Source organism: Thunnus maccoyii, chromosome 9, assembly GCF_910596095.1.
Source record: "Thunnus maccoyii chromosome 9, fThuMac1.1, whole genome shotgun sequence".
Taxonomy (NCBI): Eukaryota; Metazoa; Chordata; class Actinopteri; order Scombriformes; family Scombridae; genus Thunnus; species Thunnus maccoyii.
The window spans coordinates 29,155,412-29,299,590 of NC_056541.1; the positions used below are offsets into that span (position 1 = coordinate 29,155,412).

The following is a 144,179-nucleotide window of genomic DNA, read 5'->3' on the forward strand; positions in this document are numbered from 1 at the left end:
ACAACAGGGGCTCTATGCTGCTGTGTCCGCTGGGAGAAGAGGTTTAAAATGTATCCAAAGGGCTCCGGCTGAGACAACAGAGGCCCGTGTTCTCCTGCTGCTGCTGCTCTGCTCCTGGCCTGTTGGAGGGGAGCACAGGGGCTGCTGATGGAGAAGAGTTTCAGGTTTCAAAAGGATTTTTTTCCCTCCTTTTCTACCCAAGTGGATCAGGGCAAATAGAAACTAAACACAGGGGTGTGTGTGTGTGTTGGTGCTGTGTGTTTATTATAGCATTTGGAACCAAATTTAAACTGTTCACAAAGCGTCCACTGTGTGTGTGTGTGTGTGTGTGTGTGTGTGTGTGTGTGTGTGTGTGTGTGTGTGTGTGTGTGTGTTGTTCATATCCAAGTTGCAAGTGGAGAGTCGCATGCTCTGTTCTCATCACCACCTGATCCCACCAGAGTCTGTGTGACGGCACAGCAGAGCTCTGTGTGTCTGTGTGCCTAAACACGTGTACTTGTGTGTACACAGTATGAAAATCTGTATATGAGAGTAGGGAGAAAAGTCACATGGAGCCGTTATGTCACACAGTCACAGACCCAATTTGTCCCATATGTGCTGCATTATCCAGGTCTCTACATGCTGAGCTACAATAGCAGTCTGCTTTTTAAAACACCAGCACAATGTACTTCCATCACGTGGTAAAACCAATCCTGGTCAGAGGATACCACCCTAGGGAGTGACAGAGGGGGGATTTAAGTTCAGAACCAGGAAGTGTTTTGATGAAAGCACTAGGGCCTTGGAGGAAGTTTCTCCACCCCTCCTCCTCCATTTTACTTTCCCTGCCAGCTTAAACACATCTGTACTGGCCTGACCACCCTCCCCACCCCCACAGCCCCACAGCCTGAGCCACAATCCAGTGCCACCTTCAACAGAAATACTGAAATTTGACTTGATGAAAAATGGTAAAATAGTATGATTGGAAGACATTAAACAGACTGGAAGTGCAATTAGCAAAGTAGGATGGAGTTTACTCTGAAGCCTGTAATGTTCAGAGGTGGAAAGCATGGAAACCATGACAACAACTGAAAGTAAAAGTAATTAATTTAATTACTACAGATAAAATGCATTCATCGTTTCAATATGTGTAGAGATGTTTCTGCCTTATACTTTATGATTATAGAAGTTCCACAGTAAAATAACAGCTTAAACACATTTTCTTACATAATTCATCTCACTGTTATTATTCATTTTGAATGTGTAACAGAACAGGCTGTAGGAATTTTAAACTCCATGTCAAACTATCATGCATAGCCCCATCTTCTCCCGATAGCCCCATGAAGAAATTATCATGTTTGACATGTGAGCTATCAAATCCTGCCTGAGTTCCTTTATTCAGCTGCTGTTTCTCCCATTCTCTTCATAGTATAATGCACATATTTTTCATATTTCTTATTTTTCTCATTTTCTGTTTTTCTTATGTCTCTATGCTCATATATATGTCTCTACTGGAATGTGAAAAGCTATAACAAGTAACAAGTATTTCTGATTCTGATTCTCTAGTTGATCCAGTCCAATAGTGCCCCAAATTGCCATAGCAACCTTCTATGCAGTGGAATCAATAAACTGTTATTCAGTTTGCTTTTGCACACTAGCTGTGTGATAAAAATGCATAATTTCATCATCAAACCACCTCGTCAAGAGGAACCAAAAGCTAGTGAAAATGAGAAAGTGGAGGCAGACATCGAGAGCTACAGGGAGACCACCTGTGACATGCTACACTAGCTCCCTCCTGGCATTGCTGTTAGCAGTGTGAGCCATCCAGCAGCGAAAGGAAGGACTGTGGCGCCCAGAAAGTGCCCCCTGCAAAAATTCCACAGCCAGCAAAGCCTGACAGAGAAACTACTCGCAAGAAACACAGACAGGGGTTGTAGGAAAGTGTCGCTTTCTAGGATGGCAATGTTGGTCTATCTTTTGGTGCACTGAAATATCTCAACAACTATTTGATGAGTTACTATGAAATTTTGTACAGACATTCATGGTTCATAGTGAATGAATCTCACTGACTTTGGTGATCACCTCATCTTTCCTCTAGCACTACCATGAAATTTACATTTTGTGGTTTTGAGTGAAATATCTCAACAAATACCAGATAGATTGCCATGAAAATTGTTACACACATCCATGTCCCCCTCAGGATGACATGTTATCAATCTGGTGATCCCTCAACTTTCCTTGCAGCACTATCATCAACTAAAATGTATCATTTCTCTAACACTGGTTGATGATCAAATACCTGCAACATTGACATTCCCATCATACTCAGCTGTGCTTTGTGTTTAGTGCTAATTAGCAAATGCTAGCATGCTAACACCCTAATTTATGAAGGTGAATATAGTAAACATTATACCTGCCAAACATCAGCGTGCTAGCATTGCCATTGTGTGCCATGTTAGCATACTGACATTAGCATTTAGCTCAAAGCATTGCTCTGCTTAAGTACACCCTCACAGTGCTACTACCTTATCGATAGACTTTGTCTTGTTTTTGATGAAAGCAAACTGTTGAGGTAGCCTACTGTTGAATCATCAGAATTGTTTTTGGTGGTATATGTTGAAATTGAAATAACTTGAAATTGACTTTCAAATGCCACATGCCCGTGCCAAGCCTTATTTATTCATGAATTAATAAATTCTACAACCCCACCTATAAATAATTAAGCCTTGAACTAGCCCCAGACAGAAAAATATCTGGCACTGCCTATGCTGTCATGCAGAGCAACTAAAGGCAACATAAAACTTTGGTAATGCCTTGCCGCCTACTAACCAACTCTTACTTTCAAAATCATTCATGCACCTTGCTTGAAAGTGGGGTAAGTCTGGTTTATATGCCGGGTAATTTTACCTTCAAGTGCTTCACATAAACCCTTCCTTCCAGTCATAAATAAGACTTACACTATAACAGCAATCAAGTTTTGGTTAACAAAAAAAAGAGAAAAACCTGACACTGTAGCCAAAATAAGTTTGTCTGAGGCTTGCGTATTTTAGAAATCAAACATACAAGAACTGTGTTTCAACAAGATAACATGTCAAAAATACAATTGATGATATAATGAAATAGTGACAACTGAAATGAAAAGTAGGAATATATAGCACTAAAATAAAAGCTACCTTATATTTGCCAGCAGGTGTTGGCATGGTATCCATGCTTTATTTTCCCTGAAGGTCACACCTCTGCATTTTCGCAGTCATATTTACCTTTTTGGGGGGGTTTCTCATATGCCCTCAAACTAGAATTACAATATTTCCACCAGCATTTGAAGGCAGCATAATTACTAAAGCATTGCTGCCCAGCCCCCCAACCACCCACTCCTCTCAGGGTCTTACTGGGAGGGTTGTTAGAGAGCTGGTTGTGTTTTCTTTGTGCGGCCAGGCCTTGCTATCACATTACTGCACACATGCTGATGCAGCAGCTCCTGCAGCCCCCTGCCTCCACCCCAACCCCGTCCCTGCCTTTTTCACTGAACCACCCAACAATGGAGTGAAACAAATTACTATTTCAATTCAGGTAATGCCACATTACAGTTACCAATCACAAAAATAAGTCGTTACTTTTGTTATCACCATTTCTAAATATAAGATTAGATTGAACTGATAAGACTAAATTATCCAGGAAATACATCCCCCACCCCTCAGTTGCCCTGGTTAATTTTCATAGAATTAGTCATCGTCCTCTCGCACATTGCGCTGAGCTGAGATGAGGAATGGCACAAAAGTTGGCTTTGCCTGGAGGAAATATTCTCTCAACTTTGATTTTATCGAGGAGCAAGGAGGGGAAGGGAAATTGAGTTCAGTCCCAATTTTCAAGGATAAGAGGATGCAACTGACAATTTTATAACAGCTAGGTAATGCAGTAGTGTCCAACAAATACAATGTCAAGGCAGTGATAAGCTAAATAATATATAACTTTTGAAATTTGTCCAAGTAATTGTAAGTAACAATACCTGGCATATTACTCATATTACTCATTGGCAGTTGCTTGCTCTCTCAAAGTTAAAATCTGCAATAAATCAACTGCTTCTTCTGTGAATGATCAGAGAAACCAAACCAAGTTGGCAAACAGTGTTCTCTCACAACAGCATGCTCACAAAATTAAATACTTGGAAATGCTTTCAGGCAGAGAAACTGAACTTTTCTACCATACAGCGGAGAACAATTATGATGAAAACTTGTCAGAGGTAGTTCTTGGATAAAGGAGTCAATAAAAGCATTGTTTTCTGTTCGAAATTATGATGTTATCACTGACGTTGTAAGACTGTTTGATTTGTGATGGGCAGATTCTTGAGATTTCAGATTTTCTTGCCACCATCTGTTGTAGCAGACAACAAAGTGCACTTTAACTGTAAAAACTGAAACTGACTTTCCACAAGATAAAGAGGATGTTGGTGGGCAGGACAGGGGACACACGGTGCAAGCCACCAGGTTGGGTTGCATACTGTAGCTACAGTAGTGCCTTCTGTAAAACCAGACAGAAGCACAAGCAAAAGAAAAAGGATCAGTGCAGGGTGTTTATTTTTCCTCCCAGCAGAAAAGACCTTCATTGATGGTTTTGGATATGCTGCCCTTTTGGAGACACGGAGCGGTTTTGACCCGGCCTTTCTTTCCCTTTTCCTCTCTTTGCTCCCGCCTCTCTCTAACCCAGGAGCTGGAGGGGAGCTTGTAAAGTCAGTAGCCATACATCGTTTTATAAAAATAATCCAGGTTTTATTGGGATTGCCATGGGAGGGTGGCATTGGGGGAGTGAGGGTTAAGTGGTTATACTGCACAATTCACCTCTCTTACCAGAAAGGACTGCCCTGTTATATACTGTACCGCCTGCTCCACACACACACACTGACAGACAGAGAACCCATTGGAAACAACGGTGGTGATTTCTGGGAGATAGAGCACAAAGGTAGGAGTGTTGACGTGTATGTGTGTTTCCGTGTGCATGTAAGGAGGCAGTATGTGTGAATCAGCGTGTGGGGGTATTAACAACATGCTGGTATTTAAACTGCTCCTCTAACAATGGGTCTTAAGTCTCTAGCCAATGCCCACAGTCTACTCACTTACCCAGCAGGATGGAGACACTCCAATGGCTCTACAGAGTGCCAGGAAATGCTAAATATCACTTAACGATCCTATGGAGCTCCATATAAATGCCACATCAGCCTGTAAACATCTTGGTTTGGCTCGTGCAGGAGTGTCTGATAGAGTTTTCCTGAAACCTGACAAGCTCAATTTGCAAAGGGGAAGCAGATATGTCAGGTTGGACCCTGGAAACATCTCAGTCAAGGTGATTTCAGATAAAGGTCATGGAATAAATGTGTCTTAGCAAGTTCAAACACTGTCCAAGGCATTTTCAGGGTGATACAATCAGCTGCATGCAGCCAGGCCCACATGCAGCATTCTGCTTGAAGGACAAAAGGCTCTAGAAGAAATTGATAGATTAGAAAAGGCCACAGTCAGTCATTTGTCTTTTGTTTTCCCTATCAGAGGCCTTCAGTGTTGCCGTGTTGCCGGGGACAACATTATAAAGCATGAAAGATTGCCTAGCTTATGGGCATTTATGGCAAGAGTAAGTATTTCGACTGTTTTTCACGGCTGAGCGAGTTGCCCTTTAGGATTGCAAAGATGCCTCGGAGAGGCATTCCTACGCCCAGGCTCCAGAGAATGCAAGATGTGGTGTAAGGCAGAGGGCTTTGGCAGACAGAAAGAAGCTCAGTGTCTGTCTGTCATTGTCCAGGCGTTTGAGGGGCCATGCAGGGTCACAGCAGTGGAAAATGCCCCGGGTAGGATGGGCAAGGGTGTGGGAGGTATTACCGGCTGTCTCCAGAATTCAAACGCCGTCAACCCTTCACATCTGTCTCATCCCTAACAAGATGAACCTGTAAGATTAGCCTGCTGAAATGGGTAGTTGTTACAGCGGCAGAGGGAGCGCTGTGACAGGGATATTTGTCAAGAATTGGATTAAAGCAGATGGCTTTCTGAAACCTCAAACCAGTGTGATTAGATTTTCACCGTTGAACACTGATTGAAGGATGATTGCATTAGATGACACCGGTGGAAAAAAACACACAAAAACAAGCTCGTTTTGAGCAATGTGGCAGGACTGTAATCCTCTGTGCCCTGTTGCTTGCACATGGATGCCTTTACCAAGCCATTATCCTTGATGATCAAGAATATAACTCAGTGCCATCTGCGTGTTGTGTACATGTTGCATTTTATTAAATCCATCTGCTAACACAAAGCACAAAATTAGTAGCAAGGCTCTAGGGGTGGCAATGTTGGGCTGTTGGTCGGTAGGTCCACCAGCTTTGTTCCAGACTGAAATTTTCAATAACAATTGGATGGATTGCCATTAAAACATTAATTCATTCATTCCCTAAAGGAACATGAATGTCATCCCTAGTGACTTTAGTGATCCCCTGACTTTTCATCTAGTGTCACCGGCAGGTTGATATTTTCACGTATCCAGGGAGATATCACTCCATCTACTTATGGATTGAAGATATTGTACAGGTCAAGCATCCTAACAACTTTGGCAATCCTCTGACATTTTCTCTAGCACCACCATAATGTTCACACTTGTGGTTTTGTGTTTCTCGAATTATCAAGATAACTGTTGGATGGATTGGCAGGACATTTGGTTTATTCATGCTCCCCTCAGGAAGAATTGTCATGACTTGATGATATCTAGCGCCATCATCAGGTCAAAATTTTGATTTGTCTGACACTTCGGTTTTTGACCAAATAACATTACCATCAGCCTTAGATGTATTTAGCGCTAATTAGCCAATCTTAGCATGCTAACACACACTTAACCAAGATGGTGAACATGGTAAATATTACACCTGATAAACATACGCACGTTGTGCCTAAATACAGCCTCACAGAGCTGCTGGCATGGCTGTAGACTCTTAGTGTTGTTAAATCTGATCATGAATTCAATGTGGAATGAAGCCATGGATAAAAAATGCACAATCACAGTTCATTCTCAATGCTGGAGTTGGAAGAGCTTGCTGTATTCAACATTCGCAGCAGTATTCTCCGAGCAAACAAGTGGATGCGAATGATGTGCATTCATAGCCAACCACTAACAAGCCTCAGGCAGAAAGTGGCCTTTTTAAAAATGGCTCTATTTTGTTAAACCAAGGATTGTTTTTGTTCAGACGCTGGCCGAACTTTTGGCATCTCAAATGAGTATCAAAATGCAGGCACAACCAGAGCCCATCCCCATGTATCTTCCTGCAAAAGAACAGAACAGTGTAGGAGTTAAGCTGCCCATGTATAATTTCTCTCGTGTTTGGCAGTGTGTTTGCATATGCGTAGCTGCTGAAGAAGATTCATCAGGCAGACTTTATAGCAAGGAAAGTGATGGAGCTGGTTGGAAGTGAGGGGGCTCGCTGCTGTTTATTATAATATGCCACCAAGGGGCCAGGGGCGTAGAAGATGGAAAAGAGAGGAGAGATACAGGGGTCCCAGGGGCCCCAACCCTGCCTCCCTCAGCACTTTTTCCCTGTGCACTGACAAGCAGCACACTCTCATTTGGGGACTGGAGAAATCCCGCTTTTACAGTTTCCAGTGGAATTTAATAACCCTCTGAAACTATTCCTCTTTACATAAGGCAGTAAATTAGCCTGCTGTTATCCCATCAAGAGAGAAAGAAGAGCAGTGAGGCAATCTATGAAGATATCCAAATTAAGCAGAGATCCAACACTGATTTATGGCTTGGTGACTTTGTGAAATTAAGTGAAAGAAACTTAGGGCTGAACCAGTGGTTTATCTCTGTCATCAAGCTGATCTACCCCCCCAACTTTTAAGAAAATTAAGCTCCTTTCTAGTGTAGGAGAAAGCACTCCTAAACTGAACTACCTTGCTTTGATGAAAGCAGGCCCCGTTCTTTTGTTTCTAATTAAACACCACTATTTCAACTGCAGGTCAGACCAAAAAAGATGAAGCATGTTTATGAAGCGATAACGAATAACGACTCATTTTTTTGCCATCCTAAAAACGCTCTGAAAAAAAAGTCACTTGTCGCTTCCTATCTCGCTTTAATGAATATACAAGTTGAATGAAATGATGTTCTGTTGAACTGTAATTTCCTTTTTCCGTCGGGGGAAGGAGGGAGCTACTCATCATATGGGACATGCTTTAATACACTCATCTCAATAGATATTAACCACCAGGCGATTGCAGAGGCAATGAAACATTTGGGCCATTCATTTCAGATGAAGACAGGAGATTTCTCCACTTCGTTCCACAAATGTTTACCCATGAAATTGCAATGAGATGAAATGTGACAGATCAGCAGCGGCTGAAAGCGGTTTTCTGTCAAAAAGCTAACGTTGCGAAAAGACCTTTAGATTGATTATGACAACTTTGGTTCTCCGCCGTTTAGAATCAAACTGCCACTACTGGGTGTTGAAACCATTCATTACTTTCCATTTCAGTCTCCTTTACAATCTAGTCAATGCTCTACTATCCTAATTTTGTTATAAGGTCAGTTCTGTCTACTTTAATTGGACTGATGTCTGTCAAGTAGAGAATTTTTTTAATTCAATTTGTGCATTTACAGACAAGGTATTGCTACTCCAGAACAAAGACAAAGTGTATATAAAAAAAAAAATTCAAACAAACCAAATCCAAACTCCCATCCCCCCACCCCGCCCGCTACTACATAGTGTTAGTCAGGATGAAATGACAGACTCCATAGCTTTACAATTAATCTAAACAGGTACTGATGTACAGCATGAATATGCATTGCTATGTATATATGGAGAAAAGAAAAGAGAAAAAAAAAGGGGGGGGGGTTGTGGTCTTAGTTCACTGGCAGATTCAGAAAGGGGGGCCAGGTGTCATGAAATTTAGCTGTTTCATGTTTGTTAGATGCGGTGATTTGTTCCATTGACAGATTTCTGCCAACAAGTCGAGTGACATTGTTATTTTGTGTCTGTATTTCCAGTTGAGCAATATTGTCTTTTTTGCAATGATCAAGGTGATAAATACTTATCACCAACAAGAGAATATAATACATATCTATTAGTGAAACTGTAAGTATTTAATGAAGACTTAACAGGATCTAAAAAAAAAAACTGTCTTGCTTCTATAGGATGACAACAAGATAACAACAGACTACGGCACTTTAACACATTTTAACACCCGCCTGTGATGTTGAAAAAGCTGTGAATGTCTTGGAGCTATTAAAAGCTCCAACTGACAATGAAAGGTAACATGAGGTAAATTAGGTAATTGCTCAGAATAACTGTTTCCCAACTCTAACCGTCTCCCAGTATAGATCTCAGCCAAAGTAAACCCAAATTCTCATTGTGCCGAGAAGCCGAGAAGAGCGATGCAAAGAGAGCAGAGGCTCATGGGAGGTGACCTGTGCTCTGCCTCGTAATGAGACTTTACCCCACTTTCTCGCCGGCTGGCCTGCTTTCTACATTTGCCAGACATGTGCTAAGTAATTTTCCTGTTGTTGCTCACCATTCATTCAACATCGGTACCACCAGTTCTGGGACAGGTCTAGAAGTGGAGCAAAACAATGATTATGCATTTTGAGTACACCAGTTGAGGATGCATGAAAGGAGGGATTTTTTCTGTCCTGCCTTTAGCAGCCTCTCTTTAGGGTTTAGTTCCCATCAATACCAGTGAAATCTCTTTCTCTGTTGTTGCCAGGGAAGATTGACCTGAATTGTGAATCACTAGAGTTAATCCCTCCTACGTTTACTATATGAAGAGCTGCCTTTCCTGAGCCAGCCTCATACAAACCATCCTGAAAGCTAACAGTGTGGATTAAGCCGCAATCTGCACGAGGTTGATGTCTGCTTGTATGCTGTCAGTGTTTCATGTCTTTATATTTTTCCTTTGAGAGAAAGGCAGCTACGGAAGCAAGAAAAAACACAAATAAAATGAACTAAAACTAAGCTAACAATTATATACAGTGACATAAATTGTAACTTTAAGTTACAATCAGTAGTGTATTGTGAAAAAATAGTCACAAAGTAAAGTCACGTATGACGTGAGGAAATAATGAAGTGGCCGGTAAAGTGTCTTCTGCAGATAGCCATGCTAGCAGAAAAAAAAAAAAAACAAAGTGTAAAGTGTCTTATGATGTAAGACAGCAGTGCAAAAGGTCTCAGTTGACAGTGTGATTGACATATAGTCCAGAAGTTGTTTTAGTCCACTGAAAACATTGGTGATTGAATAATCTTACAGCAGCGACGAAAGACCTGTGGTGGCACTTCTTCACACATGGCAGGAGGAGCTGCTCTGATAATTCAAGGTTTCTTGTAAGAGGTTGAAGGTGCTGTCCATGATGACCAGGAGTTTGGCCATTATCCTCCTCTGACCCACCTCTTCCATGGAGTCCAGAGTGCTGGTCTTACTTCAGTCTTCTTAGTCAGTCCAGTCCAGTTTTCTGTTGCGGTATTTATGAGATTGAACAACAGGCTGTGTCCATTCCCTGGATGTTCACTGTTCCACTAGCTGCTTGGTTCTGTTTGCACTGAGCTGATTGAGCCACTCATGGCACAAATGGCAGTTTCCTGCATTGTAGGCTGATGTGTGAAAGATGAAAAGGAATCAAGCAAGGACAGTCCCCTGCAGAGCCAGACACAACCGTGCAGTTCAACATACTGTGGTCTGTCGGAGAGGTAGTCAATAGATGGTCATTCATCTATATGGAGGGTTAACTCACTGCAGTCTAATGCCCCTACAGAGGAAACCTGTGATTTATTTCAAGACTTTATAATCATCCGATGATCTATTGAAGCTCTCCTAAAAGAAAATGCAAATCTGCATCTTTTTTATCCTCTCAAATTAATTTCTGCAAAAAAAAAGAACATGCTGCTGCAATGCTGTAATTACTTGCATATCCTTGTTATTGTTTATCAGATGCTCTGAAAAACAGAGTAAGCGAGAGCGCCAAGCTGCTGACTCGCTATCAGACGCTATCTTTCTTTGCCGCTCTGTCAGGCATTAGCCTATAATTTATGCTTTCACACTCTCAAGGCCTCGTGCTCAAAGCACTGGCATTGCTGTATGCGAGAAAGTTTTTGCTTTCAGTCTGTTGACGGCTGTACATTGGCTGATAAACAGAAACGCTGACAAATTGAGTGCTCCTTCACGCCCACTGCAGGTGTTCGAACAAGAAAAAATTTAAAAAGGAAATAAAAAAGCACCCACTGGAGTGGAAGTGTCAATTAAACTCCAGAGCAGTTTGGCATGAAACGTGATACATCTTTTAAGATTAAAAATGAAGAGAGAGAGACAACCCGACTCTGAATGCACTTTTATGATAGTTCAAACAGATATTTTTGACCATCTAGCTAAAAGCCAAAGAATGAATGAAGTGGTCATATATCATTAAGAAACAGAAGCTGGGGTTGCTTCTTGGACAAATTTAAACATTTCAAGCATAGCAGAGAGACTGCACTATTGTCAGATCAGCACCATGGATTTCTAAAGTAGGATCCGAATGGCTTTTACAGGCCTCGGGGCTGTGAAACTGGCTCAGCATATAGGAAATTGAGTCAACTTTCAAAAGAACAAGTAAAAACACCATATAAAGTTGTTCAGCATACTGAAACTCATATTTCTTCCATGCCGGCTGCTGAATAGGCAGCACAGTACATCAATAACAAATTGAACTTGAGGTCAGGCATGGAACTTCACACATGACTGCTTCCTCACATAATACATCTGAAGTCTATTTTATCCAACCTTGAGTGCAAATAATCCCTCCAAATTAATTTTAATCTTTTTCATTCTGAAGAGTTATTCACTGGGATAGACACTGAAAATATAGATCAAAGGTCAAGCTCTACTTAGGATTGCTTGTTTAAAAAATGCTTTCTTTTTATTTGAATTCCTAGAAGACCATATTCACCATACTGAGTGCAACTTTCTAGCATGAAACCCACATTTCTTCCAAAAGTGTCTCTTGATGTGGCCCGAGGCCGTGCTACTCCTCCTTTTCATCACCGAGCTGTTTTTAACACACTGCGGATTGAGAGTCCGACTCCAAATTAGTGTCCTAAATCCAAACTCATTAACTCTCAAACCAAACAAATCTGTGCCAGAGTGTCTACAACCTGATGTATGTTCGAGATTATGAGCATTATAATTCAGCCTTGTTTATTTGGTAATCTGTCTGCATGAGGATTTGGGCAACTATCTTCACAGCATTTCCATTAGACAGCATGTAAATTCAGCCGGTGCTGGCAATTTAGGATCAGCCGAGAGATGTTAGACACACAGCAATAAACAGTAGTCACAGTGCTGAATGTATTCCTGCAGAGATAGAAATTACAGCAGATATACAGCCTTTGGGAAATAACGCTATGTAAGTCTGAGTTTGCTGATTTGTGCTGGGGTTAAAAGGCCCTGTGGTGTTTGTAGCTACATCAGTACCTACACTGAGACAAAAACATTTTCTGTGCCAATCCATGCAGATTAACATTCTAATATTTGCCTTCTAATCTGCACACTTACTCTGTGGGCCATAATCCCATGTCTTATGTAAAATATGCTATATATGCTATGTAAAATTTCTGTAAAATACAGCCAAATTCTAACAGTAAGGTACTGTTCTTTCTAAATATGGTAAAATACTGTAATTTTTGGTGCTTTTTGGAGCCAGACCAAGAACAGTAGGCTACTGTAAGATTTGAAAGTAAAATACAGTATATTCATTTTCTCTGCTGCGGTAATTGAAGAACAGAAACCACATGCAACCATCAACATCATACAATCATCATTCATCCTCCTTTGTGGAATCAAACCAAAAGGTCAGTAACATCATAATGAGAAAACAGAATTACATTTGTGCATCTGGTTATCCAATTAGTGCATCCGTTTAATTTTTGCTAACGTTAAATTGGTATATTCCTAGCAAGCACCTGACAGGCACAAGAGAGCATTTTCAGGTAGTGTTCTTCAGTTGGAAGTTTGAATTACCAGTGTTTAAACATTATTCTCACTGCTCTGCTCACTGCAAGTCTAGTTTAAAGATTATTTTTGGATGGCTGTTTTCTCTTGAACTGCACATCAGTGAATGCTAACATTAATCTGGCCTGGTCTATACCTACACCTTTTTTATACCACTTGCATTTCATAATTAATGATAGCCTTTTCTCTAAAGCACATAACAATTGAAGTTTACTCAAATATGTAGCCAAGTTGATTAAGATGTGTTTGCTGCTGAGCCCCAAAAGACAGAGTGATTATATTGGTTAATTTAGCTCAACCCAAGTGTGTTTCTAAGCTGTAGGTTGCTGCAAATATACTGTAGTTTGTTCCCAAGCTGTAGTAAAACCTGGGACATAATAGGTGATTTGTTACATGTTGTTTTCACTTCATAGTGATTAACCCTGAAGGGAGAACGAAGCCCAGCAGGAAAAGTAATTCCTAAGAGGACAAACAATCTCACAGTGAATCCTCGTCATCACTCTTCTGAGGAACTTGACGTGACGTCATGAAGGGAAGTTGTGGTGTGTTGTGCGTTGTCCTTCTTGTGTAAAATGTTTCTCTCTCTCTCATTCAACTATTTTATTTCTCTTTTTCTCACTCTTTGCTTGATTTTCACTCTTGTTTCTTTCTCACTCAGTGAGCTGTGAGCCTTGAAGCCTGGAAGCCAACACTCTACCAATTATAACATTTGAAGACATTTGAAGGCATTACAAATTGTGTTATCTTTCAATCTGTTTATTTGTGCTTTTATATTTTTAAACAATAGTTTGCAAAGCAGTTGCTGTTTAGACTCATGACTAAGTTTTGCTGGCAGCTCAGGATATTATAATAAACAGATTTTCCCTCTTTGAAAGGGCATGAACCTTAAGAATTATTTTTTCAAACATATTTGAATGTACTTGACATATTTGAAAGCCTTTGAATAAATATTTAGTTCCATAAAGCTGTCACTCGTCTCATCCCTTTTTGTGCTAGATGTTAAGGGTTATGTGTTTTTAAATGTAAAACTGAGCTGATCACATCACTGGACCATTAAGATTGAAGACAAATTGTTATTTACAATATATGTCTGCAATATATAATTGTTTTAATCAATATGAATAAGAATACAACTTTCCATTTGTTTACTGTAACATTTACAGTAAGAAATTGTTCATCACATTCTACAGCAGAATACTGTTATAATTTTTACAGCAATTAACAGTCAAAGTAAATTATGGTAATACTGTAAAAAAAAAAAAAAGAAAGAAATTTGTTACAGTGTGTGTTTCGGTGATCTCTGACCAGGATTATTAGTCCTGTATCATATATTTACCCTCTTAGAGATGGTACATGCAGAATAATAGCAGCAAATCAGCAACGATTCCTATTCTGAGCACAATCAATAAACATACACTGCAAAAAGTCTAACAATGCTGCTGTTTACTCAGTGTAATTAGAATCAGTCTAAAACATATCTCCTTACTCAATTTGTACAATGTGAACCAAAATTAAACATTTTAATATCAGTTCTATCTGTGTATATATTTGCATGTTTATATTTTTCTTGATATTTCATATTTTCATTCATAATGTGTTAATAATTTGCTTGCGTTTTCAAAAGGAGCAAGGACGTGTAATTTCCAGCTACCTTCAAGGAGATACTAGGAAATACAATTGCAATCATTTTTTATCTTGCAGTGAACTGACTATTTGTTTCATCTGGATGGTTATATGAGTCTTCGAGGATTCTGGAAATACCTTCATAACAGCCGTCAGTATTAATAAATGACCTTCTGGGTTTTTCAAAGCTTGCCAGGTATTTATTTTAGGGAAAATGAGATGCTGAGCTCTGCAAATTGAATGTAATGGTGCTTCATGAGAGGAACAAACTGGGGCTGATTTGACCAAATCTGGTAAAATTGTATTTCTTGACTTAAAAAAAGTTGGGGTAAAGGTTATGATTAAATAAGGCTGCTGTTATGTTGAGGAGATGCTTTAGTCCATGGACCATTCATTTATAAAATCATAATATTGATCTCTTCATTGTGTTGTCTTCAATAACACTTGGCTAAAACTAATGATAATGGTGTGTATAGGGAGGAAATCAAAAGACAGGCTCAGCTACAACGCAGGTTTGGAAACAGTGCCTTGCTCACTGACACTTCCGCAGGGCAGGAAGTGGAGGTGAACCAGGTCCTCCGGCCTAACAATGGTCTCTTTAACCAGCCAGGCCACCCTTCTCCACAACCAAATGCTCATTTGGCTGTGGGGACCCAGTTAAAAAGGACCTCTGAGTGTCTCAGGTCAGACCCCAGATTGGGAAGCACTTTGCCAAAACAGACCTTCACTTTACACACAATGAAATGGTCCTAATCAAGCAGGGTAATGGTTCCTGGGGGCCCCTCGTCTGCGTCGGGGCCCTTGTACAGAGAGGGTAATGGGCGGAGACCTGTTTGTGTGCCTTTTTTGAAATCCTCCTAGGTCCCTGCTGTGATGCGTACTGCAGGAGTAGGCTGGGGGCGCACACACGCTGCAGCGCCACGCACCACACACACACTCGCACACACATCATTTCCAGTGGAGACTGGCACAGAGACGCAGCGCCACGACCACTCCGATATGTCTGTTTGGTCCGGACTGCTGGAACTTCAGCGCAGAGAGAGGCGGGTAGATCTAGCTAGCTCGTCCCAGATATAGTGGATTAAATTTACGCTTTCTTTTCTTTCTTTCCTTTTTTTCCCCCTCGTTTCTCCTCCTCCTCTGGTTTCGTGTTACAAAGCCTTGGGAGGGAGTTGCGCTGAGAGCCAGTTCCTCTGTGTAGAAACTGAATGACAGGATCATATGGCTTGATTTTCCTTATGGTCCAAACATTTTAAATAATAGAAGAAACAAGAGAGGAGAAGAGAGAAACCCGGGGCGAATTCGTCTGAAATTGTGTGAGGATGTGGAATAATTTATAACTCAAATTCAAAAACAAATCAGATAACGGAGAAGAAGAGAAGGGTTGGAAAGGATACTGGATCTGTCGTCAGAGAAAGACGGAGAGGAAAGCGCAGGATGCGTTGCCTGTAATCATCACCACCATCAGCGTAATAATAAGGTAAGTTTGTAGCCGTTATTTATCGTCATGGAGGTTGCAGGGCTGTGGGGTGGCTGGATAAAAAGTAGACGGAGGAAGCAGTGGTAAATCCCGAGTCTCCGGATCTCCAACTGTTGCCATGAAGCCCATTTTTTTCTTGGGAACTGGACGCTTTGAGATACGATGCGCTGTTTAAACAGATCATTTATGTGTTGTTGTCCGTTTGGGGCTCGATGCGGTGCAACTTTATCTCCATTTCGCGCAGTGTAAACACAGCGCACTGCGGTCAGGAGCAGTTGGAAGGGGATCAACTCCGGGGTTTCACCGTAGTCCGTATATCTGCTCCAAAATCAGTCCAGCAACGCAACTATACTGTCTAATCTGTACTGTACCATACTTATAATATCCTGCTCATGCTGTAAAATGCCAGTTATTTCCCTGAAATACTTCTAAGCAAAAATCACTTCATATTATGATATTTGGCTGTAATATTTCTAAGTCTGGAGTGTCTGCGGTGCTCTACGGTGAACTTTTAGGGACCTTTCGTTGCTTGGTAGTGTTTCGTATCTCATATGGAATCAATATAATATCCCTGACTTTGTGACTATTTTTGTCTGCCTGAACTGAGTTTGTAAATTATAGACATGCTAGTTCAAATTTCAAAGTATAGATGTATGATTTTAGAGTCATTTCCACAGCATCCTACTGAAAACATATGATTTCTAAAAGCTTCTTTTCATACATCAGTTATAGGTGTCATATATGACAGCACCCATCCAAGTCCAATGCCATAAAAGCAATGAGTCTCTTGAAGAGCTGCTTCCATTTCCTGCATGCTCAGCTGAAAGTCAAAAATTAAGCTCTCATGGTGACAATAATCCACTGACTTGAGATATTACATTGGAGTGCTTTCCCCTTTCCACTTCTGATTTTCTTTTTTTTTCTTTTTTTTTTTTTTTTGCCTTAATGAAGTAAGTATTAGCTCCAGTTGAGTGATTATTGTAATTACTGAGGAGGAGGTGGGCACACTGGACAGTGAGCAAGGGTTGTGTAAAAAGGTGGTGGTTTAGGAGGAGGAGAGGGGGGGGATTTGCCTGTTTTTCCTTTTCTTTTTTTTTTCTTTTACAAGCTGAATGGTGCCACTGCCAGTTAACTGACAGACAGTACAGGGGGAGTATGAACCGACAAGGCCCTGAAAAGTGTTGTGGGAGAAGTTTGTAAAGTCATGTTATTACCATATGGGGGCAGGGAGCATGACTTTATTTGAATTTGATTGTGCTCGAGGACCCACTTACTGCTGTGATATTTGTGTAATTTCTTCATATATTTTATTATAGGATTTCTTTTTCATAAGGCTGGTGGGTGCGTAGGTTGGCATATGTGTTTGTATATGTCAGTGTGTCATTTGCTAAGATTAATGAAAGTAATATAATGATTGAATTCAGCATTAGCATTGAGCCGCAAGTTGACATTTGCGGTGTAAAGGGGATGTAGCAGAGGATAATCCTACCGGAATTCACTTTACTCACCTTTTATTTTGCGAAATCAAGTTCACAGACCTTTAAAAATAGACATAATCCTTGAGAGGAATACACCGAGTAGATTATGTTTGACTGAAGCAGGTTACAAGGAGATATGTCCTTTTTTTTTTTTAAAGAGGAAAATCAATTTGGTTGTTGAAGAATTCATCCAACATCTGCATTATTCCCAGTTTGGGGGAAAAACCTTTAAAATCCAGTTTTATCCAGGGCAGTTGCAACAAAGACACACACACACCGCAGCCCTCTGGCCCCAGATGTTAATGCCTCCATTCAGAGAGCCACAGGGCTCCTGCCGACGCGATCTCTTCATTGTCGGACAGACAATGGACTTCACATCCTGACAGCCAGCCTCCTTCCCATCTTCCCTCACACACTCCTCATGCTCCTCTCACACACGCATGCACAATTTAACAGCACAGAGTCACACAGACAAAGGACCACATGCATCATACACACATGTAAACAGGTATGCTTCTACATGCACACAGACTGATCACATGGTTCACTAAGCAGCTTTTTAATATTATGTCATAGTTTTGGAGTCCAAGGTTTGACTTTTCTAAACTTTGATCTGTTATACAGCATGTGTGTATTTATATGTGCTGCATGCACATGGCCTGGCTGCTGGACACTTCACTATCTGACAGAAACCGTGTGTTTTGACACCAAAGGGCCAACATTGCATCATAGCCGCTACATCGTCACTGCACCAGATGCCTCCTGTGTGGTCTGCTCTGTGTGTGAGTGCATGTGTTTGTGTGTGTGTGTGTGTGTGTGTTTAATTGTCATCTCAGTGTCACATGCATCACGTCAATGCAACAGATACGGTAGCCCACATGGCTAGCAGCTGAATGCACAGTAAACTCCTGTGATAACGGGATGATTTCTGATTATGTAACTCAGAAACTCCAGCAGCACACACACAGACCATTCAGTCTGTGTTCATGCTTGATGTGGTGTTGTGAGAGTGCATGGATCAGAATTCGCTAACGATAATGTGTTTTAGATGGTGGGAGAGGCCCTTTTTTTTTCATATCATTTGCTGAACAACAGTTGATGTGCCGGCTTCCCACAGAGGCATCTTTTTCAAAACAACAGCCTTTTTTAATCCCAACCATTTTATTCCTCTTCTATTTGCCTTTCTTTTCTTTTAAAAAAAATCTCTTTTAGAGGCAGATTTGCTTTTGTTTTTGCTTTGTTTCAAACTGGTCTGTGTGTTGTGCTTCCTGCTGAGCTGAAGGGGGTTCACATGTCCGGCCTTGCCCCCTGTGTTCTGATGCTGCATGAACAGAATCACCTCACTCTTTCTTTTTTTGATGCTTCACAGTGTGTGTGTTTGTGTTGAACAGAGATATGGTTCATGGTAGGCCAGATGCAAGGTCTGGAGAGCAGAGGCAGATGGGTTGAGCATGTGTGTGTGTGTGTGTGTGTGTGTGTGTGTGTGTGTGTGTGTGTGTGTGTGAGCATGTGAGTGTGTGCTGGAGGGGAACAGCGGGAGGCAGGGCTGGGCTGGACAGACTGATGTTTAGAAAAGAAGGAAGGGAAGAGGCTTGTTTACAAGAACATCGGGGTAAATGGACTGTGGCAGGGTGCAGGGTCATAGTGATATAAACCTTATGTTTTCATGCTTTCAGTTTGTATGTGCCTGCATTATTATTGTTATTGGTTCATTATGAAGGACTGCATGAGGAATTGAGAGAAGGTAATGCATGTGTATGTATGTGTACGCTGAAGGAAGCCTCACAAACACTCACAAACATCAAGGATTTTTACACTTTAATGCGCCATTGTGACAGTATTCGACAGCTCTCTGTAATTACTACAATTAAGGTTGTTTTTTTTTAACAGTTTCTTATAATTAAGACCAAAAAACATGAATCTCGTTACCTCCTACCAAGTAGGATGCTGCTGCTTGTTGTTCATCCCTCCTTCATGTGTTGTGTCCTTATTTCTCTTTGGCTTTCTGGAACAGGATAAATTTGACAGAAGGCCCTACTGGTTTTGGTTTCACTGATCTTTCTCCACTTACACTATCTCCTATTTTGAAGATGTTTTAGCCAGAAGACAGCACCCTCTTCCTGTTTGTGCTGTAAAGCAATATTTCTTTGTGCTGTATATCAATCCAGGAGGAAATATAAGGTGGCCAAGATAGCTCAAAGCATTGCAAGTCAACAAAACACAGACAAATTAAGAAACACATTCACGAATTTGACAGCATGTGCTCGACATAAAGAAATGGAAAACACAAGCAAAACACAAGTAAAAACACAGAAACATTTTTTGTAGTTAGCATACAAAAAAATCAATGTGCAAGATTTTTGTACAAAGAAAATGATGCATTTGATTCACAAATGATGCAGCAGAGAAACATCACGTCACTGGCATCCAAATAAACTTCACAAAGAGACAGCGAAATGTTTTTTTTTCAAAGATTTAATACTTTATTCATTTATTATCCCATATCTTCCTGGAGGTGTCTTACCAACACCTGCAATTTATTAAAAAAAACTGCAGCTGTGAACAGCACCTCCATTTCCTTTGTGCATTGCATCATCGACAGTGTTTTTTAATATGCATAGTGTACTTAATTCTGTCACCTTTTCCAGTGTGAACACACTACATACTAAAAACCTGCTCAGAAGCAGTGCATTGGATGGAATTGGCAGACAGCAGTGTTGCTGTATTTGCAGCGTTTTTCTTTATGTTGCATATGCTTAATCAAAATGTGTTTCCCAACTTGCTTGTGTTATGTTTATGTGCAACATTTCTGCTAAATATGTCATATGTGTCGTCAAAATAGTGAATTTCCTCATTTGCTGCAGTGCGTTAAGCTCTCGGCCACCACAGAAACCTGATCTGATGGCCACAATTTATTGATGTTATAATGCTGCAGAAGGCACTATTAACACAGAAAACAAGCACAAGCTGAAGCACACACACACACACACTCACACACCACACTGCACAACCTCCAGCCCCCTCTCAGCGGCTTTAACGCCTGTTGGGAAGTTTCCGTCAGGCCGTGAGGATGGATCCAGAGGGTTTTGGCAGCGTCTGTGATTGCAGTTGTTCCGAGACGAGAAGCTTTTGCTCTTCTGCAACTCACCCTTGCCTTTGAGCACTCTCTCTCTCTCTTCCCCTGTCTCTCTCACCCACTTACGCGCACATATTTCTTTCCTCTTCCTCTCTCTCTCACTCATTTTGGCTCCATTTGAGTAGCATAATGAGGTCATTTTTGCATTGCCAAAGTGTAAGCACTTACTACTTATATAGCTCAACTTTAATTGAACAGACAAGTGCATATTCAGCCTATTGTGAATGAAAACTATGCTAGGATAGAGGAAAGTAGTTTAATCCTTTTGGTGGCTCTAATAGTAGTGCCGGTGCCCTGAATGCCCCGAGAGCAGCCATTATGGATCTTTCTCTCTTTCTCTCGAATCAATTCAGTTAAATTAAATGAAGTCTTATTGGCGGTATTGTCAAAAAATAATATTATTGCCAAAAAATACAGTACACTCAGAATATAGAACACAAGGCAGCAATAATTATTTGTCATCCTCTATGAATGATGCAGCCCTCCTTTGGGGCAATCAATAAATAAATAAGGCCGGAGGGAGGAAAAGTGTTTTCCAGGAAAGTCAGACTGGTGGAAAATCCAATATGGTGCACACTGATGTTCCTGGAGGCAAATCTGTAGAGCAGTCTAGTTGCATGTACTAAATCTTTTCACTCTTGCAATGTGGAAGTTTGGTTTATCAAAGCTTTTCATTCTGACCTGTAATTTTCCCCCCTGTCAGGCTAATCAATGTAATTTTAAAAATGTGAGAATGCTGTGTTGAGAGGCATCGGCCAAAGCTAATTATTGTTGTCTGAAACAAATGAACGAACAGATGGAGAGTAATCCATAGTTCCACGCCATGACATGAAGTTTTGTGCTTTCTTCAGCACAACAAACTCCCTATCTGCCTTTATGTGACTAGCTCAAAGAGGGATCAGAGCATTAAGACAAAGCTTGGTGGGGCTGCTCTGGATGGCTCTGGTCTTCTGCATTATGTATGAGTGGTAGGATGGAGATGGAGGAGAGCCTTGACCTGCTTGTTCATTACCAGCTGACCACTACTGGCCATCTGCTGCCCGCCAGCCTTGCTTTGTTTTTGTCTCTTTCTCTCTATCTGTCTGTACCTCTCTCTCTCACTCTCTCTGTGTTGCTCTGCCCTCTGTAGACACTAGGGGTGGAGCCAAATCTGAATACGGAAACCAATACGAATATTTATTTCGTACCTTGTTCTAAAAATTGTTTGTTTTCAGGAAGAAAAAAAATATGTCAAATAACAGGTCGGTTACATCGCTATATCAGTTTCTCTCCTCTGCTCCGCTGTGTTACTGCTATTAGCAGTTCTCGAGGAGGGGAGTCACATCCACCTGCTGCTTGATACACATTTCATAAAGATAAAGCTGAGCTACGGACATGTGAAATGCTCTCAGGGGACTCTCCACAACCTGTTCCCCTTCTCCTTTCCCCAAAGCTAGGTTGTAAAAAAATAGGCAATAAATGAAAAGTGTAAAGTAATAACCGCCTTTGATGTTCTTCCCTACACTTTACATGCTGTGCTGTCTCTGTGTTATGGGTGTATAAATAGCTACAGGTCTGTCTATGTAGTAGCATGGAGATGAGCTTTAGCTCAGTAGTCAGCACAGCTGTCTATGATCTGGGAGACTGGAGTTTGAAACCTGGTATGAGGACCCTCTTTGTTAGATAGCTTATTGATGAACACTTATTTTAACACTTCAATATCCTAAAATTAAAAGTGTATAAAAAAAAACAGGATTTTTCACTATTTTCACTTTTATTTGAATACAAGTACAAATACTGGGCTATCTGCCCATCCCTAGTATACACATTGTCTATGTATCAGAGCAGGGTACAGAAAAGACAATGTCATAAAAGTGATGACAATGTAGCATTTCTAACACACAGTAGGTTTGACATTGAACCTGAAACTGTGAGTAACTGTGAGGGTGCCTGTTCATGTCTTTCTGTTTTCATTCTTATAGATGATTGAAGGAATAGCTATGGAGTTAGGAAGCTGGCTAGCTGACTTCCTGGAGTCTCCTCGAGCAAACTTGTGGTGACAACAAGACTCCAGGAAGTCACTGCTCCTGGCATGAGAGGAGGGGGAGAGATGCTTTGCTGCTACCAGAAGAGCCGCCGACTGAGATTACTCTGAGCAGCATGCATGGGAATACATTACAATATAATAGATTTGTGTATATTTCTCATTTTCCCCCTGATGGTCTGAATAACTCACTGCTGCACTGCGCTGCTTTGTCTTGTCTGTCCGCACGCTTTCAATGTCCTCTTTTCGTGCCATGACGTTATCGTTATGAATTTGTTTTTCACTGCAAAAGAAAATGGACATGTGGTGTGAGAGCGTGTGAAAAGTGTGTGAGTCTCACGGTCAGTGTGTAAGATTTGGCAGCCCTGTAGTTACAGACATGAGAGTGGTATCAATCTCCCCAACTAACTCTCAACAAGAAAGACTACTCCTTTAATATGTTGTCACTGTACAATGTCATTTTTTCCTGCTGGATCATTAAAATAGAAAGAATTTACAGCGGAGTCCATCCATGTACAGTATCTTTGGCCATGCAGTCTGTTTTTTCAATCTGTTCCCCACTTTCTGAGTCAAAGATTGACAGAGGGAGAGGAATCGTCATTACATTTGATACTTTTCCAGTAATTTCCTCTTCAGATAGCAGCTGGACTCATCTTCCCTGTTTCATCCTTTTTCCTGGGTCCATCCGTCCTTGGCTGTGGCTGAAATTGTGAAACTGGATTGGGGAGAGATAGTAATATGCTTGGCCAAAAACCTTGTCAGTGAGCCAACTGTGTTTCAGTACACCGTGGTATTTAGTATGTTCTGAGGTCCCCGACGCACATGTTCGTCGGCTGCTGGCTGTTTTGTTTGTTCTGACTCAGCAGATGTTTTCTGGTTCAGTCGTCCGCGCTGTGTTTTGTGTACAGAGGACTGCTAAATTGTTCTCTTTTTGTTGCTCTGGTTTTGGTGACACGTCAAAGCTGTTTGGACCCAGTGTGAATGCGGAGGTTCCTATTGTTTACTGTCAGTTGCAAAATTGCTTTGTGTGTGTGTGTATGTATAGAGTATATGCTTATGCATATTCAGCTCTTGCTTCTTGCTGTTTTCATGCATCGTTTCCTTGTATGCAAACCTGCAGGGGCTACCAGCAATAGATAACAGTAAAAAGTCTTATATACTGTCTCTTAGACTGGATGTCTGAGATTGTGTGCGTTACTGTGTGTGTGAATAATGAGGCGGATGAAGTGGGCAGCGGGGGGATGTTGCAGAGAAAAGTAGGCCCCTACCCTCCTCTCCCCCCGTGCTAACCAGAGCATGGTAGTTTGTTTTTATGACAGCCTTTTTTTGGCATTGTTCTGGTCCGATAGAGCTCACCCTCCCTACCGTGGGACTGGCCGTTAGTGGGCAGGAAGTGCCGGGAGCGCGCAGTTTGAGCACAAACATACACACACACGTCCTGTATTCTAGACCCTTTCCAGCACACACAGCTCCTCCCATGCTATCGCCCCACACTCACACATAAAGTTTTGAAAGGACAATAAAAAGTTGCCCCGCGGCTAGCTGGCTGGTAAGCTGCAGCTTATCCAGGAAGGAGCTGCAGCCGGGCTAATGGCCTTTCTCCAGGGTAGGCACTACAGAGGGGCCCATGCAGGCTTATCAGCGGCAGGAGGGCCCCTACATGGCCGCTCTCTGAGAGCTTCGCTGAGCTAGTGTGTGGGAGTAGCTTAGCTTTAGGAAAGTAAGAGCTACCCTTGCTTATTTCCTGCTGTTTGTCTAGTGTTATCTTGGCATGTAGAAAAATCAAAGTTAGTCATTAGCACCTCCTAAATGAAATATAAATGTTTACCCAGTGTAGCACCTCTAATTGGAAATTCCAAGATAACTTAGCGTTACAGTTCCTAATGGAAACTCAGCCTATCACTTCTTACTGGGAAGTCAATGCTACCCTTTGCTATTGAAAAATCAATCATAGACTAGTGTGTCTCTTACCACTGAGCAAGTACTTCTTTCTAGTACCATGGGACCTTTTTGGCAAGCGTGAAGACAATGTGTGAAATGCTGCCTTAACATGTCCTTAGCTGAAGCGTATTTCTTTTCATTAATTGGAAATGTTTCAATAAAGAGTCAGTGTGATTTGTAGAAAACGATTTAAAGTGTGATGAGGAGGAGTGAGGTGCCTTGCCCCCTGACTAACTTATCAGATTTTGCCTCATGGATTCCAGTATGATGACTCCAGCAGGATCTGAGCACATGAGTCACTGCTCCTTTTCTTCATCTATCGTGAGGAAGGAACTGATACAGTGTTCACAGCAGCTGCTAATGTTACTGCAGTGAGGTAACCTGTCACTGCTTCTTTTGCCTCTCATGAAAGGTTTGTTAAACACAACCCTTTTTTGCTTCAAATGAAAAGTAAATACAGGCTGCACAATATCATGCCTACAAATCCTGCAAACCTGCTGTTTGTTTTTGTTGACGATGCCACCTCCCCACCTACCCGTCTGCTTTGGATATTGCTCAGGATATATGTAATGAGATCCTGCAGACAGCAAGAATACCACATATAGTGAATACTGAATGGAAACAGAGATGTCAGAGTGGCATATAGTTGGATATGACATCCTGATGTGGACAGCATCTTTATAGCAGGTGGGAACAGTGCTGTAATGTCACTCTAGTGATGGCTTCTAGCTCAGTTCCCTCACATACACTTCTACATTCAGCCTTCCTTCACACTGAGAGCTGCCCAGTACAACCAGAGCCTTGAACCAGTACAGAACAACCAGAACCAGAGCTACTGAGCAGATACACTGGAGCAGTTGGGGGTTACATTGTAGGAATTTTAAGGTTTTAGCTATAAATTCTACTGAGCATTGTACTTGGGTTATTTTTGAGGCAAAGTGTTCTTTTTGAAAATGACCACATTAGCCAAAAAACTCTATCGATATACAGTATATGTTACATGTTCATATAACGTGTCATAGCACTAGCAGTGAAGGTTTTACATAGTGCTACTGTAGCTTCTCACGGGTGGTATGGATGATAAAAAGTTAAGTTCTTAGCTCAGGGGTACCGCAACAATTTTGGGAGCCTTAAGCTGGATTTATAGGTGTGTATTAAGGGGTTATGGGGTTGCCATGGAGCCTACACATGTGTTGTAGTGTTTTCTCCCACAAGTTTATTATGCTGGTGGAGGATGTGGATTGTGAAGACAATATCAAGGAAGCTGAGGACTCAGTAGTCTTCTCTTTTTCAGTAACATACAGTATATCTAACAAAGACGTCTCTACTGCAAATATTTTGCTTGCTGCAATCACCTCTTTGTATCACAGATAATTCAAGAATGCAAATACAGCAACTGCACTGCAGTAACCTCTGATTCAGTAATGAGAAAAGGCAAAATAGATGTTAGCTGAATATAACTCACTCAAGTATGCATAGCCCAATGTTGCTCAATATCATGAAGTAATGTAAGCACATTAAACCACAACACAGCCTGATCACATACAGTACATTCATCTTGTGCAACTGTGGTGCTATCAACAGGTGAAATACGATGCTAAACTATTAACAAAAACCTTTGCCGTAGGCATGTACACGAGGACGTTTGTTTACCCCTTGCATCAAGTATAAATCCAGCTTCACTGATTCACTTTCTCTCGATCTGCTCTTCCAAACCCTGGAGTTCTTTGCCTTGTACATTGCCTCTACACTTTCTGTTGAAACACCACTGCTAGCTTAGTAAGGTCTAGGGTTATTAGTGCTAGCTCCGGTTAGCACCTTACTGGCCTCAGCTCAAGTCCAGTACTAGAATCTCCTTTGAGCCCAGCTGTATCACCAGCTGCAGCTATAATAGTGCTGTTGTTGAGGTGTTGGTCTGGCTTTTGTGCTGGGGATGGGGGTGAACGACAGAGACAGTGTGTGTGTTTGCCCCCTCATCCGCCCCTATCCTGCTGCAGACTCACCTTTGACCCTGGCTGGCTGCACTCCCCCCTCTCCTGCTGCTCTTTTCCAGTCCACTGCTCTCTGCATGATGCCTGGCTGTCCGAAGAAAGGCCTGGAGAGAGAAAAAAAGAGAAAGAAAGACATGGGATGCTTAATGGGATGCAGCCACAATGATATGACAGAGAAGAGATAAAAGAGGAGAAAGACACAGATTGGGAAGAATACAAGGGCTGTTGGGGAAAAAAAAGGTGCGGTAAGTGTACAGGTTGCAAGGTTTGGTCCACTCCCAGAGAGAGACAGAGATTGAAAAGCTTGAGAAAGAAGCCAGCGTGCCCAGACAACAGCTCTGAGAAACCAAGATAAGAGCCGAGTCCAGCAGTCAACAATTACACCATCAATTTCCAACCTGGCTTTCACCTTCTTTTCTCACTCTCTCTTTCAGTCTCTCTCATGTTTCATTTCTTGGTACTCACTCTTATTCGTCTTTCTCCCCTTAAGTCCCCACTGCTGTGCTCCCTGTGTATTTTTGTATTAAACTTCTTCATGTGTAGCGTGTTACACACACACACACACACACATGCATACACTCTCACACACACATTCATGCTTTCATGTGGTGGTACATGTAGATGATGTACTGATATTAGTCCACCAACTACCAGTCAGCTATTATTAGTAGTTACTAGGCAGGTTAAGATTTTACATACAAAACACATGTTCAGCTTATAAAATATGATTATTTATTTAACACAACCTTTTGCTGATGAGACCCCTTACTTTAATTCTTACTTCAGTGTCATTTTGATGCAAGACTTTCACTTAATATGGAGTATTTTTACACCGAGTCACTGTTGTGCTGTGAAAACCAAAACGTATATTTTTCCTGAGCCAAAAGAAACAGCCATGTTTTAAGCTTTGTGACAATTTGTTTTTCAAAAAGTGTGACGTGTTTTAAAGTATTTATAGTATCGGAAAATCAGTTTCACGCAAAAATGCATGCCAGTTCAGTTGAAGCTAATCTGAGGCTTTAGCAGTTTGAGCTCAAGCCAAATCAGGAGCGTATCCTGCAAATTCACGAAATTAGCACAGAACTTTCTTTGTCTTTCCTCCATCAGTGTTTTCTTGCTAAGTTAAAGCAGAGCACACTGTCCTAGTAGTCACGTGTAGTTTTTTTTTTTGCCAGGACAAAATACCAGCAATAAACCTACACATGACTACCTGAACAAACACAGCCTGTTGATTTGGCTTACTCAAGACTGCTAAAGCCTCATATATTAGCTTTAGTTGTATTATAGAATATATTTTTGAGGACTAAGAGGAGGATGATTAGACTGACCAACAGTTTCAACATACATGTAAATATTGTATTAAGATAAACTTGAAAAAATGCAAACTTACCCTTTAATCTACAAGTTTATCCGAAAAAATGGAAAATCACTAAATGAGCAGAGACCATTGTTGAATTGCTATTTTTGCTGAAGGAAAGGATCTGAATACTTCTTCCTCTCCTCATGCTTTCATACACACACACACACACTCACTCTCGAACACATGCTCTCACACACTCATAACATCAGACAAATATGGAAGGCCACGTGCATTTTCTCAGGCACACATACACTCTTAAACACACTCTCTCTCACCTGTACTAACACATTCACACATTGCTTGCTGTACGTATGCTTTCACACACACATACACACACACACACACACACACACCTCCATGCTCATACCAATACACACTTACGCTCGCACATTGCCTCTATCTTCTCTCTGACTCTCTCACACACACAGAGACTCGTGGCATATGGAACAGTTTATCTCGCAGTGTCATTTTTTTTTTCGTACCTATTAGGCAAAGTCTTTTTTAGGAACACGGGGGAAGAGAGAAAGGCAAACTCTTTATTATGATTTTTTCGCCTGAGGTTAGACCAGCCACAGAGAACACACACACGCACACACACACACACACATTCACAGGCATACACACACACACATGAATCACCCTCTGCTTGTACACGTCAAAAAGTCAATAGCACGTCTCCTTAAAAAAACACCTGAAAACTGAGGGATGCTGATGAACCCCACACACACACACACACACACACACACACACACACACACACACACACACACACACACAAACACACATATATTCTCTCTTTCCGTCTTGCTCACTTTCTCTGCTGATCATGCTTTTTCTTCTCTTCTTTCCATCTACATAGACAGAAAGAAATAGGGTTTAGAGTTAAAGTAGGCAAAGTCATGTCAAATTGGAGTGACTGAGTTAAATCGGCTTCCCTTTTTAAAATTCATTGACCGTCCATCCTCCATCCCTCCGTCCCTCCATCCATCCTGTCCTCTCATATCTCTGCCCTCTGAACAGCTCTGATTTGTGTACCAGGATTAAATGTCTCAAATTTGTCTTTCACTCCCTGTGGGAGAGGACCGTGCTTTTTAATTAATTGATTTTGAAATGAAGTTAGCTGCTGTGTATATGTGTGTGTGTGTGTGTGTGTATGGGGGGATTGGTGGAGTGTGTCATTCTCTCTTTACCCTGATGCTTGGTTAACAGAGGGGTGGGGTTGAGTGTTTTGCTGAGTGAGTGTCTCTACATATAGTGTATCTATTCTTTTGTGGCTATCTATTGGAGAGAATGAATAAATGCTAAATATAAATCTGAAGTTAAAAAATGACTGTTTGTGGTTTTACGGGGGCAGTAACTTCCTGAAGTCATGTCGTCACTGTGAGGTTACCAGTCAAGAGAATCCAAAAACTCACTGCCAAGAAAATGTCTGGCACATTGCGCTTCAGTAAATCTCTTCAATCAAGGCATTATTAAGTTGATAATGTATTAATTAAAGAGATTTAGAGGGGCTGGTAGGCACTTACATACGTTGCCTACTTACCTTACTGCTATATATACATATATATATATATATATATATATATATATATATACATATATATATATATATATATATATATATATATATATATATATATATATATATATATATATATATATATATATACATATACATATATATATATATATATATATATATATATATATATATATATATATATATATACATATATAACAACTGTTACATTTACAAAGAAGCTGTCGTTAACTACAGTGATTTTACATTGTATCTGCATATCAGGATGTTGGATGAAAGTGGATGAGGCTTTAGGAAGAAGACAGTTAGCAACTGGACAAATCTCTTTCCTGCTCTGTGCGTGTGATCTTTCTTTCATAATTATCAACCTGTACCTTTGTGTGAGTGCATGAGCTCTCAGCTGTGCTGTGTGTTCAGATGTGTGTGATTTCTCTTTTGCAGCTGCGTGGACACTTGCTTTGTTCCACAGAGCTGCTGCGTTGTTGAACGCCTCCCGTATTATGTAGCGCACAAAACCGTCCTCTCTAGAGCTGCGTTCACCATCGCAGCATGTTGCCTCAGCACTCGTAGCGCATGAGGATTGAGTCGCTCTTCACCGGGCCGCTTTGTGGCTGTGGATCTGCTGCATGCTGTCAGGCCCACACCGTCTGTCGCAGTGTGTGTGTGTGTGTATGTGTTTCTTTGTGTCTGTGTGTGTGCCTTTGCCTTTGTTTCTCAGAGTCTGTGTGGCAGGTTTCTTTGTGTCTGCGTCTATGCGAGTGTGTGTTAACCTGTGTGCATCTTCATCTCTTTGTGCCTTAATGTTTGTTTGTGTGTTATTTGTACCTTCACCAGTGTGTGTCTTTATGTGTGTGTCCTTGAATTAATGTATGAATGTTTGAGAGGGTGTGCCTTTGTGTGTTTTGTGTCTGTATCTCCTTTACACTTATTAATTATACAGTATATACATGTATCTGCATATTGTGTGTCTGTATTTGTGTATGCTTCCATCTGTGTGTGTGCGTTACCACAGTTATATGACAGACAGAGCTCCTGCTAGACTTTATTAACAACATTTACTAGACTCTGCTGGGTTTGTCTAAGCTGGGAGATTAAGATGTGCGCACATGCACACACACACACACACACTGACAAGACTGACTCACAAAGGCACCCGTGGTTTGGGAAAGAAAGGGAGATAGTGTGTGTCTGTGTCAGTGTCTGTGTCTGTGTGGGGGGGGGGCTTTGCAAAATCAACAAACACGTGCGCTGTAGCATTCCCACACATTCACACACACTCTGTTCTCACATATTCTTGTTCTGTTGTTCATACTGTGTCACACCTGGCGCGCACACACACACATACACACACAGGCAGTTTGTAATTAGTATGAAGGTATCAAAGGCATGTTGTGATTTACGTGTGTTTCTTCTCACCTGGGCTGTAGCACTCACTACACACACACACATCATTGTGTATCTCTGTCACTGCTTGAGTGTGTGTGTGTGTGTTTGCGCCACAGTGCAGTAGTAATAACATGTTTTAGCTTGTTTGTTTAATTTGTACAGCATTAAGTAAAAAATGCATGTCAAATTGTCTTTTTTATAAAGTCCCAGTGAAATGAAAAGTACATTTTCCCAGTTTTAATCCTGTGTTCCTGTGTTAATTACTCATATATCTCTTGTTTTAATGCCAAATATCAAAAATAATATATGTAATAATGTATGATCAGTTTCAGAGTATTTTTAAATCAAAATCTGTCTTAACTCTTCGCGTAAAACAGGTTCAAATGTTTTATGACTCATCCTCCACTCAGGGGCGTTTACAAAAGTTCATCCAATCAAATGTGTAGCTAGCCACACCGGTCATATAAAACTGCACTTCACCGTTTGTGGGTCGTAGTAGCTAACAGAGCAATATGGAGAGAGATATGGAGAGATGTATGTTTGGATATCAGTGGGGAAAAACATGTGGCTGAGGTCTAATTCATTCATCTTTCTCTCGTCCTCCTGATCCAACAACTGGTGAGCCAACAGTCCTCTATAGCTCTGTTTCTCTCTGCAGCTCCGTATTGCGCTAAACTCTATAAGCCCCACCCACTTATTAGCAGTCCAATTAAATGTGAGGGATTTGATTTAAACCCTCTTGTAACTGTATACTGCTCAAGTATTCCCTTTCACTGGGAAATACATCACAGTACAGAAGCTAAAGACGCTCTAACTTTCGTTTTACTGGGACTTTGAAGGTGGTTTAGGGGGAGTTATGTGCTGAAACTATTTCTTGACTAACAACAACCAGGCGTAGTAAGCAAAGCCTCTTGAAATGTTATCATCCCAGTGAGGTTGCCAGGTTTGTGCCTGTACAGAGACCAAAACCAAAGCCTGTGTTCACCAACCAGATCTGGCAACTGCACTATAGAAAAGCTTGTTTGTTCCCACACATACTGTAACTCACCATGAAATCACAAATTGTTCATTCGTGAGCATTGGAGGTGTTGGTGCATGTTTGGGTTTTTTTATTTGTTTTTTTTGTTTTTTTAATTTGGACAGAGACAAGCTCGCTGATTCCAATCTTTATGCTAAACTAGGCTAAATACATCTGGACACATTTGACATCTTGGGAAATACTTACTGGATTATACAAACAAGATATATTGTGTTCATTTGTGAACTTTAGAGGTGCTTAGAGGACAGATTTTGTTACCATTGAACAGAGACAGGCTAGCTGTGTCCCCCCGTTTCTAGTCTTCATGCTAAGCTGAGCTAACTGTCCGATAGCTTCGTATTTATCATACAGATATAAGAGTGGCATCCATCTTCTTATCTAACTCTCAGCAAGAAAGCTAATAACTGTATTTCCCAAAATGTCAAACCATTCATTTAAAGAAAAGTGACTGAAAAGAGACGGAGATAAGTGTCAGGCAGCTAAATAGACTGGAGAAGTGAAAAGCTAGAAGGCCAAGTCCATCAGACTCAAAAAAGAGAGAAAGTCACAATTTTCCAGATAGAACTGAGAAAAAGAGAAAATGGAACCTGAGATAAATGAATGAGTAGAGAAAACTCATATAGAGCGCATGGAAGCTTGAGAAGTGTCTGTGATGATGAAAGAGAATCAGAAAAAGTGAGTGTGATGCAGACAAGAATAGGAAAGCGGCAAAATACTGCAGATAAAAAAGACAGACGCAGAGTGTGTGATTGTCGTCGTCAGCAGCTCTCTGACTTCTGCTCAATGACCACAGGCCTCCTCTGCACTTCATTTATTGTCAGTCTTTATTTGATTTCTTTGTACCGCTGACATTTTCCCCCCTCCCTGTTTGCCACCCAGACACCCTGCCACTTTTGTTTTTCCATTGCAGAAACAAAATGGCCTAGTTCTTTCCTCCAACCTTGATTTAAAGGGCCAGAGAAGAGCTCTTTCACTCTTTCTGGCGCTGTTGTGGAGTTGAGTACGCTTTTTTAATGAGGTTTTTTAATAACTGTTAAAAACGGTGCCGTGGTCGGTTTTAAAGGGTTTACTTTTGCAATTATCCTCGGCGACTTTTGCTTTGTAAATTAAAGGATTTTGGGATTTTCCTTTGAATGTCTCAGTATGTGTCCTAATTTTCATATAATGCAATAGAAAAGAATGATAGATGTGTCTTGGATTTGACACATCCTTTTTAAACATCCCAATTTGTATTTGCATGCTGCCAGTCTGTCTAAACAGTCAGCCCACCACTGGTTTTGGTAATGTGCAGATGTGGCTTCCATTTACCAGACCGAAGACATTTTTCCATCTCAAACTGACTGCTGAGTTTTTGATTCAAGGGCTGACAGCATGTGTCAGCCACCACTGAGCTTTGCATTTATTTGGAGGCAGGTTTGTTGATGTTGATGTTATTTAAAACAGTCTGCAATTTGTGATGGTTGATGGAAAGTTGAAAAAGCTACCCAGTGATGAAGCTGCATGCAATGACAGATTGTATGTATAAATTACAGGTTCTCAAAGCTGATTTTTATGTTTTGGTTAGAATAATATTAAGCTGATTTTTATTGGGTCTCCATCTATGATTGCAGTGTAGGTGAAGTAAGGAATTTTCTCAACAACTTCTGGGCTGTCAGCCTGTAAAACTCTGCAGTGAAACTGGCCTTAACCAGCTGCTAACCCACCTTAAAGAATTTAGTTTGTATGGTTTTTACTGGATGTCACATGATAGTGTAATAGCAACTTCAGAGAGTTTTCCACCATGACAAGAATAAGCTATGCAGGGAACACATACATTATTATAACAGTAAGATTTCTACACATGCTGACAATCTGCAACTTTACTCCAGAGATATCAACTTTTAAAAAAACAAATAAAACTTTAAATTTCATTCCCATTCCTACATGAGAGAGGGAATTTATCCTTACTAATTGTAAGGCAAGCATTCTACCCGCATCGAACGGCCAGCAACCAAAGGTGCATTTAACAGGTAGCATTACACTTTAACATGGTTTCTCACTGTCCATTACCGCACCATTGATTCCAGTTAGGCTCACATTGGAAATGGATAAAATGTAAGTAAGCCGAGAGTTTGAGTGGAGAGTTTCATCTTGTCTCAGCCAGTCCTGACAGTTTAAAGCACACCGAGCAATTGGCTACAGGCCCGGTGTGATCTCATGACGAGGTGATATAATCCTTGTTGGTCACAGTCTGAGCTGCCAGTTGTTTACAATTTAGTGAGCTGCATAACAGTGAGCTGACTATAAATGCCTGCCATCTCCTCACCTCTATTTACATCTATATATACATGTAAGTGCACATACAAGCATAAGGTTCAATAGTAATTATAGTCTTTCTCAAGATCACAAGGACTTTCTAGTTCTTTTTGCTGTGAAGATGCACTAGAAAAAGGGCCCACAATGTAGAAATAGTGTTTTGGGATGTCCCACGGCTTCAGAGGTTTGAGCTGCACAACTCACACCAACAGCACAGTGTGCTCAAACCCAGCTGGCAACGTTTGTGCTAGTACCCTTGCTGTCTTTGCCATCTCTTCACTCCATGGCATCCAAAAGAAGCACAAATACCATAAAACAGCTTCGTTGAGGTGGAAAAAGAAATTGCTTTTTAACCAAATGTTAAATGCAGCCTAACCAAAGCAAATGGTGAAATTTACCAGCTGTTCTGCATTTACTGAGCAATCCGCTGAGGTTCAACTGTGTCACATGTTCTGATCCTGAGCTCCCTTGAAGATCTGGCATGACTTATAATTTATCTTGTCACAGAGCATATATCATATAATATATACTGTAACTTACAGCATATAACAGGGAAAACTTTGTTTCAGGGTGGGATGCATTAATGTGATGATCTTATGTACCCTTTACCTCTCACTACTGCAAACTCATACAACACACTAGCAATTAAACATATATTCAGTTCATAAAGCTTTTATTTGTTTTACCCGGTCTTGGCTGTTGTAAACACTCGGTGTTATGTAAGTCATTCCCGTGAAGAATCCTCTGGAACAAGTAGCATCATGGGAAGTGATGTGTCTTGTATTTGGCAGCAGAGACAGCAGTCTGTTTGGAATAACTAGAAAATACATCTTGTTTAGCATAATAGTGACAGCCACTGTGGCTGTAAAAGGAAGAGTGCCACTTACAGAAGTCCAAACATGAACTACACAACATCCAAGCAAAAAAAGGATTATATTAGCCAAAGATTTCATTAAACAGGATCTGACTCAGGCTGTTTTCAGACCAGCATTAGCACTGCATGAGGCCACTGCTTTGGCACAGTGGGGGTCTGGGTGCAGAGGGCTCCGGCAAAAACATTGAGCCTGGCTAAACCAGCGTGTGATAAAGATGAATCTCGGCATGAAGGGCAAGCTCTTGATTTACTAGTCGATCTATATTCCTTCCCTCATGACTGGGCTAACCTGTAAGGGCCAGACATTTAAATGAATTCACAAGGTTCTGTTTATACTGTTTGTTGGCATGTACGTGGTCATAAATGTTAGGCTGTACACAGACTGTCCACATGGACCCTTGTTGACATGGGCAGATGACAACATTTTTATCACACAGACCCTCCTGGTCACACAGATGTCATATTAAAAGTATAAATTGATCTTTAGGTATAGGGTGTGAGGCTTGAATCAACTGTAGGAGCTGGTCCTTTGCATTTAAAGGATCCAATTGAGGCTGTTCAGGCACCTGATTAGGATGACCCCAAGACGCTTCCTTCTGGGGGTTTTCCAGGCATGTCCAACTGAGTAAAGACTCTGGCCAGAACCACAACACATGGGAGGGATTATGTATTCCATCTTGAACAATTTGGCATCTACCAGGAAGAGCTGGAGGACATGGCTAGGGAGAATGAAGTCTGGACTATCTTGCTTGGTCGCCGTTACATTTTGGTTTTAAACCTTATCAAGACACTAAAACACTGCACAGCATTTTATGACATTACAAAACAAGAATTTGTTACGCTGGAAAGTTGTCAAAGCAGCAATCATTTTATCTTTTGTTGCAACAATTGCCGGGTAGACAGTAGAAATACAAAGTAATCCCCCAGGAATGTGCCCTTGCAAGTATGTGATTGGCCAGTGCAGGGCCTTGCCAGATGACATTGCATTGGGGTCCAGCAAAAGTTGAGCCAGGTGCACCTTTTTTGCCAGATGACCATGCATTTTTTTGCTGGAGCCCAGCACAGCAGTGATGCCAACATAGAGCAATGTCATTCAAACAAATAAGAAAGCTCTTGCAGTGCTGTTGTCTGTTTCAACCACGTGGACATGGATGAGCAGAAAAAGATGGATGGATGGATAGATGGATGGATGAATGGATGGCTCAACTTTGGCTACAAAGCAAAGTAACCGTGTTAGTCTGCTCTAGTCAATCATATATGTGCTGACACACAGTCATGGTAGGTTACTTTGTAACATGAAAGGTGTTATTCTACAGTTATTTTGCTATCAGCTGTCTTTCCATAGTGCTAAAATCCTGTCCCATAATACTGTAAACCTCTGTGCAGTGTTTTGACATCTGATAAGACTTGAAACTAATAGATGGATTACTCAATCCGTCCTTGATCATATTTCATCGCATCAACTTTTCTGGTAGCAACACAGAATCAAAATCACAGCCCTTTGCGTTGTTTTAATGGAGTGCTGTTTTTTGTCTGAACACCTGCTTGCAAACATAAGAAAATCCCCCTGCCCTGATGCTGTTACACAGAGTTGCTTACAATGAATGATCAAGTGTGAGTTTAGATTGCTCAAGGGCACTTCAGCATGTCACAAGGCTGTCTACAGTGATCCAAGGTCAGGCTCTAATGTTCCATCAAAAGCCCCACTGAGCACAGGTACCGTCACCTTCCACTACAGCAAACATCACATGCACACACGTTCTGCGAAGGAAACATACGTACAGTAAGTAGATAAATTAAAGCCAACAAACAAAGCAGACACACATTCTTAAGCTTTGATGCAAATTTGAGTTCTCTTTCCCTGCTTCTCTTCCTCCGACTCTCTCTCTCCGACACACCTGTCCTCCCCCCTTAGGCACATCTTGTAGAGAACCATCCCTCTCCTCTCCTGTCAGTAGGAACAAATGAGCCGGGGCATGTTTCTTAGTGTGTGTCTGTGCGTGTGTGCAGGGCAAACTTCCTGTCTGTCTGGCCTTCCTCTCTTTTGCTTCTCCCCAAAACACACTCACACACCTGCTCCGCACTGTTACCCTCTGACAGATCACTGACACGTTGTCTCTAGGCCATGCTGTACTGTGTGTGTATGTGTATATGTGTGTGTGTGTGTGTGTGTGGTTACAGACACCACACCCCACACCCCCACTGTGTCTGTCTGGCAATTGCCATTTCTCAAGGAGCTAAGGAAGGGAGGGAGTGTGGAGGGCAAGAGCCTTGATGTGAGTGTGTTTGTTGTCAGAGGGTTTATTAATAAAGATGACCTCAGCCCGAGCTGCTCAGAGGGTGTTTCTTTCTTCCTTTCTTTCTTTTTTTCTCTCTTTGTGACTCCCTGATCTAGTCAAATAATTGTTATTTTGAGAAGGAGACCGATTGCATGTATTCATACATAAATTTAAGTTCATTCTCCTTTCTTCTCTTTCCTCCAATGTCATTTTGTGGCAACAGTCTGAGGTTGTTGCTTTCTTGTTTGCGTGGACTCGTAATGCATCTTTGCTGTCTTTGCGTGCATGGAAGCTCATCCGTGTGTGTGCATGTGGGTGGGTGGGTGGTTGTAACAGGGATAATCCTTCTTGATATAACTCCTTTATGTCTCAGCGTCTGAGGATGTGATTATGTGCTTCATTATGTCGAGCTAAACAGGTTGAGTCCACTGTGTGCGTGTGTGCAGACGTCAGTCACCTGCTGTGTGTGTTAGGAAGAACAGATGTCCTCACAAGAATAGAAAGATGAGTAATTTCCTTCAAAGTGCAGGGCATCACTGCCTGTCATCACTCCGGCTGTCTGTCTCCGTCACTCGCTATAAGTTGACTGGTATGGCTTGGTTAATAGTTAAAGGGGCAGTTCACTCAAATTACAAAAAGTCATTCTCATTCTCTTTCAGATAATGAGATTTTGAGATTAGGAGTTATCAGATCCTGGGATTTCTGCCTTCACCTCAGGAGATGAATGGAATTTAGTTTGTCATGCTCACAGCACTCAATAAAATCTACTTAAAGGAATAAATCGACATTTTGCCTCGAGTTAGATGCAAAGCTACATCCTGTCTTTGTGCTGTGCTAAGCTAACTGGCTGCTGGCTGTAGCTTCATATTTAATTGAGAAATATGAGAGTGGTGTCAATCTTCTCAACTAACTTTCAGGAAGGAAGAAAATAAGTATATTTCCAAAAACGTCTAACTATTCCTTTAAAAAAAATAGCCCCTGATACGCTGGATGAGTCATTGGAACTACTATTTACTGAAAAAAACTGTTGGCTGTTTATTCGCTGGTCTTGTCTGTTTCTGTTATTTTTTAATTGCTGTGAGTACCTCAAACAGAATAACATTCATGTTTTATTTAGGGTGAACTGACCTTTTAATCATTGATTCAGGAAAGCAAAGCAAAGTTAGTCAAGGTTGATAGCTGCATGTGAAGTCAGGTTACAGTAGGTGAGGTAGACATTGTCAGTAGTAGGAGGTGATCTCATTTGTTTAGCTGTCTACCTCCCCTCTGTAACCGCCCCGGAGGGCTGGAGCTGGACCCTGAGTGGGACAGCCAACTAAGCAATGGACCCCCAGAGGCCCGGCAGTTACCATGGAGGGGGAGGGCAGCCCTCATTTTGCCCTCTGTCTGCCCCGCCACAATGAACACAGAGGCCATCAGGGACAGGTCCTCCTGCAGCCTGGGAGAGCCACAAAATGAGATAATGCACAGAGCACACACCATTACTGTCACCTCTACACACACACACACACACACACGTGCAGGGCAGATGCAAGTATGCACACGTGCACAAATTAGGCTTCACAAACACATAACACCCAGTGGGATTATGCATGTGGTGCACGTTCGAACACACGCACATTAACACACACTCAGGAGTGGATTCATGAATTGATCCACGCTCACATATATTACTCTAAACCTTCCTCTCTGTCAATAATCCTGCACCCATGTTGGTTTTCCTGGCCATTTGCTATTTCAGCTGCAGCTCCGACTCTCAGCCAGTTACATTTTGTTGGACAGACAGCAACAGCAGTGAGAGGAAAGCTAATGAAACAGGATATCCCCGCCTCTGGTTATTCCACAAGAGAAGAAGAAAAATCACACTCACTTTGACCTTGAATGAGTGTATAAAATAACAGAGTATGCGGAGATGCTGCGTGTTCACCAGGATAATCTTATTCACCTTTGGGCGCCGTTGTTCTTAAGGGCCCTTGCAAGATCTGAAATGCTGCTTACTCCCAGGTAATGGTTCAGGCTCTCCTTCAGGGTGACACTTGAGTCATAGCAGTTCGTCTTCTATGGACAGTTTAGTCACATGTGATGTCAGGAACAATGATGTGAAATTACAAGCAGAAAAGAACAAGATTTCCAAGAATACTATTAATGTGGATGCCTCTTTTCTCACTGATGCCCATTCATGTCTGAAAATAAAGATTTTTCTGTATCTTGTGTGAAGGTTATAAAACACAGATGTTGAATAAAAACTGAAGCAAAGTGTGCGTATTTGTGCAGGTATTTAATGATGAACGGATAATTGAGGATAAAAGTCAGAGGAAAAACAAGATGGATCTTTTTTTTCTGTTCTTCCATCTCTCACAAATTCCATCAAAGGTTGCAGAATTCTTCCCCATTATATAGCACTTTAGCATCCAGGTGTTTTCAGCTATCTTGCCTTCATTGGTGTGTATCTAAAGTTGTTTCTGGTCTCTACATTTCATCAGTGTATCAACATATCTTTACAAAAGAAACATAAATGACTTAAAGTACCAGACATACAAAAACATAACAACCAACATTTCAAATATTTCTTGCAAAATAAATATTTACTCTTTACCCATCAATAGATAAAAAGGGTTGAATCTCCGTTTTTCATTACAAAAGTCAAAATGTTATACTCTTACTATACTATACTCTTATCTACAGTTGTATTTAACAACTGAAATTTCTATTTCAGTTAAAGGAAACAGTACCTCAGACTCCAAGACTATACTTTAAAGCAGAATTAATTGATTTTTTGGCCACTTGGGGGAAGCTGACATTTTGCATATCATCACTACATTCTGGGCATATGGCATACAGTGGGTTTTTGAAACTGAACCAAAACAGCTTAGCTAAAAAATCTGCAAAAAAAAAAAAAAGCTAAAACGCTTCATATAGTTAAAGGGGAAAAGCACAGTTTGATGAGTTTGTACATATGAATGACACCTTTCACATTACACATAGTCATTAAATCTATTTTTAGTATAATAATATTGATTAGTGCAGTTTTAACGAAACTTGCTAGGACAGGTTACTGTTGGTAAAACAAGTTACCAGTCACAGCATACACTATTTGATTAATTTCAGATTGGCTAAGCATCATTGATTTTGAGATAATCAGTTTACTTGCTTTGTTGCTTTTATCTCCCATTCCACTTCATTGATGGAAACTTGACTTGTGAGTTAGAGAACCACAAAATGTGTGTGTAATGAGAAAAGCAGATAGTAAAAGTGGTCCAGCAAAAGGCACTGGAATGTTGCAGGTTTTATGAGGGATCACCTCTGCAGGAGGGATTTGTTTGACTCTATTCCTTTATGAGACAAATATTGGGATGAATCTCCTCATTGCCCCAGGCCTTGTTATGAAAAGGCCAGGGCCCAAGCCAGTGCTTTACTATCACATCCTCCCACTTAAGTAAACAGATGTCTCATACAGCACACACACACATGCATGCATGCACACAGAGACCTCCCAAACCAGGCTCATACTGCCCTCATTTTACAGAGCTTTCTTTCACTCATACACCTCAAAACATACACTTATATGCTTGTAGTATTATAAACCAAGGTATTAATTCAGTTGAATGGACTCTCTGCCCTCATGGAGTGATTTAATCTCTTAACTTTCAAAACATGAAGAAACCTTTTAACCCTGTGGATTCTATGCCTATGATATCAAGCACGTGTGCATATGTTGCAGATATATCAACAACTGTGAGCATTTTTCTTCCTCTGCTGTGTGTATGTGTGTCTTCACCGGTTTAGTTCGCACACCAGGTGCTGCTCTGTATTTCGTGTCCACCGTGGCTCCTGAGAGCTCTGGCACAGTGAGAATAATAATCACAGCTCGCTCAGCTCAAACCAATATCAGTTGCCAAAACCGCCAACGCAGGCTCCGCACTTCACACAGGAAATGAGTGGATGATAGTGGAAAGGTCCCACTTCACTGAAAAAATCAAAATTGCAATCACTTTATCTGTCAACACCAACAAATGTGGAGGTTTTTTGTTTTTTTGTTTTGTTTTGTTGGTCATGGTGCAGAGACAATAGGGCTTCAAACTGCTCGTTCTCACTGCCAGAAGCTCGGTTGATGCGTTCTGACCGACTGCAGTGCCAGAGGCTTTGATAGCATCTGTGCTGTGGGCTGCAGTTACAAAGTTTGGAGCTGGCAAAGCGTATATTTTCCTGTGGTACTGGTAATGTAAGGGCACTCATGAAAATAGCAGAAAGTTCACCTTTCATCTCTGCAACCACTCTTCATTTTCTTTTTGTGACAAATAGATATCATAAAGAAATGAAAAGCTTTCAATAACTTACAAGCACCTCCTTTTAGTCAATAATTCACTTTTAAATGTTTTTATTCTGAGAGTTTTAATGTCCCAGAGAAACAAGATCTCATAAAAAGTATCAATACCACTTTTTTTTTTTTTAAAGGGCTACAAAGTTGTAACTAATGCCTTTATTGATGGTAATAAATAATTTACTAATGCCCTATAGATCAGTTATAAGCCATAATAAGAAAACATTTTGGGTTTCCAGTTTGTGAGAATTGGTGATAGTCCAATAGAATCTACAATATAATCCTATAATAAATGTTAAATAAGTTATCAATAAATTGATTTTGGTACAGATCATCTGCAGCCCTATTGCAGAAGGTAAGAAGTGGTCATATGGTCCAATTTCTCAAATGGATTTTCCACAAGCTGTCAGCCCAAAAGTTCCTCTTATTAATTATCTAAAAAACCTTAGTAATGAAGAAATTAACATTAATAAAGCCATTTGGTACTACTTGTAAAAGTGGTACCAAATGATCAAATTCAAAATTTTAAGGGTACAGAATGACATTAGCCAGAACTGTTAAAATGACAATATTGATCCTCAAAGCCATACATCTCTTAAACCCTGTAACAGTGATAGTAACACAGTGCAGACACAATATTTCACATACAGGGCAAAGCATGAAGAAGACAAATGCTACACCGTCAGCTGTATATCAGTCATTTCTATGGTACACTGAATAATCGATCCTTCACTTGAGTATGGATTGATGACTCTCATGAGGGATCTCAGTGGGAATTGACTCTGTCGTGCCTTGGCACTCATAATGGGCTCAGTAAATGGCGGCCGCCTCTAATTTTAGCTTGTAAATCACAACCTGCGAGTAATGGGCTGCACTTAGAGGGGTCAAAGTTTATGACTAAATCACTCAGGAGGAAAAAGTCTGTAAAGTCAGCCTATGCGGCTCAATCTTTTTTTGGTTTTTGAAAGGGGTGCAGGTGTTAGCGGTGGTTGGGATGGGGTGACGGGAAGGGGGGGGTTGGCAGTTGGCGTTCATTGCTCAGATCTAGCTCTGACCTTGGCCAGATGTCCACCAAGATGGAGTGTGTGTGCAGATATGTGTGTGTCATCAACCAGGTTTTCGGAGAGTGCTCAGCTCTAATAAGGACTGGCAGGCATTTTGTTGGGCTTTATTGCCACGTGCCTCTTCCAATCCTGCCGCTGATTAGAGCTGCCATTACTGGCACGCGCATGCACACTTATGCGCATGCACATTGACGCAGACCCACACACTTTGGCACACGGTCAAGGCTAGTGATTAGCATCCCATTGCGTTGTCTTGTACGGTGATCAAACAGAGCACGGAGTTGTGCTCTTGCCGAGGCCGATTGGAGGAAGTGACGGGTAGATCGTCGCTCCACTTTAACCCTCTCATCAGGGTGCTGTCAGCTTAGACAATGTCAAATTTGGTGCAAAGCAATTAAAGGCCCGGGCTGTCACAATCGAGCCTGATAGGCAAGGCTCATATAGTGGCAGCATGCAGGCATACATATCAACACACATTCAGGCAGGGAAACAAACTCAGCCATGCTCACACACATGCATTCACAACACATCCACCCACTTACACACACACATACATTTACAATAAGCATGCAGGCGATTAGCTCAGAAAGTGCAGGTTTAAACTGTTAGTCATTGCTGATTCACAAGCGGCTGGCTGGCTTCCACACAGCCACTCACTGTGCTGCCTGTCAAACACACAGGCAGCCAGCAGCTGGAAGTGTATGTGTAAGTGGGTGGATGTGTGTGTGTGTGCGCGCACATGCGTGTGTGTGTTCTTGAAATCCTGCTTTTTAACCAGACCCCCCCCCACACACATACACCCCCATTCTGACCCTCTTCCTCCTTTTTGGAATCCCTCATGTGTATCTGCCTGTATGTGTGCTTGAAGAGTATATGGGTTTGCATTCGTTTGGATGTGCATGGACGCATGCATATTTGTGTGTGTGTGTGTGTGTGTGTGTGTGTGTCTGTGTGTCTGTGTGTGTGTGTGTGTCTGTGTGTGTGTGTTTGTGTGGAGCCTTGCAGGGTTTTGGCTGCTGTGTTCTCCTGGATGAAGCCAGTGGAAAGCTGAGGTCTGGATGACTTACTTATTTAGGAAAAATCCACCAGAGATGGCCAGAGTGCTGCTGTGCTGTCACATAGCCGTGTGTGTGTGTGTGTGTGTGTGTGTGTGTGTGTGTGTGTGTGTGTGTGTGTGTTTCAGTTCATGCAGCCCTTTAGGTAACCCAGCCAGTGGCCTCAGTAGCAACAGTATATTTTATTTAGGAGAGATTTTTTCCTAACAGCCTTTAAAATTATTCTGCTGCTGTTAAAGCTTCTGCAGTCCCAGGTGGAGACATTCACTGAAGGGTTAAACGCTCTACCAGAAGCAGTTAACACACACACACACATTCATATGGTGAGTTACCCATAGCCACGAGGCTCCTGATTAAGTTTAAATTCACTTTCCAGCACATTTAATTAATCTAACTTGATTTTGGAGGACCTGCCATCAAATAGAATTGTAGATTTTTATGTATCTTGCATTTTGTTTTCTTGCAACGATCAGAAGAGGATTTTACCAGTCTGTGGGTTGAAAGGCATGTCATATGGGAAATATCAGACAGGGGTGCGGGTAATGTAATGATTTTTTTTCATAAAATAACTCATTTATTTACTAAGATTTTTTAAATTAAAAATGTTTCTCAGAGATTTCCAGTGTTCATTGTTGTGAGAGTTATGCCAAGGGTCTGCGAACAATTTGAGTCTTTCTCTTGTGTTTGAATCAATAAAGTCTAATGAACATCACAGCTTTTCCACTCGATAAAGTGCAGTGCAGTGAGCACAGAGTGTAGCTGAGTTTCCAGAGTTTAGTTTATTGACAGCAGTGAATGAACTATGATGGTGTCAGAGGCTTCCTTTATATGCTCCCTCTGTGTAACACTAGCCGGCCCATATGTTACTGACAGTATCTGCTTGGCCCTCAGCGCTCTCATTGTGATTAGTGAGCCATTGATGTTGACATGAATCCTGGCCTCTGCACACACACACAAATACATACACACACACACACACACACACACACATACTGGCTGGGATTTGGCAGTTAGTTATGTGATCTGCAGTGTGAACCCTGGGATCCAATGTCTGTGAGCCTCGAGGGTTCAGGTGTGTTCCTGATACATGTGGCTTTGTATGTGCGAATGGGTTTTATGTGGTATTGACGCCCAGTCAAGTAATTAAAATGGCAACTTTTGTGGCAAAATTAAATAATTCCTATTAAATCACTGCTATCATGTGTCAAAGTTTGTGTAAGTTCAATTTTGGTGAACTTTGATACGTGAATTTGGTCCGTTGTCTTAGTGCTAATCTTTGAGGGAACAGAGAACTAAAGAGTTCAAAATGGAGGAAACTACTAGCTTTTTTGCATCATCTACTTTTATTTAACCTTACTGTGGCAGACTATAAACTGTTCCATAAATGTGGAATAGCTTTCAGACAGCTGCTGTATGTAACAAATATATCGTTTGAAAAAACTGTGTGAACTTAGTGTCGCGTTAGCAACTAAGCTAACAAGATTGCTTGCTAAGCTTGCATTTTTTCCCCTTTTCCTTGTTTGTATATTTGTACATTTTAGCATGTTTGGAGTGTGTGTGGATACATATTTGGCCTTGTGCACATATGAATAGCACAGCTGTTTGTATTTGTGTGTACTTATTTGTTTGGAATTGTCATCTCTGAGAGGAACATTAAATTGATTTATGCAGCCTTGCCAATCTCACATGGACATACTGTACATGCATGCAAACACACAAACTTTCACCCTTGTCACTCATCACCCCTCTTTTCTTGTCGTCTTCTCCTTTAGCCCAATGTGACCTTCATCTGAGTCGAGTGTCTCTATTCAACATTCACGAAGAAGACGGAAGCAAAAAAACTGAAAGGGAGATTAAGAAGAAAGCACACAGACGCACGGGGGAGGAGAAGAAAAACAAGTAAGAAAGTAAAAACAGAACAAAGGGTGGAGAAGAAAAACACAGCAGCATCTTTTCTGCCGCCTCCGAAACCTTCCTTTGCAAACAGCACAACTGGCATAGTGAATCTGAAAGAAGAACAGAGGAAAGAAAGGAAGAGGAATGGGGGTGCATGTAAAATGAACAAAGAATCAAAACAAATAAGAAAGTGAATATGAGGATGAAAAGGAAAATGGTGCAGGAGGGGGAGGGAGGGAGGGCGGCAGTTGTCAAAACAGGACGTGGAAATTACAGGCATTTTCAGGTACTCCCGGAAAGAAATTATTCTAGAGCAAGACAAAGAGAAAATGGAGAGGGATGCATGAGCCATGAGATAACAAAGGAGCACAGAAAAAAGAAAAGGGAAAATGAAAGAAAAATGTTGAGTCCAGTTGGATATTGGGTTTTAGATTTTAAAACCATTTGTTAGGGAAGATGCTGAAGGTTATTGGTGGAAGTCATGAAAGACAGATTTAGAAGAAGAGCAGTCAAAATCGAAGCAGCAGAGGCCAAGATATCCAGACTTTTAATCCATAGTATGGGTCAAGCTTCGAAAATGTTTGATCCTACATGTCCCATAATGCAATTCGATAGCATCTTCCTATATTCTATATTCTTCCTGCCTGGTAAATGCCCACTTTTTTCGAACTCCTCACATCCAATCTGTAACATAGACTTTCTGTTGAAAAATTTAAATCTCGAGCCAGTCAGAGATGACCCTGATGACATCATCAGGGTCATTTTCTCAAGACTTTGGAAAGCTCACACCAGTTCCACTCAAAACATTATGGAACTGTCTTTACAGCTCCTCATGACAAGTAGACTGGCCTTTATGTGTAAAATCAATGAGTGAGTGCCCCTTGCCTTCTTTTGTAGATACCATGCTTTAAATTACGATGACATTTAATCTATATTTGATTTTAGAATTTGAAAGGACAGTACAGGTGAACAGCAGTAAAATATGAGGCAGTGCAAATACATCATTTTCTGGCAGGCACCATACCAGGTCTCAAGAAACCTAGATGTGGTTTGAAGTAGGGTTATAGGATAATAGTAAAACAATTTAAATTTTTTTTTTTTTTTTTTTGGATTACCAATATTAATATACAGTAAGTGTAGATTTTTTAACAATCAAGTCAGGACCCCAGCTCTTAGATTATACTCAGAGAAACTGTGGTTATAATCCATAACCAACACTTTATTGTTTCCCCTTCACTTTTGACACCAAACCTATGTACCTGTCATAGTAGAACAGTGGATGTCACTATATGTGGATGTGTGTTAGTAGGTGGCCATCTCCTGTTTGCGATGAAGGGCTCCCTCATTTTCGATCAGTTGTCTGCATGATCGAGTGACTGGGAGCTCCAGCAGACTTGAGTAAATTGCCTCCTATAAAAAAAGTAATTTGTATCCTCAACTTGCCATCACAGAATACTGCGACACTTAGGCAGAAGAGGGATGCACTTAAAAAACACACACACTCATACACCATGATGACAACAACGACCAAGCAGCGCGCACGCACATTCACACACATCAACACAGAGGTGTGAAAAAACAGCCTCAGGCAACATTTCTCTATTCCTCAATCCATAGTTTTTCCCACAAGAGAGTGTGTGTTTCTCTCTCTCTCGTCACAATGCGCTTATCCCTTATTCTCTGTAATAATTCTGGATTTCTCTTTCTCTCTCTCTCTGTCTGTGTCTATCACAGTGTGTGTTTATCTCTGTGAGGATATTGGTTGCAGATCATGAATAGCTTTTTGACACCGAGAGCTTGGGGAAGGAAGGTGGGGGGGGGATGGGGAGGTGCAAGAAAGATGGAGGTGGAGGTAATGTACATCAAAGCAGCGTGACAGGTGTCAGGTACGCACAGATAAATGTGCTGCACTTATATGCATGCCTCATACCGACCCAATCATAATACCAGAACTGCAGAGCTCATGCACAGATTCCTGCACATTTCTACTGCTGTGTATTCTCAAATAGTTGCAGAGGTCTTTATTTACCTCTGTTGCAATGAAGTGAGCCTTTATTTGAAACAGGTATATGTTTACTGGCCTTTATATATTTTAGTAAGACATCTCCCTGTTTTCTGATCCACTCCTGTTATTGCTGTTGATGCTGTTTGCTGGTAATACACACTCAGCACTTCCTCCATGCTTATATTTCCACAGCACTAATTCCATCAGTACAACAACATCATTTTGTCATACTGGCCGTGCTGTTGCTCTGAGACTCCCTGACAGAATTTTTCATCCACTAATTTTTTGCTGTTGTTTCCACTTTGTTTTTGTTTTTTTCGATTGCTGTCAAGCCACTGTCAACGCTTTCTGCAACAGTGCTTCACATTAAAAGCCCTCTAGAGGATTGAAGGGCATAATCCCTCCCTCTCCTAGGCTTTTAATTTGAAGCGTCAGCAGGAAGTGTTGATTTTTATTGAAGGTAGCTTAACTCCAAACAAAGAATGGCAAAGAAGAGATTGGAATTTATCGGTTGAATGAGATCAGCTTTTTGGTTAAAGGGATAGTTTGAGAAATAAACTTTTTCTTCTCTTCGCTTTCTTTTTGCAAGAAAGTGAATAAGTGAATGCCGTGTGTTGTTGTATCGATGGAATTACTGCTGTGGAGATGTAATGTTGAACTGACCATGTGAGCCACCTACTCAAGTGTTTTGGGGTTTATACAGTAAAAGTTATTTGATCAGCTTTGAATTTATATTTCCATTGTTAAAGTAAAAATGCAAGAAGCCCCTGCTGCTACTTATAAGTATAGTGACATACACATATACACAAACAAGCAAGAGATGATGCTAACCCAACACACACACACACACAAGGTTCCCCTCTGTCAGGTTTGATGAGGTGAACGAGTGTGAACCTGCCGCATCTTGCATTCCTCCATCCTCCCTGTCCGCGTAGCAGCAGTCCTTGTCTCTTTATCGATCCCAGCTTATCTTCCCGTAAACCTGGACCTCTTTTCTCTCCTCCTCGCCTCAACCACCTCCTTCCCTCCTCTCCTTCCCCCCTTTTTTGCTATCGATCAGCCCGAGTGTTCAACAAAGTAGAGAGCAGACAGTAGTTAATGTTGAGCCGGGCCTGGAGGAGCGCTGCTCGCAGTTCGCGTATCGCCTTTCCCTCCTAATGGGTCCAATCAGGATCTAATAGACCCTGCGTTAGAGCATCGAGGCCCACCACTCCTTTCTTACTCTTCTCACCTTTCGCTTCTCATCTTCTCTTTCCCCTCTTGCTTTCTACAAATATCTATCTGCACTGTATGTCTGCCAGGTGCATTTTTAACTGATTACCGTCGATTTCGCTAACTGATCCGATAGCTGTCATTGGCAGATTTTTTTTATGCATTTATTCATCCAGGGAAGGATTTGCTTCTGCTGAGTATGCACAGAATTTTTTTCTGAAAAGTCCTGCTTTGCATTTTTACAGTAATGCACATTCATTCCTGGGAGCTGACCAGTACAACCACAGTCTGCTAATTTTGGCCGCTGGGAGCTGCCCAGTAGCAGAAACTCAACTCTTTCATTGTCTCCAGACTTCTCTCAGTTGCTGAGTACATCGACTCTTGCTGGGTTAAGTGCCTTGCTCAAGGGCACCTTCATTGTCAGTATTCGTTGAGTCAGAGGAAAGTGTCTCTCTTTATTTTCCTTTACAGTTTTTGCTCGCCTTTCAGCAGTTTGAATGGCTTATGTATAAAAAGTAAAATGGGAAAGTCAAAGAATAAAAGTGACATTAAAAGCGATGATTGAAGGTAATACAGAGATCAGTTTTATTACGATAGTAAGACAACACAATTTCTCAATTTCTTTCTTTAACCAACAGGGAGTTAGATAGATGACACTTGAAGGATGATTTCTATGAATAATTTCTACATTTGATACAATAAGAAACACAATTGATGACACACAACAAGGTTAGGCATTTCCCAGATTATGTAAACCAGTAGCTCCCAACATGGGGGTTGTGAGATAGATCTGGTCATTAAGAAAGGAAACCGGAAAAAAATCATTTTAGACTTTCCTCTAACATTGGCTTTTTTGTGACTTACTGGATCATTTAACTTTTTTGGTCTTGAAAAATAGAAGAAATTGTCTTTTTGGTTGAATTTCCCTCCACCAGTAGAGATACTACGGGTGATGAGGGGTCGCAAGAAAACATTGGTTTATTTTAAGGAGTCACAAAGCAAAAAAGGTTCAGAAAGACTTTTATTTAGACATTTATTTGGAGATAAATCTGAATTTTGTTTTGTCTTCCAAATATGTTTGGCTAACCTTTATTTCAGACATGTCTGATTGTCTGACTGCTCAGGTTTCTTTCCCTGTCAGACCTCTTTATAGTGATGTCGCTGTGTTCCCAGATCTCAGCTATTAACTTAATGAACACAGCATTATCATTAACGATACCATGATGACCAAAATTGAGAAAGTAAGAACCAAGTCATGAATGATGATCCTGATCAGAAGCAATTCAGTCACTTTTTAACCAATTACTGAGTGATGTTTTGGAACAAATCTGAACTAGCTGACTGTGTCTGAGCTCATGAACACCACAGCAGAGCCTGAGATACACAACATCTAATGAACATGAACACGTACTGAGAGAAACATTATGAATTCCGATACATCTAAATGCTAATACGGGAGGCGGCTGGAGAGGTAGAATTAAATGTGCTGAAAGCAGGAAGTGGTGCAGCAGCAAGATTGCAGTATTCAGCATTGATGCAGGCAGATAGCGTCTATATGGTCCATCCAGTGTTACAGATAGGTTGTGGTCATGTATGTTTGAACAGCATAAAGAAATACAATATATAAAAACTGCATTTAAGGTCCCTGAATCCTCAGCCCTGTTTTCTCCTATCGGCTTTATCATTCTATTCGTCTCTCTATCAGCCTCCCTCCCCACCTGCCTGCCATTGAGGTGTGTGTGGGCTGTTTCTATAGGAGTCCAGCTAGGTGTAACCTTTCTGCCCCATGGCACCTCACTGGGATCCAGGGCTCTGGGCTCAGTGTGAACTCCTGAACTCTTACAGAAAGAAACGCTCAAAGAACAAAATCGAGAAGAGGGAGAGGACAGAGAGAGTGGGAGGGAAAGTGAAAGAGTATTACAGGACAATTAGCCCCCCTAGGAGCATAGTAGGCGGTCTCCCCAAGCCAGAATACACTGGGAGTGTTTCAGGGACAGGGAGGCAGAGAGAGAAACTGAAGCGAGAGGCAGATAGTGTGTGTGTGTGTGTGTCTTAGTGTTTTGCATTCACACGCCCAGCGGTTGTTGTTCCGAAATGAGACAGTACGTCGGGCGCCTGAAGGTGTCAATACAACCGTTTCTATTATTCAGAGCTGATTATAGCGCTAAATCGTTCAGCGGTGAATACTTTTTAATGAGCTTTGAAATACAACAGAGAAAGTTTGTCAGCTTTTTTGTTTGTCTGAATCTGGCCGGCGGGGGAAACGAGCATGTTTGCCAGAGTGATTTGATTAGTGCGCTGGTGTGTGAGGAGCAGGTTGCAACATATGTGAGTGGTGATTTTGAAGATGATTTGAGAGTTCATATGACATGTGACAAAGCATTATTTTCATGTTTTGTGTGTACAGTACATGTGCGTTTACATATACTCATAGTTTCATGTGTGTATGCCGTCCATATATGTGAGCAGTCTGATTGAATTTGTGTCTGTGTGTGTTACCCTGTGGTTCATAAATCAGTCCGTTGCCTTGAGCAAGGCTGATCGACCTGTGACTACGTGGTGATCATGGACTAGCACACACGCACTTATAATGTGCATTGATGGCAGGTCCAAGCAGTATCCCAGCATCCCCTGGGCCTGCGCACAGGGCAGGCAGGTCGAGGCAGGGGAGAGTGCACAAGGGTTTTACCACCTCTCACTGCACTCATGTGTGATCATCGTGAACAACATACGCCACGCTGACAGCACAAGGTCGACCAGAGAAAAAGGAGAAGGAGAGCCAGATGGAGAGATTGAGAGAGTGGAAAACACAGACAATGTGTCTGCTTGCACATAAGTAGCCTGGTTATTGTTGGCTTTCTGCCGTAATCACATTTCGTAAATGTCATGAAAGTGAGACACCTGGTTTCCACAATCAGGATGAGGGATTAAGAGGAACCTGGTTAATGTAACATAGCTAGATTTCTGCTGGAGAAAGCTGAATTCTTGGCCGTGCATGAAACAAAGTTTTGAATGGGATTTTTACACATTTATGCTATACTATATTCTTTAAAATATGAAATACTGTATTAACACAAATATTATATGTATACCAGTAAAGTTACAGAATAACTGGATATGAAAGTACATCATTGTGAATTTCTCACGGCACCGCAAAAAAGGAAAATTAGTGCCCAGTCAAAAAATTGGCAGGCTAATGCAGTGTTTTTGTTGTTGTTTTTGAGGTAATTTAGGAACCATGTCACCATTACAATGTTTGTCCACTGACAAGTTTATTTTTCAACTGTAAAATGTTCTGTTCAGCAAAGATCTTGGGCAAAGTTAATAACCTAATTTAAAGGATCCATATGAAAAATGTTATGTTATGTTATGTATAGTATAGTATAGTATAGTATAGTATAGTATAGTATAGTATAGTATAGCCTCAGAAATCCAGTGTTGGTCAGGCGCTACTGAAAATGTATTGTGATATAGAGTTTTGATTATATTATCAAGCCCTATTAGCTTAATAAATAATGTAAGATGAAAACTTTCTGAAGCAAGACATCTATAAGGAACTCCTGACCACGTCTGCTCATTTCACTGATTAGCACTTTCAATCAGACAGACGTGGGTGACACACTGAGTGAAATTAATTGCAGCAGTGATTGGTTGGAATTAAAACCGTGGACCTCCAGGGCACAGGGTTCAGATCCTATGATTAAGACCATCTATGAACACTAAAAACTCTCCAGTCAAACTAAAACTAGTAAAGCAAAGGGATTCATAGACTGATTCATAGATTCAGACTGATATCCCTCAAGTGGAGGGAAATCAGTTTGGAGGGTCTGCAGGGCAGTGCAAAAAGCTATGAATACAATACAGATAAATAAAAAGTCTTTAGTGAACAGTTGCCTATTTACTCACTCAGCAGACACAGAGCAACATTAGCATTCATTTGTAGTTGTGTGTCTGTTGCCCTGATGAATGTAAGTCCAATATCCAGTCACCTCTTTGCTCTGTTCTGGTTTTTACCAACTCCTGAGGAAGAATCTGGTTCTTTAGCATCACTATGTTCACCAGCTTATTGCTAACTTTGTCTGCCTGCCGTTTAGTGCTTAGCAGGTAGCATACAGTGTCTTTATCTGTGTACCATGGCACAGAGATTTAATTTCTGAAAGCAGCTGCCTGCAGCAGTTGGCATTGAGATTGATAAAGAATGGTGAGATTGAGATACAATGAGCTGAAAGACACTAAAATGCCTGTAGAGCCTTTAGTGAACTGCAGTCTTGCAATCATTGTGTGTCATAATGAGTGACCTTTTTCAAATTACATGTAGCCATTTGGCCCATTGTTATATATAATATATATTTGTGGGGCTTTAATTGTCATTTAGAAGATTTTCTAACTTGTCAAACTTCTTAGAATTTTGTCCAATAATAAAATAATTTTAGGGCCAAGAACACTATTCCTGATATTTGCACCAAAACCTCATACAAGTCAAATCAGGGTTCAGCTATTGTTGCAGCTTTCTACTTATAGCTGTGAAATATCTCCATATCTCCTTCACTCCCCAAATGTTCTGAATAAGATCAGCTTCCATCAGGCCTGCGTCCACCGCAACAGACCAAAAGCACAGATGGTCTCGCTGTCCGATTAGCTGGACGTCAGTCTCTCCAGTTTCATCTTGCCTGCACCTCCTCTTCTATCACTTCCCCAGGTCTGAGCAGGTGTTTGGCCCACAGTCAGAGTCCAAATCAGATCCATTTCATCTGTAATCAGCTGGAGCCCCTGGCAATGATGGAAGAGATCAGAGCGCCGATCAAAGAATTATAAGCCAACCACGCCTGCCCAGCCGACCATGACACGGACAAGGTGGCGGCAGGGGGGCGGTGGGGGCGGCAGGGGGGTGAGGGGGTGTAGAGAGAGCGAGGGTGAGCGAGCAGGAGCTACAGCAGGGATGAAAGGAGGGAAGATAGAGATTTGAAGGCCTGCAGAATCTCCCAGGGGAGGGACATGAAAGAGCAGGGTGCTGGTGGGAGGCAGCGGTGAGGGAGGCTAAGATGTTACACTGCAAGCTCCCATGAGAGATTTTTTATTTTTTTGTGGACACTTCCATCAAGTAGAAATAGGTTGCTTTAAGTCAAATGCGGTGCTCAGTTCCGCTTCAATTTGAGGTAATTAGGATGGGAAGTGAATTTCAATCATCATGTGAAAGGAAAGTCAGTGACATTTACTTGATGCATTTGAATTGCTTGATGCCCCAGCTGTGGTTAGCAAATCATTAATTGTATGCAAATATAGGAAATGTGCCCAGGTGCGTGAAAATTGATGGGTGGCTCACATACTGAGCAGTTTTAAAGGGGGATTTCAAACATTTTTTCAGAAAATGTTTAATATGGTGTTGGATGTTTCAGAAGGATGCTACGGCAAGCATGATCACACACTCTTCTGCAATCATCTCCTACATTCATAGACACGCACACACTGCATGCAGCTGATCAAACCCCTCTTTGATTATCAGTCTTTCGTCTGTGCCAGCTCAACACAAACACACTGCACAGTCTGCCAGCACACACAGCCATAAACACACACATGCAGCTCTTTAATGTTGGCTGGTCAGCATGGACACTCAACACGTTTGTTCACACCTATATTCACAGATATGCTAATTAATGCTATCGCTTAGATGCAGACCCACTCAGGCTTGATATTGCCTTTAAGCCATGTATTCAAACCATGCAGACCCTCATACACAAACACACACACACACACTCTACCTGATGTAAGTGTCCACCTGTGTCTTTGTACAAAGACTCTCAGATGCTGAGTGTGCATGGTGTGTGTGTGTGTGTGTGTGTGTGTGTGTGTGTGTGTGTTTTTCACTGTCAATGGTGTGTCCATATCTGCTCCATTAGCGCCACACTGTGAATAAAAGCAGTGCATTAGCTCTGTTGCCTTCATCTTTCTTGTCAATGTATAGGAAAAAGCTTCTCAGTGAAATGTAGAGCTGAGTTTTTTCAGCACTGTTGCACGCATGGCCCTGCAACATTGTATGAATACTTGAGAAGAAATAGCAAAAAAAAAATGCTCAAGTCCATGTTGACTTCCCTCACTTCACATCCCACAAGTCATCAATTTTGCAGGGAGCTCTGTAACATGATATTTTTTCACTCCGATTTCATAGCCGTTTTGCTCTGGACTTGAACCCAGAACCTTGAAGTCTCTTCTTTGATGCATTGCCACAACTAGAGCCATTGTATATTTTTACATTTATATTCCAGGCATTTAGTTAGAGCTGTCATACAGAGCAACTTAGAGTGTGCGAGCTCAGATTCAAATCACTAAAGCTGTTTTTGAGGGACCTCCGTGTTTTTAAAGGCTGATCTCTGATCAAAACGTTTCAGCTGTAAAAAATTCATCTAAATTGGTGAAATTATCATATGATACATCTTCTCCCAAGGCTCTGTGATGGGCTCAGAGACTCTCAGATAACATTTTGAACCCTTCAGACTGCATTTGAATCACAAAAATGAAACCATGTGAACTCAGGTCACAAATTATCATTTGGCAATGAATCTTTCTGTGTGAAGAAAAGATCATGTTTTGAGCAATTTATCTTTAAAGACCTTTCCGAAAGTAAAGTTCAAAAAGCTGTGCTACAATGAAACTATAGGACCCACATTTTTCTTTTTCAGTATTGTGATATCCACTGTCTGTATGATGGAGATTCCTCCCTGATCACAGGTAGTGAGTATCATCACGGTGCAATGAACTCATATTAGCATATCTTATCAAGTACATCTTTTAAAGTCTTTTTTAAAACAAGTGGAAAAACCTGCCAGTGCGATGAGATAATTTGAACTGTTTCCTGTAAAAAAAAATTAAAAAATTAAAAAAAATTGACTTTTTTCAACACATTTCTCAAACTGAGTGCCATTTGAGATTTTCAAAAAATTCTTGAAACAAAATGAGTCTACAGCCATGCCAGCAACTCTGAGGCTGATAAATGTTAACATTAGCATGCTAACATGCTCACAATGACAATGCTAACATGTTGATATAATAATATAGTGTATAACGTATAATGTTTACCCTGTTCACCATCTTAGTTTAGTGTGTTAGCATGTTAACATTTGCTAATTAGCACTGAACACAGTGGACCAGGGGAATGTCATTGGTTTGTATTTGGTCATAACGAATTGCACTTGGAATTCAAATTTTGGCTATTTCTTGAATTGTGATGTTTTATAATTATTATTAAAATGACTAGTACCTAGGCTACTACTAGTAATTTCACCTCAAAATCCATAGAGCATTATTAGTCTTGCTCTCACCACTGAGACTCAGTGTCCCATGATGCTTTTAATGCTGTTTCAGAGGCTTTTCTACTTTGACAAGACTATTATTCTGTCAGAAAGCTCCTCTTTTGAATATTTCAAACGATCCAGTATTGAAAATATGTGTCCAACCATTCATGCACCAGTGCTGCTCCATCTTTCCACTATGATGATTACAAAGTAAGGGGAACGCGGCATAAAAGTCCTCGAGCGGCTCTCATCCCTCCGTCCACGAGGTGTGAAATCGTTTGATTCTAGCTTGTTCCATTTCAGTGAAAAAGACTTGTGAGTGTGAGAGTTTGCACTTGTCTGTATTTGTGTGTGTTTTTAAATGCTACAGGAGCAATAAAAGGTGGAGGGGCGGTAGGGGACGGGGTAGCAGGAAGGAAGGAAGGAAGAGAGCTGACGGTAGCTGGTGTGTTTGTTTTGCAGGGAGGCGAGAGAGGAGATGAAGGGTGGGGGCTGTCCTTTAGTCCATCCGTCTGTGTGTGTGTGTGTGAGTATGTGTGTGTGTGTGTGTGTGTGTGTGTAGGGGGGGGCAGTTACGGGTTAATGGACATTAAGTCTGTCCCAGCGTGATAGTCGGGGGAGGAGGGCAGTGGGTGATGCGCCCTGGCTCTCTGTTACCCACAGAAAAGGTCAGAGGTCGGGGTTAAAAGTCAAACAATGCCTGGAAGGACTAGCAATCAGCTGGGACTGCACCAGAGGTCAATGTGTGTGTGTGTGTGTGTGTGTGTGTGTGTGTGTGTGTGTGTGTGTGTGTGTGTGTGTGTGTGTGTGTGTGTGTGTGTGTGTGGTAATATGGGAGGAAGGGAAGGAAAAGGCTGCCAGGAAAGAAGACATGGAGAAAATGAAGGGCAGTAAGAGGACAGTGGAAAAAAGAGGATAGAAAGAAAGGAGGACAGACAGATACGGGTTGAAAACGTTCTTCTTCTTTTCCTTTTTTTTTCCCTTTTCCCCAGCATTCACTCACTTCGAAGAAACAATCCTGCTTTGCTTCTCCCTACAGGGACTCTTCTTACTTCCAAATACACTACAACAAGAAACACACATGCAAACACGCACTCAGGCTCAAATACACACGACACAAATCGACAGCCAAAACACACACAGGAGCTCAGCAACCTAATCAGAACATGTGGCCTATTTCTCTGTATGTTTTAATGAGCTCTCTATTGTGGAGTGCTGACTGATATTATTAGGCTGCCATGTCTTAGCTCATTAGCTAAACCAGGCTCAACAACACCAGCAGCTAAAAGATGATTTGATACCGCCTGCAGAGTTATGTGACACCACCGGACCTTAAAGAGGCTGTGGTGAGAGACAGAGCAAGAGAGTTAATTTGGTCATCAGGGTAGACCGAGGCTCAATCTCGCTTTTTATGACACAGCGAGGGATCATAATAGTCGGTTTGATAGAAAGAAAAAGAAAAATAGCCTACATCATACACTGAATAGCTGTTTCCCTCGGCGTTCATAAAGTTCCCAGAAGTTGTGCCTTGAAGATTCAATGTGCAGTTTTAGTAGCAGAATGACATCAAGTTCAGAGAAGCAGTCAACAACACTGTGTGGAAAACAATACTACCTAGCTAATTTGTTTTCACTTGATTGTTATTGTCCTTTGGTGAATGACTCCATTTTCTATATTGGCACGATATAGAATCCATCTGCTATATACTGTTAAAACAGCTAAATAAATCAAACTGTGGTGAACTGAAGAATATACATTTGGTGGTTTTCAAATGGTTTGTACAGTTACATGCTCTCAAAGCTATAACTACTGCTAGTGAGGTAGCCTGCTAGCTTGTTTACTGCCAGCTGTGTTGGCTAAGTGAGCTAATATTACAATGTTATATTAAAGAAGGTGGTGGAATGTAGTACATTTACTCTAGTCCCTGTACTGTAGTACTTTTTTGAGGCATTTGTACTTTATTTATGCCACTTAATACTTCTACAAAGGAAATATTTCACTTTATATTTGACAGCTGTTACTAGTTACGTTGCAGATTAAGATTTAAAATTCAAAATGTATACATTATAAAATATGATGCATTGTTACAGATTAAACCATCCAAATGCATATCCTTCAATATTAAATTGATATGTACACTTCAGTGCATCAGTAATAATCATTATGTAGTATAACAGCCTATATATCAGTATAACTGACAAAGTACAATTTTGAATGTAAGACTTTTACTTATAATTAAGTACTTTTTTTAGTATCGCTACTCTTATTTTAAAGTCAAGGATAGTAAGATAGGTAAGAACCACAACTTCCACCATTGCTTATGAGCCATACTGGTGGTGGGTTTGAGCTGTTTTTTATTTTAAAAATGCTATAAATTATTCATTTCAGTAGGAATACTATGTATTTACTTTTAAATCTTTTTATTGAAATTTTCAAAATTTCAGTGGAGTTTCGATTTAAAAATATATGGAGTCAAGAAAAGATACTGAACAACATAGTACACAACACATCAAACAAATGTATATGTAAATGGAATAATTGTAAATGGAAATGGAAATAAAATATAATAATAAAATAAATACATACATCTATACCCATGTGTGTGAATGTAGAGTGTGTGTGTGTGTGCGCGCGCACACACGCATGTGTGTGTGTGTGTATAATTTACTATTAAAACTGACATTTCAGTAGCATTGAACTGTGCTCTTTTCATTATCTGATATTTGTCCAGCCAGATATAACGAAGACCGTTAGTCTTTTACTGGGTGACAGACCCACACATTAAATAATTTTAGAGAAAAGTCTGTTTTAATAGATTTGTGTAATGTTGTAGAACTGTAATACAGAATCTTTGAAGTAATTTATATAGAAGCAATCGTTGTGATTTTTTTTTTTTTTACGTTGATAATATTTGAATCACATTGATAAGGAACTGCTTTGTCACAACTAAACAGAAATTAGACAAGACGAAAGTGAAGTTACCTGGACATAACTCCAGTTATATGTAAGACTGTAAAGAAATTTTGTGTGGAGAATATTATTAAATCTCGATTTGGAATGATCAAGTATGATCCATCCATCTAGTGTTGTAACGGTGCTATCAATGGGTTAAATGTGATGTGAACTATAAATCAATACCTATAATGAAGGAATACAAGCGGACCTGTCTACAGTATACATTACAAGTATGTATTGGCCTTCAGTCATGTGACCCTTGCCTTGCAGATCATAGTGGTCCTTTGAGAGTTTTTCCTTTCTATATACCAGTTTTTTTCCTGTCCCAGCATGCCCTGGCTGAAAAGGAAATATCCTGGACAGGCCCAATTTTTAAACTACCTTACTGATGACATTTCATTATGACTGTATAAACCCTTGTTTCCTGGATTTGAAAATCAACATTTACTTCTGTGAACTATTATTTGAGGTAAACAGTTATGTCGTTGAACTGGCAGGCAAGAGGAAAGAGAGGAAGATGGAATGAAAGAAAAGCACAAACCCGCAACAGACAGAAAAAGAGAACGTGCAAATGAAAGAGAGGTGTCTGTTGAAGATTTTTAAGCATTTTTTTCAGACAGGCAGGAGTCCTTGAATGTCCACCGTCTCTTCTACCATCCTCTTCCTCCTCATCTTCCCCTGTAGTGTTTACACGCTACCACTTCACTTAATCTGGCCTGCAGGATGCCCACTTCACTTTGTTACCTTTCAGCACAGAGACAGAAGAGTGGATGTGGAGGGAGAAAAAAATGAAAAATTGCAAGCCTCCTGCAACATCTCCAAATGTCTTTTCTTTCTGCATAACTCTCTCTCCCTTTCTCTCATCCTTTTAGCCCTTCATCCCTTCCTCCTTCACTCACTCGCTCGCTCCCTCCATCTCAATCTCTTCTCGGCTCACTCAAGCGTTGGCCAGCAGGGCCTCCAGCATCGATCCAATAAAGCTGGTAGTCGGCACTGTGAGGCTTGGAGAGCTTTCACCCAAACCCAGCGTTTAAGCACGCTCATTTAACAGCACGTCGCCATGATCTGATCTGGGGGTGGATGGTGGCGGGGGAGTATATAGGGGGGTGTTTGATTTTTTTCTCTTTTTTTTCTCAGCCTCTTCTTATTTTCTTCTCAAAAGTGTAATCAATAACAGTCACACTGGTTGGACATGCGCACACACATCTCCAAATCCCAATTACCTCCCCTGCCAATCCGCCAAATAGACCAAATGTTTGTTTGTCAGCACAGGAACTTAATACACACGTAGGAATAGAGGGAGAGGGAGTAGGAGACATAAAATGTGTTACATATACAGAAGTATTTTCCTCTTTGTGCTTGGTTAAAGTAAATACAGTTTGACATTTTGTGCCTGTTTAAAAGTCAATGGGTTCCCTTTTCCAATGAGCATGCATCATCAAAGGCGCCATTTCACTCGCTGATACGCCGCAGCAGCAGGTGCAGAGGGGAAAGCTTACAGATGGTGTGTGCATTTCTGTGTGTGTGTTTCCTTGTATTTCAATTTTTATTTGACTACCAGGATTAAGAAAGATCCCTCATTCCTCATATCTGCAGTGGTTAGGTTAATGTTCACTATAGTAATTGGTTTAAATAATGAGACTTTGTTTAAAGTTCCAGTTAGTGAGTTGGAGCTTTACCTTTAAGTTGAATATAAAGGGTCAGTTAACGAAATTACAAAAAAAGAACAACAAAAACATCACTTATTCCTAGTGGTATTTAGCCACACAGACTGTTTTGGTTTTACTGTATGTGCTGGGGTTTGGAGATATCGAATTCTGAGATTTCTGCTGCCATTTTAATGCAATAGAAGTGTATGTGATTTTGCTTGTGGTGCCCAAATGACATTTAAATTTAAGTGTCATCTCTCTCCAGAAAATGTCCCGGTTATTCTTGATAATCCATGAACCACAGTGTGAAGAGTTTTCATTTGAACAACTTTCTACTAAAGAAATAGTTCCCATATGGAAACTGTGGAGAGAATGTTTGTTGATTAGCCTTAAGACCTTAATATGCTTCAAACAAAGTGCTTATCAGCATCTGAAACACCCTTTCCAATGGCATAATCAGACAGGGCTGCTTCAGAACAGAAAATCAGACAGTCATACCCACTACACAGTGAGTGGCCAAGTGTGTGGAGATGTGAATGTAAGGCAAGGTTACTCTCTCATGCTCCCTTTTTAAATTCTTCACACAACTGCTTTCATGACTTTATGTGTTAAACAATGAATGCCATCAAGGAGAGACTATCTGAAAGTATGCTACATAACTGTACTATTTATTTCATTGAGACTACAAAGACATAAAACGACACAGAATTCTCTTAGAGATCAGGGATGCAGGCAGGAGGATTTTCATGATTTTCACCCCGCCTTTGAGTGTGGTCATTTAAAACAGGGACAAACACTTCTGCTTTAAGATGCAGTCGAATAACACTTTGTACAATCTAGTTCGCCTGAAGCACACTGAGGCCTTTACTAAAGGGGACAGTTCTGGATGTTGCTGTTTAATTTTACTGCTGTAAGCTATACAAGAAATCTCATAGACAGATAAAATCTTGATTTCTTGTTAAATACATCCATCCACCAGCAGTTTTGTTGCAAAACAAGCCACACATGTGATTTCTTTCTTAGCTGTTATCTTCCACTTGGCATCACTGATTATGGAGGTTTGACAGCACGGGTGGCTGCAGCAAATCCACTAATGATAGCAGCTCAACATAATTTAAAGTTATTTTCACACCCAACTTAAACTACTGATAAAAAGGAAATGTGTTAATTCAAAGCAGTTATTATTTGTTAATAACTGGTGTGTTTCATCTTAAATTTGAGTGTGCTTAACACATTTAATCTAATTTCTCTAATTGAGTTCTACCAATAAGAGGGCTACATATATTCGGACACCAGAAGGTAAAAGTTAGGGTCCTCACAAGCATACTAAAACAGATTTGGGATTGTGTGTGTGAAAGTAGTATTTCAATGTGAAATTCCTCTCCTTACCGCGTACATCACTTTCACCTGCAGCACCGTAACAAGTCAATCATCCTATGCTGTTATTGGAGTGTAATGCTGCTCTGTAGCCGCACACTTGACATATTCATTAGGTATAAACCAATTCATTTACAACACAGTGCTATTGGATTGTCCTTGCCTCGACATTCATTTCCCAACACATTGGCGTTTGATGCATTGCCAGCGCCAATTAACTTTGATAACTCAGCCCCAGTTTAATATACTGCTGCTGAATTGGCTTAACAAGAGTGCCGCGATAAGCTATTTCTGAGCTTTTTGAGTGGCGATAGCTGGATTATCGCTCAGAGTGAGGGAGGGACAGAGAAAACTTTCCTGCATAACCCCCCGGCCAAAAGTCATTAAAATGTTGAGTTTGTTTTTGTTGGCAGACACACACACACACAGAGGCACATACACTGATTATGTTATTACTTTGTCCTTGTTGGCTTTAATGATTTGCATAACTCATTTCTGTTTTACACTATTGTGGATTTTGATGACCGTGTTCAATTTTATAGTACATGTTTTCAAAGTGAGAAATGTATCTTTCAGCACAGCTTGAATGTATGAATAGTTTTGTGCGGCTTTTTGATAAATGTGCATGTTGTAAATACTGCTCTGACAAAATTGTTTCAGATAAACAGCCGAGCCAATAAGGGAAGTGAATTGTTGCTTCTAGCTGATGTGTTGGTTTTTCTTTCTCTCGGCAGGCTGCCAGGAGCCCTGCTGCTCTCTCGAGTTGTTCTGATCATCTGATTGATCCCTCGATCCATCACTCAACGCCAGTCCCGACAAATGGGTGCTGACATGGGAGCCATGGGCGGGAAGAAGGTCTTGCTCCTAGTGTTCCTGTTTGGATGGGAGAAGTCGCTGGGCCTCAACTGGAACCCAATCCCACGCAAGACTGTTCGATACCAGGGTGAGTGAGCTGTGTAATACCAGCTGATACAAGAGTCAGGCCTTAGGAGGCATTGAAACTTTCCACTGAAAGCCAGACTTAAAAGAATTCCTTTAGGTAGTTGCTCTTTAAAGTGACACAAATATATTCAACTGTGCATTGTTCTTGAAGTTTTGTGACGCAGTGACTACTCGCAGGGCTAGTTGGTGAACATCTGCAGCTGTTGAACCAGAAAGCCGGGAATGTGCTACTGCTAGTAGCTTTCGGAGCTTCTTTCTTTTTTCTCTGTTCAGGGTCACTGGTTAGCTTGGTTGCTAGTCAAGTCAAGTAAAATTTACAAAGCACATTTAAAAACAAGGGTTGACCAAAGTGCTGTACAAGCAAAATAGCAAAAGCTCTATAACAACAAAATAAAAACACAAAGACCAGAAAGAAGAAAAAGAAGAAGAAGACAGGGAAATCTCATTTTGAGTTAAAAGCCAAGGAATAAAGAAGTGTTTTAAAACAGGCAGTGTAGAGGCCAGCCTAACTAACACAGAGGCAACTCGTTTCCCGTCAGAGTTTGGAGGCTACAACTGCATCTCCCCTGTGCTTCAACCTTGATCTTGGAACAACCAAACGTAACTGCTCAGCGGACCTGTGTGACCTTGATGGGATGTGTGGTTGTAAAAGGTCAGAGAGATAGGTTGGAGCTAGCCCATTTAATGATTTGTTAGCAAACAATAAAATCTTGAAATCAAACCTAAAACATACAAGGAGCCAGTAAAGGGAGGCCAGTACAGTGGCAATGTGCTCTTGTTTGCATGTTCCTGTTAAAAGATGAGCTGCAGCATTCTGGACCAACTGCAAGTGTGAGAGGGAGGCCTGTCTAACACCAACGTAAAGAGCATTAAAGTAGTTGAGCTGGGACAAGATAAAAGCATGTAACCCTTACAAAATCAGTTTTCAAAGTGTCAAAGGCAGGTAAATTTGAGTGTCATCTGTATAACAGTGGACTGAGATGCCATATTTTCTAAGAATGGACCCTACGGGTAGCATGTAAAGGGAAGATAGGATTGGCCCAAGAGTAGAACCCTGAGGGACTCCACAAGGAAGAGGTGCTGAGGAGGATACAGAGTCATCAAGGCTGACAGAAAAACTTCTGTCAGATAAGTAAGACCTGAACCACCCCAGACCAGTACCTTTAATGCCAACACAATGCTCCAGGCAAGAGATTAGGACACTACGGTCTACTATGTCAAATGCAGGTGTGAGATCTAAAAGCATAAGCATAATGGTGGAGTCTTCACAGTCAGTAGCAAGTAAAAAATTGTGAAAAACTTTTAAAAGTGCAGATTCAGTGCTGTAAAGGGCTTTGAAATTAGACTGGAACACCTCAAGAATGCCATGTATGTCTAAAAATGATTGCAATTTTATGAGTACAACTTTCTCCAAAATTTTCAAAAGAAACAGGAGTTTGGAAATTGATCTCAAATTGGAGAGGACTGAGGTGACTAGATTGGATTTCTTGATCAATGGTTGTACTACTGCGTGCTTAAAATTTTCTGGTATAACACCTGAAGCGAGACTGCTGTTCATAACTGTTTGGATGTTTGGTCCAATAGTCTCACAAATCTCTTTATAAAAGCAAGGGGGAACAACATCTGTGAGACAAGCTGAAGGTTTCATATGATCAATGATTTCCTTTAGAAGAGAAAGAGGCACAGGTTCCAACTGGTTAAAAACAGCAGAGCAAGTGACAGTGATGGATGGGTCATAAGAAGGGGGTTATATGTGTGCTCTAATGATCGCAATTTTGACAACAAAATAGTGGAGGAATTTTCACAGGTTTTTGAGGATACATCAAGACAGGCAGATTGGGGGGTATAGGGAATAGTGTTAATGGTGCTAAAAAGAACACAAGGTTTGTCACAATTATTTGAAATAATATCAGAAAAATACTTTGTATTTTCAGCCTTGACAATTTTATGATATCTGCACCAGCTGTCGTTTAAAAATGTCAAAAGACACCTGCAACTTCTCTTTTTTCCACTTTCATTCAGCTCTGTACAATCAACTCCTGTCTTTAATCCATGTATCTTTTGTGGAGCAGTTATACTAGGGTTAAATAAAGTGGATGTTGAAACAAAGCAAATAATCTACGATAGCTTCCTCCATTTTTGGACTCTTTGACTCTCCCTTTCCTTAAAAGCCAAACGGATACAACAGTCAGAGGATTTTCCATTATATCAGAGGTGGATGATTGCTGATTTTTGTCAAGAGGCCGACATCGACCCTCTGTAAAACAATACATCAGTCTAATCCTAGCGCTCAACTGTATTTGCACTCTTTATCTCAGTCCTCCTCTGCAGCCAGGGCCAGCTTTCTTCGCTGAACAATGCCAATTGTTGCAAGCTGAGAAATTTTTTTTGTGTGTCTTTTTTTAATCCCTCAGAGGGGAAGTGCTGCATTCTCTCTCTTGGGGATTAGGGAAATACTATAAAGAGAGGAATAAATATGGGGAAAAAAGCCATATTTTCTCACCTCTCTATAGCACCTATCCCACCTTTCATCCCATATCTATCTCTCCGTTCCCTTCTCTTCCTCCTCTTTCTTCTTGCCTTTTATCCTTGCCCTCCCCTTTTTTGCTTTGTATGCTGCGGCTTATCGTATGAACCCGAAATGCTCTTATGGCGTTTTCACAAAGAGCTCCGATTTCAGCCGCTCTCGAGGAGAATGGCGTGTGGTGGTTGGTGGTGGGGTGTGGGGATGTTTCAAAAGCTGCTTTCTCATGTCGCTATCGCCCCCAACACCCCCCTCCCTCACCACCCCCCACCTGCTTTTTTTTCCATACAGCCTTCCTACTCCATCTCATCCCTCCATGCCACAGTCGTCACTGGTGCTGTGGTGAGATGTGAGGACAGAGAATAGGGGAGAAAAAAACAATCGATAGGGCATCAATAGTTTCTGGTGAAGTGCTCAGTGTGACAGTTTGGCAGAGAGCAGCCCAGATCCCTGCTACACTCTGGCCAGAGCACACAATTGTGGTAAAAACACACCAGACAAGGCAAACAGGGACAGCTGCACAGTCTTATATGGAAGAAGCAAAGCAAATGAACTCTCATATTCAGTCTTACAAATGTATTTTTCTGGAAAAACAGGTGGATAAATCTTCCTGTAGAGACAAGATAACTCCCCTTGCTTCTTGTGCAGCTTCACTGTTTGTTTTTTTTCAGGAAATAAAAGCCTCGTCATGAAACACAGGAGAAGGCAGATCACGTCACTTTTATCATATTTGATTCGAGTATGGCACTTCAGCGTGGAAAGATTCTTGACACAAATTGATTTGCATTGGAAACAAGTGGGATTATCGTACCCGTTGACAGGTTTCTCCACTTGGTTAAAGAAAAATGAGATTTTCAGGCTCAATACTGGGTTAAATGACTTATATGGATGGGTTCTTGCTACAGTGCTGGGGAGGAGATAGGAGAGAGACGAAATGGAAAAACAAAGCTGCAGAAAGAGGGGAGGGGGGTTGAGGATTGGAGAGGGGGAGCAAAATGGGAAGAGAGAGAAGAGATACAGTATATAATGGAAAGAAAGCAAGAAAGAGAGACAGGTGGAGAGACATAGAGAAAGACAGAAGAGAGAGAGGCCAGTCACTAACTGCCTTAAAAGGACAGAAAGTAGATTCAGACGAACGACAGAGAAAAAGGAAAACACACATACACACACACTCACACACAGTGAGTGTGCAGGCCATTCACCCAAGGTTTCATTTTGTATGGAGGCATCTCTCTGCACAGGCACACATAGCATCCATATTAACTTGTGTGTGTGTGTGTGTGTGTATGGGTGGGTGGGTGGGTGTTGCTGTTTGCATGCAGTGTGAGTTTGCAAGACACAGACAAGAAGATAGGCAATGAAAAACAAGAGTGAGAGAAAATGTGGGGGCACAGAGGGCGTGTGTGTTTATACCTATCTCTGTAGAGAGAGTGTGTGTAGCTGTGTGTCTGTCTATCTAATCCCCCTTTGTTTTTATGTGTGTGTGAGTGTGTGTACTGCTTAGGCTGGCAGTCTGAGGGATTTGGAGCTTCGGGCAATGTGCGTGCGTGTGTGTGTGTGTGTGTGTGCAGGAGAGTTGGTTGGGTGATCCCCCCCTCTATCCACCAACAAAGCCACCACCCCTGCCCGGCAATTACATGAGACTTACATGAGCTTGCAGAAGAGGAAACACAAATATCCTCATTCTGTGCATCTCTTTTTCCCTCGCTATCTATCAACGTCATCTTCTTCTCTCACTTTTTCAAAGACAATGCTGACATTTTGAATTTTTGGCTGTTGTTATTCCCCAACAGCCACATCACATTTATAGAGGGTGGAAAAAATATCACCATTGGCTCCTAATGAGACATTTTATGTACACACATTATGTATACGCCTCTCGCAGAGCTGCTAAAGAGCACCGTAAATTTACATACTTTTCATTTTTCTTTCATAGTCTCTCATTCTAATCACTGACATAGTGTATGTATCTTGATGTCTTTTCACTTTTATGTGGATTATATTTCATATTTATGTTCATATGGTGCATGTTTTTCATTCATTTGTTTTTTGCTACAGGTCTTTTGATCCATACATTGTTCGTACATTGTTGCTTTACACATTAATCAAACAGGAGTGAAATCTGTGCATTTGTTTGGGTCTATTTTCAGCTGTGGATTAATACACATTTGTTGCACTAGTATTGCGCTAGTAGTATTTAAGACAGCAGCATGGTGTACGATTGACTCAGAATAATCTATAGTTCCCATGCATGTTGTAAATAAGGAATATGTAACCTTGCACGACAGTGTGGCTCATTGATTTTTTTTGACAGTAAGGTGTATCATATGGCACAGAGGAATAAGCAAGATATAACAAACTAGTAGTTGTTTATTGTAGCCACAGATAGGACAACGTTTTTGTTTTGCCAGTCAGTCTCAAGTCTTCACTATGAAGACATATGTGCAAAAAGTTAACTATTAACACTACCTCTTAACTGAAGTTATCTTAAGCTAGCTGGCCAATGAATATTAAAGGATTTGGCTGGCGATTTTCTCTATTTGTCTTATTGTCAACAAATCTTGTGCAGATGCAAACCAACAATGAACTCATCCAACTTACAAGTATTATGTGTGTCCAAAGCCTGATATATCGTATTCCTCTGTGCTGTAGACCTCCATTGTCCAAAAACTATTAAAAACACGTCAGTGAGCCACACCGTTCTACTGGGTGACATGTTCCTTCGTCCCTGAGCAAAACAATTATGTAGTTTGTTCAGAAACTTTCGTTTTATATGTTGCTCTTGGTTTTTTTTGCTGACCACAGCATATATCTGAATGTGATAATCCGAGGTATCATCTTTGGACTTTCTGCTGGTGTGCGCTGCCAAACGCACCTGTTCAACTTGTCTGATTGATGTAAAGTATATTAGCTGTCAGGAAATTGAAGAGTTTTTACAACATAATTTTTCATTTGGACTTGAGGAAGATAGTAAGTAAGAGAAGCTTTTTCAAATAAAAAGGTTAAGTCAGAGTGAAGTCATGAGTCACTGGTGTTAAAGACAAAGCTGAATTCTTTTTTGATTTTGTAGTGTAAAGTGTTTGTGGAGTGTAAAGTCACCAGATTTGTAGACTCAATCTAAAATACTGGCAGCTTTCTCGTTTAAACTTAACAGTTCAAGAGAGGGCGATTTAATGTTTTTTTTTCTCATTTGTTTTCTGCCACTCACCTCTGCCTCTGTCATTCTGTTTGTGTGACCAACCTTCTCTGTGCTTTTTTGTCCTATTTCTCATTGAATTGGCCCCAGCTGATTTGACCATCTATTATGTTGTTTTAAAGCTATTTTCACGCCCTTAGCCTGGCCCATTTCCATTGACCAGAGAAAATACTTCAGCTGATAACACCACTGTCCTCTCTCACTCCTCTTTTTCTGTCTTTCTCTCTCAAACATCCCATTTCTCTCTCTCTTTATGGCTTTCTCCTATTGTATTCATACACACACACACACACACACACACACACACACACACACACATAACTACATGCACTCCGCAGCCCAGCCCAGTGACAGAGGCAAGTACGCCAAAACTATGACAAAACACAGCAGCTGTGGTTAAACAAAGAAAGGAGAGAAAGAAAAAATGAGAGAAAGAAAGGAAAGAGGGAGGTAAAGAGAGTAGAAGGAATAGAGCCCCTAGAAATGTGATATTTTGTTTGAAAATCTAGCCTGCTTTGATGCAGCAAACAAGTCCTGCATCTTTAAAGAAAAGCCAAACCAAATTTATGCCTCTTGATTTAGTAAAAGAAAGATAGAATGAGAGATGGTGGGAGAGAAAAACACAGAGCAGAAGGAGGGTGGAAAAGGGCTGGGCCTCTGACCTCCAGAAACCTCTCTCCCTCTTTCTCTCAACCTTTCTTTTTTTTTTTCCTTCTTTCTGTCTCTCTCTCTCTCTGCCATATCTCCCCAAACCCTCCAATTACAGTAATGAGTGGTTGAGAGCGAGGCAGAGGAGGAGGCAGAGAGAGGTTGTGCGTGACTGGGAGGATAGATGGGGGGGAGAAGGAAGGAGGAATGGAAAAAGGAGATTCATCACTGTTTTTTTTATCTGCGATGAGTGTCACTCATCCCCTGACCCTGCGCTGATTGGTCAGTGAAGATTTACAGCTGGGACCAGATGTCAGGACCTGGAGTGCTCTCTGTTGTCATACTGACTTTATGAGAGCTGATGTGGAGGCAAGTGGGCATGTGGATTAAAATGAAAATGCCACTCTAGGCTGCTCTCATCCAAAGCACCTCCCCGTACGTAGCAGTACTACTATGGTTCAATTGATGCACCGGTTCACCACTATTGGCCTTATATTAAAAATCAATGTCATCCATTATCCTTATCCTTAAAAAATGAACATTTCACACACACAGTACAAATTTGCATAATATAGGCACATATGATTTTCAGATATTTAAAACATCATACATATGAAACAGATTTCACATGTAAGGGTTCACATATTGTATGCAGAAATTTCACAAGTGATGAAACCTTCCATGATTTTGGCACCCATCATGGAGTTTATCACATATGAAAATGTATCTTACATGTGATTAATTCATATTAAGGCAGTCTCCAGACAGAGAGATAGAAACATGATTTTCACATGTGCTTTTGTAATGATGCCATTTAATTCCATATCCATTGGATAAATTACACCACACTGTAGTGTTGAAATGATTAGTTGAATAGTTGATCGACAGAAAAATAATCAACAACAAATTTGTAACTTGAATATATTCAGGTTTTTGACTGTTGGTCAGACAAAGCAAGCAATCTGAAGACTTTCTGATGGCCATTTTCTCTACTTTCTGACATTTGATTGACTAAATGATGGAATTAACAACAATAATAATCAGGTTTTTGAATTGTATGAATAAAGGTGCCAGTTCTCCAAACCAACAGCCTGCAAATAACATGCACATGCAGCAGTTGGGGATACAAATTGTGTACAAGAATAGATTTGTTGATGGTAGGAATTATCCAGTCGCAATGCAAAAATTCATGTACAAATTATCCAAAGTTCTGGGAACAATTATGGTAGCAGGATTTTGAAGGCGTTAGCAGTAATCTAAGCTTTTATCCGAGCAGCTTCCCAGCTTCCATCAGTTGGACAGAAATCTAACATGCCAGTAGTCCGGACCTGATGAGGCTGTAGCTCAGGTGGTAGAAAAGTGTTGGGCGTAAACCTTACTACAATGTGTGTAGAGAGAAAATGTGAGTTTCTTTGGACAAAAGCGTCTGCCAAATTAATAACATGTAACCCCAATACAAGATTTCATAAGTATCTATGAAGACGTTTTATCATCATTATGCTGGGTTTCAATGGAGTGTTCCATGGTCTAAATGCTTTTTAGGGGATTTTTGCTTGAACAAGAATTCTTGGGAATGACTAAATACTTGTAATTTTTGGCATGGGGATTGTTCACTGAGTCAAATTCCAAAACAATAGCAGTGCCATGCTGCAACCATTGAGTTTCACAGGCTTCTCTCTGTCTCTTTCTGTATGTCATCACCACAACATTGTACAAAAAGGCCTCCCCAGCTGGTGCCCGCCACTGTATCAGTCATACATGCTGAACCATGACGCTGGAATGGAAAAAACCTCACTTGTGGCATCAACCAGCTCTTGATTTGTTCTGCTTGTTGTGGATTGCAATGACGACCCCCCAGCGAGTCAGGCTGTTTTATCCCCCCACCCACACTTTCATCTCTCCTTCACCCCCCGAAAACCGTCCCCCCACTGGGCTCACTTGTTCCGTTGTTGTGTTAATCCACTTTTACCACTTCCTCTCCTCCCACTCTCCCATCTCTTCATCTCGCTCTTCCAATTCCGTTGGATTCTGTTGCTCCAACAACTGTTTATCAAAAGCAATAATGGATAGGGATGATATCAGCCAATAAAGCCTTTAAAATGAAATATCAGCATCAGTTCGAAATGAACATTTCTGCTGATATGACAGGCTGATGATGACACTTAATTATGTGCACATGATGCAAACCGTTGACTAAATGCTCCACAAACTGTTTGTCCGGTAAACACGGACAAACAATCCCAAATCAAACAGACAGTGTAAATGAATTTATATTGTTGTCAGCTGTTAACACGAGCATCTTTAGTTATCCTCCATGCTACAAACAGGCAGCAGCAGCATTAAGGTGCAGTGTGGAAGAGCTGCATCATTGAGTGTCCCTGGGTCTTATCCAGCTTTATTGTAGAGGTGGAAGAAGGATTCAGATCCTTTACTGTAGCAAAAGTACCAATACAGCAATGTGAAAATACTCCATTACAAGTAAAAGTCCTATATTCAAGTATATACATACCATAAGTATTATGGGCTTGATATAGTTAAAGTATGAAAGTAAAAGTATTGGTTTGGTCCCTCTGACTGCTATATTGTTATATGTGAAATCATTAGAGTACACTTTGTCTACTTATGTTCTTTCAGTTGGCTTTAATTGCTGTACGGTTGTACAATGCACTTACTTTCACATGATCCCTGTGGACAGAGATTACATTTGTTTACTTGTTTTGCAACTTGTGAAATAGGTCAAACTTGCCCTGGTTGTGGTTATTGTAAGATTGTCTCAGGGACAGCATCCTCCAAGCCTGTTAAAGTAGGATGAATCTTACTGTTTTGTTTGGAAATCTAACATAAAAATAAATATGGCATGTTTTATCTGTAACCTAAGTTTAAGTAGTCATTTTGCCCAGTGAATGTGTACATTTTGAAAAGCACTGTATTTTATGTCTCCATTTGCCAGTGGGAGTTGGCATAATAATATGTTAATTCCATTACAGGACAGACTTGATGTTCTCTGCGATTATGGGGAAAAAAATATGTGCATATAAGAGTATTAGCATTAGCTATTGGCCAAAATGATTTGGAAAATATCGGATATCAGCAAAAATCCAATATCATGCATCCCTAATGACAAAGCTATTAATATAAATGTTTCATAACCAGCAAATAGCAGCTTACACATTCAAGCCTTAGATGGGCGACTAATTATTTGGCTTGAAAACATGTAATTTTCTGTATTATTCTTTATGGTATATTCAAGTACATGAATTTCTTGTTTTGTTGTCTCAGTAATACAATAAATCTCATTCATTCTTAATTCATGTTTAATGTACAATAGCATATAATCTATAATAATCTAAATTCAGCCTACAGTTGATTTTTGCAGATCCAGCCAATAAAGACGTGTATAGCTTTCCCTTTTTTCTCTCTTTCTGTCTCCATGCTCTCATTCTGTCGTACACCTGACTCTCCTGTGAACTTGCCGTCTGTGCAACAGACAAAACGCATGCATCCACGTGGGAGTGTGTGTGTGTGTCTTTCTGTGCGCACTGTTGTTTTTTCTTCTTTCAAAGAGGGTACCTGCTCAGATGAAGGTCTGACGACGCTCTGCGCACACGCTCGGGTATGTCTGCGTGTCTGTGTGGGTGCTGCACAACGTCTCTCCCTCCTCTGTCTGTCTCTGCTTCTCATTCGGTGTTTGTCGCTGCTTCAAAGCTCTCCCTAAAATAGGCCTTTAATCATAGTTTGGTGTGTGAGTGGCTCGGCGGTTAGAAGCTATAAGCAGAGGCTGGATGTATTTATAGCAGACAGGGAGAGGGAGGCTGGATGGCTGATGGAGGCAGATCACAGAGTCAAGGCCCTGATCGAGACCTTTTCAGCCGACCGTGAAGCAACAGGCGTTCTCCTCCTCCTTCTCCTCCTCCTCCTCCTCCTCTTCTTCCTCCTCCTCCGTGGGAGTTCTGCTCGGTCCGGCTCGGTTTGGCTTGGTTTGATTAGGGCTGGACTGGACTTTATGACCCTGTGATACCCTACAATGAAGTGTGCACACATACATGCACATGCAGAGGATTTGAGCACATGCAAGCATGAATAAACACATTATAGAGTCTACACACAAACAGTGACAGTTTCCATGGAGTCAAACTAGCTGATGTCATCATAAAGTATTAAGAAAACCAATTATCTTTTCATTTAGATTTGACAGTAAATTGCTGTTCTGGTTCTCAGCTTAGTGTTGCATGTTTCAGCCCTTTAACCAGATTTGTATGTAGTGTACATTATTCTGATCATTTTCCAAAGAATCCTAGACGTCCACAGATTGGTTTCCTACCTTCAGGCAGCCTTTGGTTTCAGTTCATACTATGAATAAGAACTTTCGCAGCCTTGAAACTTGCTTAAGATAGCTTATCCATTAAAGTGAACTTTTCTTTTTGTCCAAGTTGAATAATTCTTCTTTGCTGCTGCATTCAAAGAAGCCATAGCATTCAATACATAAGAGATAGCTGTAGACCTGCTTCCTCTTGTTGCAAGAAATTCAAATTCACATTATTCTTCTCATAAAGATGGATGTATTATTGTTTGATAAATAATAATGCAGTTTTAGGCAAGGGCTGTTTAAAAATCCTCCATTGTGATGCATTTAAGGACTCACTTGAACTTGTAGGCTGTCAAACAGCATAGTATTGTCATGTATTGTTGGGAAATTCAAATGCACAAGACAAAAAAGAAAAAATGTAGACTGAGAAAAGGTGAATGAAAAATTGGTAGTTTTAGGAATGGAAAGGGAGGACAATTTTTGTAATGCTTCACTCTCAAGATATTGTAGCATCCTGTCATGAGCCGATTGAGCAGGAAGAGTCCTTCCACACATTACCACACAATGATTGCATGTCTTTGACAGTGATGGGAGGTAACTACATACATTTTCTTAAGTACTGTACTTAAGTGCAATTTGAAGGTACTTGTTTTTTACATGAGTACTATTTTATGTGACTTTATACTTCTACTCCACTACATTTCAGAGGGAAATATTGTACTTTTTACTCCAATTGGTTAAGATTTTACATTCATAGCATATTATGAGTTATAAAATATAATACATTGTTATAGAATGAACTACCGACAGTATATAAAGTAGTTCAAATTGGCTTTAGCTTTGCCTCAGCCAGCCTCTACAGTAAAAATCTGCTTACACTATACATCATCATTGCATCAGTAATAATAATAATAATAATAATAATAATAATAATAATAATAATAATAATAACCGTTCCTAATTGAGTGTTTTTACTTTTGATATGTAAACTGTATTTTGCTGTTTAAAAATTTTAAATGCAGGATTTTCATTTGCCTGGAAGGAAGGAAATCAATCAATTTAATCAAATATAAAACCTATGGTATGTTTGTTAAATACTCAGCAGTATTGCATAGCCTGTATAAGTTTTAGTTAATGGGTTAAATATACAAAAGCACTCAGGCAATATATCGTCATCCTGAATTTATTTGATGCCAGTTATTATTATGATGCATTCAATGGATTTACTCCAAAATCAGAGCTGAAAATGTAGTAAACCTCCCCTGTGTCTCTTTAAATTTATGCATACACATACAGATCCCAAATGAATTTCTTTGTTTCTTTCTATTAGCTTCTGTTATCACAGTCTCACACCCAGCTAAAGACAAACACACACACAGCCATTGAAATGGTCTTGTTGTGCAGTGATCTCTGATCATCTCTGCGTCCAATGGTGCTGACCTCAGTCAGGCCCTCTGAGTTGTCTATCTTTTTTATTTTCCCTTTCTATTCTGGCTTTCTATTTTGGCCTTTTGTTTATATTTCTCCTTCCATCTGTTGGACTCATTATGCCTCTCCTTGCCTCTGCCTTCCATTTCTTATTTGCACTCTCATTTATATGCTCCCTTTCCTTCTTCTCTCTACAAACTTTTGTCTCCAAGCATCAAAGGCCTTGTAATTTAACCCAAACCGCCCTTACACACACACCAGGTCCTTAAAAATAATGGAGAAGTCCTAAAATGATCAAAGTTTAAAGCTTCAAAAAGTATTCAAATGCTTATATTCCATACATACAGTAAATACAGGACATAATAACAGGATTATTTGTGCCCATTATTACCATAGATTCATCCAGAACAAGGTTACAATATGCTTCATTTATGTTTTTGACTTCATAGGTCTTGATATTTCTTGTTGTTCTTTTCCTTTTCTGCTCAATCACTACTAGAACAGAGGATGGCTTCCTTTTTGGTCATTTAATTTTCCTTAAATTCAATTCCACACAGCTGTAAAAACATCTCTTTAAGTCGGATTTTTCTTAAACCTACAGCTGCTGTTTACATAAATGTGACCTCGCACACAGCCTCACACAAAAACATGCACACTTATTCACTTGCATGTGAACACTGATGAACCACAGGTGTGTACAGTCTACAGAGAAACCCACACTCACGCAGGTTACAACCAAACACACACACACACTCACACACACACACACACACACACACACACACACACACAGCAGGTATATCCTGAGGGCTGCCACAGTGTGGTGGCAGATGGTAAGTGCATCTACCCGTATCGCCTCTTAATGACAGAGCCGCTGACCACTTCAAACAGGCCACTTGGAGCAAAACTTTCCCTTTTTTGGTGGAGAGACAAAGTCACTGAGCAGGTACCCTGGAAAACTATTCAGGACTACCTGTTTCAGATGTAGCGTTGTTATCAGCCCATTAAATGGTTATCAGTTGTTATCACTACCATTATAATGCTTCAGATGGGGCAGACTGCACCTACCAGTAGGTGCATTAGGTTTAGGCACAAAAACCACCTGGTTAGAGTTAGGAAAAAATCATGATTTAGGTTAAAATGATCATTTGAAATGTGGTTAACTGTTAAACATGGCAACTGTGGGTTATGAATGCAGTAAAATGTGGTAAAAATGTCCCAACGTTACGGTAAAAATGTCCGGTTGAAATGGGAAACCAACATTGGTCCCAAACGGTCATCTCCTGCTGCTAATCCCTAGCCTAAACCTAATCAACCCAACCAACAAAGACAACAAGTACTAGCCAGTCAGAGTAGGATGGGTCTTTGCGGTATGCAGGTGGGAAAAAAATAATCCGCCTCCTACTCCAAAGGAGCTGAGTTTATATTGACATCATCTGAACTTCCCCGGGTCATAATTACTACGGCCGCGATATGGCGTCTGTAACTCAAAGGTGACCTCCAGCTTACTAATAGATGATAACAGCCTACTGAGCCAATTAGGAGGTAGATTAGGGCCATACTACTTCAAATCTATGGGTCCCGATGACAACTGATAACAGCCATTTAGTGGGCCGATAACATCTGAAGCGAGTGTCAGGACTGTGTGTGTGTATTTTAGCTTACACGCAAACTGTGCATATTCTATGCATGTAGATGTGTTCAGACGTGCACTGATTTGTGTGTGTAGCCACATACCTCGACACAAGTGTGAGCGTGTGTGTGTGTGTGTGTGTGTGTGTGTGTGTGTGTGTGTGTGTGTGTGTGTGTGTGTGTGTGTGTGTGTGTGTATGCACCTCAGTAAGTGTGTCAGCTCTGGAGTTTTTTTGCCCGGCTATGTGGAACACGGCAGATGTGCTCAGTTCTCCCCTGAGGATGCTGCCTCTCTCTGTCTCTGTCTCTCTCTCTCTCCACTCACTCTCATCTAACTCGCTCATCCGCACATACCCTCCAATGTTTATACACTGCTGCTCCTCAGATAATAAGCTGACTTCAGTACTCATCCCCTCCTTCCTTCCTTTGGTTACTTATTCCCTCTTCTATCTCTCTCCTGACATCCTTCTGTGCCTCTCACGACATGTTGTCGCTCAGGTTTTTTTAACCTTAACTTGTCCAGATTTCACTCTCTATAATATTTGCTGCGTGTTTCAGTGATGGGGGGAGGGTTTGCCTTAAGAAAGACAAAATTTCATTTTGGAGGTTTTTTACATTTTTGCCAGGAAAACTATTCCTGAGTCAGCAATGTGGAATATCATGTTACTTTCTGCATGAAAATATTCAAATTCGAAGTTAATGAATATCAAATATCAGTTTTTGCCTTCATTACAAAACTGAGTCAGGGGTCTCAAGCTCAAATTACCTCAAGGCGCAGGCTAGGTTGTTGTCAGTGAGGAGGGCTTCTTCAACACTTGGAAGAAGAAAAAACAATTGATCAGTTTCAACCATATACGCGCTCTCTCCATCTCTCAGATAAATAAATATGTGTAACAATGTGCACACTCTGAAGCTGAGCAGCTCAACTTTCCCTCCCCACTTCTTCGTACTTAGCATAGTGCTCTGCATATTTAGTAAGAGCATAGAGAGAGTAACAGCTCTCGAGATCGCATTGCAGGAGAACAGCAACTTTTTGATTGCAGATAAGGTCGGAAACACATTAAACTCCACAAACAACTAATTAATTGTCCATCCTTCTTGAAAAAGTCTATCCTCCAGGTCAACCTCTGTTTTAGGTTTAGAAGAAGACATTTTGGCGTCAGTTGCGCCATAGTAAATCTGAGTGCAGGTGGTCATATGGCTTGCTAAATGTGAAATATAGTGCTCTAATTTTGCAGGTTTTGCCAGAAATTAAATGATTGTGCTAAAATAAAATATGGAAAATGAAAAGTTAATTAGCCAGGTGTAATAATACATTTTAAATATGTGGGTGGCCTTTTGAAATTGATTTATGGGCCCGATCTCCTCCTGTAGGACGGTATTTTTGGAAAATAATAATGCTCAGCATTCTTGAATCCCTTGATTTTGGCACCATCTTTGGTCTAGCATTGTCAGTGCACTGGTATTTTGCACACATGCAAAGCATCAGTGTACTGAAAACAATGTTAGTTTTCTGTCTAAATAAAATGCATTACTTCCTGTGCAGCAGGTTTAAAAAGTGATCAACTTCCAAGAACTTGCTTTATGTTGAGTGACTATCATATGGTATCAAGTGGTTGTAAAATGTACCTTGATTTCTGTGAATTCAGTAACAAGCATCACTTTTTTAACCTCCTTTTTTTTTCAAGCTCACATACAGATACAGTTACAGATACACACACACACACACACACACACAGCTCTTCCATCCACTACAGACTTCTCCATGTATATGAGTCCATTTAGTCCCAACTAGGCCACAGCGTCACATGAGCAGTTAGTCACACCATAAATCACACCAGTTCCTGCCATTCCCTCCCTTGAGTACAGCTGCTATTTTCAGTCAGGAAAACAGTGAAAGAAGTGAAAGTATTCATCCTGCAGAAAACAAAAAAAGAAATATTCTTATTCAATTTATGAGATCGCATAACGTGCAGCGTGGACTGTCGTCGCCTCGCGTTTTGCACACATTCTATCAGCCCAGATAAAGTGAAAGTGAGGAAGAGAGGGAGAACAAGGTGACACCACAAGCAACAAGAGTGTGGATAATGAAAACTAAACACCATCCTTTCTCTCTTTCCTCCTGTCTCTGTCGTGCTTTCTGCTCTGCACCACTGGTTTGTCTGTATGCTAGTCAGGGGATTTGAACAGTATGTGTGTATCAGTGTATTTGTGCGCACGTGTGTTTGTGTAAGAGAGTGAACAGCCAAACAGCGGGTGCATCTTTTGAAAATTTTGATGGAAAAAAGTCCTGGTTTTTCAACAAACCCTACAGATGAGACCGTGAAGAGAACATTTTGTAATTTTCTCATAATCTTTTTGAGATTGTTTATGCCAGTCTGCGAGCAGCAAGATGAGAAGGAACCCAAAATATGGGCAATCCTTAAATAAGTTAGACAGTCCTGAGATAAATCACATCGATTCAGCTGTTTGATGTCAGAGGATCAATAACTGGGTTTACAAGTGGGGTAATATTCTGTTAATACTCTGAGTGATAGCTAATCAGAGTAAGAGGCCTTGTATTAAAATGCAGTCTGCATCTGGATGTGCAGCCCAGATAATGAACAATCTAATCACACACGCAGATTTACAGCCATTATTAGTGTGCATTTATAAGCGTTCTTGTGCTCTGCATTCTGTCCACGTTGTCACCTGGATCTCATTTTCCATTTGCAATAATGCTCCTAATGTCCAACTCTAAACCCCTGCAGTGTTGTGTATAGGTGCTCTGTATAGTCTGGATTAAGCTCTTCTTTTCAGTCTGCTTAATGCTGCAATGCAGTTTATCAATTTATTAAGTCTTTGAACAATCTTTAGTCTAAAAGCTGTGTTAAATTCAGACACAACAGAAGTTATATTGTTATTTTCAAAACTAGATTAGGTGATTATATTCAACACATCTTGGACTACAAACATCTTGGCATCTGGCTCAATAACAAACTCACTTTTAAAACTTACATTAAAGCTGTTGCTGATTGAATTTGTTGAAGGTTATCTTCTTTTATGGCTAAAAAGATTGTGATTCTGCAGATTGTGCAGACTTGCATCTCCCTGTTAATACCACCACTATACAACATCTAGATGCTGCCTTTCACTCTGCTGTGGCTGTTATGGTGCACTCTGCTGCACTCTCCATCAAAGCCAGGGCTGGTAAGAGAACACCATTGCCTCTTGTTTATTTGTACAGCTTTTCTAAATAGACCTTATCTCACTTCTGGCATACAGATCTTGAGCTTATCAGACTTGCCCTGAAGACTGGCATTTGCTCCAGGTTCCTAAAGTAAATTCAGAGCTTGGGAAGCTTTCTACGCAGCCTTCCATCCTGCAGGAATAACTTACAACAGATCTTGAAACTAGATACTCTGGGTAGTTTCAGCAAACTCATTAGGACCCGATGACTTTAACTGTGAATGCTTTTAGTAGTGGTGCTTTGAATTAATTATTTGTCTATAATTTCAGTCATGTTTTTGATTTTTTTGCATTTTTATTTCAAATGCATTTTGGCATCACCCTAGCAGTCCAGTCCTGTAAATTGCAAAGGTGTAATTGGGGTTAAATTGAATAATAACATTAAGGGGTGTCCCAGTAAGTCATGACAATGTGACAGTGAGCCAGCAAGCACAATACCAAGACCTTGAAAGTGAAGCAAAATGTCTTCTGTTAAAAAATTCAATGAATGAGAAAGAAGTTGTTACACTATCTGTCGAACTGGAGAACACTACAAGGTAAAAGACATTTTACTAGCCAGAGAAAATAATTCTTGAAATCTACATTAACTGTAGTCAAACCTGTTTGGGGTTTTTTTCCACTAGGGGACAGCACAACAAGCTGTTAACATAACAGTGACATATAATTGCCTTATAAAGTTGATATGGTGAACTTGGTAGCGAACAGTTGCCTCTTTACACATCAGTCAGACAGCAAAGTAACATTAGCATTTATTTGGAATCTGAGGGAAATATCTGGCTCTTCATGTAAGCTGAAAAATCACCAGCTAGTTGCTACTTAGCTGGTGAACACAGCAGAGTCTGTCTGTCTGCTGTTTGGTGTGAACAGGTTGCATAAAGTTACTTTATCATAGCTTTTTTTGCTAATAAACAGCTGCCTGCTGCTGCTGGAAACTGGTTGATTAGCATAATGAGAGTGAACCAAAATCAAAAGTTGCAAGCCAGAAAACCAAATAATGAGCTAAAAGATGCTAACAGTCCATATAGCTGAGGGGAGCTGCAGAATAGGCTGATAACTCTCGCGAGGTTTTTCACTACAAGTGACACCTTTCATATTACACAGTAATTTTTTTTCCCTTGTTGATAAAAAAATATTGATTAGTGCAACACAGATTGAATGTTGTTAGAAATTGGCTGGTGGATCACAGAGATGTATAGACCTATATGGATGATGTGATGGGTTGAAGTAATGAGCATGCCAGCTGAGACTTGTGAAAGACTTCAAAGTTCCTAATGAAGAGAAGAGATGTGGACGAGATGTAGCATGTAGAAGCAGGATGGATGATATTAAGTTATAAATGGTGCAGTGGGCGAGGCTTGGTGGTGTGTATAAGCTGAGAGATCAACAAATTTCAACAAGGAAAGTGTGAAATGCTCTTGTTGGGTTTCATTCTCTCATCTGTCAACAGATCAGTTGGAAGCAAAAATGGTTGCAGCAAAGTGTGTGTCAGTAATGTAATGTAACGATGTACCTCCTGACTCTGTCTTTATCCAGATGTTTTGGACAGCATGGCGAGGTTCAGCGTTCAGGGAGTGTTCAACTACAGCATGCTGACTCTGTCCGACCATGAGAGAGTTTTGTACATCGGAGCACGGGAGGCACTGTTTGCCCTGGACCCCAACGACATTAGCAGACAGTTACGGCCACAGGTAACACAAACACATATACACACACAAAAGCTATCACTAAAGGGGATTAAGATTTACAAAAGCTAAACATGGACCAATAAGGATTCAAGAAAAACAATTCTATCCACAACACTGTCTTACTGTCACCTGCGCACACCTGCGCTGAAAGGCTTTTGAAGAAATGCATTAAATTAAATGATAACACATTAGATTTAATATCACAGTACAACATGATGGACAATTCAGGAACAAAAAGCATCATCTCCTCTACACTGCCTAGTTACTGAGCACTGCAGAGTTAAACACACATTTCAAATTTGTAATTTAAATACATTAAATTCAATTATGATACAAATTGTGATATAATTACTATATAAAAGCTTTAAAATTGCAGAGGTTCAGCTTGGATAAGCAGGAAAAGAAACATAAAGCATAATCTCTGCCTTTGCCACACTTCATGGCTGCCTATTAACTTACAGACTGACCTTAATTTATTCCCTTTTTTTGGCTCATTTTTGGATTCAAGGACGTTTGAGAACACACACAGAAAAAAATTCTGGCAGATAATCAAAGAAGGTAATAGCACCATTATAAAGTCGACTGAGTCATACTAGTTGTTGGGTCTTTTATTGGTCTGGCCTGTATTTTTATTAAATCTTCAGGCATTGTAGAAACTAATAATGTACAAACTGTCAAGCTATTTAATGCCTTCTCAAAATGTATTACCGTATCCTCCTTGAAGGGTCACAAAATATAATAAAATGTATTAATTGCTGCTGCTAGCTAAGAGCCATGTGCCTCCAGTATGTCAATTTTTCCAAAGCAGAAAACAGCCTTGCTTTTGGTTTGACCCACATGTGTTTTTTGAGTTTAATGAATTGCTTTTTGAGAGGGGTAAACCACAAACCAGTGTTATTCTCTTTGTTCAACCCATAGAACACCATGTATGCTCAACCACAGAAATGATAAAATGTAGTGGAAGGTTTTCAGACAAGTCAACAATATTGTAGATTAGATAATTAAAATTTAGTGAAAAAAATAGATGTTATTAAGACATAAGATAGAGGTTACATGGCTGGTGTAGTGTTATGAAGATAGTTAGCTTCAGCTAGGTAGCTGTACCATCAGTATTTCAGTCAAGCTAGCTAGCCACACAAAAATAAATATCTTTTTTTGCTTTTTAACCATGCTAGGCATGGTTAACCATAAAAGGCATGTTCAATGGTTTGGTTTATTACTAAATATTTGCAAAGCTAATTACATTTCTATCAGCCTCAGCTGCACTTTGTTTATTGCTAGCTAATGTTAGCATACTAACATGCCAAACTAAGATGCACTGATGTTATATTAATATTTCTTTTTACATTCCATTTCAATTTTAATTCAGATGTTTTATGACATTTTGCCAAGTTATTACTTTATTTGGAAGTTATTTGTGTTATCTGTTGCTAAAAGCTTCCAACAGTTATGGTGAGAGTAAGCTGCCAAATATTAAGCTTGTAATATGTGCAGCTATTTGCTCCAATATTTCACTGCTAACAGCACAAACATATCCACTTTGAATGTGTGGGTGCGTACATACACAAACACTTGCACATACAAGTGCTCCGGCTTTGACCCTGTTTCTCAGAGTTTATGTCCTTGTTTTAATTTGTGGATCTTGTTTTCCTATGAAGACTCTGGGGCAAACCTGTTTGTTAAAAGCATTCTATAAATACCCTTGACTTGACCTGATACACACACACACACACACACATTTACACATACAGAGATGGTGAACCCTGAGAGACTCAATCTGGCTTTGCTTTGCTCTCTCAATAATTGGTCCATATTGCAATCAATACAATTACAGCAGGCGAATGAAGGTGCAGTGAGCAGCCTGCAGAGGTTTGGGGATTGTTATCTGATTTACCACTGTAATGAGCAGTTATTAGATGCACACACACACACATACGCCCACTCTGTCACACGCAACACAGGCACAGGCTGTTTGAATGAGGGTTACAAGTCTTACTGTAATGATAAGACCACCTGTTGTCAGCCCCCAGTGTGCAATGTAGAAGGAAGGAAACACAGAAGCCAACACAGAAAAATGACTGAACAAGGACAAGGGAATAGTCCAACCCTCTGTCACCATCTGCCCATCACTCTCTCACCTCCCCTCCCTCTTCATTTCCTTTAAATGCTACTCTTTTATGTCTTTGCTGCTGTTTACTTGCTGTCTTTCTTCATTGCTTTCATGTCTGTCTTTCTTCCCTGGATATTTCCTCGAGATTTTCTCTAAAAAATTCATACTTTTCTGGTGACGCGCAGCTCCCATAAGTGCTTCCTTCTACATTATTTAGTTATGTTCTTCCTCATAATGCCTGTGGATTGGTTTCCATACTGTCATTCGTTAATTTTGCTCAGTCATCCCCATTTGGTAACTCAGACATCACTGTTACAGTTTTGACTAAACCTGCAACAATAATGCATCTCAGCTCTGTTACGCCTTGTTCCTACATTTTAAAAAGTAAAAAAATGGCTTTGTTTGTATGATATCTGCAATGTCCCACATAGGAGAATGCAACTACAGATCCTGATTTTCAATAACTAATCACATGTGCCAAACTGCAATTTCAATTGACCTGATCTTTGGGTTCACAAGCTGTGCTTGCTTCTTTAAATACTGAAGTGCATTAGTTTAAACCACAGATCTTACAGGTAATTCATACCAACTGATCCAAATGATTAATTCAGTTATTAAACTTTAATCAATATAAGTTAATAATTTCTCCAGTGACCATGGGAATTAAATGTGGATATTCAGTGAACAGTGGTAGAGAGGGGTGAATAATTTCTAATGTGACTTACCACTGAAATGTTATCGTATTAGATCACTGACTTCAACTTAGCTGAAAAAAGATATGTATTGTATCGAAAAAATGTATTCAGCTCATATACTGTATGTGTAATGAATTGGTATAACTATAGGATCAAAAGTTAAGTTTGTTGACCAACTAGGTGCATTGTTATTGTTATTAAAATACACAAAAGTTATTATTATACTTTCCTTCAGTTTTTAAAGCACGACCTATCCACCAGTACAATATATGACAATAATACGTTGTTTGATTGCTGTTGGTTTAAAAGCAGTCAAGTAAATCAGAGTTTAATATGCATTTGCAGCAGCTCTCTGCCTGTAATGACCAGTGTAATTATTTCTAATGGTGTGGAAACCTCTTAGTAAACACAGTTCATATTTGGGACCTCTGTCCACAGAGCAAAGTTCAGCCATGTGTCACATAGTCATTAAAAAAATCAGCTACTGTAAATATTACTAAATAGCAAAGGTCATCAGTGAAAGGAGGTGTGGACATATGAAGTATGGAAGAATGTGCACTTTTCTTTCTTCATGGTTTTTCCCCCCACACGATTCAGAAAACGCAGAGCAGATTGTACCTTTTGGAGGCCAAAAGCTTGTCGGTCACTGAAGTAGTACCCTGCATGATGATGCCCTTTCTTGCCAGTCCTTTTTTGATCCCTTAAACAATGGCAATCATCAGGGAAAACAGCTGCAGTAAGGACCTCATAGCTTCTTACTACCAACACTGTGTTTGATGGGGCCTAGCCAGAAACACTGCTGCCAGGGACCGACAAGTTGTGCTTCTTACTCTGCACTACTTGGGTGACTCAATTAGGAGACTATTTTAACTGACTTAATTATATCTTTAGTTCAGGGTGAGCTGGTATGAATTAATACCCCAATCTATCAAAAACCCCTGTGTGGATTAAAAGGTATGATTCTGCTTCAACAAGGGCCCATTATGTACCTGTTATGGTGCATCTTTGAAAATGTACATTTTTCAGTGCCAAAATGTACTATTTTGTGAGTCTGTGGTTGTTGCCATAGTTACAGCTGCTGGTGGCCAAGGGTGCAGAGCCTATTGGCCAAGTTAAGTAAAATGGCAACAAGGAAAGTTTCCAATGATGTGCCTCTAAGTACAACCCATTAGAAACAAATGTCATTTGCTGTGTACATTATTATTCATGTTCTAGATCAATGAATGAAGGTACTTGCAGAATGAGTTACTTGTTGGCCAAAGGCACTCAACATATGATATGTCTTGGAGATGACATGTTGTCCGCATCACACGTCTCTTTCTCTCTCATCCAGATCGAGTGGCCAGCTCCGCAGGATAAGAAGAGGGAGTGTGTTGCCAAGGGGAAGAACAACCAGGTAATGTGGATTTAAGCTGACAGAGCGCCAGAGTTGGTGGGGTTACCCGTCTTGCTCAAGGGCAGTGCGGCAGTAGTTTTTAAGAGAGTAGTTTATAAGAGCAACATTACTCATTTCACTTTACTCAATTACTTTTTGTCAAGTCAGTGTGAGGTTTCAAACTGGAAACCTTCCAGTCATTACATTAGCACACAGTGAAGTGCATCTTCCCGGCAGGGTTAGAATCAGCAACTTTTAAGGTGGTTCGATTCCCAAAGAGTGATGCTGAGGCTTTAGCAGTTCTTTAATTCTGAATAGAATACAATAGACTACATTGCAATATGTTACAGTACAATAAAATAGAAAACAATGGAATTGAATTTAGCTATTACAGATTATATAACAAATGCAAACATTTCTAATCCACATTTTTGTTTAGGAATTTCTTTCTCTACTGCTAGTTTTATGAATGATGTATAGGGTCATGCATTATATATTAAGCAATTTAAAATATAACTGTACATATGGTTTTACCATTAAAGGAATAGTACATTTTTGAGAAATAGGCATGGCTTCTTTTTTGGTCGACTACACTCTCATGTTTGTCGTTAATGATGGTATCCCAAGTACAAAATTTGCTCAGACTGGAAACACAGGGAAACATTGTATAAACAACAAGTTGAGTAATTGTCGGTTGGGTAAATTCTGACTTCCTGGAGCCTTACACTGACAACAAGACTCCGTCACTGGACTTGGCAAAGATATGGTCCAGGAGATAACCCCCATAACACCACCAGTTTATGCATATTACTGAGCAGTAGAGGCGCTGGTAGGCAGATTTTTTTACCTTCAGCTGTTTTTTAGTCTTTATGTTAAATTAAGCTAGCTGGCTGCTGGCAGTAGCTTCATGTGTAGTGATAACAGTGATATCAATCTTCTCATTTGACTCTCTGCAAGAAAGCACATAAGTGTATTTCCAAAAATGTCTCATTAGTCCTTTAATGTTTGCATTTGCTGCTTATAATGATGTACTACAGTCAGAGACACATTCTTCAGTCGCACATAAAAGTCTCGTAATGATGTTCCACTTTTTCCAAATATATTATTATTTTATTTATGAGCAGAGTAACTTTGAAATTCAGCATTAACTCTACACTCTTCAGGCTTATGATCCTCCAGTTCTTCCCATCAGTTGTGGTACATTTGTAAACACAGATAGTGAATTAGGTCCCAGTTCTGTTAGTCTCAGCAAGAGCTTTTCCCTGCTTAGGCTGCATAATGTGAATTTGCAAGAGGTCTTGTTTAATATTTCATAGAAACACGCAGAGCTAAAACTTCTCACACAACAGCAACTTTTGATGTGGTTTGAAACAGAAGGGGAAAGAAAAATAGTTCACTGGAGTGCAGTAGTAGCAACTCTATTTTAACTGCAATTGACTCAAACTGAAATAAAAATTATATGTCAAGAAATTAATATAACTGGAGATTTAAAAATATTCCGGTGCTTTAACACAGTTATTAAAATTTCATGCACCTCTTACTGTAAAATACGACAGGCTGTGATCAGGATTATTCTGCAGTTACAGACTCTAAATACTAACAAAAGTACATTTCTTATGCACAGCTACTGTAGTCCAGTAAGTGAAATATCAGTGGACGCTTACATATGGTTCAATGTATAACAGGAACTTACTTACTATGCAAGATAACCATATGGTGTTTATACTGTCTGTCATTACATTTAATGATTAGTCTTTTTATGTAATGTTGTAGTTGTGGGCTTGAGAAAAGCCCCGTCTGCCAGACACATCTCATCCTGATTATCCTCAGTGATTGCAGGAGTTGTAAAAATGAATTTAAAATAATGCAAGTGCTCATATTACAGCAGTTAAATAGAGATATTGTTTTGCTGCTGCAATGGCAACATCAACCGGATGCACTGAATTATTCATAGCTTTAGTTTGCATCATGTGTGAGCATCTGTTTCCAATTCCATTCAAAGAGCTTTATTGTTCATCACAGCACAGACATTAAAGGGCATTCCCCATAAAACAGTGCATATGTTATACTGTTAATTACACACATGTCCTTTGAATTAAAACAATCTGACGCTTTTTTGTTCAGTTTAAAGGTTACTGAAATAAATGTGGTTGCATCACAGTTTATTAGGTGATGTCATTCAATTGGACTCTTTATGACAATATTTGTTATTAAGTTAGACAGAACAAATAAAGGTGAAGCTGCCAGTATTCAGTGGCTTCACATTTAACCATTTGTGCACAAAGAAAAGAAAAGAAATTGACCATGTTGCCCTAAGAATTCTGTTAGGACAGTCAAAATTTCCTTTCAATTGTTGACTGGCCAACTGATTTCACAATTTTTGATAAAAGGATATAATCAGCAAACATGATCTAACTACCTCAAGATTATTGAGGACTTCCAGGTGAACGGGGATTTGTAAGAATTAAAACTAAATCTAATCTAAAGTCTTCATGATACAGAGGTATAAACTTAATAGAGGACAAACCAACACTCATTTGTCCCTTTAACAATTTCTCCTCTCTCCTTCACAGACCGAGTGCTTCAACTACATCCGTTTCCTGCAGAGCTACAACCGCACACATCTCTACACCTGTGGCACCTACGCCTTCCAGCCCAAATGCACCTATGTGGTAAGCATGTGTGTGTGTCTGTGTGTGTCCCTAGATATTGAGTCAGTGCTGACAGGTGTCAACTTGAGATATCTGCCTTCTGACCCGAGGCTAAGACCTCAGTACCTTGATAAAAATAAATGCAACGGAAGAAAGTATCTCACACTGGGTTAGCTGAATGTGTAAAGGCTAGTGTGTGCGTACATGTGCACGTGTCTATATGTGACATTGATGCATTAGGACAACATGGTGAGGGTTGAAGCTATAGTCCTAGTAATAGACAGAGCTTGCAGCTGTGTCATGTGGGTCATAATATATACTGATCATCAACCACCTGTGTTTCCCATTTTGTGCCTGTCTGTGTGTGTGTGTGTGTGTGTGTGTGTGTGTGTGTGTGTGTGTGTGTGTGTGTGTGTGTGTGTGTGTGTGTGTGTGTGTGTGTGGTGTGTGTGTGCAGAATGCAGACTATTTCACCCTCAACACTGGCGCCCTGGAAGATGGGAAGGGCAAATGCCCATATGACCCTGCTAAGGGGCACACTGGCCTGATCGTGGGTAAGTAAAAGTGTGGTTGTGTTACTCACATACTGTACTTGGCCTTATGTGAATGCATGCATATTTGCATTTACTCCATACACTGTACAGACAACACTGATTTTTTATAATACAAGAAAGTACAGGTTGTAAAATACTGTGAGGGTTTCTGAACAGGTTTAATCAGGGTGTGATTTGCTGGGGTGAGAGATTTCCCCCCCACTGGTGTATAAATCCCTGCCTCTGCAGAGTTATTTTTATCCCTGGTAGGGACAAAAATGTATCACCCTCATAGTGATTTATGCTGGTTCACCCATAGACCATATAAGGTATCTAAAATAAATATAGGGTATTTAAAAAAAAATCTGTCATTAGTACAAACAACAATAAAATCAGAAATGGACTTTGACTGTCAGCGCTCGCACTCGTGTGACAATAGAGATGTTGCCATGTCTAGGCTACGTGATGACGCAGTAAGCAGATCAGGGTTTGCCTCCTTCCCTGCTCAGAGATTTGCAGAGATGTGGGTAAAAGAGGGGCAACACGCTGCAGATGACCCTTCCACAAAAAGCATAAAATGAAGACAGAAGTCTGTCATCAAAGCAGACTGTTAGTGTGATAAGCAGCCATGTAGTCTATTTATTTTATGATGGCAGCATGTTGTGATGATTTTCTGTACAATATTGAAGTTTGCTGTGCGCTGCATATAAAGCTGAATTAAACAGTGACTTTCAAGAATGACATTAAGTGTATTGGCACATCTGGCTGAGTGGTACAATCCATAGTACTGAAAGGAGTGTGGGGATTTAATTCTGGCATGTTAACCTGTTAAGCAACACTGAGGCACTTAAGCCTTGGTGGCATTATTTTCAGGATCACTTAAACTCATTTTGACTGTTTGGTTGTAAAATTTAAAGATTTCCCTTTTAAGTGAGACCAGGGTTATGACTGTGATCAAAAGGGTTGAAGAACAGTAACCTTTTTATTATGGGTACATTATTTTCGGGCTTGTGCACAAAAAGGGGGTGCCCTCTAAGAGGTTATATTAGCATTTAACCTTTTGTGTTGTTGTATATGATCACATCTCCTGGTCCGGATGATGGAAGGACAAAGCATGAACTTGACATCACATCCCTGCGGGAGAAAATATTGCACTACTTGATTAAAGTTTTTTAAAAATGGATTCAAATATTCCTGCAACTGCAGTGGTCAAGTTCAAGTTTCTTAATTGTTTTATTAAAGTTCATTATTATTTTATAAATGTTACTGTAAGAGCTGCAAGAAATAGCCCAATAGGCTCCATAGTCTATAGGGGCCCACTATGGTTCTGATTTATTTTGATGAATAAGAACATTTCAAAAACATCCCCCCTCCGATTTTTTCACAAATCGTACCCTGGGTTTTAATGATCATCAAAGGAACATTTCACCCCAAAAAGAAGAATTAATCAGTAGCTGGAAATCCATTGGCATTCATAACAACCCGAAATACACTGTCAGCTCTTGTTGTTCCATCTCAGCAATCTGTTTATTGGAGTGAACAGCAGCACATTTTACAGCTCTAACAGAAACATAAAATGTCCATCAAATTTCCACAAACTGCTCCTGCAGCATTTCCCATCTGTTTTGTAACCATACGATTGCACTGAGAGTCCAGAGGTCCAATTTAACTTTGCATTCTGCATTCACTTCAGTATGGACAGCTTCACTGAACCTACAGGCGCCCATTCTCCATTCTTTTTTGTGTTTCCCCGCTGAACCATTGACCTTCGCTCATTGTAAGTCTCTGCAATTGTGGCTGAAAAACAGAGTTAAACCAAAGCTTGCATTTTGTTGGTACAGATAAGGAGCTCTACTCAGCAACGCTCAACAACTTCCTGGGTACAGAGCCGGTCATTCTGAGGAACCTGGGCCAACAGCACTACAGCATGAAGAGCGAATACTTGCCTGCCTGGCTCAATGGTAAGTGAAAAAGAGGACGTTAGAAAGTCAAAAAGAAAGAAGTGAAAAAGCTGCCAAGTAAAAGAAAGAGAGGGAGGGGAGAAAATGGGGAGGAATGGGTAGATAAAATAATTTAAGAATGTTTTTTTACAAATTTGGTCAATATTTATGTTTGCATTTGATCAGTTATGGGTATAAGTGTGAAACCTCTCAGTTCATTTTTGATTTCTAAGGGGCATTATGAAGGGGCGCAGACCAAAATGCCTCTGGATGCAATTGATTAGACGTACAACCAATCAGAGCAATGAAACATGTGACGTAGTGCTGAGTGACACATGCAAGTTGGACAGTGCTTCGTCTGTTTTCAAGAAGGAAAAAATGGCAGCGTGGTCACAAATTTTCTCATATTACTGCTAGACGGTACACTAAAATATGTTTCTGAAAACAGTTGAGACAGGAAATAGGCAATGCAGTAACATATTTAACATAACATATTAGATCACCACTGCTTAGTTTGACAGTTGACTTTGAGTTTTGTGAGCCTGGTGCGTTGCACTGGATGGACTTCTGCAGACTGTTAATGTTAATGAATGTAGAAGACATGGAAATAAGCAGCAGCATTGTTCTTGTATTACAGGATAACTTATCAGCCCTAGTACATAGTATTAAATATTAAAATGTAACTTAAATGTTATTGTGTTCTTACATACCCTTGTTTGAATGCATACTACAGAAAAACATACTAAAACAAGGAACACAGAGGTTATCTTTTTCCTTTATATTGTTTGTATTTTCAAACATGTTTCATTTATGCAAGAAAATTGAGGCTTTCAGAATCAGGACTAACTGATGTGTTTGGTAAATGTGATACTATCTTGGGTAACAAGTTTTGGCCGAGACTGCTGTTTAAACTTCCAAACTAAATAAAGAGAATCCCATGCACGCCATGTTTAGTCACAGTGTGCTCGGGAGGAGGGTAGCTAAAAAAAATTGCATCCTTAAATTATATTCAGAAGAAAATTTAAATCAATGGAAAAATATACATTCGTCCATACTTTTCCATACTCAGAATTCTACTAAAATATTCCGCATCAGTCCAGCAGTAAGGTTTTTCCCAAGAAAGACATTGCAACACTGACAAATTAAATATGTCTTCAAATAAAAGAAGTCACATTATAGGTTGATAACGCTGTTGGCTTTGGAGTGTCATTCAAGGAAATAAAAGCCAGAAACTTGCAAAGGAACAAGAGAAATGAGTGCAGGAAATGAAGCGCAGGACTCAGCTACAGCGAAGGATCGTTATCTTTTTTTTTCGAGGGAGGAGGTGGGGAAAGGATTGAGCCACTTGGAGAGAAATGAAGGGGAGAGAAGAGGATGAAGTCACAGCAGGAAAAATGGGTGATGAAAGAACAGACATTAGGATTGGCGATGAGCAGATAGAGGGTGAGGTGAGGGGAATGGAGATAGGAGGGGGAGGAAGGAGGAACATACAGATGAGGCTGTTTGGACCGATGTGTCAGTGTATTATTCGCGCTGATACAAAGCTTTTAGTAAAAACTAGACTCGCAATGAGGCGTGCCTCATCTTAATTGAGTTTTAGAATCCCATGAAGGTGTAAAATGCTGCTTTAAAGGCTTTTATACTCAAAAGAACATACCGTCTGGGGAAACATTGTATCCTTGTAATAAATAAAATACTTTTGGATTAAATGGTCAAATTTAAAGCCCTCAGCAGCTTGAGTCCGAAAATGTCTGGATCTGGCTTTTTAAGAAAAAAAAAACAAAAAAAAAACCCACATCATTCACAAGCTAATGAGGACTGGATATAGAGAGAATCTGAGAAAGAGGAAGTGAGAAAGACAAAATGGACCACTAATAGGGAGCACTGGAGAGACAGAGAGCGAGAAATGACTGGAGAGATGAGGCGAAGGAGAGAGTGATGATAGAAAATAGACACAGAGGTGAGAAGGGACTGCAGGGAATGAGATGGAGGTGCCAAGCCTGTACGTGTGTGTGTATGTGTGTGTGTGTACACGCTCGTGTTTGTGAGAGAGAGATTCAGTCCAAATGCACCTACAGGCTGAGACTGTCGATTTGTTCAGTTGTGATGTATGTCTTTATTATCACGTGTAAATACACTTTGTGATACTACCCCTCTGTGTGTGTGTGTGTGTGTGTGTTTGTGTGTGTGTGTGTGTGTACAGAGCCAGACTTTGTGGGCTCAGCCCTGGTGAGGGAGAGCATCGGCAGCAAGGAGGGTGACGACGACAAGATCTACTTCTTCTTCAGTGAGCGAGCATTGGAGCTGGACTGTGACACTGAGCTCACTGTGGCCAGAGTGGCCCGTGTCTGCAAGGTAACACTTCCACCATTAATCACATCTGATCCTTAGGACTTATTCTCACTCTGTTTGGTATCTGTGGAAGTTTATCAATGACAAATGCTAGGAAGCAAGCACAAACTAATTCAAACAGTAATCAATCTGCAAGTGACTCTAAGAGAACAGATTGGTAAGCCCAAAACAAGTTTTGACAGCAAAATCATAATTTCATGCACGCTTGGCTTGAAATCAGCTGTTTTGGCAGCTGTTTATGAGCACATTTAATAATGCGAGAGAGCACTTGCTAACAATTTTGGGTTTTTAGGCTTCAAAAGGAGATTCCCATATAAGGAGGCATCTGCTAGAGTTGTTTTACAGTTACATTTGTGGATAAATTAAAAGCCAATGAATCACACCAGGAATAGCCTGATATTGTTTTTTTAACTCACTTCCTGTGGATTTTGCTCTGCTTTTACTTAAGATTTGTTTGCAAAGTACACAAACCGCCCAAACTGAGAGTACAGAGAAACTTAATCATACAACTCTCACTTCTTGAGGGCTCAAAAACTAACTTGAATCTTGACTTGTTCATCGATTACAGCTCACATTTTGTGTGTGCTCACTGAATAATATTGACATCCCTGAACTGTATGTATCCATCTAATTATCAAGCAAATTTAAAGTGAAGTACATAGTTCTGTCTAACATCCCATATGGTGTGTAAGTCATTACATAATCAAGGTGGTGTGTAGCACATGATAAACACATGATACTTTCTCCACAAACCCTCTGTGTAAACATGAGCTGACAGAACAGATTTTCTTAAAAAGCTAAGACACTGTCTATAACATGTTTAATTGCTGCTCTTTGCTGTAATTGGAGCAGAATTTCAGTTTACTAACAGTTTGTTTAATGCAAAAGTAATTACATTGACACAGAACTAATTAATGTATTTATTTGCTAAATTAATGACCTCATCAGGATAACTGATGAGCTTTGATATACCACAGTGATTATGGCGAGACATCAGAGGTGCTTCTTGTTGTGAGCAGAGTCACTCAGTGAGACATGAGGTGTCAGTTCGTTTTATTTTGTTTGATTTCAGTGACCTTTCACTTAATGCAGCAAGGGTGTAGTGTCATTTTACAGTTACATTTGCAACCATATAATCTCAGTAACCTTTAAACTGAGCAAAATAGAGACAGATTGTTAACAGTCTGAGGAGATTTGCGTAATTAAGTGTAAAATATATGCACTATTTTATGGGAAGTGCCCTTTAATGTCTGCTCTGTGATGAACAATAAAGCTCTGAATGAAATTAGAAACAGATGCTCACACATGATGAGTACTAGAGACATGAATAATTCAGCGCGTCCTGCCAATACTGCTGTTGCAGCAGCATCACAAAATGTCTTTATCTTACTGCTGTAATATGAGCATTTGCATTTTTAATTCCTTTTTTACAGTGCATGCAATCATCGAGGATAATAAGAATGAGACGGATCTGGCAGACAGGCCTCTTTTGAGTGCACAGAATGCTTTATAAAGGACCGACTTATCAATATATACGGGGATGTTTATTGTATAATTGAATATTATTATCATGATTATCCTGCTTTTCAATAGAAGCCTTAAACATCTCTGGGTCTAAATACTCCTTCAGAGCCTTTTCCAACATGACAACAGTCAGCCAACTCACATGGAACAGATTAACTGTATTATGGTGTGAATACAGACTCTGTACAGTGTATGCACAAAGATAATATTTGGCGCCTGTGAGATGAAGGTGGTGCTACTGAAATGCAACATAAGACAGCAGCAGAACAGTAGAGCAAAACAGTGAGCAGTGTGCTCTGTTGCACCTGTAGCCACACCCAAAAGGGATGTCACAGTGCAGTGACACCCTACAGTACACTTCTACATCCCTGCCTTATTGCCTTATAGTATGCCGCACAGAGCAGTGTGTCAGGGAACTAAAGGTTGGCTATGATCAGCTCATATCAGCCGTACGTTAATAAGATCTGATATATCTCCTCGCAGGGTGATCTGGGTGGTACCAGGACGCTGCAGAAGAAGTGGACCACCTTCCAAAAAGCCCGGCTGGAGTGTTCCCTCCCCGAGCGTCATGTCTCCTTCAACAACCTCAGAGCTGTCTTTACCCTTCCGGGGCAGGACTGGCGGGGGACCACTTTCTACGGCATCTTCCACGCTCAGTGGTGAGTCAGGTCGACCATTGTCAGAGACAAGTCTGAGGATATAGCTCAGTTTCAGTATCAACCTCAGATAATGTGATGATATTCTGCTGTACGGCACAGTTAATTATTACATGTGCCATCTGCTGTCAGGGTGAGACACTACATCACTTTGCCAATATGTCACATACTGGGCTTTTATTAAAATCACGGGTCAGACAGTCGGTCTGATATGATGGCTCTAATTATCTACTTTGTGTGATTAGGTATTTACTGAGTAATTGGGCCTTTAATATAATAGGCCTTTAACCGACACTAATGTGAGTTATTTTGAGTGGATACAACTCAAGTATGCTTGAATAGCTTTTATTGGTTGTAATGTCACATGTACATGTTGTTATAGAGGACTGAGAACCCACTTGTTACAGAATCAGACTGATTAAGTCAGGTCCTCTGCAACTGAACATAAGCAAGAAGAGGACAAATTTTCACCGGAAGACTTTCCTTCAAAAATATCAATAGACTAGTGACTCACTGGTCAAATCAGACTATTCATATCATTCATTATTTGTTATGATTTTCAGTAGAAGTTTGATGAACCAATTTAGAACTTCATTTCCTCCTGAGGGCAGAAATTCATCACACCGCAGGTTATTTTTGGAACATTTGTTAGAATGATCAGGAAAAACAAACTCTGTTGTTGCTGTTCACTGTTCTTTGCTTGATAAAATCAAGGCAAGATAAAACAAACTTTATGACATTTCTCATCTAAAGTAACTACATAGAAAGCTAATTTCGGGTGGGGTAGAGGGCGGGTTAGTGTGAGATAGAGGGATTGGATAATTAAACTACCACCTAGTAATTACATGGTGTTGACGACAGTAATTTAGTTTTGATAAGTGACTGTTGTATCATTATCGGAATAAAATTTGGCATTTGTTGGACCACTATGTAACTGTAAAGTGTTAGTGAGTTATTTATCAACAAAGAAAGAGGAGACAGGGCAGGAGGTTTTCTTTTGGAGGAAAGTTGGTGACTTTCTCTGTCTCCGGGCAATGCCCTTTGATGTGAGTCTTTTGTGTTCTTCAATAAGATATCATATCGCAAAGTGAACCAGCTTTGAACTTCAATCTTTGTTTCTTCATCCAGAGTTCCCACTGCTGCTGAAAAAAAAGCTTAATCCTTTTTCTCTGTGTGACTCGCTGGGGATTCCTTAAAGCCCCCAGGCTTTGATAGAGATAACATTAAGATAATTGGACATTATGTAAATGATGACTCGGGGTTCAAGCCATAATCTGACTGAATAGGCTAGCTTTTTAACTTGCTAAGACATCAGCAGTGTCCTTTGGTTTGACGTTCACCTTATAAAAGTCGTGGCTCTGCTGCACATTAACAGACTGGAAAAGCACTACCCTCACAGGACAAATCACATTATAGGAATTAATGGACACAATCTCTTCTTTCCTGTTTACAGCTTTCAAAAACTGACATTTTACAGCACCAGTGTATAAATATGAAACTGTGTACCATGATGAATGCTCCTAACAACTAAGAAATACCGTAAATTGGGACTGCTTCTCATTCAGCTGAAGTGCCAATCCAGAATTTATGTGTCCAACATGTTTCAGGGTAGTTTGGGTTTAGTTTCACAGAAACATTATGTCTTTGTATCAATGTTTCAGTGAATCAGTGTGACAGACAAATGAAAAAATATGTTTTTAATCCTGGAAATCAAATATATTTGTGAGATGAAGAGTGCAAGTATGATTTAATGTGTCTGGGTCATACGTCGATAGCCAATTTTAGTCCCACTTGGGGTCTGAAATTGAGTTGGGGAAAAAATCCTCACACCTCAAACTTCACCATTAAATGAAATACATTTTCTGATACACAGAACAATCTGATTGATTTCAGTGGCCTATGTAGGAAATGTATTACATGTACATCAGTTTGAACATTAGTTTGCTTTGCTACAGAAAGAGTGGAGATGCATCAAGACATCTAAACATTTCAACTGACTCAATAATGGATAGTTAGATTGATATTTACTCTATTTATGGCCCTGTGATTACTTTTCTTAAAAATATGACTTTTTAGGATCATGCAAAAATTGCAGTTTAGTGTATGTTCCTTCTTTTTAAATGCTACAGATATTTATATATCGGTATATTTTCACATAGTCCATCCTGTTTATTATATCTCACATCCTTGCATGTTTGCCTGGCTTTACTTGTGCTGTATCCAGTAGCTACTTGCTAACTGAAATGTCACATACTCTACAAGAGGATGACTGCTAATCCGTCTCTCAGTTTTCACCACCACACATCTCTAATTCCCCGCCTTGCCGCTATGTTTCAGGGGGGACGTGGACGTGTCGGCAGTATGCCAGTACCAGATCAGCGATGTGAAGGAGGTGTTTGAAAGATCATACAAGGAATACAGGGAGGCATCCCAGAGATGGGGACGCTACACCGGTGCTGTCCCTGTCCCACGGCCTGGATCGGTAAGTAACTGGTGACCCTGCACTGCTCCCAATCTATTCCTGCATAACAGAAGATAGAATGATTGGACAGAGGAGGGATGGGTGGATAATGAGGGTGGGAGGAAAGGAGGGAAATAGAAATGGGTGGCATGGGTTACTGACGGCAGAGAACAGCAAGAGCTGGCACGGCACGAAAGGCTAAGAACGTCATGACCCAGGACAAAAGGAAAGGAAGCAGAGGAAGGGGTGTGATGGCAGGCTGAGGTGAGATCGTGAGTGAAAGAATGACAGAGTAAAAGAGAGGAGGGGAACAGGGGGTGGGAGGAAGGGGAGTCACGTCAAAGCCAAGAAGTCATGTCATGCAGCTAAGAAGTTTCCTCTTCTTTCTCCTTCTTCGGCCTCTCACTCCTCCTTTCATCCTTTCCTCCATTCCTTTCTTTCCTTAACCTCCTTCTCCTCCCCCTTTCTCCTCCCTCCCTTTCTCTTCTCCCTCTTACCCTTACTCTTGTTCCAATTTTTTTCTCTCCCGTCTCTCGTTCGTCTGTCTGTGCTGCAGTGTATAACCAATTCAGACAGGGAGAACGGCTACAACAGCTCACTGCAGCTACCTGACGCCACGCTCAACTTTGCCAAGAAGCACCCACTGATGGAGGACAAAGCTCTTGCTCGCCCCCTGCTGCTCACCAAAGGCGTCAACTTCACCAGGCTGGCGGTGGATCGGGTTAATGCCCTGGACCAGCGGGCATACAACATGCTGTTCATCGGCACAGGTACATATGACATGAGGACAGTTTTCTGTGAAGAATATTGACACTAGGATCAGCCTGCAAAATTCAAGCAGTTAATTCAATGATCTTTTCAACTCCTCTTCAACTTCTTCATACTCATTCATACTTATACTTTAAACCAGTCACTACTGTGTGTACTTAATCATATTAATCAAATGCTTACATAAGAGTGGAATGAGAGGAATGCTCAAATCTCCCTCTTCAGCTCTTGAACTTAGTGACACTTGAACTATTTACAGTGCACACACTTCAGCTATCTCTGGTGCTTCAACTTCAACTGAAATTTCACTTTTATCTCTTATACATTTTAACTGACAGGTCAACTGCTTTCTGTGCTTACTAATAAACTGTCAAGGGCTGTTTACAGGGCTTAAACATGAAATTAAATTTCAGATGCTTTCAACAAATACACTTCAAAAGACATATAAAACCCTGACAGTGCTTACACCTCAACTGACACTTCAACTGCTTTAAGTACTTCAACTTAAACTGCAACTCCCATTCAAAATATCAAATGCAGACAATTCCACAATTTCTTTAAGAACACGCTTACATTTTCTTCAGAAAGTTAAGACTTTTTTGGTCACATATTAAGTTATTTGGGATGAAGCAACTGTAGCAATAATAATATAATACAATACAATATAGTATAATGCAGACTTAGAGTGCACCACACTGTCAAACTTTAAAAATGTTCTCAGTATCTACAAAATTTAAGCCTCATAATCCAGGGTTACAGTTTACAGCTTTTTTGCATGGTTGTTGTATTGGATTGTATTATATTGTATGGTCCTGTTATTTTGTCCACCTCCTGTAATATGATGTTCTCATGATATGGCAGTGAAAATACAGAGAGAAAACGCATTCTTTCTTCATATTCCCCTATTCCCTCCACTGTTGGCCAGTGTGTTTTTGTGTGTCTGTGTTGGGAGGAGTCGCTCACAGTATTTGTTGAGGAGATGAGAGCTTTCAGTCTATGGCAGGAGACAGGGACAGGTACTGGCATTAGGCATGGTGGCACAAAACAACATGCCATCTGGCCAGACTTCAGCTGGGTTTCAATTAAGGACTTGATTTGCATGCCAAGATCTATCTTCATGCATCAAAGGAAATGTCAACGTATGTGCGACTTAATTAATATCTCCTGTCAGTAGCCATTGGGCCCGTATGCAGGTGTCCTGTTTTGGCACAGATCTAGAAAAATCAGCCGACCCTCCCTGAGCCTTAATCCTGAACACAGATCTGACAGTAGATTCCAGGGATTGTGAATTTCAATGTAGCCCATCTCATGAATGGAGAGAGACTCAACTGCTTACCATTCAGATCACTGTGGTGGCAGAGTGAGTGTAGCAACTGACAGTGTGACAACAGCGGACTCAGGGCTTCTCTGCTGGCAAGCAGGGGAGGCCAACCCGGACACACACGTGGACACACCGACACACACATGGACACACATCCAGGGATAACACACTCACAAATTGATATACACACACACACACACACGCACTGATATACACACTCACACTCCCGGAGCCAAGTGCAGTCATCCCCGCTTGTCGTGCTTCACAGCACAAACTCAACAGGGCCCTTGGCAGACGTGCGCTCATAGTGCCAATTGGGCTGTGGGCTTGATTAGCTGTTAGCTGCAGCATAGCGACAGCTGATGTGAAAAGAGAGAGAGAGGGAGCGTTTGTCGAGACTGTTTTTCAGAAAAACCAAGCTACAGGATTGAGGGATTAGTCGACACTGGTCCCTGACGCCCTGAGAAGCAAGTGTGATGATATGCCTGCTGCTTGCAGTGCCTGTATGTGTGTGTGTGTGTGTGTGTACATGTGTGTGTATGCATGTATTTCCTTCTATCAAGCCTCCCGTTGGCTACCGGGTTAGCTTTTCATATTATCCGTGACAGTCTCTTAATCAAGAGGACCACACAAGAAAGTGCATGTCAGCACGTAATGCTAGCCTATTCCACAGACACACACACACATGCACACGCATGCATGCACACACACACACACACACACACACACACACACACACACACATCAAGGTCACCTCACCAGCTGTGCCTGAAACGCCTTTCATCACAGGGGATCTAAACTTGTTCACAATGCCCTACATGAAAGGAGCACAGGATCTCCTCTTCCTCCTCCAGCAGCATCAGCTCCCCACACACTGCTTGAAAAAGTCTTCAAATGTCCCCAATGATATTACCTTATACCCAAGGCCAGGAACAGCATCTCAACTCTTTTAAATTCACTTTTAAATAGTTTGTAGGTGAGCTGGGCAGCTGAGTAATGCAGCTGTGTGTTCTGGCAGGGCAGGTTGTTTTCTTTTTCATTTTTGGCCTTTCTCAGTTACAGAGTTGCATGAAATGTCAGTGCAGCTAGGGTGGAAATCTCAGGAAATGTCGGTTGATTGAAGTTGCAGAAAACTTGATGACACATCAAGCATATCGTGCAATTATGCTTCTGAAAGCAGATGAGATTACTTTTTCAGTGGAGAGTACTTTCCTCATCTTTAGAGATCTTTTCCACAGCAGGCATTTTTCAAGCCATAGCAGAAAAAGAACAGGTGTAATTAATAACATTAATTAAAGCTGCATTCCAGTTAGATGCTCCAGTTCCAGTGCATTGATATTTGCTTGCAGGCTCTCTGGCATGACTTATTGGAGCACCCCAAATGTCATTAATTTTATTGGTCTCACCTGTACTTTTCCTGCTGTGACAAGTAAAAATGTAGCATTAAACCTTAAACAAGCCATTGCCTTAGGTAAACCAGATAATAGGCATTGCAAACCACAACATGAATCAATGGTATATTGGTAAATTCAAGAACACAGTATGTTTTTTTGGCAATCAATATAGTACATGAGCAGCAGCTAAAGACAGTATTTTGTAGTGAGTGATGTATCAAGTGATGATTTTCAGCCTGTGCTTTAATATTTTAATGAATTGCTATGGCATCAAAGGAGTGTGTTTGTATATCTTGTCATGAATATTTAAATGAACTTCTATGCAGTCACAGGTGTGTGTTTGTGAATATATAAGTACATTATTAATATTGAAGTAAAATACTCTGCAGTCACAGGTGTGTGTTTACGTATCATTAATATTTAAATTGACTGGTATACAGTCACAGGTGTATTGATACATTTATTATATCACATCATTATTATTCAAATGAACCAGTGTGCAGTCACAGTTATCATATCAATGGTATTTAAATGAGTTGTTAGTGTGTCAAAGGTGTGTGTTTATCAGGTGTTTTGTATTGAGACTCAGAACGGCTGAAGCTGTTTGAAAGTATATGTTTTTATGCATGCCGTGAAAGATTGCCTCTCTCATTGAAGTGGATGAAGAAGAAAGTCTATGGCACTGACGTGAACTTGAATTGAAAGTTTAATGGACCAAAACAGAAGTGAAGTGAGCTCAATCTTTCCTCTTCCTCTCCTGTGTGTTGCAGCGGAGGGCTGGCTGCAGAGGGTGGTGATCCTGGGCTCTGAGGCCCATGTGATAGAGGAGATCCAGCTGTTTGAGACAGCCCAGCCAGTGGACAGCCTGACCATCTCCCACTCCAAGGTAAGGAACCAGAGAGAGGATGTCTCTCGTTTTTTTTTTCCAGAAATGTATTTTTAAAGGGGAACTCTACCAATTTTACACATAAAGATCAATTTACTAATCATGGGGACTTTTCTGTGGCTCTGGAGGAGTTTTGTCTAAGATAATATCCCATGATGGAAAGCCTGTATCACAGACATGGGGCATGGAGTTTGAAAGATGTGTGTTAATTACACAAAGGTAAAAGCAGTCTAGCATTTTTGGAGCTTCACCTGAACTAGTAACAAAACATTAGGATATCTTGGCCTCTGCTGCATCAATTTTGACCATTCTGATGTAAATCTGTTTCTCACTAGTCCTTCACTTTTATCTAAGTGCTATGCTAAAGCTAAGGGGTATGCTCAAAAAGAAGTAGTTCATAGGACGTGCCATCTGGCCACATCGGAGGGCAAAAGTGTTTATACTGTAGCTGTTCAGTATGGCCACTCTCAAAGGTAGGGGAGGGGGGTGGCCATCGTTGAGAGGGGGGAGATAAGATAATCATTTAAGTTTGAGAGTAAAGGAGCACACATTTATAGTCTTTCCTGGAAGGCACTCATAGTGTTGCATTTAGTTGAACATTCAAAAAGTGAGTCTAAAGTATAAAAAAAGAGGTTGAGAGAGAAGGTCAAACCCTCCTTACTTTCTCACCTCACCTTTCTGCACACCTGGCCAATCACTGCGGGACGTGGGTGTGAATGTCAGATTTTTGGTTTCGGGAAGTCACAGAAGTTGTCGGATGCAGCCCCCCAATTCTGACACCTGAAATGTGTTTCAGATGTTATTAAATCATCCAACAAGCACTTCAGTTGAAGAGATTTTATAAAAAGATAGCCACTCTTCTTTCTTTATTTGATAGCTTGAGTCTGAGCTTCCAGCTGCTCCATCTCACTATAGTAAAGCATAAGCCTTATGCATATTATCTTTGTGGAATCCTAGATGTATTGTTTTCTTTTTGAGAGATGAGAAATTTTAATGGTCTCTCAGGGGGGAAAAGTTGTTCAAAGTTCTTTTGTTGTTTTGCGGATCTCCTGCCTGACCACCCTGTCAAGCATGTTTCTGTACTTCATCTGATCATGTCCCTCGAAAGTAGCCTTGGGTTCCATTAGCTTGCTTTGCTGTTGCATCACTTGTTCATTGGTATTCAGTGCTAACACTTGGACTTTGTCTTCTGCTGGTCTGTTATTACCCTTTTTGCCAGACACTTACACTCATAGATGCATTGACAACAGACAGGCAGTCAGCACGGTGCCATTGGCTCGGTGCCATTCAGCTGATGATTTTATCAACACTGCCCTTTTTCAGATCAAGTGCAGTGGGGAATTGAACCCCTGCCCCTGTTGTTTTCTCAGTGTCCCTGCCCTGTCAACTGAGCTTCTGTGTTGATGCTGGTCATGTCCCCGTGGCTCTACGATGGCATGTCCGCCGATCGATGCAGTTTTGACTGGGTGTTCCCAGCGCCAAAGCCCACTGCTTATCTCATTAATGCTGGCTTAGCCATGACCAGACATTTTATAACAGCTTTCGTGAAAAGAGCGCAACCCAGATTGGATTGGGAAAGGGTCGGGGGGTTGAATGTTATTGTAATTGAGAGTGATTATCCCATTATCTCTTCTAAACCCCGAACTGAGTCACTCTCTCTCTCTCTTTGTTTATCTTTCTTCTTGCTTTTCATCTCTCTCTGGTTTCTGTCTCTGGATGATGGCTGGATCTGTTCTGCGTCTCCTTCTTCTTTCTCTCTCCTTTTTGCTCTGTCTTTCTGTAGAAGTATTTGTACATCGGCTCTCGTTCAGAGGTTCTCCAGCTGCCCTTGGCCAACTGCAGCCGCTATCAGTCTCAGCCAGACTGTCTGCTAGCCCGGGACCCATACTGCGCTTGGGACAGTGAGGGTCGGGCCTGCGTCCGCATCGACCTCCACCGCGGGTGAGCAGAGTACATATGTGCACCCATAGATACACACCGATATGAATTTTGAGGCTTGGTATCAACATTTTAAGAAAAAACCCTGATTACAGATATTGAAAAGTCTCTGCAGAAGCCTCTAGAACACTTAGATATTATGTGCCCCTTAAACTCTATATTGACATCATATTAATGAAAGTCTTACAGCTGGATATAAGAAGCCCTCTGCTTAACATGCTGGGATTTCTTTTGTGAGCCGTGTGATACAAACCATATTGACAAGCTGTGGTCTGCATATTAGAGCTGGACAACATTTGCCAATGTCTATGTTAAGTACATTTATATACTATCTGTAGATAAAATCTAGATATTACCTGGTTTTCTATAAATTTGGGTTATTTTGAGGATAATTATTGTTACAAATACACAAAAGATCGCACATACACATAGTGGACCCAGTGGTACTTGTAGAAATGTCCCTCAGTTCTAGCAATAACATTATTAAACTTCAGCTCTGCCTTCTGCTCTTTCCCCTCCAGGTCCACCTCCTCCCTGTCACAGGACCTTATGCTGGAAAGGTTCAGCCGGGGAAAAGCCAAGTTTGATAAGCCTGTCTCCATCCCCAGCCCTGGTGAGTGTGGGGCTACACCTCAGTAGTGGCCCCTTGTGGGAATTGACTGTCAGTGCAGGAGTAAGTCAGTAGAAAGGAAAAAGACTGGACTTGAGCTGACTGAGTGAATACATTTGGATTGAGCTGGATGAATTGAATTAAGTGGAAGAGAGCTGGCTAGTGCAGAATATGAATTGGAATGATTATGGATGACACTTAACCACCCCTCCTCTCCTGTCTATTTCACTCTTCCCCTCCTTCTCCCCTTGTGTCCTTTTGCAGAGCACTCTCGTCTTCGGAACGTAACGGTGGTGGTTGGGTCAGACATGGTGCTTCCTTGCCAGCTGGTCTCTAACCTGGCTCAGCCCTGCTGGTTCCTCAACGACCGTGAGCTCCAGCTGGGTGACCCGGAGGCAGGGGGGCCACGCTTTGACCGGACCCTCAAGGCCCTTGTCGTCCCCGAAGCGCGTCCGATGCAAGCAGGCCGCTATATCTGCTACTCAGAGGAGCAGGGTGTCAAGTTTCAGACGGAGCGCTACCAGGTGGCTGTAGTAGCCAGTGCTCCGGTCTTCATGGAGGCCCGGGCTCCAGACAGCAGCATGGGGCTCTTCTGGGTGCTGGTCATCACCCTTGGTGCAGCGTGCCTAATGCTCTTGGTGGCAGCTCTTTACCTGCGCAGGAGGCTGAAACTGGCACTGGGAAAGGGAGCTGACATGAAGCCACTGGAGAGCACCCTGGTCTACCCCATCACCCTTCCAAAGGAGCCACCCACCTTTGTTCCCAGCAAGATGCCCAGCGACGAGGACCGTTTCTGGGAGACGGGCGCCAATTATTACTACTCAGACGGCTCACTGAAGATCGTTCCCGGTCACGCCCTGGGGCCCAGCAGCGTCAGCAGCACGGCGTCGCCCAGCGCCATTCCCGGCCAGCCCATCCACTCCCCCAGCCGTCTCAGCCTCACCAATATCCGAGGCTCCGGTAGCAATGGCTACATCCGCCTCAACCTGAGCACAGCAGGGGAGGAGAGGGCTAGCGGGGCTGGTGCTGGGGGCGGCGGGCTGGGAGGCCTGGGCATGGGTGGGAACGACTACTCCAGTCCCTTCAAGGAAGAGCTGAGACGCACTCTGCAGCAGAGAAGTGTGCTGCCTGATGCGAACCCTGAGGAGTCGTCCGTCTAGGCCTGTCCTCCTCCGTCTCCATTACCTGAGTTGGAAAAACAAAACAACCAACCTACCTCCCTCCTTTTGAGAATGCTCTCTCTCTCTCTTACAGTGACATGTTGTCAATTCCCCATGCTCTCTCTCGCTCTGCCAATGCCTGTTTGGCTCACTGTAGACATTTATAGCACACAGCATGTTAAATATACACACTTGTACACCGTGTTCGCCAACATGCACTCTTATAAGTATTGTGTTCTGGGCACCATGCAGTCATGGACTTTTTCTGCTTCCACTGTGCAATCGCCCTTGTGTAAATTCTGTATTTAAAGAGGAATTCTGAACGCAGAGGAGAACACCTCAAGCATGGTAATCAAACAAATGGCGTTACATGTCTTCTGAAGGGCACATTTCTTTTATGTTGAGTGGACCAAGTGAGGCTTTTAGCCTCTGAGACCAGTTGAGGAATGGCAAGTGCAACTGACTGGAAATATTGAACTGATTCTCTGCGCTTCTGTTCCTTTGAGATCTTTTCAGCTTTTACTGCACTTAAAACTGGAAGTGCGTCTTCCCTTTTTGTATTTGTGAGCCAAGAGTGTGAGAGTGGTATAAAAAGAATAATTAATCTCGAAGCAAGACGACAATCATGTCCTCGTAGCTGGAGCTCTGCGTGGGACAGAGAGGAGAGGAGAGAGAGCGAGAGACAAAGAGAGAGGAAATTAAATGGAAAATGAAGTGAATTGGAGTGAAAGACGCAAGGGGGGTTTTTGAATGAAGGACAATCTCTCAAGACTTTCTCTGCTCAATTTGTTTTTTCCCCCCAAGTTGTATTTACCCCCAGAGAAAGTCCTCGATCCCTTCCACTTTAATTTGTTGTGATGGTTGGTTTGAATTAAGACATTTCTTGTTGTTATTTTTCTATGTCTTACGGACTACAACAGTGTTTCAAGCGGTTATTAAGTGACTAATGGCTCCCCTCTGTGAATGACAGCGTGAGGGCAAGCGCTTACATTCCTCGCTCAGCCCTGCACGGTGACCTTCAAATGCACCTTCAAGTTAAATATACTACAAGTGCACTCCATACTACATTTATTAGAGTAACAGTGTAGAACAGATAAGTGTTTTGGTTGAGCTCTTTTGGACGTTTGTTCATCTCCTCTGAAAAGAAAAGGCTATTTGCATTCAGCTCTTAGCAGCAGGACAATAACTGCACACTTAATTCCAAATTGAAGTTGACGCGAAGACTTTAGGCATAGAGAATGTAGTGGAACCCTCACTGTTGCGACCGCTGTGGATGTCTCAATAAGTGCTTTATATCTTACGTGTTTGGTGAAGGTGGTAACTTGCACTGCCAAGAAGGAAACTACCCCTCCCACACACTCATTCACACACACTACCAGTCCTCTGAATGCCAACCATCCTGGACTACAGTGTGTTTGTGAAACCCCCTTAAATCCCATGAAACCCCTCCCTCTTACCGACGCCCAGAGACTGACCCGGGGCTACTGTGGACATATACTAAGGAAGAGCACTGTAAAACACACCATCACAAAAAGAACACACTTGCAGTGTTGATGGAAGAATGGACAGACAGACTGATTGCTGCCGTGCTGACAAGCTTCTGGCTTCAGGCGGGAAGCAGCCGTGAACCAGTGAAAGGTATTGTTCCACTTAATTAATTTCATGCAAACAGATTTAAGCAAAGTTCTAACCTTAAACAATTTCCAATTTAGCTTTTTGGTTGTAAGTGCTGCTCAGTGTAGTGTTAAGAATTATTTGGTTTATTTATCTGGCTCTCCCTTTGCTCGACTCAGCATTAGCACAAGCTTATTAGCTTTCTTACAGAGAGTTCGATAAAAGAAGATTGTTACCACTCTCATATCTTTCCGTTAAAAATGAAGCTATACCTGAAACAGTTAGCAAGAAACTCTCTGCAAGAAAGTAAATAATTGTATTTCCCAAAACTAAAATGAGACGATACAAATCCTCATGGGTTGATTGCATGCATGCCTGTGTTCCTTCAAGGTAACACCACATATGTTGAGTGATATGAGGAGACAAGCATAACAGTAGGAAGGTGATCTTGTAATGAATAAATGAAATGGTGGCGTTATTGCAGCATACATATATGCCCTATAGATTTGAAAAAATGAAGTACCATAAATGTAATATGGCTAATGTAGACTGGTTTATTTTTTAAACTGTTTCAAATCAATATGTATCCATTAAGATGAAATCATTGTCCTATCATCAATGTGCTCTTCTTATGTGAAGAGATAAAGTAGTCTTTGGTGCTCAGAGATGTTGTTATATCATATGTTCCACACCATTTGGCCAATCCCCTACTCATCAAATGTTGTCCTTGTGCACTCTAGGATATAAGTCTTGAGGGACAGGTGCATCAGAAAAACTACTTTCATGGCAAAAGATAAGAAAACACCCATCACACTGCCTGAAGCGCACAACTAGAGCATTTTATTAAAAAGAAAATGTTTCAATCATACAAGGATCAAAATAAGTTGACCCAAGAAAGATTTTGGGATGAAATGTTCTGCTTGCACAATACAGCCAGTGAACAAGACCTTTTCTGCCAATAACCCACTCGAAACTGCCTGTTTTACAATTGCTCCAAGTTCTCATTTACTTTTTTTCTTAAGTCACCTACAATGGCATAGTAGGGTATGCTTAAGTGCTAGCATGAAGCACCAGACTTAATGATCTAAATATAAAGTACTCTCATGGTGATACAGTGATATCCTAAAAAATATAACCTACTTCCTGATCTCATTTCAAGAAAACTTTACAGACAACACTAGGAAAGTGAAGTCATATTAGGTCTAACTTTTTGGCATTTAGCTAACTTGTCTGTCTTTTTTCCTCTCTTTCTATGCTTTGTCCATCAGGGGTGGTTTTTGTTTTTGGAACGTGTCTGTCGAGACCAGAGGAGAACAGCAAGAAGGAAGGGGAGGACAAATATACTTTGTTATGCCCCATTGTGTACAGAGTGCTGAGAGAGATGTAAAATATGAAAATGATCCCAAGGTTGAAGAGGTACTCAGCCATCAGCGCTCCATCCTAGTGTTGCATGATCCTCTGCAAGTGGACTCTACATCTTTGATATGATCATCCTTGTAGAAGTGCATCATTTTGATTGATCATTTTTGGACTTTTACAGACACTAACATTGTGGAATACTAATGTTCTCTTTGAAAAAAAAAACAAAATATGTCTGATTTTATGGTTCAAGGGTTGTACAGGAATTCACGGCTGCATTTCAACATGTTTACTTTTTCTGTGCCTCTTCACCTTTTAGATAAGCCAAAGTAGACTGCAGATGCTTTTGTTCTTGTTAAAATACTTAAATTAATTTTATTTGATTTCAGATTGATATTTAAGTCTCAGCAGTCCGTCCACTTTGCTACACTGAGCTGATGTCTGCAACTTTTCTGCATATTTTATCTGCAGCTACATTTTCCCTCAAGCAAAATGCAAAAAAAGACTTGAGGCTGATGAACTTACTGTTTGCTCCCTGTTTACATGTCAGTAGTGATCTGCTGGACCTGATCCATGATCCCTTCTCTTCATGAAGGCTGCTTAATGTACCAAAATGTTAACTATTATTTAATTTGTCAGCCCCTAAAAACCAAATAAGTAACTGTTGATTTAAAGCCAATCAGTGATAGAATGTGTCCACTTCATACAGTAGTATTAAATCCCCTGAAGCAGAAGCTAAAAACACATTAGCTTTTTTTTTTACTGGTACTTGCTTACATCTCAGTACATTTCTGTTAACAATTAGGCTTTACTTTCTAATCAAACATGTTGCAAAAAAGTAAAAAGATGTTTAAAGGAATAGGTCTCAAGCTTGAAAAAAATGCATGTGTGATGTACTTAATGTGCATTTCTTCTTCAGTTCTTACTTGTTTGCTCATAACAGTTTCCCCCACACAAGGCTTTAAGTTCTGCTGTTTTCCTTGCATTATAATTTGTATTATTGTGTATCACCCCGATTTTATTTTGCCCCATTTTTGCTCGTCTGTTATTGATCTTTTATGTTTGTTTTTAAAGTATGTTAAGTAACTTATTTCACTTGTACAAACATGTTGATATTTATTATCATTGTACATATGTCCTTATTTTTTATATGTGTATATATACACAAATAAAAATAGAGATATAAACGAGTTGTGTGAGTTTATTTTTTAAAGGGGAAGTCCACCAATTTCTAGTAGAAGTATTATTCAACATTTGACTACAGTTGTATAATATCTCCTGTGGCTCTGGAGGAGTTTTTCCGATTCTGAGAAAATAAACCTGGTGATGTCATCAGGGTTGATGATGTAACTGGGGTCATCTTTGCTTGGACTTGGAGACAGTTACAAGTTAATAATAAAACGCTATAGGGGTGTGAAAAGACATAGGTAGGTAGGGAGGGTCTTAACAAAAATATGCCACTGGTTGCATTATAGGAAATATAGGACTTAAGTTTTTGGGAGCTTGGCCCAGGATATCTTGGCCTCTGCTGCATCAATTTTAATCATTCCTTTTTGAATCTGCCTCTTGTGAGTCCCCAAACTTAATGGAGGTGGAATTCTAAATAACTGGAGTACAGTTTTAATGCATAAAGAATGTAAAAGGTGAACACTGGACTTTGTTTCCATATTTTAACTGATTTAAAGCAGAGATTTGCAACCAAGGATAGTTGTATCTCAGGAAATAATTAAGCTGTTATGTTTAGGACAAAAAATATATATATATCAACATGTGTTTAGGAGGAAAATAAATAATATTGTAATGTAATAGTATTACAAATAGGTGAGAAGATCAGCTTTAATAGATTTATTGTCACAATACACAATAAACTACCAGCTATGTTAGGTTGACTTCACAAGGACACATCTCCAACCAACCTGAGTCAACTGTAACATTAGAAACTATGTTTTTAGATTGAGAGTATATGAGAACTAGCTGCGAGCGGAGAAGTCAAAATAGATTATAAAAGCGGTGGATAAATTGTTGAAACATTCTCCTTCAACTGATACAAACTGGACCAAACCTACTGAAAAAAAATAGAATAAAGAAAGTCTAAGCCTTGTTGACACACAATTCTGAAATGACATCAAATATATAACTAATTCAAGTAACTTCAAGTAACAAGCGTCATCCACTGATGATTGTTACCCCTTAAATGACGACACAGTTTTAATTTAAATTACAGTTATACTATAGAATCACATGGAATATTTTTCCTGTAACAAAATGAGGGTCTTAGAGAACTATAAACCCTAAAGAAAGTTTTAAATACCTGTGCAGAAACATTATAACTCACAACCCCAAATTTTAGCAATAGGAGTAGATGATTGGCTAATAAATAGGTGGATTCTATCAAAACTTTTAAGTCTTTTTGTTTCCAAAACTTCATGTATCGTTGTGTTGCTTATTCTCCATTTTTTCACAGTAATACTTACAATTTTTTTAATTATTTGATCATTTTGGAAAGGAGCTCAGACACATGCAGGGTTATTTCACCTGTGAATGTCTAGAGTTTCATTTGCCCAGTCTGTGCTGCACACAACAACAACGGTCAAGCTTCCAACAATGTGCACAGCCTTGCCTGGTGTCAACAGAAGAAGCCACGTATGTCATGTGGTAGACAGTCCCAGCTGTGGAGAGAGGCTCACAGTCACATCTGATCTCAGTGTACTCAGCTGTGCTGCAGACTCTGAAACCCCCAAAAAGCAGGAACTTTTTGTGTTTGTGACTGTGTGTGTGTGTGTGTGGGGGGGGGGGGGGGGGGGGGGGTTACTGAGCTTTTCAATAGCAGACCACAGTTTGTCCACCTGTTTGGGTTGTCTCACTTATGAGCAACTGAACATCACAAGTTATCCAACTTTTATTTATCACAACTATTACCTCCATTAAAAATCTTTAGGAACAGCAGATGAATGGACATGAAGCATGCTTTTGTGACACAATGCCCGTGGTGAGTATTTAAATGAATAAGTACAATACAGGATGCCACAACCTCCAATGAGACAAATTGTCTTTGAGAAATGCTAATAGATACCTGTCTGGCAAACAGATTGGGAGTGTTAACTTTGAGCATCAGGTCAGCTATGAACCAACTGACTGTGAGGGACGCAGTTGAGCCCCAGCTGTTTGGTTTCAAGACAGCCAACAGCAGATGAGGCCGGACAGTTGAGGTTCCAGTCCAGCTGGATCATTTTTTTTTTTTAAGTTTTACCCCAAAACATGAGAATGATTGATTTTGCATGCTTTTTCTATGCACCTTGGCTATGGATCAGTGTTTGCTCAGTATCAATCTAAACTAATTGGGAACTGATTTGATCACAAGTGCACATCAGTAAATCTGTTGTCCTTAAATTTCAATGAAATGCAAAGAGTTTTGCTTGTGAACTTATCAAACTAGCCGCACTCCATTCACAAGCCTGCTTCTCTAATATTATTATCATATTCCCTTAACAAAGTACAAGTAAATAAAGCAAGTGCAGGCAAGCAGCTCTTCATTTATCCTGCTTTGAGTTTTGGAGGACACGTGATATCCTGTCTGAGATTTCTATTGGCCAATTCATATTAAACGAGTTCCGGTCCCGTTGCGGTCCTTGAAGTACGGAAGTTAGTTCCTACGATTGACACAGTTTCTCAATTTTTATCGATATGTAAAAACTAAATGTGTCTTTATTACTCCTGATACTTATTCGCATATGTATAAACAAGAGTAGATAACACGACGCGTGTATTTGAAGTGGTGTGAGCGTTCGTTGTTTTTGAGCGTTGCTGACCTTTTCGCGGAGGGATCCATACACATCCGCTGGCTCTGGCGTGGAGGGCGATTTGAATCACTCTGCTTCTTTTTACTGTTTTCATTTTACGTGAACATGAATTGAGGTATCAGTGGCGTTTTAATGATACTATAGTCGACATATGTGTTTTTATATATTTTTTGAACATCAGGCACCCATATAATTTACCTTAAATGTAAAAGGTAAGTGTTTTATTTTCTGTCATTATTTACACGTTACCTCCAGTACTAGCGTTACTTTTGCTAACTTACTGTTGCTAACGTCCATTGTGAAGAGATTGGTATGATAAACTAACGTTAAACAAGTTACCAGTCAGCGATATTAACTTAAATAAAAGCCTTTATTATGAGGCAAATGCAGGACGTTTTGAGTTAATATTAGCATGTTTTCCTATGTTAATGGGAGTATACAGCTAACGTTAGCTATATTAGCATCCTGCTAAGTCAAGGGAACTTTTTGTATGAATCTTGGTCATTCAAAATGTTAAATTCATATTATTGTTAGCTGTCGTGGCCTTCAATGATTAGCCTTATTGAAACAATGCATTCTGGAAATATAGGTGACTGACTACTGTTAACACTCAGCACATTTGTTTGTGGTTCAGCTGCTCTTGAATAATAAGATGTATTCAAATGTACGTAAACTGTTAAATGCAGATGTCTACCGCAGAGATGAATACTGCTGGCACTGACGGAGACCAGAGGTTGAAAGTGTTGCCTTTCTCAGAAGAGGACTCCCCTCCTGTTGTAAATGACATTTCAGCCCCTCTGAATTTTTCCGAGCTCACACCTTCTCAGTTTGGCATCTCTGTCCAGAGTTTCACCCCAATATCATCAAACCGCAAAGGTGAGAGGACTGCTATAATCTGCAATATTAGGATTTGAAGTATCCAAAAAGGAATGTGTGAGCACAATCACATTTGTAAACAAAGCACTAGCAGATATAGAGAAACTTTACATTGACTGTAAAGGTAAAGTGGTGAAGTTTGTATTTCCTATATATGGCAGCTTTTGGTTGTTACTGAAGTGGCATTTATTTCTCTCTTGCTTTAGATAAGTCTCGTGTAGCACAAATAAAGGGGAGGCGGAGGTCCAGTGTTGGTGTGCGGGGCTCCCCAGAGACAAACTCCCTCATCCGCTTCATGGCACAACAGAGAATGAAGACTCCACCATCCCACCGAACTCCAGAGGTGAGATGCTTCCAGGGATACAGTGGAGCAAATTTTGCACATGTGTCACATCATATTGGAGTGTGAGACAGTGTTTACCTTACATACAGTGGCTTTTGGTTGGTTCTCGGTGGTCAATATTGAAGGTGGTGTATACTATTTATACTGTACACAACATCCTTTCTCTGAGAAACACACAAATACTGTCACTGTCACAATACATATAGTTGTGCATACAGTGTTGCACATCCACATATCCATATATGTGCACTCTTATACAAAACTTGCTGTCAACAGAACTCCCGAGGGCCTCACCAGATGACAGATGAGTTGAGATCAGATCAGCCCTTTGGCTCCGGTACCACATTCACACATTAATTACATACAGGCACACAGTGAGATAATTATTTAATAAATATTTAATGTGAAGCTTGCACTTACTTGCCCTCTGTCTGCAATGCATGTTTGATTTATATAAAAAAAAAAGTAATTTGCTTCATGTAAACAGAGCCCCTTGTAAACACACCTCATTGAACTGCACATCAGCTTCAGTAAAATTATTACCATATCCTGACCTGAGGGCAGATGCGCCATCATGTCAGACTACTCTAACACATGTAACCTACAGTAGCTTGTGTAGGTTTACTGATATTGTGTGCAGATACAGACCTTACAAACAACACTAAAACTGCTGTGTGCAGCCATTATCCGAACCTATCAAGTGTTGATATCGACAGTACCTTTTATGCATCAACATTAGCTTAATGAAAGGAGCAGAGCAGAAAATTATGGCGCACCCGCTGTGACAGTGTGAATGACATGATGTTTTCATGGCATAACAAAAGTATTCACTAGACTCCAATAGAATCTTCTCAAACCACTCCTATAAGATAATCCACTTCTCTGTCATCCATCGTAATTCTCAGTATATTTTGGAATGTCATCATTCTACCAAAATATGTTTGACAAGTTGTTTATTTGGGACTAACAATAGAAAAGAGCTAAGTCTAACTTATTAATGTTTTCTGATGCTGTTAAAGGTTTGTTTACACTAGAATTTTTATCTACATAGCTATAAAGCTGTCTATAGTTTCAATTTTTAAATACACATCTCTCTTATCCTAGCTCTCACTGGCTAAGATGGCGTGTTTCTGACAAATGAAGGGATGGAAGTGGGCACAAAAAAGCTTAAACCAATAGCATCAGCCTGTTTGCTGGCACAAATGGCTTGTGATAAGGATCCTAATGGAAGCTATATATTGGCAAAACTATGCATGTTTAGAGCATGATGAGCATATAATGGACAGTAGAGAAGTGGATTATGCTGCAGAAGTGGTTTAAAGTCTGTGTAAAGCAATAATAAATATGTGTTCTGAGTTTGTCACACCACAGAAAAATGTGTAATTAACCACCGAGCCTAATTTGAATGATTAAAAAAAATCACCAAGGATATAAAATTAGGTTTCAAAATAGTGGAAAAATGAGCAGTATTCTCTGCTCTGAAACACTGGGGGGTCCACTGAAGGCACTGAAAGCACGGCCCAACTGAACAGTCGATAACACTTGTACCAAACTCCGGTATACAAATACACAATTTAAAATGGGCCTTGTTTGTGGGTGTAAGGCAAGCAACATGGATGATCACTGTTCGCCAATCACTGTTATGTTAAACTGAGTTTGGTTCACTTAACGTTCCTCATTTCTCTGCTGGAAAGTCCTTGGTGGCCGTCACCCTCGGAGCAGAATGCCTCTCAAGCTGAGCTGTTTGGTGAAGCGCTGCCTGGCAAATGCTCTCCCTCTGGCCGGCGACTCCCAGCCGCACAGCCGGTGCTGAAGCCGAAGCCGCCATCTGATTTTCCTTTACGCAGACTTTAAGTGTTTGTCTAGCGTCTTTTGGTGCTGTGAAAAGCTACAATTTTCAAGTCTGCCTCTGGTGTGTCTGATACTAAAGGGATATATTTTGGGTCAAATGTCGCTTGATGGAAAGTATTCTTTTATTCTTGTGTGAATGGTAAGGACAGAATATTCTCAAGCATCTCACTCACTGTGACTTTCCTGTTAGATGACACACAGCAAAGTAAACCATAATATTCCTAGATTGTGTATGTGGAGGGAGTATGTGATAGATGTGATGCCATTCAGTAATACCACTTTTGTAATTTCAGAAGTCTATGACCTGTCAAGCTACATCACTGAACAGATATGTTTGTTTTTGCTGTCTCATCTCTCAGCTTGTCAAAAGTAGCCCCTTCCTTCCCCGGGTCGCTTCCACACTGAGGCAGAAGATGGCTTCCTTCCAGAGCCTGATGGATGTGGAGGAGACTGAGGTCTGTGATCCGATGCCAAGGCAGGACAACAGCACTGGAGGATGCATCAAGACAAGAGATTATCTGTCTGGTGAGGCTGCCTCATTGCCACAGGATTAATAGTTTCATTTCTCAACAAGGATCTATGCCACTAGGATTTCTTTATGATGTCTGGAGGCACTGTTCAAAAGCAAAGCAATGGATTAATGCATAGCATGGTATAAGCTCTGACAACATCTTAGCATCTCAGCAGTCACATCTTGGTCAGCCTCTTCAATGTGCTGATTTCTAAGCTGTTTGTTGCTCAAGTTTTACTTTATCTCCTTGCCTTTGATCAAGTTTCTTCAAGTTGTTTTTCAAGCTGTGTTTTTTTTTTTTGTTTTTTTTTTTTAAATGGTTATTTGATGTGAGATTTTTTTTTCTAATTCAACTGAGGTGTCCCCAAGTCCCATTTGTTTTTGTATGTTTTCATAACATGTCTTTTTGATGGGTTGATTCTTTCCTCTCAGATGGGAAAAACCTTGATGGAGGAAAAGAGAACCTCCCACCAATGATGACGCCCACGCCCAGCAAAAGGAGGCGCGTGGGCCCCCTCGAAGGCTGCAAGGTCGAGATTAGAGAGGCCAGAACTCCTATCCTCCACTTGAATTTCAAGGAGCAGGAGGTACACTCTGACCATGTATTTACTTGACTGCTGTTAATAATTTAACAAAAATGTTGTACCTCTCCGTACTTGGCTTACATTGAATCCGCTGATTATTTTTAACTCTTACAAATGGGAGATCTCAGTGCTACAAGGGATTTTTTGACTGCAAGCATCCAGAAAGAAAAACAAGTACTCTCAAGCAAACAGAGTTTGATTTAAGTTCTGAGTACTGAGGTTTGTTTATTTATTATCACATCTTTTTCCATCATTTTGCTTTTTGGATCTTCTACTTGTGTTCTGTAAAGTACCACATCAAGATTTTAAACTGTCTGTATCACTCAAAGCACTGAAACAGCAGTTTGGTAAATTTGTATTTTCTGTAAGCACAGTAGTAGTTTTCATGCTGTTGTAGTGCAGTGCAGCAGAATAAAAGCAGTGGGAATCCCTTAATCATGTCCGCAGGAGGATGCAGACCCAGTGACACAAACTGTGACAAGAGGACCACTGCCATCAAGTGAGACTGTGGAAGAGGCCCAAGCTGTTCTTATTTCCCCACCCGTCCATGTTGACTTTGAGCCACTCGTGTTCCCTGAGCTTCAGGCCTGTTCACCTACCAACAACCAACAGGTTAGGTCTTAATCCAGACTGCAACACACATATGCACACACAAAAAATACAAGTGAATCACAGAAAAATGAATGCAGACTTTAAAGCATCCTTCACACGTAGTTCCCAGTAAATTACTGGAATAACCTTTCGGGTACCGCTAATGATTTTCACTATTCACACATGCAGCTACATTCAGGAACATTTCCGTCTTGCGCCTTCTCACATTTTACATGGCAATACAGGAATACTTGGGCAAGGGAAAGTCCAGCAGATGGCGGTAATGCAACATTTATGGATGCCAACTGCCATAAAACTCAACAGAAGAAGAGGATGAAACTCATGAAATTCAGACCAAACTTTCAAACTAGGCAGATCAAATATGAATCAAGATTCTGTTACTACATTGCCTATTTCTCACCTCAAATGTTTCCAGCAACATATTTTAGTGTACTGTTTAGCCATAATATGAGAAAGTTTGTGACGCGGCTGCCACGTTGAAAACAGACAAGACAAAACCAAGTACCGCTCAACTCTCAGTACATCACCCACACGTCAAGTCTTGTGATTGGTTCACTCGCTCCACATGAAAGCGTATTTAGTTAGACCGTCCTAACCCTTTACACACTTGTCCCTGAAATGTTATGAGGTCTTGAGGTGGGAAATTGGCTTTACGGGTTTTTCTGAATATTGATCTCTGCTCCCATTCACACATGACTCCATGCAGGAAATGTTCCTGAACATTTAAGAATAGACTGCATGTGTGAAAGGGTGCTTTAGTGATTTTTGCTATGACCCACAAGGGCTTCCACTTTGACTATGCTATTTGAGTCACAGAATGACTTTACTACGATTCACATGTGGTAAAAAAGAAACATCAAAAACAAAGCGTTGTTGAGCGATCGATAGCACAATCAGATTTCAAGCAAACATTTTTAAACATCCTGAGACAAGTGATGTGATAATTGTAACGTTAACAAACCAAGCACATTAATTTCTGAATAAACATTGAAGGCTTTTGCCCACAGGCTTGATATAGCACACTCTTGCTAACACCACAGACCTGCAGTGTTTTTGTCCTGCTTGAGAGCAGGGCCAAACTGACAGTTTCCTCCTTCAACCAAATGCTGCCAAGTACTCACCATGTGTGGTCATGCAGGCAACAACAGATCATTAGCTAAAAGAAAGGCTTTCTGCTCAGTGCTGACAGCTGTTGTTCGGGGTTTTTTTTAAAAGGTCCTCACAACAAGATGTAGACATATTCAACACTTTTTTTATCAGCAGATCAGTTTAGAATATTGCAAGGGAAGATATTAAATAGGGGGTTAAGATCAGTTCACACACAGTATCCTTTCAGAGTCTATGTACTGAAACTGATGTTTGTATCAGAAATTTTGCACTAGCATTCACTCTTACTTAACCTGTTCTGTGAAGTTACTTGAACTACAGTCCAACAGAATGAGGGATCTCATGTATTCATCTCTCAACAGGACAGCGTGTTTGAACTCCAAAGCCCCAGGCGACTACCGCCTGATGACCTTATAGCAGCATCACCAGCTCTGCCTGCCTCCCCATTCCACATCCCCTCTCTCCCCTCTCTGCTGGAGATGAAGCCCACAGGTAAACACACGCTGCTCTTGGTGGGCCATGCTCCAGTAACTGGCCTGTCTTTGAGGCTTGGATTAAAAAAAGCACAGAGCTAAAATTGATGCAGTGAATCCATTCCTCATTGCTGGAGACTGGCAAAGTTGTATTTTCAAAGAAATTCATGTTTAACATTGTTTGAGCTTTCTGTATCAGAGAACACCAGATGTGTTACATGAAATGCCATTATAGGTAGTAAATATTAGGCCAGCTGTGCAGTGTAGGGATCAGCGTCCATCACTCACAAACTCTCGTACTTGCATTAGCAAATTCAGCTCATGTCTTTCCCCCTGTAAAGGTTTTTTCTAGTTGTGTGAAAATGCTGCAACTTGTCAAATGTATAGGAATAATTCCCTAATATGCAACCAGATAGTACTTAAATGTCCCACATACAGTTAACTACAGTGGATTATATCTTCAGTTAAGCTATAAAATTCAGGTAGGTCATACAAAATATCTTCTGATCAATTTCTGTTTTGAGATTCTTTTAATATTTTCCTCTCTAATTGGCATGAAAATGTCTTAAAACCTTGAATCTATGTTCATTAAACTTGCAGGCACCCTTAACTATAAATCAATTGTTAATCAGCTCGTCTCTTTTGATGTTTTCAGTAAGATGTTTTCCCAAATATTAATAACACACCAAGATCTAAGTAGACAGTGTAGGAGTTGACAGCAATTAGCTTTGTTTCCTGCCTCTCCATATATTGTTATCAGTGTGCCTGCAATAGGAAAATGGCTTATTTATGCATTCAAGGTTTTCCTGTCTGTGCAGGAGAGGATGGTTCCTCTGTAACCTCCACAGTAAAGAAGAAGAAGAAGCAGGTGCGTTTTGGAGGTCCACTCTCTCCGGAGTTCTTTGATAAAAACCTGCCTCCCAGTACCCCGTTACAGAAGGGGGGCACGCCGGCCAGAGCCCTTACGCCAGGTGGGAGCTTAAAGCTGCGTTCGCTGCTGAAGACACCACAGAAGGGTGAACCCCAGACCCCACAAGCTCAGCCAGACCTCAGCAGCCCCACTGTGTTCGGTGCCTCCCCTACGCTTGTGATGCCTTGCAGCTACAGAATGCAGTCTGTGGGAGAGGACAGTGAGGAGAAGGATGGAAAGGTAGCCATGGTGCCAGTGTTGTTTTTCAGATTAGCAAAGTTTCTGTTATCTATTTGTTTTTTCTCTGCCCAATCTCATTTTTTTCTTAGTATAGTTTGAAGTTACAACTGCAGACAGTTCTGAAGACATATGTGATCGTTAAATTAGATTTAAATCCCACATTACTTACATCTCTAAGTGAATCCTTGGTGTGGGAGAAGGGCAGGTTTACTGTTAATTGGTGGGTACATGGATTCAGGGACATCAGATTATTACAAGGACATGTACTGTACAGTTAGGGGCCTATCCCACAATATATGACCCCACTATCTGGTCTAGATTGTATGTGTTAAAGTCATAATTGAACAGACGGTTTCTTCTATTTCCTGTTCTTAGATTGTTTTCCCTTCAATGGAGGAGATTGACTCTGCAGGGGCGACTGATACAGGTTGATGATTCAGTTTATTGATTCTGAGAGTTATAGTGTCTTGTCTGTAGTAGCAGGCAGTCAACCACAGTTTGTATAACAGCTATTTCCATTTGTCACATTTTCAGGACTTATGTGGGACACCCAGCCGTTGAATTTAGACACTGCTTTCCACGAGGAGTCTCTTTCTCAGATTCTGACAGGTGAACTACTGTAATACTTCCGTTATCACTTTCATTGTCATTGTATGTCTTCATTGCTCCTCTTCTACACCTTTTCCTTTCTTTCATGTATCAAGCTATAAGGCTTAACAGAAATTATATTTAGGTTTGTTGTGTGTTGCTTGAACAGCTCAGGTTTTTCATTCTGAAGTCATTCTAAAAAACCAAGCCAATTGCCAGACTGCAAGTATAGAAACAGCTAAATATCAGGGAGGTCAAAATGAAAAACCACACGTTCGACCACTGCAAGTATCAAAGATAGTGCAATACCCTTTTTATACGTTTAGTGAGTGTTTCATACTATTTACCATGCTAACCCACAGAATTCATGTTACCGACAGGTGACAAACAGTTGTCATTTCAGCTGTAATATTATAGGTTTTTTCCACAGAGTCTGTGACTAAACCAAGCACAAACACCCAGATGGACACCCTGGATGAGCCTGTATCTTTGCCAGGGAATGAGAGGCAACTTGAAGCGGATGTTGAAGCTCTAGCCCTAACCAGATCTAGCAACCGAAGGAAAAAGGTCTGCCTCCATTATAGCTTTTTTTTTTTTTTCTTCCTTGTATAGGTCACTGTGGGTGCACAAGATATATTTTAGCAACATCTGTTGCCAGTGTAATTAATACTATGCTCTAAAGAATCCTGTACTGTGAAATTTCCATTTCATACACCAAAAACTTTTAAATTTCTCCCATAGCAGTCAGGACCAAAGAGTGAATCTGCCACTGAGGCTCCAGCTCGCTCCAGCAGTCGAAAGAGAAAGGTCTGCTATTACCTCAAACTGCCCTCATCTTGATCTCCCTTGTAGAAATCTCCATTTACCAGATGAGGTTGTCTTTTTAATAATATCGGGGTCATAACATGCTCCCATCTAATCTGTTGTTTAATTCCACTGGATCTAAACTTAATCACATCTGAAGATATCCACTTTCCATGAGAGAGTGTGGCAGAGAGACAGTCTATGTAATGTATCCTCATGCCAACTCTCTGTTCCCCCAGCAGCCAGAGGAGAGTGAACCGGTGAAGAGGTCGACACGCTCTGCTGCCAAGTCGGCCTCTGGGAAGATGAAGGTGAGTTGGCCGAGTCTGCTCGTTTGATTTCTTTTTACACCTCTTCACAGAGGGATCTGCAGACAGGTCTTTCTGAGAGGCAGTCATGGAGCTGATAGCTGTGCAATCTGACGACAACTTACTTTGCTGCAGTTGAGGAAAAGAACCGTGTGTATGATAAGTCATAAACTCTAGTGTTGCCCCTACACAGATTTATCATGCTGACTATATGATTATAAATCATTGGAATGCCATAATACAATCTTAAATTAATTCCCTAGCACTATAGTTGTAGTAAACATTACCCAATCAGGAGTAAATAGTGGGTTTTTTTTTTTTTGGGGGGGGGGGGGGGGGGGGGGGGGGGGGGGGTATTTTTAGCAGTGGATTTGCTGCTCTAGTAAGTATTCTTGGCAGCAGGACTGTGAATGTGGGATTTACTCAAAATAAACTACTGTGTGTGTGTGTGTGTGTGTGTGTGTGTGTGCGCGCACATGCTCACGGTAATGAAGGACACTTTCACCCAGTGCAACAGTGTGGCTCATTGACATGTATATTTCATAGTTTTTAGACAACATTGGAGGTCTACTGCACAGAGGAGCTATATCACACTTTGGATAAACAGACAATACTAGTTACTAAGATCAATTCATTGTTGGCTTTGGTCTTTGCGTGGAATATACTGACAATAAGAAAAATACAGGCTATGTATCAAATTTATCCTTTAAGCCCTTCAGGACAAGATTAATTAATGAATGGGTCAATTCAAATGAGTGCACATAATGATAATGTGCTTTTCGCTAACTACTCTCATCAGTCCAAATAGTATTATTCAGTGTAAAATTGCCGCAGGTAGTTTGTAGTTTCCAGTATATTTCCCTGTACATGAAGCCAGTTATTTGTAGGCAGTATGCTGTCTGGATAGCTGGAGCTGTAACAACGGTCAATTTACTGAGCTTTCAGTGTGACTCCTCTAACAGCTTTGTAGTTTGTATCAGTCTAAATAGGTTGCTGTCAATCACGTTATTCAAATAACTTTGCAGTGAAACGATTTCACAATATGATCAGAGCTGATTTAACTTTAAAGGATTTTGCAGGATGTACAGGATTTTCCTAAAAAAAACAATGTATAGATTTACAAATGTAATCCCTCTGTCAACACTTATGACCCACTAGAAGTGTGTGGCACTTCTAGTGTATGTTTCTACAGAGACTCTGCTCTCTGCCTGTATTTTCTTATTATTTTGCTGTGTTCAGAAAGTTTCTGGGTGTCAATGTTTGGGCAGTGGTTGTGTAGCCCCCAACCAATAATAGCGCGCAAGGTGTAAGGTCGGAACTTGTAGCGAAGCGACCAGGTTATGTCAGGTTTTTTTATGTGCTTCATTGTTTCCCCTGCTTCTCTGTCTCTCCTCTGCTGTGTGCAGAGTGATGCTGTGTGCTGCTCCTCTGCTGTCTGTGTGTCTGTTTGACCAAGGGCGGGACTGAGCTACACACACACACACACACACACGCAGAGCAGAGAGGCCACAGCAGACAGCATAAGCATTTGCTTCGGCTGCAATCACACAAAATCCAGCAATGCTGCACCTTCCTGCAGGCTTGTGTGTAGGTATGGGTGTGTTTTTTTTGTGCTTTAGAACATTTTTTCACACCACTGTGAAAAAATCAGAAAATGTTTTATCTGGTTCACGGCTTTGTTCCTGTTACAGCCTCTCACTCTCTTCATTCACTCTCTAGCTTGCTTGACCACAGCTGCTCTCTCTCGCTTGTGCTCTCAGCTCACTCTGGTGTTGTTGAGCATTAGAGAATAAAATGAAGTATGCATCTCTTGCCAAGTGGCGCTATCCACAGTACTGAAAGGATCGTTGGGGGATTTAATTGACATGTTAAATTAGCATTTAACCTTTTGTTTTGTTGTATATGATCACATCTTTGTATCCGGATGAGGAAAAGACAACGCATGAACTTGACATCACATCACTGAGAGTAAAAGTATTGCACTACATGATGGATTTTTTTTTTTTTTAATATTCCTGCAAATGCAGTGGTCAAGTTTCCTAATTGTTGGCTGGACCGGCCACAGATCAGCCCTATAACCACGGTTGTCCGTGAGAGATGAAGTTACACCGTTGGTCGGTCCGCCGAGTGTTGGAGTTTCCCCATTGGCCATTGCTTGTACAGAATGAATGGGCGCAAGATGATGGAAGCGGAGGACAGCAGCGCAACACAGTGCAGTGAGACTGTCTTTCCTGCTCTGAGCTCTGACGCTCCCCTGTTTAAACAGACGCGTACCAGCGTCTCTACCATCCAGTGTGATTGACTCTTCGGCTGACAGCACTGTCAGCAGCCAGTAGGAGAGACGCTTTGCGGTGCATTTGGATTTTATGACTGAACTAATACCAGGATGGCAAACTTTTTATTTTTTTTTACTTTTTCACATCACAAATGATCAATAATGAATTTGCAACTAAAATGCTGTCAAAAGTTTCATTTACAATTTCCACCGCAGCCTCTATGATCATCAACCAGGAAAGAGGCAGGAAAAAGGTGTATAGAGGCATGAGGGAGAGCACACAGTTAAAGTCCAAATAACCATCGATCTGACAAAACACTCAATTCACAGTGAAAAGAGACAGCCACAGAGTGAAACAGATAAAAGAGCAGGGAGAGTTAACAGATTATTAGAATAGTTACGAGATACGAGCGGAAAGTATTGTTGTTGCAACTGCATTTATAACCTTTTTTTTTTGTTTGTTTGTTTTTTTACTCAAATGTAGCTTAACCATGTCATGTGATATACTATTTCAGTACACTTTAACAACAAATATTACTGGGACAACTACAGAAAATTGCATTTGCAGACCAGTGTGAGCGTCAATGCAAGCCCATTAAAATTAAGACATGTTGTTTGGTGAGGTCAGTAAAGCATGGTACACTCAAGAAGACTTGTGTGACATGTTTGAAATTTTGCTGATTTGTTGAAGATGTTGTCAAGAATCAAATCAGTGTAATTATATTTATGTAGTATTGATTAAGGGTACATTAAATAATCACTCTGTATCACATCAGAGCTGGATGTCAACCAGCTAATAAGAGTTAATATTGGTCTAAAATGTCAGTACAAACCTTTATAACAAGGCAGATTGTCTTTCCACAGATGACTGCCACAGCAACACGTCGGTTCAACAAGGAGGTAAACCGCTCCCTATATGGCTCTCGGGAATATGCGTCCAAGAACCCAACCCTCAGCCCCATCACCGAGAGGCTGTCCTTCATCAGCCAGTCTCCAGCAGCACAGCTGGCTGCCACTAACAGCTGCACAGGTAAAACATGCAGACACTAACCAACTTTATCTTTGAGTTCTAAAAGTAACAATCATGGATTTTGCGTCTGTGTTGTTTGGGAAAGAAAACTTTGTTGATCACTAAACTTATTTTTGATTCCTTAAAAGTTAGTTGTGAAAGCCAGCAGTGATTGGTAGAATGTCATTTTTATTTGTCTTGTCCTTATTTCTCTTACCAGCCCCAAATCAGGAGCCACACCTGACTCTGGAAATGGGAGAATCAGTCACCAATGACCCCATGACTGAAGTGGCTTATGACACTCAAGAGATAAGTGACATCACTGCGACAAACGCCTTAGAAACTCCTCCAGAAGCCTCAGTCACATCTCCCAACTCCAGTAAAGAAAGCACCAGAGTGAAGGGGAGGAGGCTGTCGGGGCCAAGGGTCAGAGGATTAAAGAGGAGGAAGGTCAGTGTTTCAGATGGTGACCTGCTCGGCAAGGAGCCTCAGGACCAGACTGGAGAGAAGAGAGACGAGCACTGTGAAGACAAAACCTCAACAAATCTAGAGGCGTCAACAGAAACCTCACTGAAACAAACGGTACCTGAACAGGAGGGAGTAGACACTGAAGAACTTTATGTCCAGACATCTGCTGACACACCCTGCACAGACTCAGATGGGAAATCAGAATGTCATGCTAGTCTAGATGCTCCCACCTCAGCCTGCCCACCTTTATGTGAAGAATCCAACAGTTTGAGTGTGCCAGCAGAGTCAGCACAGAGTAAAGACAAGCAGACCAAGGGTACACAAAGAGGCAGGAGGAGCTCTATGTACAACTCACTCCTACCAGAGCAGGGGAACCATGCTGTGGAGCAGAAGGGAGATGAAGCGGCAAGCCAGCAGGAAAACAACGGGTCAAGCGCTGATAGCCAGGAAGAGGGGGAAGTACCCAATTTGGACCTTGCCCCCTGGCAGGCTGACTTTAATTTTGAGGATGTGTTCAAACCTGTTGCCACTAGAGGGCAGCGCTCAGTCCGGCGCAGTCTGAGGAACAAGAGCAATGCCGAGAACAGCACAGGTCTCGTCTGGCTGCCTCGGACGTCCCCTGACTCCAATAAAGAGGCCCACAGGAGGACCCGCAGTCGCCGACTTTGTACCGCCCTACCTGTCCAGCCTTTACTCCCAGAGGAGATTCAACATGCTTCATGAGACTTTACACTGACAACATGGGACACTGTCTGCCTATAACCAGAACTAAGATTAATACATTCATTGCACCGTCATACATTTTCTTAAAATTGAATGGAATGATTTTCCAAACTACAGTCTGTTTTATATTAGCAGAAAACATTAATGCTTTTGTTCCCTGTGAATTATTAGAGCTGACCAGTAATTTGTATCCAGTTTCCCTAACCAAGCCAGTCAATACACTGAGAGCCCAATCATCTCTGCTGACCACCTCCTAATCAATATCCAACCACTCAGCTGGTAATCACAGTGCCTCTTCAGTTTCACTCTCCAAAGTCACTGGATCGAGCATCTCTGAGTCAATATCTTGTGTTTGTGGATAGATGAAGAGGCTGTACTGCATTCACAATCTGTCAGACAAGGCTAGAGGTTACTGGAATAATAGAATAGTAATAGAGGCAGAAAATGTGCCTCACACAGAGAAATCAAATTCATGGGTTTGAATAATTGTTTATTTTTGTTCACTGCAGTATGTTTTTGTTTTTTTGTTTTTTTCTTCAGTGATCCAAACTGTTCACATACAGAAAATGTCCAGAAGAGTTCCCTGTCTGCAGCGGCCTCATTGAAAATGTCTTCAAATTAGAAATAAATTTGTCTCTTCTCAAGGAGTTTCCTGAAATGTCTAAAAAAGTTCGTTTTGATTCAGATTAAATGATTTGCTTGCCTGTATGGACACTTTATTAGATCAAATTGTCTTCATTTAAATACATCATTTAGACTAATTTTGAAGGAATTCATCCAATTAGTTAAACAGCCATTATCTTCACAAATCTGAAGTTTCAGCTATGTGGTCAGTTCAGGAAGTACAGTAGCTTTCCTTCCACATAAAGACCTTTTGCCATAACTGAATGCATCACTACATACCTGATCTACATTTTGAATGCAGCCAAATGTCTGGAAGTAAATTGACCTCTAACCTCTGCCAGTCACAAATTCAAATCAGCTCCTCCGTACTGGCTCCATCCATCTGTCAGAGAGGAACTGAGAGAGAGGTAACAAATTGAGTTTCAAATTCAGTTCACATAGGAAAATTGGCTCCCAGAATGATGCATGACTGTAATCTATCCATCACGGGGTAATTGACTCCCTCCTTTTACATCAGAGTCACTTGGCTGAAGGACACCAGAGGTCTTTGGCTCCAACTGTGTGTGCCAAGGTCTTTTCTGTATTCCCACTGGAAGACGGATGGACAGACACACAGCCAGTGATATAGCTCTTTGTTGATGCAGTGGGGCTACTGTGCCATCTGGTGGCAGGTGTGAGGAACTACAAGTAGCCTGTTCATGTGTCAACTTGAGAAACTATTTTCAGGAGATGAAAGAAGTCATGAGAACTGATGTGGTCATCAGGAGAGGAACTAATTTCATGGATGCACATTCATTTGTGTCAAAGGGGTTTTTGTTGGATTTTAATGCTGAGCTGAAATCACCTAAGGCCTGTGTGTATTTCCGTTTGTTTGTGTTTTTTTCATGGCATCATGTGCCCCTGTCTGATTTTAAAACTGGTAACTCAGAGCGTCTCAGTGAATAAGCTGTTTTATTGTTTGAGTGCTAAGCCAAACTGCTGCACCTCTATACACGCGGGTGCATGGTCTTGGTGGAGGTGGTGGTGTGTTTTCTGTGTCTGAGAGAGAGAGAGAGTGTGTGTGAGGGGTGTGAAGCTGAAGCCCCTGTCCCTGGCAGACGGGCATAGTGAAGACGGCTTAACACAAGAACAATGGGGTCCTTTGACCAAAACGACGCCCCCAAGACATGTGGCCTCCTGTCACCGTGGCAACCCCCCATGGGACAGGGAGCGGGCTGACAGCTGGAGAAGGAGGACTTACAAAAATGGAGTCCATTTCTTTCCACTGAAGCTCCCCTGCTCTATATCCCCCCCCCCCCTTCTCCCTGTGTTCTTCTGCACTGGGCCCATGTGAATGTGGGTTACATCTCATTTTACAGCTTCATGTGATTGACCTTATGGGCCTGACTCACCAGCTACAGCCCATCTAACTCCTCCAGACAAAAAAAGAGTTAAAGAGAAAACAATAAATCAAGTCTTTATGGGCTGTTGTTCCTGTCAGTAATAAGAGAGCATTGATCTCATTGACAAATATGGGGCTGAGCCACAAGATTTCACACTCACTGTACACTTGATTTTACGCCTCATTTTAAAACGGATGAGCACTTTATGTACAGACACAAAGCGGCATAATCAGTTATTTGTACTTCCAGATTTAGAGACTTTTGTCTTTCAATTAGTTAATTAGTAGCTGAATGGTATTAAGTTGTCCCGCTGCCTCAGTCCTTTCTGTGCTCAGTGCTGTGAGCCCTCTATTATTGATGCTCAGAGGCGTGCTCTCCAAGCCCTGCACAGCTCTCCTATGGAGCTAAAGACAGCAGGAGGAGGGCAACAAACAAAGGCAGGACAACAACAAGAGACCCTCTTGCTACTCAGTTTGGTTTGCTGTCCCAGTGTGTCTGCTGTCTGCATGCTACAGCTGTGGCTGGCTGAAACCTGCTTTTAACAGCTGCCTTTGCATGCAGCACAGAGACCTTAGACAACAAGGTGTACAATGGATGTATTTGTGTTTCACTGAAGTTAGCTACATGTGATAACAAGGTTTTGAATATATGCAACTTACGTTCTTACATGGAAGTCAGCCTAACCCAACACCTTTCATAGATAAATATCCATGAAACCCAACTCAAAAAACATTACTTTAAGTAGACATATTCCTCAATAGGTGCATAAAATGAAGGACAGAGGACAGATAGTACTGTTAGTATCCAGGTTTGTTGCACGGGACACAGAGCTGCCCAGTAACATACCTGTACAATCCCCAAAATGTCTGGGCATGTCCAAACTCGATTTACTCTTGTCTGATACAATGTGGGGGAAAAAAGTGTGTCTTCAACTGAGGAGAAGTAGTGTCCTGCTTGAGTTTAAACTCCTTCAACAGAGATACTGACAAATTTCACATTAATGTCCTATCTCAGTGTTGTTTGTGTCTCACTAAATACAAGAAGGCTGTAGAAAACTTTGCACTTAACTTAAAAATGTTCGCACTTAAATTGAAAGAAGAGGACAGCAGATGTTTTACTTAAGAAATCAACTTTAGTGGATATAAAAATGGATGTTTAATGAAATAATCTCTAATATATCTCTATTTCTAGAAGTATCAAGAAACAATAAAATTATTTTGAGTATATACCAGTTTTCTATATAACTAACTCTTACATTTTTCCAGATGTTGTATTTTATATTATCAATTGTTTCGAATTTTATATCCACAGAGATGCATATATATGGTTCAAAACATCACAGGAAACCAGTGTGTTGGCTCAGCCTTTAGCACTGCTGCTTCATCAAGGCTGCACGGTCCTGACTGCATGAACTCATCTTTTCCCCATGTTTACATGAGCTTCTTCCACATTCCAAGAAGCATGGATGTGAGCTGTACCCTGTGTTTTGTGTAACTCTGGTAGATGAAGTGGTGACCTGTCCAGGGAGTTTCCCTCCCTTCTGTGTGTAACATGCTGGGAAAAGTTCCATGTGACCCTGTGTAGAGGCTGGTATTGATAATATATGAATGGGTGAAAACTCAGGACAAAATGCTACTCTTCAGGTCAAGATCATAAATGCACAATGATATCAAAATCTTGTCCATCTGAGACATACTAGTCCTGGGCGGCGGAGCCAACTCAGCCGACATCATCTACATCATGTCTCCTGAGAAAGCAGGCAGCCTGCTCTGGCAACTGGAAGACAAGAACTATTACTGTTTCTCAAAGAAATCCCTGAAGAGGAGTTCTATCTTCAACTGTGAGCATCGTGTGGAAGACAGCTACTACTTTTTCTGCAAAGGGGCCTCAGAGATTCATCTTAAGAAGTACTTAGCCCTGGTAAAAAAAAAAAAAAAAAAGGTTGCATTTGTGAAGTGGTGATCTTCGGGATACAGTTCTTTTGTAATTTAAAGGGAAAGGGCAGTATAACAATAATAAATATTAGTGGTGTGGCTCTAGGGATTGCAATGTCAGTCAGTCCACCACTTTTGTCCAGGATGAAATATTTCAACATCTACAAAACAGACTGTACAGACTTCAATGGTCCCCAGAGAATGAATCCCAATGACTTTAGTGATCACCTGATTGCACCAGCTTAGTTTAGCATGTTGGCATGCTAACATTTGCTAATTAGCTTCAAACACCAAGTATAGCTGAGACTGATGGGAATGTTATTGGTTTAGCAGGTATTCATATATATATTTATATTCATGGTCCTCAGAGGACTAATGACTTTGGTGATCCCAAGAGTTTTCCTCTAGTTCCACCATAAGATTAACATTTTTGGTTTGTAGTAAAGTATCAATTGGATGGATTGCCACAAACTTTGGTACAGACATTCATGTCCCTCTCAGGATGAACTGTAATAACTTAATTTCACGTTTCATCTGGCACCATAATCAGGTCAAATTTTTTAATTTATCCAACACTTCCAGGGGAACTCTGTACAGGATGTACAACTAGAAGTAATGAGACAGTGTTTTTTGTTATAATTTGTGTGAAGAGACCCTCATATCTTCTTCACTAATTCTAAAAAGTACATGTCCTACTGACCCCATGGTACATGTATTGTATCCCCCTGAGACTCACAAACTTGTCTACAGTATACATGACATTGTGTCAACTCGCACCAATTATGATGCAGAAACCTCTAGCCTCAATGCTGTTTGGCTTGGATTCTTCAAGTCTATGCACTCCACATATTTATTCAGATTATTTCTATTTGTCTGTATACAGTATGTAATGTATCTAGGGAGGTGGTAGAGTTTAGTGGGTTTTTCCATAGATGTTGTAGTAAAAAGCAGAATCATGACAGATTTTACACATACTTTGGCACATACTAATATTTGTATGGGACAGAATTCTAGAAATAAAATAATCAATGCACCAACTGCATGCCAAATGCAGCCACAAACAGAAACAGAATTTCATTTGCCAAGCACAATCAAGGTTTTTGAATTTCTAACATCCATGCAGACAGTAATTGGCAGCTCCCAGGATTTTGCAATAAAAAGCCAGTCATGGTACAAGCATGACTGTGTAACTATTTGTGCTCAACTCTGTGTGTTTTGTGTGTATTAATCGTCTCACTAAAGTCCTCTCAGAGCCGGAGGTGACCTGATCAAGATCTGCTGTGGCTGGCTGGCTCCTCTGTGAGAAATGGGCCAGGCTGACATGTGTCAGCCATGATAAATGAGCAGGTGTTTGGGTCGGTGTTAAGTAAATGGAGTCATTATTGATGACCTCAGAGCTCCCTGTGTGTTGCTAGTATCAGTGATGACTTCCAGGCCCCCACTGCAGTAAAAGGGGATGTTGTGATTCTCTGGGTCAGGGAAGGACTTGCAGCCTCGGGGCCAGGCTGCAGTGTCTGCCATGGCAGGGTTAAGTTGAGTTACTTGGACTAATGACCTCAAGGAGGGAAGTTCACTGGCACTGTGTGGCAGCCTCTTTGTGCCTGGCTGTGACTTGCTACTGTCATGATGGTTAGAGCTGAGAGTTACATTTACATTTTACAGAGATAACCAGAAATGTAGTGATGAAAAAACATTAATATTCATTACGAGTGCACACTAAAGCAACTGTATTCTCTCTCTGAGTAACACAGAGAGACTGATGCATGCTTTTATAACTAACATGCTAGACAACTGTAACACTCCCACTTTCTGGTCTTCCGAAGACTACAATTAAGTAGCTACAATTAATTCAAAATTCTGCTGCACATGTGCTGACTAAGACCAGAAGGAGAGCACACATTACGCCTATTTTTAAGTCTTTACACTGGTTACCTGTTAATTTTCATATATTCATTTTTCATTTATTCATTTATTCATTTATCTATCATTATTTTATTCTATTATTATTAACATTTTACAATTTTACTATAATCTATTGATTTTGTGTAGTATTTCACAGTTTTATTTTTTATTGTATTTTTATTGCTTGTATTATCCTTTATTATTTATATTTTATTATCTTAACTATCCATCTTTTATTGTTGTCTTATTCAATCATTTTTTTCTTTTTTAATTGCTATGGTGTGCATTAGGCTCTAAATCAATTTTTAACATCCTACATTGTATCAATTGCTTGTAAAGTACTTTGAATTGCATTTTATTTGTTTGAAAGTTACTATATGAATAAAGTTTGATTGACTGATTGATTGTATTTGCCAACATGCTAATGTCAGCACGATTATCATATTCATCATCTTAGTTAAGCATGTCAGTATGCTAATATTTGCTAATTAGCACCAAACACCAAGTACAGATAGATATATTTCTATGAATCCTAATGACTTTGGTGATCTCCTCATTTTTCATCTAACGCCATCATCAGGTCAGTGTTTTAACTTATCCAGTGAAATATCTCAACATTTACTTGATGTATTAGCACATTTGATACAAGACATTCATGGTCCCCAGAGGATGTATCTTAATGACTTTTATGATCCCTGGAGTTTTCATCTAGCGCCACCAAGAGGTCAACATTTGTGGCACAGCCATTCAGGATGAATTGTAATCACTTTTGAACCATCTAGCACCATCATCAGGTTGAAGTTTGGAACCCATAGCTGCTAGCATGGCTGTAAATTCTTACTCTTGTGGATCTGATGATGACAATGAACAGTCAAGAAATCACCAAGGTTATCATTCATTCTGAGGTGAACACGAATGTCTGTACCAAATTCCATGACATTTAATCAATGTCAATGCATTTCACAGTGGTGTTAGAGGAAAAGTCAGGGGATCACCAGAGTCATTAGGATACATTGTCGGGGTACCATGAAAGTCTGTGCAAAGTTTGTCCCAATCCATCATATAGATGTTGAGATAGTTCATTGGATAAGTTATAACATTGACCTGCGGTGGCGCTAGATTAGAAGTTGGGGGTCACCAAAGTCAGTGGGCTTCATCCTCTGGAGACCGTGAATATCTGTACAAATTTTCATGGTACTCCATCCAATAGTTGCTGAGATATTTCAGTCTGGACCAAAGTGATAGATCCCTTCAGATTTATGTCCACCAAAAAAATTGGTAAAATGTATTCCACAAATAAAACGTCTGAAAACCGATTTTACATGAGTGTACCCACAATTCCATCCCTGTAGATAGCCTGTTTCCATACAGGAAATGCGTATGTGGAAAACCTGGATGGATGAGATGTGATACTGTCATTACTCTCTGCAGCAGTCTCTGTTGTCTTTCTCCATATGAAAAACACAGCAAGCCCTCTGTCATTGTCATCTGTGGTAGATACTGTTATCCAAAAGGACTGAAAGTATTTATCACCTTCAGTTTGATAAGTATAAGCGTGTCACGTTGTTACACGTCTCTCAGGATAATCTGTGATTTTAATTTATTTCAATATGATTACATAATATGCTCCATCTGTTGCCTCTTCCTAGCACAGGAGGGAGACAAACATGCATATCTTTACACAGACAAGAATCTAATTATTCAATTAGGGACAGTATTGAATGAATAACTGATTCACCACAGTTTACATAATAACAACACAGATCATTACTGGCTCTGTAATGCAATTTAGGTCGACAGTGGTGGGCTCATCATTCATGGGAATGTACACTTTTTTGCCCCCATTACCCTGTGGTAATCTGAAAGTGGTATCATTAATATAAATGACTGCAAATGGATTGGCTTTTAATATATATTGCATGGCTCATATTGATGAAATCAAGGAATCACATATCATTTGCATTCACTCACCCATTAAACAACATATCCTTTGTGACATAAATCTTGCTCCTGACTCTTAATGGACTTGATTAAAGAAGTCTTCATGTTCTGGTGTGAGAAAAGCTTGTTGTGTAAGTGAGCGCTTGGTAAAAAAAAAAAAAGGTGGGGGTAGCCTGTAGTTGGGAGGCATAGAGGTGGTGGTGGTGAGGGGGAGTAGACAAAGCATGCTGAGCTCCAGAGGTTAAGTCCCACCACCACCAGGCCCACAGGAATGTGTGTGTGAGAGAGTCCTGGAGGCTGCATTGTTGTCTGTGGTGCATCCTGCTCTGCAAACACTGCAGAGCTGCTCCTCCACGACTCTGAGGCTTGGACTTGAGAAGGAGCCTGTAACTTGGGAGGTCTGGATAACAAACAGCCAAACAAGGCATCATGAGATATAGTGTTGCTGTGTGTTGTGTGAAAGAGAAGATAACTTCTGTAGTGCAGTTGATAGTCATAGATGAACTTTTTCACTCTTAAGAGAAAAAAAATGCTTTGATTTTATTTGAACAGGGAGAACACAACAAACCCCCAGAACAAATAGAAACTAGAAGGCTAGACCATGGCAATCATTGCCTTTTAATTATCCTCCTTCCCATCTTCATTGTCTCCAGTTTTATTGAATCAAGCACAGTGTTTTGAAATCCCTGCTTTCTACATCATTGTCTAGACTTGTCTGGTTTGTTGGTGTTTTTCGTTGCTTGGTAGTACCTGAAGAATTAGGCTGCCAGGCTGCCATACAGAGCATCAGTGAAAGAAAAGATGTTAACAGAGATGTGATCAAGACTAAAAAAATGGAGTGAATGAAGTGAACCTGAAAGCCTATCTAAAATGAAAAAGATTACATATTCCGCTCTACCATACTTAACAAACTACAGTCTTTAGGTCTGGGGTGATGTTGTACTTGTCCTGCACTTACCTTTTGAGAAGAACTCAGACTGTTGCTGTTGAGTCAAGCCCTTTTACCATCAGTAATGGGGAGCCACAGAGGTCTGTTCTTGGTCCATTACTATTAACATTATATAAAAACATTATTTCTCCTAATAATTACTTCAATATTCACTTACTGCAGATGATAATTTTCATATGCTCCTGGTTCCACTCCAACCCAGAGTCTTACAAATCTTAAGTCTGCTTTTGATGCTGTCAAGATATCCCTTCATAATTATAGATAATCAGATAATCATAGCCAAGTCATACATACAGTAATTAGGAATTTGGCTTGACAGCAGTCTGTCATCATCTTCAACATTTGACCCTGCAAGACTGAGAGTCTACAGCCATGCTAGCAGCTCTGTGAGGCTTTAGACTAAATACTAACGTCAGAATGCTAACATGCTCACCTTGACTAACATGCTGATGTTTTGCAGGTATAACGTTTACCATGTCCATCTTAGTTAAGCGTGCTAGCATGCTAACATTTGATGTTGAGCTCTGAACACACAAAGTACAGTACAGCTGGTACAGCTGAGGAGAATGAAATTGGTTTCCCCAATTTAGCATTACACCTCTACAACAGTTGTCATACAGTCATAAAAAACACAATTGTCTTTTTTTATTCTATATGCTCTCCATCCTGGATGAAAGCATAGATCATTACATGAAGCGTTGCGTCCTTGTATTTAAAATAAGTCCCACTAAAACTGAAACTAACACAAAGCAGCCTGTAGAAGTCTAAATAAGTTGGTTTCCAGAACTGAACATTTAAATATTTGTGAAATTCATTAAATTGTTAAATTCAGACACAGAGAAAAGCTAGCTTGCTGCAGCCAGTGCTAGCAAGCTAGCTATTACAGGCTAACATTAAATTGGGATTTCCTTGGCTTTTCTATGTACTGCCCTTTCAATGCAACATCAACATTCACTACTTTGACTTTTAACACTAAAACTGTTGACTTTAGCATCATTACCTAACCTGTGATGAAGTGTTTGCCACAGACGTACCCCACAGTTCACCATTTTCATCCTCTCTGGCCTGAAGCTCCAGATCTCTTCTTTTACTGTCCTTTGCTCTTTGAGGAAGTAAAGGAAATCGTAAACTGGTTGTTTGATATGCAAAATGCAACATAGCAGCTTTTAAGCATGTTGCCACTAATTATTCCAATTTGGCGCCAGCACTTTTACATAGTGACGTATGTCTGCTCTCATGTATACAGTTCAAATCAGTGAGCCATGCTTCCAGAATAAGGTCGGGTTTAGTGGAAAAATCTGATTACTGACCTGCTGCATGTACTAAAGAATTTACACTAACCGAGGTTACAGTGAATGTAAACACACCGATTGATTAGAACATAATAGGCTAATGTTGAACAGCACATTTAAAACCTGACCATGTCTGGTTGGATTATAAATGGATTTTTATCTACATCATTTATTTGTTATTCAGATTGAGTGGCTGCAGTGTGTCATGGATCAGTTAAACTGGTTCTGGGTCTGTATGAATTATTCAGATATTACTTCTATTTGGATAGACCAGAGAGATTAAAGTGGGGAGTGTTGGATGTTAGGAGTGACCTGGTGAGGACCAAAGTGGTAGACCAGCCAAACGCCTGGTCATCTGACATTTCCATCCATGCCATGAGCTTGAAAATCAAAATAGGCTTTCTGTATAAAGTTTGTCTGTCTTTTCTCAACTGTAACACTGTTATTCATTCAACTTTTATGTTTGCATTTGATTACAGAGACATTCTGTATTGTCACACTGTCCCATCATTACTTCAGCAACTATCATCAAAGTGCACTACGCTTTGATAAATGTCTTACTCATAACTGCTCTCTGTATCACAATGGACTTCCTTACCGGCAAGGAGAAATAACCATCTTATGATATTCATCTAAAAAGCTTTATTGTATAAGTTCCAAAACTACCTCAAATCTCTCCACTCCTTTAAATCTTGTACATGATCCATAACTACTTAAACTTTCCAAATGTACCTTTGAATGGCATAGATGGTGGCATAGATTTTTAGATTGTAAAGCTTTACTATCAGATTTTTTTCTGACTCTTTTGATTATTTGTTAATTTTGTCACTTTGTTGTTGGTTGTCTGGCTTTGAATGATTAAAGTTACCTTATAAATCCTGCTCTTAAACAAAGAAAACTCAAAAAAAAAAAAAAAGATGTGTCAGGGGTTTTCCTGCTTCAGCACTATCTATAACCGTGACTGGTTCCTCCTCTGCTGCACTTAATAGTGTTAAAGTCAGAGCTGTTTGTGCATGTTAATAGTCTTGTCAGAGGACTCTGTTTGAAATGTATGTACACTTAAAGCGACTGTTAACCACAGCAGCACAATTGATTTGTCAAACAGAGTAGTTCTCCACATTTCCCTCTGTGTCTCCTATGTCTGCTGTACAAGTGTACTCTGCGGCACTCTTAAGCACTTCTGGGTTCAAGTGAAGGAGGTGGTGTATTTAGGGAGAATTCAGGAAGATGGAGTTGGAGGGAGTGCAAGAGGTGTCTGGTCTGACTTTCAGCTCAGCACCGACAAGCTGCACTTCACCTTCCAGCTGCTCTATGTCCCTTTGGATTCAAGGCAGGGGAGGGAGCAGGGGCCACAGGGAGGGATGGAGGGAGGAGGGGTTTGGGTGGTGGGGGGGGGGGCACTGGACGGGTGGGGGCATGCTCTTGGGCGGACAGGCCTTGGAAATTTCCGTTGTGTGTTTCAGCTCTTTTCAGGATAGGAGGGGTTTGGAGTTGGAGTTTGGGTTGGGGGGGGTGAGTGGTTGGTTGGGTTGGGGTTCGGGGACTTGGCAAAGAGCCAGCCACAGCAGGAAGCTTGCTAGTTTCACACGGACAAAAAAAGCAGTCCTGGACACTGCCTAGCTATCTGAGCGTAGCACTCAAGTCATCACCCAAAAAAACAGGAACTCAGAAATGTGGTCTGCACGGGTGGTGGCACAGATTGACTGCCGCTTACTCACAGCTGCACTCCACATTTTTATTTCCTTATTTTATGTTGACAAAGTAAAAGGCATCAGCCAGAGAGGATGCATTTCCCGTTTTTCCTTTCAGCTGAGTCACTTCCAGACTTCCATTTGATTATGTCTGATTCTTCAGGTCTCATCAATTCACCCTATATGCACCTGACTTTTCCACTACGCAGAAGTGGCCTGAGGATTCAGTATGAGTTAATATTAAATTAGTCATGTGTCAAGTAACCTTGTTTACATTAAAAATGTCCCATTTGGACCTTTCAGCCGGACTCAATATGTAAACATCCTCATTTACTGAACCTAAACAGGCAATCAATCACATCCTACTTTAAGGGCATTTCACAATAGGGGATCTGACATGGATTTAGAGTGAAAACAACACCAAAAGCTATTTATAGGCTGTGTGGAAACCAGCCAACTCACAATTAAAAATCAAGTGGAAAAAAGAACAACAAAACAAGCATGTTAACTGTAGCATGAAATGTTTTTATAGACTGAAAGATGCCGCAAGTCTATAAGGGTTGGCAAAAGTCCAGCTTTAAACCGGAGGCAGGAAGAAGTGGAGCAGAGCAAGAGCCAGCAGGCCCAACAGAAGGCCTGGAGAGCAGGAGGTGCTGCTGTGCATCAGGTGGACGGGATATGTGTGTGTTCGTGTGTGTGTGTGTGTGTGTGTGTGTGTGCTGAAGAAGGGAGGGTTGCAGGGGGCAGGTGGACACTGGTGCGGCTTGCTGGGGGCTCAGGGCCCCTAGCAGGTGGATGCACAGAGAATAGAAATTAAAAAAAGGAGGGATTAAGGGGATGAAAAGAAGCCAAGGATAACTTGTCTCCTTTTCTCTGCCAAAGATAGGGTAGAGCCAGGGGTCTCATGCCAAAACATCTATTTGTGGGTGGTGGCAAAATGATTACCAATAATGTTCATTGTTCACTTTTAACATTTAGATGATCAGAAACTGTTCATGTTTGGGAAACCAATGTTCTAAAATAAGAATTGATAAGTAGTAAGATTTTCCGTCATGTATGGTGGCTGTGGTGAAAAGGCTGGTAATCAATGGCCTCAAATAGATAATCATCGTAACATAACATAACATAACATAACATAACATAACATAACAAAATATAAAAACTCACCATAAATGCATGTTTACAGGCTGCAACTAACTATTAAATCTATTATCAATCTATATTTACACTAATTGATCAATCATTTAGTTTGTAAAATGTGAAAAATAGTGAAAAAGTCACAATTTCCCTGGGCCCAAAGTAATGCCTTTAAATTAAGAAATAAATTAAAAACTAAAACATTAAAGTATAAGAAATTTAAGAAAAAAGCAGCAAATGCCCACATTAAAGAAGTGAATATTTGTCATTTTTGTTTTTAAAAAATTCCTTAATTATTATTTCATTATCAAAATTATGGGGCATTAGTTTACATTTATGATAACATACGATATCGTTTATGCAGCATACATACATTTTATATTGTGCACAATTATGTTTGCTGTAATATTCATACCATAACCATTTGCAACATCTTATAAAGGTCAATAAACTCTTAACTAATAAAATGTGGGTGGAGTGAAATTACCCTCCTCTACATCCCTGCCCACAATCTTCCAATGAATGAAGAAATTGACAGCACATTTGGAATAAGAGAAACTCTTCAAGTTGTGTCTCTGCCTCTTTTAATCTGACTGAAAATCAACATGATCTTATCAAAATTACAGTTAAACGTCTCTACTCCTCCACCCCCACCTTGGTTAATTTGTTTCTGTTGTGTATTGGTGAACATGGCCTCTGTGTGGATCATGGTGCATTATTTATTCATGGCGGGGAACGATAGATGTGGTGCAAGCTTCTCCTGAGTATTGTCCATCTGTTAGCTGGCCTACTGTACACACTAATGTAATATGTGAGTCCTCGGGAGGCGCAATAATAGCCGCTCATGTGTTAACACTTCACACTATTTATCTGTGTAATAACACTACCGTTAATTATACTTAGTGCCTTGTCATTGGAAAGTGATTTATCTGCCCCTGAAGAAGTGCAAGATAAACAGTGAGTAAAGTGTGACCTTACCAGTTTTATTTGATCACCACTGTGCTGACAGCAGTTCACCCTCTCACAAGACACCTGTAACATGGGAAAACCTCAGGTCTAATTGCTCCCTATAAGACACTCTGTAATCCGTCTCCGAGGACTGCTGTACACATCATTTTACACAAAGCTGCAGATAATTTAATTTCCACCCAGGGAGCTTTCAGCATTAGCCTGTAATAGAAAAGCAAGATTGCTGCCAGATTTCCAACACAAGTGCCTCTGTATCACTATGATCATGAAAGTGAAACAGCAAAATCAGTTTTCCTTTATTGTTCTTCTTCTTAATAGGAAGAAAACTATACTAAAGTTATTCAAACTTCCCTAGAGATTCAAAGATTACAGAGCAATATGTGATACTATCAATCCCTGTATAGAACTCTGTGTTTTGAGCCATGATTAATAGTCTCTTACTTTTAATGTTGTACTTTTTTTGCAACATATTAAGCCTGAAATATCCATAAGTTGTGCATATTCAGTACAAATTACTTTGAAATTGAGCACACTGCAGATTTGAATGCTCAAATGAGAGGAACACCTTTGCTTTATGTCGCTTCCATCTGTCACCAGATGCTGTAATTTATGTTGCAATGAGAGCTGTAAAAACCCCTCCTCTCTTCAAACATAAATTATAAGGAAAAGGTGTCAGAATCAGCTGTCATTTAATGAAATGTATCAACAAAGTGGATCGACTGAGGACAGTGTATAATCACTTTTCTTTGGTGGAAAGATAATTTTCAGTTTCACTATGCATCAGTAGACTACTCTGCACAGACAGATAATAACATGCTTTATCGTGTACTGTAATGCTCCAGATAGCTACACACTGCAACATCTGATCATCTCTGGGGACTGGATCTGTGTGGCTTGCTTCCCATCTTCAGCTTAAAAAAAAACACACAGCTGCTACAATAGACTGCAGTGTGGAGGGGTGTCTCACTTTGATCTTTAAATACCCTCTAACGTTAAGGCACGCTCATTGGCTTTGATTTTTTTTCTACAACTGCTGAGCAAAATGCAGACGTTCCCTTGAATCCTCTCCTATGTAGCTGTAGTACAGCAGAGAATGCGAGAACACCTATCCGCTCTTTTTTTTTTTTCCTCCTCAAACACCACCACCACCACCACCATCTGTCCCTTTCTTCCATTTCATGTGCTCAGGCAATATCCACACCCCTCTCATAGCAACAGCACGCCGCCGCCGCCCCCACCACCGCCTTGCAGTGAATTTTTTCTTCCCCTGGATCTTCGTCTCGCACAATGCAGACGGTCCCTTGGCCCTGCCTGACGGTTCAGTGTTCCCCCCTCCCCCACCAGCCGAGCTCCTGTTTCACTCAAAGATGGCGTCGGCTCTAGAGCCTCTGGTCTCTGGCTGCATTTTTAGGCTTGTTGTTGTCTCCGTTTCGCACGGTTTTGGCACCTTCTCCTCGGCGGCTCGACACGAAATTCCGGTGAGTAGCAGCGGGGAAGCTGGACAAGCAGGGGACATTAGATTTCTGTTTTTTTACACGGTCAGCTTTACCCGAGCTTCCCTCGGAAACCAGAACCGGACCAGCTCGGGCTTTCTGGGTAAACGCGAGAGGTAGAGGGAGAGCGGGGTACGGAGGGAGGATGGTCGCGGAGGTGGGTGGGGAGGGGGGGAGCCGAGGCCCAGCCACTCCGCTCCAGCGGCCTTGTCTTCACCGCACCGCAGGCTGTAGCGTTACGTGGGAGGGCGGTTGGTGGAGGGAGGAAGTCAGCGAAGGTGGGGACCGCTTGTAAGGACGCGTCTGAGCGGGCAGAGGATCCTCGCCCATACCGACGGCTGAGAAGGAGGCCGCAGAGCATGTTATACTGCAGAATCTGCGACTCGGATATCTTCATTTTTTGCACTTGCCCGCTAGCCGAGATGGCCGTCTGCAAGTTGCATTGTGCCTTTTTTTTACAAGGCCGCGATCTCACGTTAATATGTGAATGACATTCGAAATGAGATTATTGGCTGTGATTGCTGCGGTGTAATGGTTTGTATTGTCTGAAATATTAGCACGAAGAGTGAAATGCTGTCGTTTTTGTGCTGGAGTGCCGGCTAACTGTTCGTTTCATGCTGTTTACGTTTCGGGTTAGCGAGTAACGTTAGTAACATTATCGTAACGTTAGCTCGCTGGCTAGCTGTGGACGTTAGCTTGCTAAACAACAGCAGTTAGCGGGAAGGCTTGTTGTCAGATACTTAGCTGCCTAATATCACATCAGTGAGAGTAAACAGAACAACAGGAAACAGTTTGCCAATGCAGCAATTGTCTTGGCTTTGATTTTTAGCTAGCCTCTCAGCTAATGTTTGCTAACAGTCTGTGTTTTGACTGCATCATGTTTACGTTAGCAACCCAACTAGCCCCATAGTCAACTTGCTAGTGCAGTTTTTAAGATGATGTTGTTTAGCCCTTTTATACCTCATACTTTACATCGTAATATGTCATGTGTGCCATTTCTAATGGTTATTAGAGGTTATGGCTACATTTGTTAGTTGAAAATACTTGTGTATAAATGGTTGTGGTTTTGGTAGTGATATAAATGTAATCTGAAAACTGCATGAACGTTAACAAATGATAAGCAAGCTGTTTAGATGTAACAGGTGTCAGTAGGGAATGCTCCTCTTCCATATGTTCATTGTTGTTAGTGGTGTAAGTGTGGCTTTGTGTATATATCTTTGTGAGGGCACTGTATGGTGTGCCAGTGTTGTTTTAAAATCTGCACCCGCTCTAAGGTTGTCTGTGTCTCACTCAAACTACTCCATCAACTTTATTGCTTTGTTTTTTTTTTCATACAAATTAAAAAGTGTGCTATTAATTTGTGCAAGGTTTCACTAACCTCTGGCTCTCTGTGATATTTTCTTTTTTTTTCTGCAGGTTGCGTCTACCAAAGTGCAATAGGCATGAAGGTGATCAGTCCTGGCTGCTCCCTGGGGTGAGATATCTGTTCCGTCCCAGAGCTGAGAAGCCCAGACTGCTGGATGAGCATAAGACAGCGAGAGAGAACAAGTGAAGACAAGGGAACGTGGATGCAGAGAAAAATCCTCATCTTGTGGAATGTTATAATCCTCAGAAAACATCTACTGTATTGCCCTGACCTTTATCATTGAAACACTAAATTCATGTTTTGGAGACCATGTTCATCTTTCACAACTCAAATTGTGAATTGGCTAGTTTGCCAGTGACAGGAAACTGACTGAACAGGTTTTATTTTCCACATATTCGTATTTTGTCACAGACAAAGTGGGAAACACCTTATTTTTGTGAAAGCCCCTTTTATCTTTAAGATCTACTCTACCTTGTGTACTGTGGGAGTTTCAGTGTTTAATAGACCTGCTACTTCCTCCACACCCCCTGCTTTCCGCCAGGAACCTTCACCTGGCTGGGAGTGGGTGGTGGGTGGACCAGATTTTACCGGGTGGAGGGTTGGCTCAGGGGGGTTGTGCTATGGTCAGCTGCTCCCTACCGTGCTGCTCATACTCAGCTTCTGAGGCACTCTCTGTGCGGCCACAGGACAAGGGATAGTAAGCAGAAAGAGGGCTAAGAAAAAGAGGAGGCGGCGCTACGGCGCAGGCCAGGTGTTTTCCTTGGCCAACAGTTCCTATTTTTTGTGTGCGGTCATTGCAGTAAGGCCCCAGGGCCCCCGCAGTCTGCCAGACCGCAGCCATG

General features: G+C 40.8%; 3 protein-coding genes and 1 long non-coding RNA gene across 11 annotated transcripts in view; 3 read left to right on the forward strand and 1 right to left on the reverse strand.

Moving 5' to 3' along the window:
* The first annotated feature begins 15,493 nt into the window (after window positions 1-15,493).
* sema4c (sema domain, immunoglobulin domain (Ig), transmembrane domain (TM) and short cytoplasmic domain, (semaphorin) 4C) lies at window positions 15,494-110,307 on the forward strand. Its single transcript, XM_042422362.1, has 17 exons — window positions 15,494-16,074; window positions 45,629-45,755; window positions 62,974-63,182; window positions 81,677-81,831; window positions 85,967-86,029; window positions 88,582-88,680; window positions 89,117-89,213; window positions 91,034-91,153; window positions 93,336-93,487; window positions 95,492-95,667; window positions 98,002-98,146; window positions 98,682-98,895; window positions 102,379-102,494; window positions 104,278-104,435; window positions 104,954-105,045; window positions 105,307-107,840; window positions 109,085-110,307. Exons 3-16 carry the CDS (start codon window positions 63,059-63,061, stop codon window positions 106,200-106,202), a joined length of 2,607 nt encoding a protein of 868 aa, XP_042278296.1. The 5' UTR covers window positions 15,494-16,074; window positions 45,629-45,755; window positions 62,974-63,058; the 3' UTR covers window positions 106,203-107,840; window positions 109,085-110,307.
* Window positions 110,308-112,835: 2,528 nt separating this feature from the next.
* Window positions 112,836-127,379, forward strand: cdca2 (cell division cycle associated 2). 4 transcript variants are annotated; one of them, XM_042422144.1, is made up of 15 exons: window positions 112,836-113,187; window positions 113,662-113,851; window positions 114,058-114,194; window positions 116,405-116,570; window positions 116,989-117,143; window positions 117,588-117,752; window positions 119,222-119,351; window positions 120,151-120,482; window positions 120,858-120,909; window positions 121,017-121,091; window positions 121,501-121,637; window positions 121,815-121,877; window positions 122,117-122,185; window positions 125,322-125,487; window positions 125,687-127,379. In XM_042422144.1, the coding sequence occupies exons 2-15, from the start codon at window positions 113,662-113,664 to the stop codon at window positions 126,655-126,657; spliced, it is 2,808 nt and encodes a 935-aa protein (XP_042278078.1). In that variant the 5' UTR covers window positions 112,836-113,187; the 3' UTR covers window positions 126,658-127,379. The 4 variants fall into 4 exon arrangements, with proteins under 4 accessions (XP_042278078.1, XP_042278075.1, XP_042278077.1 ...); XM_042422141.1 differs by having other exon boundaries at window positions 112,837-113,187; window positions 121,812-121,877; window positions 122,114-122,185; XM_042422143.1 differs by having other exon boundaries at window positions 112,837-113,187; window positions 121,812-121,877.
* A 6,697-nt stretch (window positions 127,380-134,076) lies between these two features.
* Window positions 134,077-136,642, reverse strand: LOC121904391. 2 transcript variants are annotated; one of them, XR_006098215.1, is made up of 3 exons: window positions 136,424-136,642; window positions 135,399-135,488; window positions 134,077-134,840 (listed from the first exon to the last, which is right to left on the reverse strand). It is a non-coding gene; the product is annotated as an uncharacterized LOC121904391 (long non-coding RNA). The 2 variants fall into 2 exon arrangements; XR_006098214.1 differs by having other exon boundaries at window positions 136,395-136,642.
* Window positions 136,643-141,730: 5,088 nt separating this feature from the next.
* kat6a (K(lysine) acetyltransferase 6A) overlaps window positions 141,731-144,179 on the forward strand; it is a 35,346-nt gene continuing 32,897 nt past the window's right edge. The window contains exons 1-2 of one of the 4 annotated variants that reach the window (XM_042420726.1): window positions 141,731-141,956; window positions 143,388-144,179. The exon at window positions 143,388-144,179 is cut by the window's right edge and continues 678 nt beyond it. In XM_042420726.1, the coding sequence (XP_042276660.1) occupies window positions 144,177-144,179 (3 nt within the window). In that variant the 5' untranslated portion in view covers window positions 141,731-141,956; window positions 143,388-144,176. The other 3 variants (XM_042420723.1, XM_042420725.1, XM_042420724.1) reach the window with 3 other exon arrangements.

Coding starts and splice junctions, on each gene's coding strand:
- sema4c (XM_042422362.1), top strand. CDS start 63,059: ATGGGTGCTGACATGGGAGCCATGGGCGGGAAGAAGGTCTTGCTCCTA. Junction 63,183..81,676: donor CAAGACTGTTCGATACCAGG/GTGAGTGAGCTG, acceptor GTCTTTATCCAG/ATGTTTTGGACAGCATGGCG. Junction 104,436..104,953: donor CGCATCGACCTCCACCGCGG/GTGAGCAGAGTA, acceptor TTTCCCCTCCAG/GTCCACCTCCTCCCTGTCAC.
- cdca2 (XM_042422141.1), top strand. CDS start 113,662: ATGTCTACCGCAGAGATGAATACTGCTGGCACTGACGGAGACCAGAGG. Junction 121,878..122,113: donor CCAGCAGTCGAAAGAGAAAG/GTCTGCTATTAC, acceptor CTGTTCCCCCAG/CAGCCAGAGGAGAGTGAACC. Junction 125,488..125,686: donor TGCCACTAACAGCTGCACAG/GTAAAACATGCA, acceptor TTCTCTTACCAG/CCCCAAATCAGGAGCCACAC.